Source organism: Populus trichocarpa, chromosome 1 (assembly GCF_000002775.5).
Source record: "Populus trichocarpa isolate Nisqually-1 chromosome 1, P.trichocarpa_v4.1, whole genome shotgun sequence".
In the NCBI taxonomy this organism is placed as follows: domain Eukaryota; kingdom Viridiplantae; phylum Streptophyta; class Magnoliopsida; order Malpighiales; family Salicaceae; genus Populus; species Populus trichocarpa.
In genome coordinates, this window is record NC_037285.2 from 19539742 (window position 1) to 19683920 (window position 144179).

Genomic DNA, 144179 nt, shown 5'->3' on the forward strand with positions numbered 1-144179 from the left:
TCTCCCTTCTGGTTTTTCATTAGAATCTCTTCCTTATTCAACTATTAATAATCGTTCCCTCTTCCATCATCAACCTCCATTTCCGACTTTATAAGATCAACCATGATTATTTTTGCGTAACACATTACCGATACCAATTTCACTGGTATCATCATCATCACCCCGTAGGAGTCGATGCAAGGTGATCCCCTTACCCGAGATCCTAACATACACTAAATGTATGCTAGCCAATACATGGTGATCCCCTTACCCGGGATCCTAACATACACTAAATGTATGCTAGTCAATACATGGTGATCCCCTTACCCGGAATCCTAACATACTCTAAAATGCTAGTCAATACCAGCTCGATCTCCTTACTCGGGATCCTAACATACACTAAATGTATGCTAGTCAATACCATGCTCGATCCCCTTACACGGGAACCTAACATACACTAAATGTATGTTAGTTCATGCCTCAAATCACACTTTTCATATTTCTTTTGTCAACGATGATTTCATCACTTGGCAATTCACACAACAACCTTTTACCTTGATTACACATACATTCAGTAATTCACATTTCACATCGGTAATATATATTAAATCATGGAATTTAACTTAGAAAGTATAGGTGCGATTCACCTACCTGCAATAAAAGCTCTACTCATGCTCCCCTGCTGCTGCTGTTGCACCACACCTGTGGTCCCTCCTACAAATCACAGGTTTATCTCATAAATTTTCCTCACCCAGGATATGTTTTATAGTAATCATATCAACAATCAATAAGTCTTTCTTTCACTCATTTCTTAATATTTTATGTTTTTCTCATTTCACCCATTAATATTGTCGTTATTTGTCCAACCATAGTTATCATTCCTTTCTTTATATTTGGACTGTTACTGTCTTGTTTTTGAACCGTTACTGTCTTGTTTTGAACCGTTATTGTCTTGTTTTGAACTGTTACTGTCTAAATATTTGATTTGTTACTGTCCAACTGTTACTGTCTAGACATTTGAACCGTTACTGTCTTGTTTTTGAACTGTTACTGTCTTGTTTTGAACTGTTTCTGTCTAAAAATTTGATCTGTTACTGTCCAACTGTTACTGTCTAGACATTTGAACCGTTGCTGTCTTGTTTTTGAACTGTTACTGTCTTGTTTTGAATTGTTACTGTCTAGACATTTGAACTGTTATTGTCTTGTTTTTAAACCGTTACTATCTTGTTTTGAACTGTCACTGTCTAGACATTTGAACTGTTACTGTCCAACTGTTACTGTCTAGACATTTGAACCATTACTGTCTTGTTTTTGAACTGTTACTGTCTTGTTTTGAATTGTTACTGTCTAGACATTTGAACTGTTACTGTCTTGTTTTTGAACCGTTACTGTCTTGTTTCCAACTATTACTGTCTAGACATTTGAACTGTTACTGTCCAACTGTTACTGTCTAGACATTTGAATTGTTACTGTCCAACTTCTCCTCAGATGTTTAACTGTATCTAGAGTTATAGAACTCCGTTTCAAGCGAGATTAGTCTCGTTGGAAGCTAAGACATGAGGCTATAAGTTCTCTGAAGGAAGGAGAACCCATATCTGCCTCCAAGGCAGTTAAAATTATTTATCAACGAACCAGACCTATTACCCTATAGGGTCTGTCGTGACCCAGTCTCGGTTGGTGACCTATAGCTAGAGTTCTATAACTCCAAATTGAGCAAGACCAATTTTCTTAGTTAGTTGACATCTAAAACTATAATTTCTATGAGGAACCTGATCCTAATTCCTTCATCCTCCTACCCGAAATCCCTCTGAAAGTGAAGAGACGAAACTGTCTAGATTCGTCAACCTTAATACACACAACACCTGAAGTTATTTAATTTAGCGACTCATATATTTTCCCTAAATTCAAGTCTAAGAACCCTAACTATAATTCAACATCCAGGCATCAATTTATAATCGACTTTGAAACAACTCATAAAACCATGTTTAGAACACCTTACCCGGTACGAATCAAGGTTTCGATCTTCAACTCCCTCCTTTTCATTCTAATGATAGATGGCCCTCCCCTCTTCTCTTCTTGTTCAAATTTTCTTGTTAATCCCTTGCCCACCAGTGTTTATTCTATGAATAACCTTAATCTTGGATGGATTCTTGGAATTTTTTGTGTTTCTCTCTTGATTTGTAAAAAAGAAATGGATACAAAAACTCCCTCTTTTCTTTCTTTATGATAGCTGCAGATCTTTATTTATTTATTTATTATTATTATTTTCATTTAGGCCCTATTTTCTTTAAGTGTATTCATTTTGCCCCCACTTCTTTTTAGTTTAGTTTATTTCCTTTAATTTAATCCAACCTTGATTTTTCCCGGGATTTACAGGCTTTGCCTTTATCTTTAGACTTGGAAGGCATCAGGACCTATTTTGGAGAATTTCGTGAGTTAGAAAGTTAGGAATGAAATTTGTATCTTTTTTTATATATTCAATATCAAGATAAAAAATACTTAACATAGTTTGCCATCGAGCAAAAATCTGTTTTGAAGCTATATTTTGAACATCTTTTTGTAAAACTTCTTTAGCAGATTTGCAATCAATACGTAAAAGGAATTTCTAGTTTAATAAGTTGCTTTGAAATTTTGTAATACATAGAACGATTGAAAGAGTTTCTTTCTTGATGGTAGAGTAATTCTTTTTACAGTTATTCCAATGGGCAGAAGTGAATTGAAGAATTTGTTCTTTGGAATTTTGAACTTGTTTGAGAATACCCCCATACCCCAAATTTGACGCATTTGTTTCTACAATCACAGGAGCTAAGGGATTGGCTAGATAAAGGCAAGGAATTTCTTGGACTTGCTTCTTAATTTAACGAACAAGAGTAGTATGTTCATCAGACCATGAAACTGAGTTTTTTCTTAGTCTGTCATGAAGGGGTTTTGCAAGTTTACTAATATTAGAATAAAAATCTAAAACATAATTTAGACTTCCTAGGAATCTTTGTAATTGAGGTTTATCAAGGATTTTATTAGGAAATTTATTGGCGAAGGTAAGGGATCTCTCAATGGGTATAATGGTACCTTACCAGATATAATGGGCGAGGAAGCGAACACGAGTTTGGAATAGAGAAATCTTTGGTTTGGAAACAACTATACCATTTTGTTTTGCAACATGGAAAAATGTTCATAAGTGTTTAAAGTGTTGTTCTAATGATGTTGAAAAATAAGAACATCATCAATGTAGACTATGCAAAATTTGGAATATGCATTAAATATGTCATTCATTATTCTTTAAAATTTAGATGGTGCATTTTTTAAACCGAATAGTATAATGTTCCATTCATACTGACCAAATAGGACTGTAAATGCAATTTCGTAACGGTCTTTAGGATGGATCTGGATTTGCCAAAAATCTGATTTCATATCAAACTTAGAAAATATGAAAGCAGAATGCAATTTTTGTAATAAATATTTTTCATTTGGAATTGGATATCCTATCCACTTTAGAGCCTTATTTAGTGGTTTGTAATTGATCATAAGTCTAGGTGTGCCTCGTTCTAGTTTTTGTTAACATAAAATGCAACACAAGACCAAGGTCATCTAGACTTCTGGATGAAACCTTTTGACTCTAAATCTTGGATTTCGAGTCTACAATGTTGTTCTAATTCAACATTCATTTGGATTGGTCTCGTTTTTTTAGGTATTTGTTTTTCATAAAAGTTATCTTCATAGGGAAGATCAACAACATGTTTTCTTTTCCAGAAAGCATTTGGCAGATCATAACAAATTTCATGTTCGATCTTATTTTGGAAATCTGAAATTCTTTTTTGTAAAACAGAATTTTGTAATTGATGTTCAATTCTTTGGAAATAAACATCTTTTTTCAAATCATGTAAATGAAATTGTTTTTCATTGATCAATGCATTGATCTGATATTTATGTATTGCACATGCTTTGATTAAATTTAGATTTCTAGTTTTTGATTTTTCTAAAAAAAAGAAAAACAAGCCGCACACCATTAATTTTTGAAATTATGCAATCATGTTTGGCTTTGTAAGGGATAATTATGTTAATGAATGGAGTTCCAAAAAAATGGTATGATTTATATCATTTGTAACAACAAAGAAATTTTTAAGATAAAAAACATTATTAAGAATGGATGCTTGTGTTTTTACTAAAAGATGAATTTGGAATTATTTGCTGCAGAAAGTCTTTCAGAAGTATTCTGAAGAAATCTTTTAGGCACTACCCCTTCTTTGATACAATTTAAATCAGCATCTGTATCAAACAAGGTAATAGTTTCTAGTTTGTAATCTTATGAAAAAACTACGAGTAAGTTTTATCAAATACTTTTTTGAAGTAATTTGTGTTAAAACATTATACGCTGACCAAATGGGACTGTAAATGCAGTTTTGTAATGGTGTTTAGGATGGATCTGGATTTGTCAAAAACCTAATTTCATAGCAAACTTAGAAAATATGAAAGCAGAATGCAACTTTTGTATTAAATCTTTTTTATTTGGATTGCAGAAATGAAATTATAGAAACAAATTGAAATACAAACAATATGATAAAAACAAATAGAATTTCTGATATGAATGAAGAGGCAAGTCAAAGAAAGACAAGATCCTCTAACAAACATAGAGTATACTTAAGTTTACAGAAATGAAATTGCATAAATTTAAATAGAATTTAAATTGGATATATAGATAGTAAGAATTAAAAGAACCATACTGAAAATTTTGTATTGAATTTAATACAAAAGATAATGGTTGTAGAAGTTTGAATCAAAGAAGTATGGATCTCTTTATAGGATAAATGATAATACAGAAGGTTACAGGGAAATTTGAGTATGTTATAAGAGCATAGATATTTGATGCCTTATGCTGAGAAACTCTTCTATATAGTTCTGCTTTTAAAGGCTGGGAAGAGTCTTCTTATATAAAGTAGAACAAGGTTGTCATTTTTGAAAATGTTGTAAAGCAAATGATTTGCTTTTTAAAAAGTTGAAAAGGTTGTCTACCAATTATCACCAAAAGTTATTTGTCATTTATGTAAGTGAGGGATCAACTTTTTGAAAAGTTGGAGTGGCAGCTAGTTGTTTTAACCATTTGTGCCGACAGGAGAAGGTGAGCCTGATGGTTTGGTCCTGATTGTTTGGAGGATCTAACCTAAGAAATAAAATGGGCCAAAATATCTTTAGGCCTCTTAAGATGATGAGGATAAAGAGAAATAATTGTCTTTGATGCTTTATAACAGTTGCTTTATGATTTGGAAATACTCTTCTTCAGATTGTGTTGAGGCAAGAAGAGTAGAAGCATGAGATCGACGTGCTAGGAATTTGGACTCAGGGTTTGAATTCACAATCTTAGCATTTTTGTGTTGTTGTAACCATTTCATGATAACAGATTTGGAACTTTTAGTTTCTGCTGCAAAGAAACTTTTAGTTTCTAAGAGTTTGAGTCTACAATCTTAGGTGCAGGTCATGTTGCCTCCTAAATCCAAATCCAGAGACAAAAGCAAACCCCCACAAACAAAGTCTAAATCTTCAAAATCCTAAAAATCCTAAAAGTCTACAAAACTCCTTACCTCAACCATTTCTTCTGCAAAGCCAATGAAATCCTAGTATTAAGCAATAGTTGAAGATAAAGAAGTAGAACGCTTTTCATAAGTATAAAATTGGGTAGAATCCTTATCCAATTCACCAGAATTACATCTGGCATTACAAACTATCAGCCATAAGTCCTTATAGTAAGAAAAGTCTTCTCAGGTAGGTAAACCTCTTAAACCAATTTCCAAAATAGAAGCAGGTTCTTCATCACAAAATCCATGCTTATTTTTAATCTAAATTCTCCATTTGAACTATCTCAAAAGCTTCCAAAAAAAAAAATCTAATTACATTGAAAAACCAATTTTCAAAAAAATTTAACTATTGAAAATGGATTTCTCCATTCTGACCCTTCCATTGCAGCTACAAAAATCTTCCCTCCAAATTGATACTTCAAACCTTAGGATTTATCCAAACCTTGTCTACTAGATGACAATACTTGAAATAACATGTTTAGCTAGATTCAAACATTTCAAATTGCAACAAAACCATTCTCAATACGCCTACTCTACATGTATCATTCAAAACATCCTTCATCCTTCATATTGGAAACAACCCTTTCACAAAGCAATCCAATTTCCAATTAGTTACCATGTCAAACTTGGTAAATCTATTGTCCGCACTTATGCTTATTGGTATTATCAACAAGCATGGTTCAATACCTTTTTCCTTTAAAATTTCAAAGGTAGTCACTCATGGCTATTCAACTTTAATAATTCCATCAAGAATTCAAATTTACCCAACTAGTTTCTTCAATGGTGGGATTACTTTGGTTGTACTTATGAAGTAACAAAACATCACCCTTTGTTTAAAACAATTACATTTACTTCAAACAAAATTTTAAACCCTCAGTAACTTAGAAAGAATTCCCACCAATTCTCTTTTTTTATTCCAAATTCTTTATCCCTTAGGTTTGCTCCTAGTATTTTGACTACAATATCCAGCATGAGGATCCCATCCTCACCATGAGATACAAAGTAAAATGGTGGGACTATTTTGCAGCAGAAACTAAAAGTTCCAAACCTATTATCATGAAATGGTTACAACAACATAAAAATGCTAAGATTGCAGACTCAAACCCTCAGTCCAAATTCCTAGCACGTCGATCTCATGCTTCTACTCTTCTTACCTCAACACAATCTGAAGAAGAGTATTTCTAAATCATAAAACAACTTTTATAAAGCATTAAAGATAATTATTTCTCTTTATCATCATCATCATCCACTATCTCTGTTAAAAAAAGTATTTATTTCTTAGTCTAGATCCTCCAAACAATCAGGACCAAACCATCCGGCTCACCTTCTCCTGTTGGCATAAATGGTTAAAATAGCTAGTAGCCACTCCAACTTTTCAAAAAGCTAATCACTCACTTACATAAATGACAAATGACTTTTGGTGATAACTGGCAGACAACTTTTTTAACTTTTCAAAAAGAAAATCATTTGCTTTACAAAATTTTCAAAGATGACAACCTTGTTCTGCTTTATATAAGGAGCTCCTAGCTTTTGAAGACAAAACTACATAGAAGAGTTTCTCAGTAGAGGACATCAAATACCTATCATCTTGTAGCATACTCAAATTTCCCTGTAACCTTCTATATTATCATTTATCCTATAAAAAGATCCATACTTCTTGGATCCAAACTTCTATAACCATTATCTCCTATATTAAATTCAATACAAAATTTTCAGTAAGGTTCCTTTAAATCCTACTATCAATATATATCATGTTTAAATTTTGTTTAAATTTCTGCAAACTTAAGCATGCTCTGTATTTGTTAGAGGATATTGTCTTTCTTTGACTTGCCTCTTCATTCACATCAAAAAAAATTTGCTTTTATTATATTTTTTTATTTTAATTAATTAATTTATTATTATTATTATTATTAGGAAAAACATAAGCATCCATCTTCAACAATAACTTTTATCTTAAAAATTTGTTTATTGTTACAAATGACATAAATCATACCATCATTCTTGAAACTCCATTTATAGACATAGTAACCCCATACGAAACCAGACATGACTGCATTACTTCAAAAAATAATGGTGTGAGACTTGTTTTTCCCTTTCCTAGAGAAATCAAAAACTAGGAATCTAAATTTAATTAAAGCATGTTGTATACATACATATCATATCAATGCGTTGATCCATAGAAAACAATTTAATTTACATGATTTGAAAAAACATGTTTCTTTACAAAGAATTGAGCATCAATTAAAATTCTGTTTTACAAAAAAGAATTTTAGATTTCCAAAACAAGATTGAACACGAAATTTGTTCTGATCTACCAAATGCTTTTTAAAAAAGAAAAGGATTTTCCATATGAAGATAACTTTTCTGGAAAACAAATACCTATGAAAGCAAGACCAATCCAAATAAATGTTGAATTAGAACAACATTGTAGACTCGAAAACTAAGATTTAGAGTCTAGAGGTCTTATCCAGAAATCCAGATCACCTTGGTCATGTGCTGCATTTTATGTCAATAAAAATTCTGAGATAGAACAAGGCACACCAAGACTTGTGATAAATTATAAACCATTGAACAAAGCTTTAAAGTGGATTAAATATCCAATTCCAAATAAAAAAGATTTATTATAAAAATTGCATTCTACTTTCATATTTTCTAGGTTTGACATGAAATCATGTTTTTACCAAATTCAAATTCATCCAAAAGATCATTACAAAACTGCATTTACAGTTCCATTTGGTCAGTATGAGTGGAACATTATGCCATTTGGTTTGAAAAATGCACCATCTGAATTTCAAAGAATAATGAATGACATATTCAATGCATATTCCAAATTCTGCATAATCTATATTGATGATGTTTTTATTTTCAAACCCATTAGAACAATATTTTAAACATTTACAAGCATTCTTTCATGTTACAAAACAAATGGTTTAGTTGTCTCCAAAACAAAGATTTCTTTTTTTGAAACTCATGTTCATTTTCTTAGCCATTATATCTGCCAAAGTACCATCACACCCATTGAGAGATCCCTTACCTTTGCTAACAAATTCCTTGATAAACCTCAGTTATAAAGGTTTCTAAGAAGTCTAAATTATATTTTAGACTTTTATCCAAATATCAAACGACATGTGAAAACCTCTCCTTGATAAACTAAGAAAAAACCTAGTACCATGGTCTGATAAACATATTGCTCTTATGCACCAGATTAAAAAACAAGTCCAAGAAATCCCTTGTCTTCATATAGTCAATCCCTTAGCTCCTAAAATTGTAGAAACAGATGCGTCAGAATTAGGATATGGGGGTATTCTCAAGCAAGCATAAAATTCCAAAGAACAAATTCTTCAATTTACTTCTGTTCATTGGAATGATTGTCAAAAAAATTATTCTACTATAAAAAAAGAGATTCTTTCCATTGTGTTATGCATTACAAAATTTCAAAGTGATTTATTAAACCAAAAATTTCTTTTGCGCATAAATTGTAATTCTGCTAAAGAAGTTTTACACAAAGATGTTCATAATATAGCTTCAAAACAGATATTTTCCCAATGACAAGCTATATTAAGTATTTTTATTTTGATATTGAATATATAAAAGGAGACAAATTCCATCTAGTGATCTTCATATGAAAGATCAACAACATGTTGTTTTCTTTTCCAAAAAGCATTTGGTAGATCAGAACAAATTTCATGTTCTATCTTGTTTTGTAAATCTAAAATTCTTTTTTGTAAAATTGAATTTTATAACTGATGCTCAATTCTTTGTAAAGAAACATCTTTTTTCAAATCATGTAAATGAAATTGTTTTCTATGGATCAACACATTGATCTGATATGTATGTATAGAACATACTTTGATTAAATTTAGATTCCTAGTTTTTTATTTCTTTAGGAAAGGGAAAACAAGTCTCACACCATTAATTTTTGAAGTAATGCAGTCATGTTTGGTTTTGTAAGGGGTTACCATGTCAATAAATAAAGTTCCAAGAATGATGGTATGATTTATGTCATTTGTAACAACAAAGAAATTTTTAATATAAAAGCCATTGTTGAAGATGAATGCTTGTGTTTTTCCTAAAATATGAAGCTTGTAATTGTTTGCTGCAGAAAGTCTTTCAGAAGTATTTTGAAGAAATCATTTAGGAACTACTCCTTCTTTGATACAATTTAGATCAACACTTGTATCAAACAAGATAATAGTTTCTAGTTTGTAGTCTTCTGAAAAAACTAAGGTAATTTTTATTAAATAATTTTTTGAAGTAGTTTGTGTCAAAACATTTAGAAAATCTTTAGGAACGTGTTTGATGTTTAATAATGCATGATCTAATGTATGAGACTCAAGGGTTTGTTCTTCTGATTTTGGTTCAGAATCTGACTGACTCTCTAACTTGGACAAAAGGTGTGGTAATATGGCTAAGTATTTTTGTTGGGATTGTTTAAGGGTTTGTAACTTAGGTTTAAATGTCTTAATTGTTTTACTGTAACTCTAGGATGGTAGCTACAGTTTTGGATTTCTTTTTCTTGTTGAGAATTCTTGTAAGGTCATAAGTATTGGTATTGGTTGTAGGTACGATGGAATGACTTTGGACAGGCTGTGATGTTTCAAGTTTGTTGAAATTATTCAATAGTTTGTCCTAGGATTTTTGTAATAGTTTGTCTTTTGATGGCCTCAAGAAAAATTCTTGGTCTCAGGTTAAGATGTTGTTTTGTTTTGAATGAGATGAGGTTTTTGAATCAGAACTGGAAATTGCCAATTCATTTATTTGAAAGGCTTCCTCATAAGTGTCTAAAAGGTTTGATTCAGTACTAGAAGATTCGATGAAAAGGTGTTGAATTTGGTTGATAACTTCTTCATCTATTTGGAGCTTATGTAGTTTTGTATTAACTTTGCAAAATCGAGAAGTATGACCTTTCTGGCCACATTTGTAACAAGTAATGTTTTTTAAGTCAAGTTTGGGTTTGGGTTAAGACTGTGAAGGTTTGTAGGCCTTTGTGGGTTTTTGTAGTAAGGTTGTTCTGGTTTAGAGTAGAAATGTTTTCTAATTTGTGGGTTGAACTTTTGTAAGGTGGTTTATTGGGCTTTGAATAAGGCTTTGATTTAGGACAGTGTCCTCTGCAAGTGGGTTTTTTTATAGAAAATTCGAACTCTGGGAAAAACTTTCTAGTTCTTGTCTGGTTCGTTTCATTTCCCACAGGTATTAGAGGGAAAAAATAAGCATATGATGACATAAATCATACCTAGTCATATGAATGGCATTTAGAATCTGAAGGTGTTAACCTTTGGTGAGGTGATAATCCCACCATCCTTTTAACTGGCTAGAGAAACCAATTATAAGGAGTTCAGTTATGCCTTTGTTTGGGGTTCCGGTCTGGGTTTTGTAGGCATTGGCTTCCATGATCATTTATTGTAGGGTGTTTAGGATGTGGTATTCTAACATTCCATCTATGTTCCATTTATAGAGGGAGGAGGCATTAAATGTTTGTTGGTTTATAATGGTAGGTTCATTTTGAATGGATATGTCTGAGGCATCTGGTGATTTTAGGTTTCTCCATATGAGTTTATTAATCTCAAGACTTTCTTCTTGGAAGGCTTCTTTATCTGAAGTTTGGATATGATCTGTTTGGTTATTTTAAATGGTGTCTACTTGGTTGGTAGAAGTTGAAGGATTGTTACTGACTTGAAGGGTATCGGGAACAATTAGGGTTGAGGCTTCAATTTCGTGAAGATGGTTTTTGATAGCTTTGAAAAAGTCATTTTTTATTGTTTTAGAGTTGTGTTTGGCTTGTGTTGGTGACTTGGTAAGATTTGAAAACTGGGGTTTTTAGCTTGAGGTCTATAGGTCTTGTAGTCTTAGAAAAGTTGGCAACAGTCTTTTGGATTTGTTTTTCTATTTTGGTTAGTTGTTTGCTTAAGGTGTTGAGGTTGGTATTGGTGAAATTGTTTTGCTAGATAATATGTTTCGTATTTGTAGTAATGTCTTCACTGGAATTTTGTAAGGAGCTACTTCAATTGTTTCGTCTTTGTGATTGATTTTAAGGTTCCTTAAAGGTGGATGTTCAGACTCCATTGAAGGACCACTGGCAGGTTTCCAGATAGGAGTTTTATTCCTAGATGTTATGGGACATGCATATTTTACAGATGTGAAATGATATGTAGTATAATTTTTAGATGCATAATATAATTCAAACAAATCAAAAAATAAAATTTAAACTTTATGTAATGTGATGAAATCAAATAAACATTTATGTATCTTGTGTCTTTTTTGTAAAAAGTTTTTGAAAAACAAAGACCTTTTTTCATAGTTATGGTCACCATAAAAATCATTTTTAAAATAAGTTTTGTCAATAACAAATTCTTTTTCTAAAGTCAAAACTTTCAGCTCGTTTTGGATGTTTTCTGTAACTGCAGAAAAGGTTAGAGAGGTTGGAGGGGATTGTTGTTTAGGGTTTGTATATAAAGGTTTATGTATATTTGTAGTGTAATCTGCATTTTGGAAGCTGGTATTAGGAATATCAGAGGTTGATTTCCTAGATGGATTTGTATTGTATGGTATATTTATGTTAGAAGGGGCTTTAGAGATACATCTTAGATCTATTGTACTGGATGAGGAAGATTCATCCGAAAACCTGGAACTAGTTGAGTGGCGATGGAAAGACAATTTGACTTTACCATAAGTATATTGGGTTACTTCTTTAATATGGACATTTGGTTTTGGTGGCTGTTGTGGTTTAGGTTGTGTTGCACCTTCGAGGATCCAGTCTTATGAAAGGGTTACATCTCTCCACTAGATAGCTCTAGGAACAACTATGTTTGATCTAGAAATGTTAGTTTGGAGGAGTAGGGTTTCACCCTTTTATGATTGGAATTTTTGTTTGCTGGCAAAGGTGAAAACATGGCTTTGTAGTGGATCTTGAAGATTAAGGCGACTGGAATTGATCCTTCAAGCATATTGTAATTGTGAGTTTTCATTTGTAGGGTCATGCTTTGCAAGATATATCGATCTCTGAGGGATATAGTAAGGTTTGGGTAACAGTTGAAGGAAACTGGTCCACTGCATAGGCTAGACTCGAGGGAACTCAGTAAAGAGTCTTGGAAATTTTGAAATCTAGCGTCTCTGAATACTGCTAGAATGGAGGTATTGAGACCTTCTTTGGTAAGGGGTTTGATCCCAACTTGTACTAGGCCGATATGAATACATTTATAGTTTCGGTCTTGATGTTGCAGGGATTTTTTATAAAGGAGTTGGATAGTTTCAAAGGGTTTTGTGAGCTGAATATCTCTTTCTTCAGTTTTAATTGTAAAATCAGTTTTGAAAAAATCAAATTTGGAATTTTGATAAATCTATGTTTTTGAAACTTTTGAAATTTTTCAATCATCAATATTTTTTGTAAAATCTTCAATTGTAATTTCTTCACTATTTATAACTCTTTTACTCTCAGAAGATTCAGAGGTAGAGGAAGCTTAAATAGAAGTTGTTATATAAAAAACAGAATCCATGATTTAAAACGATAATTTAAAAATACAAGCCTAAAGGTACAGGTGAACCCTACTAAATGGTTGTAAGTCCCGTTGAGTGATGACAGGGCAGTAAACCAATATAAACTGCAGCCTATATTTTTAAATTATCTTTTTAAATCATGGATTGTAAATTTGCTAAAGAAATTTTACAAAAAGATGTTCATAATATAGCTTCAAAACAGATAGCCTGATAACAAGCTATATTAAGTATTTTTTTTTATTTTGATAATGAATATATAAAAGGAGACTCAAATTTCATCCTTGATTTTCTAACCAGCGAATTTCTCCAAAGATAAATCTAAAGATAAAGACAAAACCCCTCAATCAACACCTACAAAACCATAAAAAACCCAAAGCACTCCAAAACTTATAGCTTCTGCCATATCCTTTGCAGAACCAATAAAATCTTGGTATGATGCAGTTACTACCAAAGAAAAGACATCAAATCCATAAAAAATACAAAGCGACAAAGTATAAAATTTGGTAAACACTCTATCCAATTCTCTAGAATTACTTTTGTCCCTACAAACTTTCAGCCAGAAGTCCTCTCAGGAGGATAAATCCTCTCAATCAGGTAAATCTTCTAAACTAATTTCCATAACCCAAGCAAGATCTTCTTCTTAAAAACTTCTGCTTCAATCTACAAATCCTTCATTTTCCCAAACTAATTTAATAAAAACATCTCCAAAATCATAATCTGAGTATTTCATAAAAAACTGTTTTCAAAATGTTTTAACAATTGAAGATGGATTTTACCATCTTGATCCTCTTATCACAACTATAAAACTTTTCCCTCCAGGATGGTACTTCAAACCTTGGAACATTACAAAAACCCATGCTTACTACATGGCCATCCTTGAAATTATAGTTTCAGTAAAAATCAAACATTTTAACCTCAAACAACACCATACTGAACTAGCCTATTCCACTTGTATCATAAAAAATATCCTTCATCCAACTAATTGAAAACAACATTTTCATCATGAAATCTGTTTTCCTATTAGTTTCCAAACCAAACTACATAACCATTGCCAAACCTATTCCTACTAGAACTACCAATATGCATGGTTCAATGCCTTTTTTTCCTCCAAAACTCCAAAGGAAGCCATTCCTGGATATTTTATTTGATAACTTAATCGATACTACAAAACTACCAAATTGGTTTCGCCAATGGTGGGATTACTTTGGTTGCATTGTTGAACTCCTTCACCCACACCTAATGGTTGAAAAAGGCTACAAATTTTTCAAATAAAATTTCAAAGGCATAGAAAGGGAAAAGAAATTCCCTCCAATGCTTACGTTTTGTTCCAAAATCTTTGTCCCCTGGGTATGCTCATGGTACTTTGACTACAATGATCAAAATACTCATGTAATTTTGATTAGAAAATACAAAGTCAAATGGTGGGACTATTTTAAGGTAGAAAATAAAAGCTTTAAGTACAGTGGAAAATGAGAGTTCATATTTTCATCTTCTTCAGCCTCGTCGTCTTCAGGATCCTATACTCCTCTAAGTGATGAAAATAAAGATGACTGCTATGACATCCTACCATCTTTACAAAACCCTTAAAAAAAGGTATTTAAGAGGCCTAGAAAAATATCAAGTCCCTTTTTTAGGCTCACCTGTTTTGAGCCCTTCTTTTAGGCCCATAATGTTTGGCATGTTCCTTTTAAACTTTTGTCCAGGCCCATTGTTTTAGGCCTTATATCTACACAGTCTCCTGATATTCTTTTATACAAGCAACAAGGTAACTTTCAGTGAATAAGAAGACAATAAAGGAAAGCCCTATGAAATTTTAGAGGCAATTTTCAAATTGTCATTTCTTTTATTTAATTCCTACAAATTTATAGTTATATTTTTGAAAAATTAAGTATGATTTGTGTTTGTCAGAGGATCATGTCATTCTTTGACTTGTCTCTTCATTCATATCATAAATTTGTGTTGTTTTGAATCAAGTATATCGACTGAAAACCTGTGATCAGATTTTTAGATCATTCTCAGGTGTAACAACGTCATGTATTTATTTATTATATATATACACACACACACACACACCGCGCCAAAAGGAAAAGAACAAGTAACAGAAATAGAACAGTATGTGGCGTTGTTACACACACACACATGCCACATACTGTTCTATTTATGTTACTTGTTTTCTGTTATCTCTTTTCTATTACTTGTTCTTTTCCTTTTAGCGCGCGTGTGTGTGTGTAATAAATAAATGCATGACGTTGTTACACCTGAAAATGATCTAAAGATTCATAGGTTTCTAGTCGATATACTTGATTCCAAAAACAACACAAATTTCTGATGTGAATGAATAGGCAAGTCAAAGACAAGATCCTCTACCAAATACAGAACATACTTAAATTTGCAGAAATATAAATTTCACAAGAATGTAAATAAATATAAATAGGATAGAATCTAACTTAAATTTGTATTTGAAATCAATACAGGAGATAATAGTTGGTTATAGGTTACATGAGAGTGTTTACAGAGAATTTTCTTCAGTGTATTTTTCTCTGCTTCTTCGAAGCTAAAGGGGTCTTCTTTTATAATGGAGTTGTCATGGAAGAGGCCAAAAAGCTTTTTGAAAGCTTGAAGATTCCTTTTGATATGTTGTAGTAAGTCATGTGCTCTTACTCCCTATGATCAAGAGACGATAATTTGGAAATTGCCCATGTTTTTTATAGGGTTTTCTTTTTTTGTCTTCTTATCACTGACAGCTGATTTGTCTTTTTGTATCATCAAGAAGTTTTTTGAAAAAGGCCTAAAACAATGGGCCTAAAAATGGAAGCAGGGGCTCAAAACAAATGAGCCTAAAAGACATAGAAAATGGGCTCAGAACAGGTGAGCCTAAATACTCTCTTTTTTTAAAGGATTTTGTAGAGATGGCAAGATGTCATAGCAATCATCTTCATTTTCATCACCTAGAGGAGTATATGATCCTGAGGATGATGAGGTTGAGGAAGAAATCAAAAATTCTCCTTTCCGTTGTCTAGGAGTTGCTTCATGACTTCAAAATATTCTTCTTTGGATTTGGCGATTGCCAAGAATGCTGAGGCACGGGCTTTTTAGGCGAGGAAAAGGGATTAGGACTGGTCTTGTAGAGTTAGTGGTTCTTTGATGCCATGTCCGTTGTTTGAGGAAAGCCATGACATTAAATGTTAAGCCCGAGAATAAAGTATATAAAAAGGGGGAGGTTTATAATAATTCAAAATTTTGTTATAATACAAAATAATGCAAAAAAAAATTAAAATTAAATTAATAATGATGATGATAAAAACTTATTAGTTTTGTAAGAAACAAAAAGGGGGCTAAAATAAGAAAAAGAGAGAAAGATGGGGCCAAAATGGAATTAAGAAGAAATGGGACTATAAATACCCATTCCTTCTCTCATCCATGGCCGACAGGTAATAAGAAGAAAAGGGAGGGAAATTTTCAGATTTTCCTTCATCAAGCCTAAGAGAAAACACCTAAAATTCTATACCTACGCAAACCTTAGAATTACTAAGTGGGAAGATAAATTTGGGTAAGAGATTTGCAAGAAGAAAAGTGAAGGAATTGTTAAGGGAAGAGGGAGAGGGAGGCCGGCTGCTTGTAGAGGAGAAAGGGGTTAGGAAACTTTAATCAAACACGAAATCAAACTTAAATTTCCTCCAGGTATGAAGTTCTAAACCAATTGGGAAAACCAATTTAAATTCATACAAGAATTGTGCATTAATTTGAAGTTTGAAAAATTAGGGTTCTTGAGTAAAATTGGGGAAATGTGGAATTGATTGGAATTAAATGAGTTGAGCAGCATAGGTTGCCTAAAAAGGATGAAATTATGCAAAGAAGATTTCAACAAAATCAAAGACTAAGGGGAAATAGTGGTCGGCCATGGGGTTGTAAGGAAAGAGGGGAAATTCTAATTTTTTTGTTGTTTTCCTTGTTGCTCAATTGAAACAGTTTTTAGGAGGTGAACAATAAGAAAATGTGGTGATTGAGTGTAAAAAAAAAGAAGGAAGGGAACCCTTAGTTTCCTTAGGCCAAGAGCCAAGTGAAGGAGGGAAGAAAAAAAATCTGGTGCATTGTGTGTTCTTGATACATAATTGTGGCAATAGAAAACGTATTTAGAAATCATCGACGAATTTGGCCATATTCGTCACCTCCTTTCTAGAGGAGTTTCGAGTGCAGAACAGCAAAATTTGGAGACAATCTCTCATAAGAGTTGTAGCCGGGAGTGTTAGCTTTCCAACGAATCTGACCCCGTTTAATTTAGAGTCCTAGAACTCTAGATATGAATAAAAATATGAGGAGAGCTCGAGTTGTCGCCATTGTTTGCAGATTCGGCCAAGTCAATAAAACGGCGAGTTTCAGTCGTATTAAGGATAGAATTCATTATCTTGCCCTTTATAAAACATGTAACATTGTGTCTTGATCTTCAAAAAGAAATAAGCTGCGATCAAAATTAAATTCATGATGTCCACTTGGGCTACTAATGAGCTGAAAATGTTAACGAATAATAATAAGGAATGTAGGTGAGAAAGAAAAGAATGGTAAAAGAGAAATGAATATTATTGTCATTGTTGGTGTTGTGTTGTGATATGTGGACTAATATGGAATAATGATGGGTGTTTGTGGTTTCAGGAGGAACCGCGGGAGGAGTACAACAACAGGGGAACGCAAGTCGAGTGTCTACAGCATGTAGGTACTAGGTACCTATATCTTTTATAGTTGATAATTATTTTAATTAACTATTGAACTATAAATGTTGATGCTTATTGATGAGGAAAGGAAAAAGGAAAAAGAAAGAAAGGTTACATTATATATATATATAAAAAAAAAAGGAGAAATATGGAAACAGAGAACCAAATTTAATTTATGGGTTCTCTTAGAGGAAATGAATAGTAACAAAGAATTGTAGGAAGGACTGTTCCTTGAATTTGATTAGTCGGTCCCAAGCATGAGAGGCTAAAAATGTTAGCTAAGGTTGGTTAACCCGAAAACCTCCCAAGGTAATATGGAACAATGATTAACTATTTTGGTTTAAAATAGTTAATGACACAAACGGTTACGTTCGTGTCGGCATTTTCATGAAACTGATTAGTTATTTCCAGGACGGGCAACTAAAGATACTAATGGAAGTCATTGGTGTCGACAATAGTCCTCCCAATACGAGGGGGGGGGAGGGAAAAGTAGTCAACATAAACAAATTTTTATAACCCTTAAAAAGGGTTTATGGTTGTATCTAGAATCTCATATGATTTAAGTAGATAGATATGTTGTATAATTTTCTTCTGTAAATTGCTTATATTTTAATTATATGGAAAAATCTATATTTTTGCAGGTCTCTCCCATTAACGTCAGGAATAGATTTTAGGTTCTTTGATCCCTTTTTGTATAAGTTAGGAACTTCAGGATTTGTGGTGTAATTTTATCATGCAGTAGACATGAAACCTATATAGAATAATATATTCGTAATATTTTGTTTCTGGAATATTAAATGTATCAACCTATGCTTAAGATATTAGATTGTACTAGATTATGTTAGAATATTAAACTGTGTTGTGTTTTATATATATATATATATATATGAAATTTTAGTGCTCGAATTGGTTCTCTTAATTATTAATTTATGTGTGTGATGTAAGATGGAGATTGGGAATGAATATGGTCCTGAGCATAATCTGGAATGAATTATATAGTTGATTGTACTAATCATGGATGTGATTGTGGATGAGATGTGATTATAAATGTGTGCAAGGTACATTATCAATAACTTGGATCTCCCGGTATAGGGGAGACTATGCCTAAATTTCATTAGAAATTTCGGCAAGTAAAAAAAATTATGCTCCATTTACCCTTTACCGGGGGGAGATTAACGGATAAACTAATAGTAAAATTAGGGTTGTTACATTACAGCATATTCAGAGATTTTATTTTCTGCCGCAAAAGAGTCCCACCATTTAACCTTGTATTTTCCGATCAAAATTACACCGGTATTTTGATCGTTCTAGTCAAATTACCATGAACAAACCCAAGGAACAAAGAATTTGAAATAGAACAAAAGCATTGGGGGGAATTTCTTTTCTCTCTGTGTGCCTCTGAAATTTTGTTTGAAAAGTTTGTAGCCTTTTTCAACCACAGGGTGTAGGTGAAGGAGTTCAACAATGTAACCAAAGTAATCCCACCATTAACAAAACCAATTTGGTAGTTTTGTAGTATTGATTGAGGTATCAAAATAAAATAACTAGGAATGGCTTTCTTTGGAGTTTTGGAGAAAGAAAGCATTAAACCATGCATGTTGGTAGTCCTAATAGGAATAGGTTTGGCAATGGTTATGTAATGTGGTTTGGAAGCTAATAGGAAAATGGATTCCATGATGAAGAGGTTGTTTCCAGTCAGTTGGATATAGGACATGTTTGGTGATACCAGTAAAATAAGCTGGTTCAGTATGGTGTTGTTTGAGGTTAAAATATTTAAATTTTACTGAACCCGTAATTTCAAGGATGGCCATGTAGTAAGCATGAGTTTTTGTAGTATCCTAAGATTTGAAATACCACCCTGGAGGAAAGTTTTTTGTAGTTGTGATCATATATATGATCAGGATGGTAAAAACCATCTTCAACAGTTAAAACATTTTGAAAATTGGTCTTGATAAAATATTCGGATTTACATTTTAAAGATGTTTTCATGAAATTGCATTGGGAGAATGAAAGATTTGTAGAATAAAGCAGAGGTTTTTGGGAAGAAGACTCTGCTTGGGATTTTGAAATCAGTTTAGAAGTTTACCTGATTGAGAGGATTCATCCTCTTGGGAGGACTTTTGGCTAAGAGTTTGTAAGGCGAGATGTAACTATGGAGATTTAGATATGGTGTCTATCAAATTCTGTACTTTCTCGCTTTGTATTGCTAGAGGATTTGTTGTTTTTTCTTCAGCAATGACTGCATCGTACCAAGAAGTTTTGGTTTTGTAGAAGATATGGCAGAAGCCATAAGTTTTGGAGTGCTTTAGGTTTTTTGTGGGTTTATAGATGTTGACTGAGGGGTTTTGCCCTTATCTTTAGACTTGGAAGGCATCAAGACCTATTTTGGAGAAATTTACGAGTTAGAAAATCAGGAATGGAATTTGTATCTCCTTTTATATATTCAATGTCAAAATAAAAAATACTTCATATAGCTTGTCATCGAGCAAAAATTTATTTTGAAGCAATATTTTGAACATCTTTTTGTAAAACTTCTTTAGCAAATTTGCAATCAATACGTAAAAGGAATTTATGGTTTAATAAGTCACTTTGAAATTTTGTAATACATAGAACAATTGAAAGAATTTCTTTTTTGATAGTAGAATAATTCTTTTGACAGTCATTCCAATGGGCAGACATAAATTGAAGAATTTGTTCTTTGAAATTTTGAACTTGCTTGAGAATACCCTCATACCCTAAATCGAACGCATTTGTTTCTACAATCTTGGGAGTTAAGGGATTGGCTAGATAAAGGCAAGGAATTTCTTGGACTTGCTTCTTAATCTGACGAACGAGAGTAGTATGCTCATCATACCATGAAATTGGGTTTTTTCTTAGTCTATCATAAAGGGGTTTTGCAAGTCTACTAATATTATAATAAAAATCTAAAACATAATTCAGGATTCCTAGGAATATTTGTAATTGAGGTTTATCAAGGATTTTATCAGAAAATTTATTGGCAAAGATAAGAGACCTCTCAATGGGTGTAATGATACCTTGACAGATATAATGGTCGAGGAAACGAACACGAGTTTGGAATAGAGAAATTTTTTATTTGGAAACAACCAAACCATTCTATTTTGCAACATGAAAAAATTTTTGTAAGTGTTTAAATTATTGTTCTAATGATGTTGAAAAAAATAACATCATCAATATAAATTATGCATTAAATATGTCATTCATTATTCTTTGAAATTTAGATGGTACATTTTTTAAACCAAATGTCATAACATTCCATTCATACTGACCAAATGGGACTGTAAATGCAGTTTTGTAATGGTCTTTAGGATGGATCTAGATTTGCCAAAAACCTGATTTCATATCAAACTTAGAAAATATGAAAGCAAAATGCAATTTTTGTAATAAATCTTTTTTATTTGGAATTGGATATCTTATCCATTTTAGAGCCTTATTAAGTGGTTTGTAATTGATCACAAGTCTAGGTGTGCCTCGTTCTATTTTAGAGTTTTTGTTAACATAGAATGTAGCGCACGACCAAGGCGATCTGGATTTTTGGATGAGACCTTTTGACTCTAGATCTTTGATTTCGAGTCTCTAATACTATTCTAATTTAGCATTCATTTGGATTGGTCTCACTTTTGTAGGTATTTGTTTCTCAGAAAAGTTATCTTCATATGGCGAGTTAGTCAGCTTTATCCAAAAGGAAGGTCTTAAGATCTGTCAAGACCTCAAGCTCCAAAAACACTTAAAGTGGGCAATGAAGCGAATTAGACATGAACTAGGAAGCTTTTGCCAATAGTTTGACCTGTCTATACAAAAATCCACTTGTTGTGGAAACTATTCCAAGTCCGAGCCTTATTCAAAGCCCAATAAACCACACTATAAGAGATCAACCCATATAAAATGTTTCTACTCCAAATCAAAATAACCTTACTACAAGAAAACCTACAAAGGCCTATAAACATTCACAATCCAGGTCCAAACCCAAGCTTGACTTAAAAACATCATTTGTTATAAATGTGGCCAGAAAGGTCATACTTCCCGATTCTGCGAAGTCAATACAAAATTACATGAGCTCCAAATAGATGAGGAAACAATCAACCAAATCCAAAGCCTTTTCATTGAATCTTCTGATATTGAATCAAACCCTTCAGATACTTCTGAAGAAACTTTCCAAATTGATGAATTAGCAACTTCTGATTCCAAGACCTCATCCCACTCAAAACAACTCAATGTCTTAACCAGAGACCAAGAATTCATTCTTGAAGCCATTAAAAGACTAGATGATCCCCAATTACAAAAATCCTATTTTGATAAACTATTGAATAATTTCAACAAACTTGAGACACCCCAGCCCGTCTAAAACCATTTCGTTCTACCTATAACCAGTACCAACACATATGATATGACCTTACAAAAATCCTCAACAAGAAAAAGAAATCCAAACCCATAGCTACTATCCCATAATTACAGTCAGAAATTAAGATCCTTAAATTTGAGTTACAAACCTTTAGACAAGCCCAACAAAAAGACTCAGTCATTTTACAACACCTCCTGTCTAAGATAAAAAGTCAGTCAGATTCTGAACCAGAATTTGAAGATCAAACCCCTGAGACCCATGCATTAGATCATGCATTGTCAAACATCAAACATGTTCCTAAAAATTTCTTTGTTGTTACAAATGATATAAATCATACCATTATTCTTGGAACTCCTTTCATTGACATAATTACCCCTTACAAAGCCAAACATGATTGCATAATTTCAAAAATTAATGGTGTTCGACTTGTTTCCCTTTTTTAGAAAATCAAAAACTATAAATCTGAATTTAATCAAAGCATGTTCTATACATAAATATCATATCAATGCATTGATCCATGGAAAATAATTTTATTTACATGATCTTAAAAAAGATGTTTCTTTGCAAATAATTGAACATCAATTACAAAATTCTGTTTTACAAAAAAGAATTTTAGATTTCCAAAATAAAGTCGAGCACGAAATTTGCTCTGATCTGTCAAATGCTTTTTGGAGAAGAAAACAGCATGTTGTTGATCTTTCTTATGAAGATAACTTTTCTGAGAAACAAATACCTACAAAAGCGAGACCAATCCAAAAAAATGTTGAATTAGAACAGCATTATAGACTTGAAATCCAAGATCTAGAGTCAAAATGTCTCATCCAAAAGTCCAGATCGCTTTGGTCGTGTGTATTCTATGTTAACAAAAACTCTGAAATAGAATGAGGCACACCTAGACTTGTGATCAATTACAAACCACTTAATAAGACTTTAAAATGAAGAAGATATCCAATTTCAAATAAAAAAGATTTATTACAAAAATTGCATTTTGCTTTCATATTTTCTAAGTTTGATATGAAATCAGGTTTTTGGCAAATCCAGATCCATCCTAAGGACCATTACAAAACTACATTTACAGTCTCATTTGGTCAGTATGAATGCAATGTTATGCTATTTGGTTTATATATATATATATATATATATATTGTGTGTGTGTGTTCTATCAAGATTTCGGTAGAGTTTCTTCTATAAATAGAAAATTCCAAGTTATCAACTTATCAAATCTACACTTTTATACAACTTCCAAACCACGATCAAGTATCCTAGATCGTCATCCACATCAACCATTTATCAATTAAATCCAAGCCATACAGCATCACATACAATTAATTATATAACACATTAAATTATACATTGATAAGAGTTTACATGATATGATATCCTAGCGTAGATGAACAAGTAAATATAGTGGGTCATTTAATTTCATATGTCTATAACAAAAAATTAAGCAAACATATATTACATGCTTAAACAAAATTATATTATAAGTCAAAATGTACGATAATATACCTAGGTTATAAAATCAAAAGTGATAAGAGAATCTATTCCTGATTGGTATGAGATGGTCCTAAAAGTTTTTTACATTAAACCAACATAAATAAATGATATAATTTTATTGACATAATTAGCCTTCCCATTTCTTGAAATAGCTAATCAAACCCATTTTTCAATTATACCTTTCATATTGATATCGATACCGATGAACCTCATAAATATCATTAATCTCTCAAATTGATAATGATTAATCAAGTCTAAAGAATGTCGATACCAATGTAACCCATTGGTATCATTAGTCTTCTATATCAGGAACTACTAATCAAATTTTAAAAATATTGTTACCAATATAACCTATTCGTATCATTAGTCTCCCAAACCGAGAACGACTAATCAAAGTCTTTAATATTGTTGATTGTCCACTTTGTCAATGTCGATGTCATTGTACCCATTGACATCATTAGCCTCCATAACTTGGAACAAGTAATCAAATCCAATTAAATGTTGATATCAATTTATTACATTAATATCATTAGCTTCCAAATCACCTCGAACAACTAATCAAACTCACATTCCTTTTCTTTTTTCTTTCACCTTTTTATCTTTTTATACATTGCTCATGATTGCACATTAAAGAAAATTGCAGATAAAACATTTCAAATGATTCAAATAAAAATATTATGGTGTAGGACACCTATTTTGTGTCTATATTCTCATTGCAATTGTTTGCCTCTGTGTAGATCCTGCAGTCTTTTTTGTACCAACATGATTTAAAATCATCACTCCGTTTTAAAGAGAAAATCATCACAATATTAAATATTTTTAATCTCTTATATTGAAAACTTCATAAACAAGAAGTTACACACAAACCCACATTTTTCTTCTTAACAATTTAAGTTTACTCAAAAGGAGTGATATAGTTAGCTAGTACATTTTTCTTTTCTTTTATCACCAACTCAATTTGATTCAATGTTCAATTTCAAACATATAAACTAGCATTATTGTTTACAAATGTTCTGTAAACTTTAAACAAATATTTTCCCTTTTTATTCTTGTAATTTCTACTATTAAAGTACTACATCAAGAACATTTCTAGACAAACATTAAAAATTGACTAATTCTAGCCGATTTAACTTAATCAACCTAGAACACAGTTTGATGACTTATTCATAATTAAAGTTATAAAACTTGGCTTTGAGTGTGGCTTGCCTTTTTAGAAAAAGCCAAGATACAAAGCTATAATTTTGGTGAAGGGAAGAAAACCTAGTTATGCCATTAACAAAACCAAAACTACCTATTTTAATAACATATACAATTTGTCCGATAAGATTCCGTCTGATCTTTCTTTAACTTTTAACTCATATATAAAGTTTTATAACTCCAAATTAAGTAAGATTAGTCCCATTTGAAATTTAACACTCCTAGCTACAATTTTCACAAAGAAATGCATTCCAAATTCTATCATTTATTAGTTCAAACTTCAGCTGAAAGTCAATTGGTAAAACTATCCAAATTCTAGTTCATCAGCTTGATACATAACCAAATATTTTCATGCAATTTTTCACAATTCAAGACAACAATCTTCATTCACTATATTTTTTAACACCATTAAACATAAGTCCCACAACAATCAACTTAATCATGTTCATTCTCTTCTTAAAATGAACCAATATAAAGGTAAAAAGAAGTGCAATTTCCTTTAATTTTCCACGCCCTTTATTCATTCCATCTTTGCTAACTCAATTAAAACAAGAATTTTAGCTAGATTAAAGCACCCCCAAAATTCCTCCTTTGACCAAATATGGCCCATGCCATTTACACTTCCATTTTTCACAATTTATCTATTCTTTCAATTTGTTATATTTCTTTCATCTCATTTACACACACACAACCTACTCATAACCCAAGTAATTTGTTTTTCTTCTTTTTAAACATTATACACATCAAAGTTTCATACTAACATTTCCATATGTTCATCCTTCTTCATACACAAAGAACACATAATTAATCCACTACATATTTTTCATTTCGTAGTTTGTTTAAACACTTTTTATTACAAACTTTAAGCCAAAATTCTACCCACTCTATTTCCCAAAACTGGTTGGCCCAATACCAAGGGTTTCCTCTTCGTTTGTTTCGGGTTTTTTTTTTTTCATAATTCCTTTACTTTTTACTCTTCCATTGATAACCTAACATATTTTCTCTAAAATATCCAATTCCAAAATATTTTCAAGAACCCTAACATCATAATTTTACGGTGTTACATCCCTCCATCAATTTCTACTTAAAATGCAAATTAAAGGATAAAAACTTCCTTACCAAATGAATTTATGCACAAGATTGTGATTTCCTTGACAATTTTTCCTTGTTCTCTTTCATTTTCATTAAGTTACTTGCTCTCACTACTCTCTCGCTCTTCAAACTATCCCTATCTCTCTCAAATGCTTAGTGTTTGGTTCTTTCTTCACATGCACACACAATATCTCTCAAATTTCTTCATGGAAGGACATGCAATGATGCTTTATCTTGAAGAAAATAGGAACAAAGTCCCTCTCTCTTTTCGTTGCTATTGTTATGAGTGAACAATAGCATGTACTGTAGTTGGAGGATAATATTTTCGGTTAGTTACCTTTTTACCCCTTCTTAGTTTTTCCCCCGAAAGTTTATTTATTACAATCACCCCCCTCAACTGATATTTTTATCTAGACACCTTCCTGAGGTCAAATCGCCATAAACATTTAACCCAAGATAAAACAATAAAACAATGTGTCAGAAGACCCCTCATAAAATTTCACCTTAATCTAACAGTCGGATTGAGAGATATGTCTAATATCATAAAATTGGACAATTGATAATTTACGCAAAAAATTCCAAATTTTGCGCACTATTTAATTTACTTAAATCATCGTGAAATATTCCCCTAAATTCATTATTATTAATTAAACATTACAATATTTATCACTTATTCACAAATTTATTTGTTTGTTTGTTTTTCTTCTCTTTTTTTTAACCAGAGGTTTACAAATTAGATAGGGCTTAACAAATAGTTTGGGTATTGTTTAGGGGTAAATTTAGAGGTAACTCGTGGTTCGGTAGTTATTGCATATTGGAAACACAACATTTGATAAATATTGCATTTCTCAATCGCAGCTTCTTAATTTATATATCATGTACAATTATGTTATTTCACCAATTTTTTGGAGCCATGTTATTTTGCAAAAAAATTAATTTGTGCTGATAAGCAAAAATAGCTAGAAAACTTCACAGACACATAAAATGGCCTAGTTGTACAATCATCTTTTTATTGTGATTGATTCGTGTCTTCGTTATTCATTATATCCAGCATTTTCCTGGAAAAAATAATATGTACCTTTATAAGTTTTAAACGCTATATATATTCGTAAAAAGATGGTATCACAGGAGATCTTGTAATTTAAAGGGAAAAAAAAACAAATGCGAGTGAAAATCCTAAGGGAAAATTAAAAACCAGGATATGAAGAGGAGAAAAATAGATTATTAAACAGCCAAGAAAAAAACTATAAAGTTTGTCCAAGACAAGAACATATATACTTTCAGGACATAGTTGAATCCTTACAGGCAATGGAAATGAGGAAATTCTGAGAAAGGAAAACACTTGACTTGGCGAGCTTTGATGATGAGGGATTCCGTCCAGTATCCAAAAAAACTTGTGTGGGATCAAAACTTCTGTTTGAGAAACAATTAAGGATGCATGCAAAAGATTAAGTACTCTATACAGACGTTCGTAAAGAATTAATTGTATTCAAGTAATAAACAAACTGAATCACGCACACAGAATTCAGGATAGATTGTAACGATTCAGTGCCATAGAAATTTATAAAAAAAGATTATTCCCTTGACATGTACTGAATATATATTATCAGATGATTGCAAAGATTGTCTTCCAGCAGAAAAGTAAGAGTATCTACCCAGTGTCCGGTCCATTATCGGACATGCAGAATGGAAATCAATTATTTGCAAGAATTCGAACTTTGCTCATGAAAATGACTTCAATCTTTGGATCGGAGCATTAGGATTGGAAGCACAGCTTGCAAAGGACGACCAGCTGCAACCATGGAATTTTTTCATGTCTGCTTTTTTCCACGCTCGGTTTCCTCTTTGCGGCGGAAAAATCCTAGATTTCCTGTTGCTGGAAGAATCTTTAGACTTGAAGCTCCAGAACGTGGACGTGTATCGCTGATGCCATCCTCGTTTTACATAAATCTACGTTGAATTTTGCATTTCGACGTTAGGATTGTTTCTCAGTCCTTCGTATCTTGCATAGTAAAGAGATTTATAACTATTTTAGGAAATTTTGGAGCAATTATTGTTTCCCTTTTTCTCTTTGTGAAATTGAGAATACGATGCACCCTTCAACATGTTTATTAACTATGCCTGTCCCGTTTGCAACAACATTTCATGGTTCATTTTCCTGATCTGCAGTTGTCATACTGAAAATGTTTCTCTAATGTTGCTCTTTGCCCAAGCATTGTCCAGTAAGGAAAGAGAGGAGGCCATGTATCTGCTATTCTAGGGTTGAATCAGTTATCGCCTGAAATCTTAATTCCTGGTTCATATTATGAAACGGCCTACTGGAGATTTATAGTATGTGTACTGTTCTGGATGAGGTATGAGGTAAGAGATAAGATGATTACAGCTACAGGATTATATCTACTATCTGCTTATGAAATTTAAGTCAAGTGATTTGAGACAGTAACTGACCTGACTAGCATGACATTTCCCTTCTGAGACTGAAACGTAAGGGTGGGGTAGTGGTAAGACCGTCTGATTTTCACCAGCTTCATTAGCCAATGCAAGATCTCTTAGCCTGTTCAGCTCCGGCAAAACCACTGATGCAAGGTCTGGCCTATCCTTTTTCCTCAGCTCGCTGCACTTCAACGCCAGTTTTGCAAGCGATAACGCCTCTTCGACAGGCCAATCTGTCTGTGTTTGGTCAAGAATATCTGAAAAGGTTCCTTCCTCAATGGCCTGCGCAACCTGGTGAGATAGACCCATAGGATTCTTTGCTGTAATAAGCTGTAACAGTACTATACCCAATGAATATATATCTGACTTGACGCCTAGCAGTCCTGTCTGCTGATATTCCGGATCAATATAGCAAAATGTGCCAGCTGCTTCTGTCTGGCAATATTGAGAAATATTGTCAGCTATAGCTAGCGGAACAAGCCTGGCCAAACCCACATCCGAAATCTTGCTCACATAATTCCTGTCTAAGAGAATGTTTCCAGGCTTAAGATCGCGATGCACCAAGGGTTCTGGTTTTGTTTCATGAAGGAAAAGTAGGCCTGTGGAGATTTCAGAAGCTATGCTAAAACGTTTTCTCCATGGAATTGGGGGAGTGTTGCCTTTCCTGAAGAGGCAGTCTTCCAAGCTGCCCTTTTCCATATACTCATACACGAGGCATCCATACTCTGGGCAGGCACCAAGCAGGATAACCATATGTGGATGTCTCACGTTGCTCAAAACCTGAACCTGTGTTGATAACATGGGTGGATAACTTATTAAAAACAGAAGGAATTAAAGGCTACAAGCTAATGCTTTCTTATTTCTTCCTCATCACATGCTCGCATCTTTGATCTGTGTTTTTGCAGAGAAGAAGGGAACAAAAAGCAAGTTTTCGACCTATATCATTGTCATTTTAAATTGTTTAGCTTTTCAAGTTGTAGGAGAGGAGGTTCAATTAATCTGGCACATGCTGATTCCACTAAGGGAGTGTAGTATTCTCAAGCATTTAAAAATGAAATCAACATGCGTGTTAGTTGGTGAAGTCCTTCAGGCTCACAGGAATGCACAAACTGAGCATCTGCAACTCAGCATGCTTGCCACAATCTTCAACCATTCTCCACTTAGATTGTCATTCTTCCTCTTTTGTTTTTCTTCTTCAAGTTTTCATTTCTACCAAGATTTCCTCTCAGCATCATGATCACTCATAGCTAGTAAGATGGATATCGGGCGTTTCTAAAATACAAGTTAGCATGTTACTGTCAAATCTATATTGCCATCTAAGTTGCATTATCATCTTTGTGTATACTTGAAAGTTGTAACCTTGCTGAAAACTTGAGCCTAACCTAGGTTTTAAATTCTAAAAAATCTAACAGTTGCAAACAGCAAATAAAAGAATGTTAAGCTTACATTTATGCAGCGTGCTACACTAACAAAATAATATACGATACCTCTTTATGAAATTGTCTCTGGCCCTGCGACAAGTCTGGTCTCAAAACTTTGATGGCAACCGGAGTATGATCGAGTGTGGCTTTGAAAACAGGTCCGTATCCTCCTTCACCGATCTTGTTGGAGCTCTCAAAGTAATTTGTCGCAACTTCTATCTCTTCAATAGTATATTTGCGATATAGCACACTTTTTTGTGCCAAACATTTTATTGCTTTTTTCCTCTCTTCTGCCTCTTGTATGGCTCTCTTTTCTGCGGTCTGTCTCTTCTGAGCTTCCATTTGTGCTAGCATCTGTGCCATTTTTGCTGCTTCTATAGCTGACTTGGCCTTTTGCCTCTCCATCTCTGCCAATGACAGTGCAGCCTCCTCAGCAAGCTTTGCTTCATCTAATTTACGTGTTTTCAATGTATGCAAATGCTGAAGCTGACTTGCCTAAAAACAAAACAAACATAGAATAAGCTTACTCGTGCACACTCAAAAGCTCATAAATCTTATCTAATCTATGATTGCGATATTACCATATGTCTGGCCAAAACAGCTTCTTTGCAAACTGAACTATACATTTCCATAGATTGCTTCAATTCGAGTTTTAGTCTCCTTATTTCTGCTTCCACCACATTCTGCGACAAGGAACAATATTTATTTCAATAATGTTGTGATATCTACCGCTTTAATGGAATTCTAAAATTTCTATAAGCCCTAGGCAGGACCTGCACATGATTGTTTCTGAACTGCACGTTTAATCGGTTCTGTTAAAATAAAATAACTTTCATGCTTGAATTTTATACATGCAGCTTGATCCTGAATATCAGGAATCTCAAAATACAAATGATCTCTAAAAAGTCTAGCTAAAGTCTTTGTCGACATTATTACATTTTCACAATGCTGAAAACAGAATTAACTATAGTTCAAAAAGCCAAGAGCATCATCCAACTTGTCCCACACAAATGAGCACCTTTCCCCTATAACCTATTTTAACTTTGAATATGCATCTTATAATGATTTTGGAAATGAAGTCAAATGTCTTGGAGCAGTTGGAGACAGTCACCATCCTGGTTGAAGATTTGATACAATGGCCGTATGTATCAACTTTTAATGAGAGATACTCACTGGGGTTGGTGAGAAGTCCCTAGGACTTTCTGATGTTATTGAGAATTCAAAATCTTCAGAGGAAATTTCAGTTGATACTAAACTTGGTGGCCCTGAAAGTTCACCGAGACATGATACAAAATCTCCTTTCAACGCATTCGGCGCTCGACCATCCATTGATGTTGTAAGAGTCTGGTAGCTGAATGTACGCTCCTCACGTGGTGCCATCGACAGAGGATTGCTGTTTTTGCCAAAAGAAATTGTATCAAAACATTTACTTTTCCAACTTGCATGACTTGAATTGTATTTTTCCGCTAGCAAGTAAGATTTCGGTAAGCAAGAAGTATATACCGCTTCTAAGTGCACTCTTATCTACTGAGAACATTCCTGATTGGATTAATTAAGCTAAGCTTACAACTATTGACCAATTTACTATGATCATAACCTCATTATGGCAGTCGGATGTTCTTCTTTTCAGCAAGTCTCAAGAATGAATGAACATTTTGAAAGCTTTGACTGTCAAAACAGAAGCAATGACACTCTCCAAGTAAAACATATGATTAATCATATTCCAAAACTTACCTAGGAATATCTTCATGTTTTGGGCTATCGGATAGAAGATAAGGTAAAAAACCCTGGTGATTTTGTTGCCTCGTAGTTGCAATATGAGTAAGCATTTGAAGGTGCCTGGGAGTAGCAGGTGGTGTTTTAGGTGCTTGAGGCTGCCCTGGAGGAGTAGCAGCACCTCTTGGTGTTCGAACTTGCCTTCGGTGAGAAGCATCACTAGTAGGTGTTTCAGGTTTCCTTGGACCAATAGAAGTACTAGTCGGTGTTTGAGGTTGCCTTGGACTATTAGCAGCACTAGTGGGTGTCTGAGGTCGACTTTGGGACTGAATTTTTCCTCTTGAGATAACATATACTCCACATGATTCTGGAGCAAGTTTTAGTAAGCTGGATGGAATATCTAGATTCCTAAATTTCCTGCATGAAGAAGACTGCCGTAGGTTACAATTTTTAACTTTCCAATTGCACAAGCAGTACGGTTTTATCAGTTGATATGTATATTAATGCATAACTTGTCTCAGCTCATTAAAGCATAAATTAGCAGTGTGCTGGAACTGCGCATAGCTGCAAGAGCTCTTGCTTTCTATTATAACAGTTGATGATTTTCAAGAAAACCTAAACATTTGAAGCCAAAAAAACTACGACAGATCTCAGTTGATTCAATACAGTTTCGAATCCACCAAAACTACGTAAGTATGTGATGTGTGTGTGCGCGTGCGCAGAAAGAGAGGGGTAGACCTTGTTAGAGGATTCCTGGTGGAAGCACCGAGAACAATATTGTCAATGCAGTTGTTACCAATATAATTAACTAGTGCTCTTGCAATATCGATATCATGGATGACTACTTCCTTCAATTCAACCTGAAATCCCAAAAAAAGAAATCAAGGAATCAGCACATTGGCAGGGTTCAATGAGATCTTCTATACATGTTTGGCCTTTTCCAAGTACGGTATTATGCAAATGCAGCCATTGAAATGGGTGCAGCACCAAAAACAAATATATCAAGATCATGGAGCTTGCAATGCCCTTTTCTGGAGACATGTTTATGAAAATTACTCACTCCTTTTCGAGCACAAAATCCACGGTATGGAAGGAATAGCTGCACCTCCTGCTGAGTTGGTGGACGACCCTCTTTTGGTACAGCATCAAAACCCTCTGGGAAGCCAAGGAAACACAAAATCAAACACAATATTGATTAAGGCAACAATCTGTAATGCCATACTCAATAATTTCGGTCTCAAATGGAATTAACGCAGCATATATGATACAAACAGATAGCTTGAACTTTAATTAAAGGTTCAGCATTATCACGTATGCCTTTCAGCTGGGGCTAGCTCAGATTATAAATTAAGGGAGTGGCAGCTTGGCTAGCTAGACATCCTGCCTTTGTTCGAGCTGCAATGCTCTCCAAATTGGAACAAGAAAAAAGACCATGTGTAGCTCAACGGGCATTCAATTCTGAGTTTGAACTCGTGTTTTGTCTTCTATACTTGTAATTTCCAATAACATTAGTAATGTCAGTTATACATGATCCTTTCTCATAAAATTTCACAGAATATATCATCATGCCTCAAATTCCTTGGAAAAACAAATTATCATCTTGTACATAAATGTTTTCACATTTGAGAAAATAGTGGTGTTGATGATGGAATTAATTAGGAGCTACTTACGAGGATTAAAGGTTTTGATTCGAACATGAACAAGGATGAAATGACGGCTTTTGTGGTTAAAAAAGTTTTCTACAGCCCATTTCACTGCAAGCTGGCTGTTCTTGTCTTCATCAATTGCAATAGCTGTGATTCCGTGCTTTTCTTCCACTTCGGATAAATTTGGTAGAAACAAAGCCATGGAGGACGCATGGAAACACTGAGAAAACTAGACCACAAAAACCAGATGAGGTAACGCTAAAGTTTCATGTCCAAAATTGAGCTGAACAGAAAGAAGATCACAATGCTGCATTGTTATATATAAGAAAGAAGATGGTTTTAGTTTCCTGCCAAGATAACCGTCTGGTTACAGTGTTTTAACTAAATTTAGTAAGAGAAATGACATTGATGACAAGGAAAACAAAAACATTAGCCAGCCACAGCCAGCAGCCAGCAGCCAGCTCCGTAACTATATATTTCCTTCTCTGGATTGATGCTGTTAAGTTAGTTCTGTTTCTTGACAACACACTTGTTTTAGTGTGAGTTGTTTGTTGTGATTGAGGATTAAATTTCCAATTTTCTGAAACAAAGATGCTTTGCCGGGGAAACTAAATTTAGAATATGTATGGTTATGGTAATTAATTAATTATATATATATATATATATATATATATATATCTTTTATTCCAGGTATATATTTCTAGCTGTTGCTTTTAGTATATTTGTGGTTGCCAATTATCTCGAACGGTAGTTCAACTGGTATAAGTACGTATTCCAAAGCTCATAGTAATTATTCATATGTTGAAGCTCAAAGTATCCATTGTGTAGCTTTTAACTTTTGCCTTCTAGATGACTTTCCAGGATTTTACCGATTTTCTTTCCTTCCGTAACAAAGCCTGCCATCCTTCTCATATATGATGTTTTACGCAAAGGGGAATTGTGTTCTTTAGTCGTTGGGAAAGTGGATGGGTGCGTCTACATGTGTTCTTGAGAGGTAGAATTGATCAGCTTCTCATCTTGAAACATCTTTTGCAGGCTACAACGAAGCATTCAAATCTGAGATATGGTCTCTGATAAAGAGAATCTTGAGATATGATCTATTCAATTTTCCTACACTTTCTATTCGAGTTGTCTGACAGATGTAGTTGATAGTGTGAGGCTGTGAGCTTTAGCATGCTGACAAAATGTTTTTGCCATGTCTCACAAACAAGTTAAAAGGGCATTGCATTTCAAGGGTTATAACTTGAATTAACCCTTTTTTATCTCTCTCTTCTTTGTTTTATTTTAACAAACACGATCCAAGATGGAAATGAACTTTACATGATAAAAACAAGTTTCACAGAGGGTTTAGCATGACCTACCACTACCACTACCACTTGGGAGGACTTGGGTATGAAGATCCTTTCTTTATGGTGTAGTTTCTTACTTGCTCGCATGGTGCAATCATATCAAGCAGAAACGCTTCCAAAAAAGGAACAGATGGGGTAAGTTCAATAAACACATGGCTTGAAATGATGCCACGTTTTAACAACAAACTTTTGGATCTTGACAATTGGCACCAAGCGTTGAAGATTGAGAGTTCTTTAAATCATGAGTGCCGTTCACTTCTGATGGCATTTGCATAGAGAAAGAGGACACCTGTGCTGTGCATACCAACCTCAAGGAAAAGAAAACATTAAAATGAAGAAATATCAGAACCCTACAAGGCTTCAAGCAACCTCAAACATCTAACCAAACGCCATCTACTAACGAGGTGCCATGCTATACCATCAATTCAACCTCTAACCACACATAACTACTGCCACAAAATGGAGCTACTTCCAGTTGAAATCTTCTTCTTTGGCCATATGCTGAGATTCTATGAACTTGTACCAGACAGTCTAACGAGGAAAAAAACTCAGACTGACTTAACTGAAACCTGAGAGCACAACAGAATAAATCTAAAACTGAACTCTGTAATCACCTTACCACAACAGATAAAATTTACATAACCATAAAATTATGGCACGGTGCTTGTCAAAAACACAGTCAATACGGAATCCAGATACACTAGCTATACGGCACACACTAGTTTCTATTCTTGTACACATTAAGCCCAAAAGAAAAAAGGGATGGACCAAGCTATGTATTAATAAATAAAAAAATGTACGTTCTAATATATGTACGTATATGGACTTGAATTAGATGATGGATGAACCTTGATTAAGATTTGCTCTTGAACTTCCTTTGAGCTTTCGAGTCCACCACCACAATCACAGAGATATTATCCTTGCTTCCCTTCTGGAGGGCAAGCATTGAAAGGTAATCAGCCGCTGGTAATCAGCCGCTGCTTGAGCTGCAGGATCTGTACCTTTTCCCCTTTCAAGAAGAGATGCAACCCCATTCTTTTTGTGCCATAACAGAATCCGCGGTCGAGCCACTTCACAGGCTTCCTCATTTGTAATAACATCCCATAATCCATCACTAGCTAAAATAAGGCATTCATCATCTCTAGCACGAGGAATAAACATGACTTCTGGATCTGGAATTGTGATGTTTTGAAAATAAATGAGAATAGAAAAAGGCAACAAAGTCCTTGGAAATTTAGAAGTTAGTATAAATGAATAAAGGGTATTGTGATAATTGAATAAAACTTGATAAGTATAAATAGAAGGAAAAAAAAAAAAAAGGGATCTGAAATTTGAGAGTGAGAGCCGGCACAAGAAAAGAAAAGGGAAAGAAAAAGATGAGAAAAGAGGAAAAGATGAAGGAAGGAGAAGAGAATTAAAAAAAATAAGTTTAAAATGTAAGATTTATGCTTTGATGTATATAAATGTATTTTCTTTAGTTTTAATTTTCTGTTTTGTTAAACATTAGGGTTTTGAAGATTTTATTTTGGATTTAATTGATGAATTGATTTGAATATTATGGGTTGATTGTTATGGGTAATGAGTTATTTAGTTGATTTTAAAAGATTTTAGGTAAAAATGATGATTTTGAGTTATGGTTTGTTTAAATGATGAATTTGATTTAAAAATCTTGATATATCAGTAGATAATCTGTGAAAAAATCTGGGTATGAGGTTGAAGATGATAAAATTTCAATTTGGTCCCTCAATTTGTGAAAATCACAGTTTAGTCCTCGAACTTTGAAAAAATTCCAAATGGTCCTTGGAGCATAATTGGAGATTCTAGACAGAATTGAGGATGAATTATGGGGAAAATTCTAGTATAGTAATGAATTTATGATATTTTCAGTTTGGTCCTCCAATTTGAAAAATTTACAATTTGACCCCTAAAAATTTGATAAAATTCAAGAATGGTCCCTAGAGTATAATTAGATATCCTGGATAGAATTGAGGATGAATTATGAGCAAAATTCCAGTATAGTATTGAATTTATGACATTTTTAGTTTGGTCCTCTAATTTGACAATTTGACCCGTAAAAATATGATAAAATTCTAGATTGGTCCCTAGCTGTAAGTTTAGCTTTTTCAGATTGGTTTGATGAATAATTGAGGGTTATTTAACGAATTATTATCAAGTCTTATTATTTTTTTATATATAAATTAGATTTCGGAAAAACCGTTTAATTTTTTGGTTTTTGAAAAAAATGAGTAGCTTAGTTCAAAAACACATAGGGTTATGGAATAAACCATTAGTTAAGTGTATTAAATTGGTTTTACGTTCTTTTCAAGTCGTTTTTTAATATGTTTTCTTTGTATTCAGATAATCCTGATATTCTACCTGTGAGACATTAGTAGGATTTTCTTTGATATCTACTTTCGAATTCTGTTTGCTTTTAATTCAGGTGAGTGGATAATTTTCCATATGCATGAGAAATAGTATAAATATTTGATTTTTTAATACGAATTGGATCATGCGTCTTGATAGTATATATGCTGATTATTTTTCTTGTTACGATAAAATATGATCAATTGTTGAAACTGAATTCTTGATATGAGTCAATATATACTTTTGAATTGACTTCTGAATTGATAGCTTCTCATTTGATTGATGTCATGAGTTGAGCCTTGGGATATGAATCTGTCTGTTTGATTATGATATAAACCTATGATATGTCAGTCAAAATACCTATGTTAACAAGGTAGTGTTAGTCTTTGTGCACATCGTATCTTAACCCTTGTTGGTCGGGGGAGTCACCAACCTGTGTGGACTGATCATCCCACAATACGGAGTCTCATGCTCGTTGCATTTTGATTTTTTAACAAGCTTTACCTTATGATATTTTTGTTATAGTCTATTTGAGAAACCTTCTTATAAGAACCTAGAGCTATAATTGTATATATATTCCTCATTGTTGTATTACCTCGTGTATGTATATTGAACATTATCTACTCACTGAGTTGTTGAACTCACCCTCTCATTATTTATCATTTTCAGGCTTATAGCTTGTTAGCAGGTTACTTTTGTTGGACCTTCAGAACCTGCTTTTTTTGTTGTAATTTGTACTTTTTCTTTATGTCTATTTAGTGCTCTACAACTACGAATTTATATTAACTCTTGTATTAAGATAATCAAATTATATTATGAAGTTAGTTTTGTTATTACTGTTGTGTTGAACTCTGATTGAGTTATTTAAAGGATAAGTGTGTATGTGAGTTTGGGTCCGCATAGGTATGGAACCCTGGAGTTGGGACCTTGTCTATGTGCCAGTCATGGATCCGGGAATCGAGTCGTGACAAACTTGGTATTAGAGCTATAGGTTAAAGAAACAGTAGTATAATTAATTTCGTAGTAAGTGGAGCATTAGGATTCGTATTGTCTTGTTTCTTTTCTTTAAAATTCTAAATTCTCATCGAGCATGTCTTCTTCGAATCTTTATATTTTATGATAGATATTTTTTTTCTATAATTTTATGATAATTATCATGCTATTGTTCTAGCATGACTGGAGTGTTTTCACTTTTTATAGGAAATACCGAGGAATAGATAAATAGTTGGTACTATTAGAGTAGATGATGGTCAAGATGACGTTCATATTGTGCAGTTGAGGACTGCAAGCCAGAGAAGGAGGTGTGGTGCACCCGTACCTCAACATGTTGAGGAGAGGTGCACCACACCTCCTTCTCTGCCTTGCAGTCCTCAACATGTTGAGGAGGAGCCTTAGGAGTTAGAAGAGGAAAATGTGGTTGATGAAACAGATGTAGGGGTTTACAAAGTTTCAGCAGCTTAGCCAGGTTATGCGAACCTAGATAGAGTTTACTATGGAGAGAGATAGGAGAAGGGATAGAGATGTAACATCATCATCCAACACTATTCAAGGAGTGACATGTGCCGTTGAATGACTTCATGAAGTTGGCACCTCTTACCTTTACTAGGATAGACAGTTTAGAGGATCCTCAAAGGTTCCTAGACGATATTTGGCAACGCTGCGAAGCTTAGGGATGTACAGACCACCAGGCTGTGAGTTTGGCATTGTTCAAGTTCGAGAGAGATATAGCAATCTCTTGGTTTGAGTATAGAAAAAGAGTAAGGCTAATAAAGGCTCAGTGGACATGGAAGGAGTTTAGCATCATGTTCTCAGACAGGTTTCTCCCTTAGAGTGTTAGGGATACTCACCTTTATAAGTTTGAGAGGTTATCTCAAGGGTGCATAACAGTGGATGAGTATGATTTGAAGTTCACTCAGCTGTCCAGGTATGCGGAACATCTTCTACCCACTGAGGAGTGGAAAGTGAAGAGGTTTATTAGAGGACTCAAATCCTCGATGTATATTATGATAGTGTCACAGGTGTTCCATCCTACTCCTCAGTTGTTGATAGCGCTAAGTTAATAGAGGTGCGGGAATTAGAGGACATGGTTGCAGGCCAGTCTAAGAGGTCTAAAGAAGAGGGTCAGTCTTTTAGACAACAGGGATCAAGTGCAAGTTCGTTTAGGGGACAAAGTGGTTGTCAGGGCTAATGGGTTCAGAGGAGATTTAGATAGAGACCTTCAACTAGTGGTACTTATAGTTTAGTTCAATTTGCACCTCATAGCTCATTTATTTCATTTGGGGATAGTTCTTCATGTCAGCATTATGAAGGAGGTCATACTAGTACAGAGTGCTACAGAAGCATTGGGGCTTGTTAGTCTGTAGCTTATAGTGGTAGAGGTTTCGGTGGCCGTGGTTAGAGAGGTCGAGGTGCAGGTGACATATGCTAGATATAGCAGGGTCAAGGGCATGCCAGAGCCTTTACCTTGACTCAGTAGGATGCATAGGCATCCAACACGTTGTTTCAGGTATTCTTCATGTTTGCTCTTTTCAAGCAAAAGTTTTGTTTGATACAAGTACAACTCATTCGTTTGTGTCCCTATTGCCATGAAGGTTAGACAAGCAACCAACTTTGTTAAGATCCTCCATTTTAGTCTTTACTCCCATAGATGAATTAGTATTTGTGAAGTATGTGTATCCAGATTGTGGAATAGAGATTGGAGACAAGATCTTTATCCCGACTTAAATGTCCTAGATATGGTTGATTTTGAAGTGATTTTGGAAATGGATTGGTTAGCAAAGCATAGGGCTTCAGTAAATTGTTGGGGTAAGAAAATAATATTTAATTTAGATAAAGAAATTGGGTTGGTATTTCAGGGAGATAAGATTATGTCTCCATCAATTATGTTGTCCGCTATCTCGAGGTAAATGGCACGAAAAGGAGTACAGTGCTATCTAGCACATATAGTGGATGTAGAGAAGGAAGTTTCCCAGTTAGACCAAGTCTCTATAGTTAGGGAGTTTATTGATGTCTTTCCCGACCACTTACCTAGATTGTCTCCGTATAGGGAGATTGAGTGTTGTATTGATTTAGTTCCGAGTATCGAAGCAATATCAATGGCACCATATAGAATGGCGTTTCCGGAATTGAGGGAGCTAAAGGAGCAACTGCAGGATTTGTTGGACAAAAAGTTCATCCGACCGAGTGTGCCCTCTTAGGGGAGCCCCTGTTTAATTTGTAAAGAAAAAAGATGGGTCATGAAGATTGTGTATAGATTATAGGCAATTGAATCGGGTGACAATTCAAAATAGATACTCACTCCATCGTATAGAGATTTGTATGACCAGTTGCAGGGAGCTCAATTCTTTTCTAAGATCGATCTTTAATTTGGGTATCATCAGTTGAGAATAAGGGAGAAGGACATTTCAAAGACAGCCTTTAGAACTTGGTGTGGTTATTATGAGTTCTTAATGATGTCTTTTGGACTGACGAATGCGTCAGCAACTTTTATGAACTTGATGAATAAGGTGCTCAGACAATTTATTGATCGATTTGTGATAGTTTTTATTGATGATATTTTGGTGTATTCGAGGTTTAGAGAGGAACATGAGCAGCACTTAAGGATGATGCTTCAAACTCTACAAGAGCATTAGTTCTATGACAAGTTCTCAAAGAGCGAGTTTTGGTTGGAGAGTGTAGCATTTCTTGGGCACGTAGAGAATGTGATTGAGGTTGATCCTTAAAAGATTGAAGCAATTAAGCAGTGGCTTAGGCCTACTTCAGCAACAGAGATTAGAAGTTTCTTAGGTTTGGTCACCTACTATCGAAGGTTTATGGAGAACTTTTCTTCGATTTCTGCTCCATTGACTAAGTTAACACATAAGAATGTTAAGTATCAGTGGTTTGAAGCTTGTGAGAAAAAAAAATTAAAGTTGAAGCAGAGATTGACTACAACGCCTATTCTAGCAGTAGCATCAGGTTCGGGTAGTTATATAGTGTATAGTGATGCTTCAAGAGTGGGGTTAGGATGTGTTCTAATGCAGCATGGCAAGGTTATTGCCTATACTTCACAACAGCTGAAGAAGCATGAATAGAATTATTTATATGGCAAAACTTGTGAGATCTTCACAGATCACAAGAGTTTTAAGTACAACTTTCAACAGAGGGATCTAAATCTGAGGCTGAGGCTGAGGAGATGGATGGAACCGCTGAAGGATTATGATTGTACCATACAATACCATTTAGGTAGGGCAAATATTGTTGCTAATGCTTTGAGTAGAAAATCATCATGGAGCTTAGCTTTTATTCAAGAGGTACAAAGACCTCTAATTAGGGAGCTGCATGGGTTAGTGGATGAAGGAGTCAGATTTGACCTTAGTGAAGCTGGAGCAATGATTGCTCACTTTCAGGTTAAGCTAGATTTGTTTGACAAGATAAAAATAACTCAGAAGAAATATGATTCCCTACTCAGGATCAGAAATGAGGTAAAGCAGGGTAAGGCTGCAGGTTTTGTGATTGGTGATGATGATGTGCTGAGTTATGAGAATAGACTTTGTGTACCTGATATAGATGATCGAGAAAAAAATTGATGACAAAGACACAGATAGTATACACAGTGCATCCGGGTTCCACCAAGGTGTATAAAGTTTTTAAGTTGTGTTATTGGTGGAATATGATGAAGGCTGATGTACTTGACTTTGTTTTTAGGTGTTTGACCTGTCAGAGGGTAAAAGGTGAACACTAGAAACTTCCTGGATTGTTGCAACCATTGTTGATTCCAAAATAGAAGCGGTAAAGGATCACAATGGATTTTGTGACATGATTGTCTAGGAGTCAAGAGGGTTATGATTCGATATGGGTGATTGTCGAGAGGTTGACAAAATCAACCCATTTTTTGCCAGTTAAGATTACTTATGGATATGCGAAGTTGGTGGAATTATTTATTAGCGAGATTGTGCAATTGTATGATGGAGTGTCAATTTCGATAGTTTCATATAGAGGTCCACAATTTACATCGTGGTGTTGGGTGAAGTTCATTGAAGCTATGGGTACTAAAGTGCAGTTGAGTACAACTTTTCACCCTCAAACAGATGGTTAGTCTGAGAGGACTATTCAGATCTTAGAGGATATGTTAGGGGCTTGTGTTGTGAATTTTGGAGTTGGTTGAGATAAGTTCCTACCATTAATAGAATTTGCTTACAACCACAGTTATGAGGCTAGTATAGAGATGACGCCTTATGAGGCTTTGTATGGTCGCAAATGTAGATCACTGGTCTATTGGTTTGAGGTTATTGAGAAAAGGCTAATGAGACTACAGTTGATTTGGATTACCTAAGAGAAGATAGAGGTTATTAGAAAGAAGTTTCAAACAGTTCAAAGTAGACAGAAGAGTTACGCAGAATGAAAAAGGCGTGACTTAGAGTTTTTAGTGGGTGATTATGTGTTCTTAAAGGTATCACCGACCAAAGGAGTATTCAGGTTTGGGAAGAAAGACAAGTTAAGTAATTGATTTATTGGACCGTATAAGATTCTATAGAGAGTTTGAGCATTTGCTTATAGGTTAGCATTACCACCGAACTTGTCTGTTATACATCCAATATTCCATGTTTCTATGCTACGGAAGTACATGTTGGATCCATCTCTTGTGTTAGAAATTCATCCAGTTGAATTGAGAGATGATATGAATTATGAGGTGCAACCAGAAGCTATAGTGGACCGACAAGTGAGGAAGCTTAGGTAGAAGGACATAACTTTAGTGAAGGTGAGGTGGAAAGGTCATTTGCATGAGGAAGCGGCATGGGAGCTCGAGGGTAAGATGCGCGAGGAGTATCCTCATCTTTGTGATAATCTCGGTAAGTATTCAATTGTTTCTATTAAGTTTCAAGGATGCAACTTTTATAAGGTGGAGAGATTGTAATGTTTTGAAATTAAAAGAGAATAGGAAAAGGCAACAAAGCCCTTGAAGGCTTAGAAGTAGGTATAAATGAATAAAGGGTATTATGGTAATTGAATAAAACTTTGATAAGTATATAAAAAAAAAAGACAGGGATCTGAAATTTGAAAGTGAGAACTAGCGGAGAGAAGAAAAAGGAAATAAGAAGAAGAGAAAAGAGGTAAAGATAAAGGAAGAAAAAAAGAGTTACATAAAATAAGTTTAAAAGGTAAGATTTATGTTTCGATATGTATAATTGTATTATTTAGATTTGATTTTCTGTTTTGTTGAAAATTAGAGATTTGAAGATTTTGTTTTGAGATTGATTGATGCATTGATTTGAATATTATGAATTAATTATTATGGATAATGAGTTATTTAATTAATTTTGGAAGATTTTAGATAAATATGATTTTTAGTTATATTTTGTTTAAATGATGAATTTGAGTTATAGATTTTGGTAAATCAGTAGGTGATCTGTGGAAAGATCTGGATTTGAGGTTGAAGATGATAAAATTTTAGTTTGGTACCTCAATTTGTGAAAATTACAGTTTAGACCCCAAACTTTGAAAAAATTACAGATTGGTCCCTGTAGCATAATTTGAGATTTTGGGCAAAATTGAGGATGAATTATGGGCAAAATTATAGTATGGTTATGAATTTATAACATTTTCAGTTTGGTCCTTCAATTTGACCCTAAAGAAATTTGATAAAATTCTAGAATGGTCCCTAGAGCATAATTTGCTCATAATTCAACCTCAGTTCTGTTCAGAATCTCAAATTATGCTTCAAAGTTATTTTTCTTCTAAGTAGGGAATCATATTTCTTCTGAGTTATTTTTATCTTGTCAAACAAATCTAGCTTAACCTAAAAGTGAGCAATCATTGCTCCAGCTTCACTAAGGTCAAATCTGACTCCTTCATCCACTAACCCATGCAGCTCCCTAATTAGAGGTCTTCGTACCTCTTGAATAAAAGCTAAGCTCCCTGATGATTTTCTACTCAAAGCATCAGCAACAATATTTGCCCTACCTAAGTGGTATTGTATGGTACAATCATAATCCTTCAGCAGTTCCATCCATCTCCTTTGCCTCAACCTCAGATTTAGATCCCTCTGTTGAAAGATGTACTTAAAACTCTTGTGATCTGTGAAAATCTCATAAATTTCGACATACAAGTAGTGCCTCCAAATCTTCAAAGCAAAAATTACAGTCGTCATCTCTAAATCATGCGTAAGATAATTCTATTCATGTTTCTTCAACTGCCATGAAACATAGGCTATTATCATGCTGCATTAGAACACATCCTAACCCCACTTTTGAAGCATCACAATAGACTATATAACCACCAAAACCTGATGTTACTACTAGAATAGGCGTTGTAGTCAATCTTTGCTTCAACTTTAAGAAATTTTTCTCACAAGCTTCAAACCACTTAAACTTAACATTCTTTTGTGTCAACTTAGTCAAAGGAGCAGAAAACGAAGAAAAGTTCTTCATAAACCTCCGATAGTAGCTGACCAAACCTAAGAAACTTCTAATCTTTGTTGCTAAAGTAGGCCTAAGTCACTGCTTAATTGCTTCAATCTTTTAAGGATCAACCTCAATCTCATTCCTTGACACTACGTGCCCAAGAAATGCTACACTCTCCAACCAAAACTCGATATTTGAGAATTTATCATACAACTGATGGTCTCACCGAGTTTGAAGCATCATCCTCAAGTGTTGCTCATGCTCCTCTCTAGACCTCAAATGCACAAAAATATCATCAATAAAAACTATTACAAATCGATCAATAAACTGTTTGAACACCATATTCATCAAGTCTATAAAAGTTGTTGACGCATTTGTTAATCCAAAAGACACCACTAAGAACTCATAATGAACATATCGAGTTCTAAAGGTTGTCTTTGAAATGTCCTCCCTTATCCTCAACTGATGATACCCAGATCGAATATCGATCTTAAAAAGAATTAAGCTCCCTGCAACTGGTCAAACAAATCATCTATACGAGGACATAGGTATCTATTTTGATTTATCATTTATACACAATCTTAATAACCCATTTTTCTTCTTTACAAACAACATTAGGGCTCCCCAAGGGGACACACTCGACCGGATGAACTTCTTGTCCAACAAATCCTGCAATTGCTTATTTAGCTCCCTCAATTCTGCAAACGTCATTCTATATGGTGCCATTAATATTGGTTCGGTACCCGGAACCAAATCAACACAAAACTCAATCTCCCTATATAGAGGCAATCCAGATAAGTCGTCGGGAAAAACATCGATAAACTCCCTGAATATAGAGACTTGTTCTCACTAAGGAACTTACTTCTCTACATCCATTATATGTGTTACGTAGCATTGTACCCCTTTTCGCGTCATTTGCATCGAGATAGCCGATAACATAATTGATGAAGACGCAATTTTATCTCCCTGAAATACCAACCCAACTTCTTCATCTAGATCAAACACTACTTTCTTACCCCCAATAATTTACCGAAGCCCTATGCTTTATCAACCAATCAATTCCCAAAATCACATCAAAACCAATGATATCTAAGACATTTAAGTCTCTAATAAAGATCATATCTTCAATCTTTATTTCACTATCTGAATACATACTTCACTTATATTAATTCATCTAAAAGAGTAAAGACTGAAATGGAGGATCTTAACAAAGTTGGTTACATATCTAACCTCATGAAAAAATATGAGGACATAAATGAATGGGTTGTACCCATATCAAACAAAACTTTTGCTTCAAAAGAGCAAATAGAAAGAATACCTGAAGCAACTATGTTGGATGTTTGGGCATCCTGCTGAGTCAAGCCAAAGACTCTAGCATGCCATTGACCCTGCTGTATTTGGCCTCTGTCACTTGCACTCCGACCTCTCTAACCACGGCCACTAAAACCTCTATCATCATAAGCCACAGACTGGCTCATCGATGGTGCCTAAATAGGAGGCTAGACTGAAGCAGATAACCCCAAAGTTAATGACTATCTTATAAGGCACTCTCTGATCTTATGACCTATCTGGCCACAACTGAAACAAGCTCCAATCCTTTTGTAGCACTCTACGCTAGTATGACATCATCCGCAATGCTGACATAAAGAACTATCCCAGATGAAACAAATGAGCTACGAGCCACTAGCTGAAGGTCTCTATCTAAACCTCCTCTGAACCCAGACCTGCACTTGATCCCTATCGTTTAAAAGATTGACCTTTTTTTTCAGCCTCTTAGACTGGCCTACAGTCATGTCCTCTAATTCTTACGCCTCTATCAATCTGGTGCTATCGATAGCTGAGGAGTAGAATAGAAACACATGTGACACCATCATTATATACATTGAGGATTTGAGTCCTCTAATAAACCTCTTCACTCTCCATTTCTTGGTGGGTAGAAGATGTTTCGCATATCTGGACAGTTGAGTGAACTTCAAATCATACTTATCTACTGTCATGCTCCCCTGAGATAGTCTCTCAAACTCATAAAGTTGAGCATCCCTAACACTCTAAGGGAGAAAAACATATCTAAGAACATGGTGTTAAACTCCTTCCATGTCCACTGAGCATCTACTAGCCTTGCTCTCTTCCTAGACTCAAACCAAGAGATTGTCACATCTCATTCCAACCTAAATGATGTCAAACTCACAGCCCAGTGGTCTGTACATCTCAAAGCATCGCATCGTCGCCAAATATCATCTAGAAACCTCTGAGGATCCTCTTAATTGTCCATCCCAGTAAAGGTAGAAGATGTCAACTTCATGAAGTCATTCAACGACACATCGACTCCCTGAACAGTATGGGATGATGATGGTACATCTTTATCCCTTCTCTTTTCTCTCTCTATAGTAAACTCTATCCAAGTCCACATAACCTGGCTAAGCTGTTGAAACTCTGTAACAGGCTCAATGTCAGCTACCCCAACACCTGTTTCATCAACCATATTTTCCTCTTCTATTTCCTGAGGTTCCTCCTCAACATGTTAAGGTACGGGTGCATCGCGCCTCTTTTGTCTTGCAGTCCTCAACCGCACAATAGAGACGTCATCTTGATCATCATCTACTCTAATAGTACCAACAATTTATCTATTCCTCGGTATTTCCTAAAACAAAAAAAACACTCAAGTCATGCTAGAACAATAACATGATAATTATCACAAAATTATAGGAAAGCATGTCTATCACAATGGAAGAAGACATGTTTGGTGAGAATTCAGAATTTTAAAGACAACAAACAAGACGATACGAATCCTAATGCTCCACTTATTACGAATTTTAATTATATTAATGTTTCTTTAACCTAAAGCTCTGATACCAAGTTTATCACGACCTGATTCCCGGATCTATGACCGGCATATAGATAAGGTCCCCCTTCAAGGTTCCATACATATACGAACCCAAAATCACATACGAACTTTTCCTTTAAATAACTCAATCAGAATTCAACGCAACAGTAACAACCAAACTAACTTCATAATATAATTTGATTATCTCAATACAAGAGTTAATACAAATTCATAGTTGTGGAGCACTAACTAGACATAGAGGAAATGTATTAATTACAACCAAAAGAACAGGTTTTGAAGGTCCAACAAAAGTGACCTGCTAACAAACTACAAGCTTGAAAATGATAAATAATGAGAGGGTGAGTTCAACAACTCAGTGAGTACATAACGTTCAATATACATACACGAGTTAATACCACAATGAGGAATATATATACAATTATGGCTTTAGATTCTTATAGGAGTTTCTTAAATAAGTCATAATAAGAATATTATAAGGTAAAGCTCGTTAGAAAATCAAAATACAATGAGCATGAGGCTTCGTACTGTGAAATGATCATTCAACACAGGTTGGTGACTCCCCCGACCAACTAAGATTCAAATACGATGTGCACAAAGACTAATACTACCTTGTCAAGATGGGTATTTTGATTGACATATCATAGGTTCATATCATAATCAAACAGACAGATTCATATCTCAAGATTTAACTCATGACATCAATCAAATGAGAAGCTATCAATTTAGAAGTCAATTCAAAGTATATATTGGCTCATATCAAGAATTCAGATTCAACAATTGATCATACTTTACCATAACAAAAGGATAATAATCAACATATATATTATCAAGAAGCATGATCCAATTCATATTAACAACTCAAATATTTATATTATTTCTCATGTATATGAAAAATTATCAACTCAGCTGACTCAAAAGTAAACAGAACTCGAAAGCAAATACCAAAGGAAATCCTATTGATGTCTCGCAGGTAGAACATCAGGATTATCAGAATACAAAGGAGACATTCAAAAACGACTCGAAAAGAACATACAACCTATTTAATACACTTAACTAAGGGTCTATTCCATAACCCTATATGTTTTTTAACTAAACTAGTTATTTTTTCCAAAAATCCAAAAATTAAACGGTTTTTCTGAAATCTAATTCATAAGAAAACAAATAATAAGACTTTATAATAATTCACTAAATAACCCTTAATTATTCATCAAACCAATCTGAAAAAGCTAATCTTACAGCTAGGGACCAATCTGAAATTTTATCATATTTTTAGGGATCATTGTATTTTTTTAAAATTAGAAAACCAAACTAAAAATGTCGTAAATTCATGACTATACTGAAATATTTCCCATAATTCATCCACAATTCTGTCTAGAATCTCTAATCATGCTCCAAGGACCATTCTGGAATTTTATCAAATTTTTAGGGGTCCAATTGGAGGACCAAACTGAAAATGTCATAAATTCATAATTATACTGAAATTTTACCCATGACTCATCCTTGGTTTTGTCCAAAATCTCAAATTATGCTCCAGGGACCATTCTGAAATTTTATCAAAATTTTAGGTGTCAAATTAAAGGACCAAACTGAAAATGTCCTAAATCCATAACTATACTAGAATTTTGCCCATAATTCATCATCAATTCTGTCCAGAATTTTGAATTATGTTCCAGGGACCAATCTGTAATTTTTCCAAAGTTTAGGGACTAAACTGTAATTTTCACAAATTGAGGGACCAAACTACAATTTCATCATCTTCAACCTCAAACCCAGATTTCTCCATAGATCACCTACTGATATATCAAGATTTCTAACTCAAATTCATCATTTAAACAAACCATAACTCAAAATCATCATATTTACCTAAAATCTTCCAAAATCAACTAAATAACTCATTACGCATAACAATCAACCCATAAATTCAAATCAATTCATCAATTAAATCTAAAATAAAATCTTCAAAACCATAATGTTCAACAAAACAGAAAATTCAAGCTAAAGAAAGCACATTTATACACATAAAAGCATTAATGTTACCTTTTAAACTTATTTTTTCTAACTCTCTTCTCCTTCCTTTATCTTTCCCTCTTTTCTCTTCTTCTCACCTACCAGCTCTCACTCTCAAATTTCATATCCCTCTTTCTTTCTTTTTTTTTTTCTATTTATACTTATCAAGTTTTATTCAATTACCACAATACCCCTTATTAATTTATACATACTTCTAAGCCCTATTTCTAAGCCTTCAAGGGCTTTGTTGGCTTTTCCTATTCTCTTTTATATTCAAAACATTACAATACCTACCAATGCACCTCGACATAGCAAGAACACCAAAAACACGGTGTCCATTCCACTGTATCTCCTTGCCTCCAGATGCCTCAATCCTAGCATATTCATCACCTCTGTTTGGTAGGAAATAATAGAAATGAAAAAAATGAGTTTGTTATCTAAGAAAGTTTTTTGTTCTTATTCATGTAAAGGACATCTTACTTGATGACCGACCGATAATGCCATCGATTCTTTTCCACGACAAAGGACTGCCCTTGAATCACCACAGTTTGCTACTATGATGTGGGACGAACAGACCAACGATACCCAGCTGTAGATCCAACTGTTTCTGGTGCTACAGGTTCAAATCTGGCAATAGAAGCATTTTCATCACCTTTGATGATGCCTCTAACGCTCTTTCCTCCAATCTCGTCATCAACCTTATGATAGCAACTAGTGAAGGCTTTCTCCCATTGCACCTGCTGATTTCCCCAAATAATCCCAACATTCGAATTGTTTTTAATGTTTTCAACCTCTTCAGCCAAGGCCAAATGGATTTGATCACAATAATTAGCAACCTGCACGAGACGCCTACAAATCATGCTCACAAATCCAAAACCAAGCAATTATTCATCTTTACAGAAATTAAACCAACGGGGATGAGTTTAAACATGCACAAGTTAAAGTCATGGGTTCTCCAATTATTCGCAACACAAATCCATGTTGCAGACTGAAGTAAAACAATGTTTCCTGTAAGAAGTCATTTTGAATAGATAAAGAAATGAAAAGATCAGGTAGGAACAAGTGGTAATAACAATGAAATGCTAGGATTCTATATATGCATGATGCATCACCAAGCAATATACATCAATCTGGTTTTACATGCACAACTAGTAATTCTTTCAAAATCCTCCAAAATTATGCAGTCGGGTCGTATGCCTCAATAAATTCCACATAGATTTGGAATTACAGTATATCCTATATGAGGGCAGTCAAATAAATATCTAGCTTTATAGATGTACCTGTGCACCCCCATGGCCATCGTAAACACCAAAAAAATGACTGGTCAGGTGGGTCAAACTCTCACTGATGCCATCAACAACACGATCACCAATAAGCATCTTGATAGGAACTTTTGCAAATCGAGGAAAAGCTGCAACAGCATCTTCCATTTCCAATCTTCTTACACATAGATACAGAACCCCATAGAGGAACACGATCAAGCTCAAAAACACTCCGTGTAGGTCCTCCAATGAGATTCTTCTTACTAGAAAATTTAAGAAACACAGCCGATGCCTTAATGTCAGATCCATCATAGATTTCTGCATTTGGGCTTACTGCCGCAAGAAGCAGTTTAGCTGAAGGCACCTGCTCCTCATTTGTTGACTCCACAATAATAGTCCTAGCAATAATTTTGGTATTTTCCATTTCAACAGACTTTGGAAAGCTTATTTCAGATCCTGCATCCAATACTAAAAAACTCCTTAGTGATAATTCCATTACGGTCCTCCACATCTGAGAACACTTCATCTTCCTAACTTTCCTAGATCACAGCATCACTAGCTATGAAACCATTTCCTTTCTCAAGCAGCATATTCAACACAAATGTTTTTCCAATGCCACCATCATCCATTGTTGACAAGGTGGTCAAGTTCAGCTCAGTCATAGCATGACTGCAGCTTCCACCAACCCCAGAAAGAGAATCCTCAGACACTACCTTTACAGGATCAGACAGCATGCTTGCAGTCTCTGTTACAATCTTTAGCCGTGTAATTTCTACATGGGATGCAATCCCTGAGTTATCACACATCGAATTGCCTAAACTAAGTGCCATTGCAAGTGCTGGAGACATCTCTTCCATCAATTCCCCTGTCTATATGTTCAATCAAAAGTTACAACTCCAATTCTAAGTCTCTCACAAAATCTATTGGTTTTCGTCCTCTTCATCTCCTTCCACATTTGAACATGCGATAAAGCTTGGAACTTCTAACAACACTTCTTCCATCCAATGAAGTCTCAATGACCCATCAATCTTTTTTTTCCCACAAAAATGATATTCAGAAATCAAATCAAGCAGAATGAAATTGGTTCAACCAGATCAGGTGAGAAATAATGGATCTAACTTTGTAATTGTTAGTTATCTTAGAACTCCAGAGCATATCAAATTCTTCACCTTTTTACCAAGATAACAAAATCCTATCTCCACCAACAACCCTTAACATCAAAATTAATGCTTCAGAAAAAGAAAAAGAAAAAAAAAACCCAAGAAATAGAAAGCAATAATATTGGTGATGGAAAAGTAAAACCAGCCCTGCTAATAATCACAAGAAAAAACTAAAAAAGGTGAGACCTTTTCCACATAAAACTTGGGTTTTCCTGGATCCAAGGTAAACCCACCTCAGCTTATTTATTTTTTTTAACCTATTTTTTATGTTATTTTTTTTAGTATTTTTATGTAGTATATGTTTTTGTATTTCTTAGCTTTTTTTTTCAACTAAAATAAGCAAAAACAATCGATCTCCTTTAAACACAACAACAGAAAACACGTATGATATTCAGCCCCTCTCTCTAAACAGTGAAAACACAAAATCACATGTTGTCAAAGAAAGAATTGAAGGGGTGCTGTGCTTACCAGTTGAAACTGATGAGGAGCCTGGGAGAAGCCTGAAACTACTCGAGAGAAAATTTGTGCCATAGTGCCTCTTCTTCTTTTTTTGCTTAAGTAAATCATTCTTTAGTCTCTACATTTTCAATTTGATAACATCTTAGTTCTTCATCTTTGAAAACCTTCTATTTCATTGATTTTTTTAACTATTATTGACCGTTATCTTCTTAAATCATCAGATGTTGGTTCTTTTCTAAAAATCCCAAATTTAGCCCTTCTCGAGAAGAACTATGAGAGTACTCAGCATACTTATTAAATCCAGCCGCTTAATGGGGGATTCCATTGATCTATTAGTTAGACCAGTTTAAGGTGGCAAAATCTAGTTTACCTGTGATTCGGCGTCAACAAAACCTGATTGATTTTTTTTTTTAAATGTTTTTTTTTTGTAATTAGCATTAATTTGATCTTGAAATCTCATAATTTTGTGGACATAATTTTTGGGAGGCAACAAGCATTATTTTCAATAGAGTAACGTGAAAGATTGATGTATAAATTTAATTATAACTCATTATCCTCATGAACTGCTATCTAGAGTCTAGACCTCTGTTTGGAGCAATAATACACGCAAATATTCCTTCCCTTTGGCCAAAAATAAGAGTAATATGACGAAAGGCACAAAAGCATAGTTATAGGAAACTCTTATTGACAAGAACTTGTAAATTATCAATTATCATTAATTTTATTCAGAGTATTAAATATAATAGAATAGAATGGGTCAACGCATACATGTAATGCAACAAAATAATGCAGCATTAAAACCTAAGAAAAAGCAATTCTTAAGGCTTTATATATATATATATATATATATATATATATATATATATATATGTCGATCCGTATATAACAGAATAAATTAAAATTTTTGTGAAGACAAAAAATAACTTGTATTAAGTTGTATTTCCACCATGCCCTTCATTTAAAAAAAAATGAGTGGTATACATGTAATAAAAATTAATAATTTAGAACAAGTATAACTTATATTCACATGGATTATTTTTTAATTTTTTTCATATGAAATATTAAAATTTTAATTTAAAAAAAAAATTCCGGGTTGATTCAGGTTAACCCAAGTTGATCGGGGTTGACCCGTGTAACCTAGGACCCGGCTCCTTAGCCGGGTCAACCCCAGATCGGGTCTGATAACTATGCAAAAAATAACTTGTATTCAGTTGTATTTTCACAATGTCCTTCACTTAAAAAAAAAATGAGTGCGTGTAATAAAAATTAATAATTTATAACCTGTATAGCATATATTCACATGGATTGTTTCTTAATTTTTTTTATATAAAATATTAAAACTTCAATTTAAAAAAAAATGGGTTGATCTCATACTCTTATCCATTTTCATGTTTATATTCATTCTTATAATTTTGTTGTCAAAACCATCACTCAACAGCAATTCCAAACGAAGATTAAAAATTGTTTAATTCCGATCAATTTGGCTTAATCAACCCAAAACACCATCTAGTGTTTTAATCATAACTAAAGCTGTAAAACTCAGTTTTGGGCGTGATTTATTTCTGTGAAAGGCACATATAGAAATACAACTTTTATGAAGAAACCAACTCCAAATTATTTTGTTTTAAGGCTCAAATTCAATAATTACAATAGCCCCTTCTTTATAGCTAAAATCTTGAAAACGAGATTTTCATTCCTTAGAAATCCTTTTCAACTTCCAGCATATTTTCATGCAAAAACAACATCATCCAAGGCCATTTGGCATCATTAAATCACAAATTCAAACCAATTCTAAAGCAAAACATTTAAACAATTTCTCTACCTCTACAATATAGCAAGATTAGACCAAAATAAGGAAACTCATTCTTTTTGGGATTTCTCCTATTATTATTATTAATACAACAAAATGATAAACCATTCATTTTCTTTCTCTTTCTCCTCGTACGATTAAACATATACAACAAACCTTAACAATTAATATTCTTAGATCATTATCACAACAACAATTTCACCCTACTAGTTGGAATCCATGACAATCTTCATGCCAAAAATACTTATGGCTAGCTTTAAATATGTTTTATTTTCCAAATTTCTTTCATTTCAATTTCTTCATGGTTCCACCCCATTTATATCCACACAACCAACAAGTTAGCTTTCTATTCAATCAACATGTTCATATAGCAATGTTTCTTACTGTTCTTACACAATAATCATTCTTCCCCTCATATAAACAATACATAATTTATCTATATTAATACTAATAACAAAAACATATTTTACCATTACATCTTCCACAAAACCTACACTCACACAATTCTAATTTCATCAAAACATTTATTTAATCAAGTTTACTAAATTTTGTCAAAACTAGCAATAAATTCAAAAGGTAATAAGTCATCAACCTCTGATTATTGTTTTAAACCCAACGGTCAAACTACATATCATAGAGTTTTTCAAAATATATCTCAAAATCATAATGCTCCAACGGTTGGATCTCTCTAGATCGGAATGAAACCGAGCTAACCTGAAAATGGACGAGCTACTGTTCAACATGACCGAAACCTTGCCGGAGAATGATTTTCCGATCTCCACCATCCAAATTGAAGAAAACATCTAGGCACACCTCATATCCAAGAATGAGCATGATCCAACGGTGGATGGGAGATAAATCAGCCGGTGACCAAAACTGCTTTGCAGAATTATTTCCTTTTGTTTTCCAGAAAAGTTCAGATGATGATTTCTGGCAAACGGATTGTGTTCCTTCAAATCCCTCCTATCAGTTAGTAGAGGAGTGTGAGAAGAACAATATTAAAACCTCAGCATGATCCAACGATGGATTCCAGAGATATGGTCACCGGAGTATTATTGATTCCTCCAAATTCTGCACCTCTCTCTCTAGCCGAATTCTCTATTGTCTCTCCCTTTTCTTTTTTTGAATTGGTGGCCTTTTGCTTTTTTAAAGGCACATTTTCTCCTAATTACAATTATGTCTCTCATTTATGTCTTTATGTATTTTATTTTATTTTATTTTTCATGTAAACTATCTGGTTTATTTCTGCTTAAATCGCTAACCTTTACTGAACTCCGATTGGGATGTGATCTTTAACCAAGGTAAGAAAACATATTAATAGACTTCATGCAAAATTGCATCCCGATCCAACGATTGGATTGAGAGCTTTGTTTTCTAATGTAAAATCGATCAGTTCATGACTTTTCATAAACAATCTAGATTTTTCTTGTTCAATCTGCACATAAAATCATATCAATTATTCTTCTAAACCCTTAAGGTCATTTTATTATTTTGGAATATATTCATTTTAGAATTTCCACCTTTATTTATTTATCGGGCTTATTACCGTTTTAAAATAACGTCACTGATTTTAATCGGTGTTTGCACCTTCAGTCCTACCATTTTCATTGCACTATCCTTTATTATAATATATTCTTTATTACCTCATTTATTTCCTAGAAATATTTTGTCATTTTTCTCATTATTTTATCCATCAAAACACGTTATCAGTTTCTATGTCCTTATGAATTTTAAATCAAAATTCATTTTATGGAGGTCATCTCTTTCATTTTATATTATTATTTATCTATTATTTTTAATCTTGGTTTCCATCACTCATTGAAATATTATCACTTTTAATTTTACATTTACATGAGGTATATTTCTGTATATTTAAATTATAAATTTTGAGAGTTATATAATGCTTTGTCAGTTAAAGCTTGAGATATGGATAACCTATGTGTATTGAATTTTTTTACGGTCCATTCTCGTCGTGTAGTTGTTCGTTGGAAGAGATTTTCACTTCTTACTCCATTAGTTTTATAGAATCGGTATGTAATATTTCGTTCTTCTATTTTTCTGTAATAAAAATCGTTACCTAGATATAAAGTTGACAATTTAAACTCTCAATTTAGCTTCCAAATAGCATTTTTTCATTTCAATTTTTCTTTGTTGGACGGGTTCAGTGTAACTTTTTTTTCAAGTGTAATTGTATTAAAAAAAAGCGTATATGAGGGGTATATTTCAAGAAGTACATTGTCTTGTTATCTAGATCTAGCTTACCTAAAAAAACAGGACATAAAAAAAACAAAAACTTAAGAAAACTTAAATAGATCCAAAACCCCTAGTTATAAAACTCGGTCCGGCCCGGCGGGTCGACCCGATGGCTGGACCAATCTGGGTTTAATAAAAGACAGGTCAGGGCAACAGCCCGACAAAACCCGGTCGACCCGGCGGGTCAACCCATGACCCGGGCGAACTCGGACGAGACCCGATGTTTTTTTTTTTTTTAATGTGGGATTTGAAATCCATTAGTATATATAATATATGTTTTTAAGAAAAAAGCTATGTTTTTTCAAGGTGGGATAAAAAACCTTTTGGTTTAAATACTTTAACTTAAATGTGGTATTTGAAATTCATTAGTATATATAATCTATGTTTTTAAAAAAAAAGCTATGTTTTTTCAATGTGAGATAAAAAAAACCTTTTGGTTTAAATACTTTAACTTAAAGAGATAACATGGTATCTTTTCAATGTGAGATTTGAAACCCTTTCGTATATATATTCTATGTTCCCATGAAAAAAGTTATATTTTTTTCAATGTGGGATAAAAAACTTTTTGATTTAAATACTTTAATTTAAAGGGAGAACATAGTATCTTTTCAATGTGAGATTTGAAGCCCTTTCGTATATATTCTATGTTCCCATGAAAAAAGTTATGTTTTTTCAATGTGGGATTTGAAAACCCATTAGTATATATATTTTATGTTCCCAAGGAAAAGTTATTTTTTTAATATGGGATAAAAAAAATTAGTTTAAATATTTCAACTTAAAAGCTTAACATAGATCTTTTTAACGTGGGATAAAAAACTTTTTAAAATATTCTTTTAAACTTCATTATTTTACAATATATATAGCTTATATTTACATGAATTTTTTCTTAATTTTTTTATATGAAATATTAAAGTTTTAAATATATTTTTTTAATTTTTCCGGATTGACCCATGAAACCGGGACCCGGCCCCTTGACCGGGTCAATCCCCGAGCCGGATTTAATAACTATACCAAAACCAAGACTGCATGCAGCTGGTTGACTGGTTTCTAGAAATCTTAGAATCGGTCTGCCAGTTATACAAACAAAAACTTCGAAGGAAAAACCTAAAAACTAATTCACTTGTTTGTAAAAAACTCAGAACCGATGGATTGATTGTACAAAAACAATAAACATATTAAGAGGAGCTCGAAAAACAACAAAGCAAAGGTAACTCGAAAACACCATATGGACATAAGAGGAACCAGAATCGATGTATTATGGTTGGGTTCAACGTAACCATGTTTCTTAATTAGCATTTTCCATAATGTGAAAGAATACATCGATAGTTTTACAAGTTTAAACCATCTCCACCCGACCCGATGATTTATTATGGTCATCAAACTTACCCACCCTACCTGACACGGTGGGTGAATTAAAAATTTGAAAGACTAATAGAACAATCAAAGCAATTGGTTTTAATAAATTCAATTAATTTTAAAAGTTAAAATTGTATTTTTAAAAAAGAAAGTAGTCATAAGATTTTTAAAGAATAAAAAAACCTACCAAACTAGTCGTTGTAAGATTTTTAATGGTAATGCAATAGAGGTGATTGTATTCTAGAAAAACAGTTTTTTTATTTTATTTTAATTGCAATAGCTATGAATTTCTCCATTATTTAGAGTGTGTTTGGCAGTGTGGTAGCAGTTGTTTTTCAAATAACTTTTCGTGCTGAAATACATGTCAATGATATTTTTTTATTTTTTAAAAACCATTTTTAACATCAGCACATCAAAACGATCCAAAAAGTACAAACCGCACTCAATTTTAACAAAAAAAAAATTCAAAATTTAGCAAAACACAGGTTGAAACGCACAGCTAAAGAGTCTCTTAAATTGACAAACATTAGACTTCACTTATTATTATAATCTGCAAATCCTTTATACAGATACGATAAATACATCATATGTTATAATTAATTGAGAGCCCTTTTGATTACGTGGGGGAGGGGTTTTTTTTTTTTAAAAAAATAATTAATTTAAAAGACAAGTAAAATATCAAGAAACTATAGTACTATACACTTGCCTGCTCTTTGACAGACAATGCTCGGTCCCATGTTCTGTAAATTTATAGATCTTCAAACACTCCCAAAATGGCTTCGGCAATTTTAATGAAATTACAGTAACTAACTACACAACTCTCAAATTATCAGAGGTTTTAGAACAAGTGAATCTATAGAGTTTCATCACACAAGTCAATAGGGAATTCATACAAGATTAGTTCAGAAAAACAACTGGTAAAACTGTATTCTGTTGTCCTCATCTCAACCATAACTAGAATTGAATGGCTATAATCTGAAACTGTTCCTAGAACTAAAGAAACCACACTCAGCCCGGATGCCAGGATCGTAAAACCCTGGCACTTTCTGCCAGCTTAGAACCCCAAAACTAAAACAATTCCCATGATAGAAAATGACAGTAATTTATCGATTCCGAAACTTCCTCTTTGGTTGCGGAAACTCGAGAGGGACAGAAAGCGTTACCAAATACTTGTTCTTCTCACGTTCCATCTTGCAACCCAGATTGCGATAATGAGATTTCACAGTAGCAGGATTCATTCTTAGATCATTGCTTACATCTGCCGGAAAAGTCCGGAAATCATCAGCATATAAAGTGAGAACCAAAACATAACTAATGAGAAGATCAATCTTGTCAACTGACAGCCTTCTTGTTTCAGGTTTAAACATCTCAAAAAATTTCTGCCGTATGATGCTCGGAAATTGATGGTTCCTAGCAGAGGCTGCACCATCCATAGAATGCTGATCTTTAAACTTTAAAAGATGAGTGATGTATGAGAAAATACATGAAAGTCTCTTCTTCTCCACCTCATCCTAAAACAGGCACAATATAAGTATCAGTGCCATTGCTGTTCCCAGCCAAGAAATATGAACACAAAAGAACACCTCATGACTGATAACATGAATACTATTTATCTATGAAAATTTAGAAATTTTCAACTACATTTCACCAACCTTGTGTGTAAGCAAGACATCTTGAACAATAAAATGCTGGAAAGGTATGGTTCTTAAGACCAAAGCCAATTGAGGATGTAAAATCAAGAATGTGAAATTATCCAGCTATTTAACTACAATGACAAATCATCAGCTCTCTAGCACACTACTTCCAAAAGGAATATTCCACTACAATCCTATCAAGAGTGTAAAATTTTCCAGCTAATTAGCTATAATGCAATCATCGCTATCTACCATGCTTCTCCCAAAAGGAATATTCCACTACAACCCTAAACACATACAAAATAAAATTTGTGAAATTTGCTAAAATTTCATCTTTTCTTGTTTAACATACATCTAGGAAATGGTATGTTTAAAATGCATCACGAAGAATGTAACCCCCACAATTTGTTCTTGGTGAAATTATGATTGCCTCATACACCATTTCATTAAAGGGAAATTTCAAAAACCAAAAGTTACAATAAATTAGTCAAAAGTGAATTCCCATTAACATGTTAGCAAAAATATTCCATGCACCCTTCAATTACTTTACCTGAATCTCCCGCAATTTCTGGATCCTGTTGCAAACAAAAGTTGGGTAAGCATTGCTTGCTACTTCTCCTCCTACTTGCAAAATCTTATAAATATCTTCAAGGAAATCCCACTCTCCAGTGAGAATAATCCCGTCCAAAGGATAAGCCTCCTGGGGGGTAATGGCAGAAGAATTATAAGGTGGAATATTTCGAGCACTGTGGCCACTGGTACTTTCAAGAGCATCCTTGTTTATTGGGGCATTTTCAATTTTCCTGCCCAGATCCTTCTGAGAAAGAGGATCATCTCCCTTCCTCAGAGCCTGCATTTTTTTATCCTGCAGGGCAACAAAGAATTCAGTGCTGTCCGCAAATGCTTCCAACAGAACCACACACTTTCCAACTAACAAGATGTTCATTCAATTTGAACCAAAGCACGGGTGAAGAAAATCATTTGTTCTACCAAGGAATCTCATTTTGCAGAAACACTCAAGAAATGAATTTAAGGATCTAATTTGGATGTTGTAGCTCCAACTATTCCTTCTCATGAAAAGAATTTGAATCCAAGAAAACTAAGGATCTAACATGAACCTTTTCAGGATAACATAACACTCAAATTGCTAAAAGATGACAAACATTTAGCATGCATTTAGATAAATAATCACAAATCCCATCTATCTTTTTCAAAAGAAAGAAAATGCTTCAAATATTCCAGATGTACAAGTTATATACATATTATAATCAATTGTTTTATGCCGATATGTAACTTAAATGTGCAGAAGTTGTAAATCTTTTAAGCCCTTTTAGGAAAAATCTAAATGAGCAATTTGTTCAAGGATTTTTTTTCACAACCACCGTTTCCTTGCTAGAGCAAAAAAATTGCCGATACAGCATGAGATGCAAGACTCCCACCTTGCCAATCAAATAGCAAAAAAAGCAAGATTTATTGTCTCCTTAGTTACAGATGGTCCAAGACAAATTCTATTTTGTTACACAATCATGATCAATAATGCATGCATTATAATAACAATGAAGAACTAAACACATTCATCACTCACAAGTTGATAAAACAACTGCGAAGACCTTTGAGATACCCAAGGGAAACTCCAATTGAATAGAAATAAGAGGCATTCTTCAACAACTTAAAAAAAGAGTATACCTGGATTATAGATTTCTTTGGTCCATATTGAACATTAAGCTGCCTTATCCTGGCCGCTCTCTGTTCTGCAGTAATCTCACCATTTTCAAAATTTGCATGTTCCTTGTCAGCAGCAAGCGACCCTCGAAGTTTTGGTTCCAATCTAAGTATCTACCATCATTTTTAAAGTCATGTTAGGAGTTTACTATGATGGAAAATTATAGGTGAGCAAGAAAAAATATTAGAGGTTGTTGACTGCTACAGGAAGGTACATATCTAATCTGAAAATGAACTTGATTCCTCAATAATTCACATTTTACAAAAAATATATACCAGTGGCTTGAATTTTACAATAGGCTTCACAATTTTACATGCTTCATTTTCTTAAATTTAACAAGCTGAACTTTGCAGTTCCTGAACTACGAGTTTGAAGAGTGTAGTTGTTATACACAGTCAAGTAAAAAACTTGGAAACAATGTTGCATCCATTCTAATTTACTCGGTGTCTCTTTCAAGCCATGACCATGGACTAAAGTCAATTTGAAAGCTCAAAGTCCGTTGTCAGCAAGAAGCCTGTAGCAACATCAAATTAGTCTACATGAAGAAACTACTGGTCTCGACTTATTGGTATAGTGCCATGGTTCCCTTATGGTACTTAATCTATACAGAAAAAGAACTAATAGACTCCCCCAGAATGATTCTAATAAAGCAATTATACTTGGGTATTTTATGTTTCAGACTTGGACCAGAAATTCAAAAACCTTCATTGTTTCATTTCTTTTGTTTGCGTAGTTCTATAGCTATCAGCAATGAGAAATATGATGAATCATCGGCAACAAATATTCTCCCACAGGGATCTTAAACTTCAGAAAGTAGCTGTACATCCTCCTAAATCGCTTAATTTCCAGATTAAACCATGTTTGTAAGCTCTTCAATATAAATACAACACAACTCAAGATACAATCTTCAAATTTAATATTTCTCTTTAACCTTTGCTTTATAACAATCATAGAATTTCCAACAATACTAACAAAAGAAAACAAAGAATTTACAAAAAATTCCAAGAGATAAGCATAAATAAAACAAACAAGTGTCATAATATCCAAGATTTTACTCGGTTAAATAGATTTCAAACACCTCATAACTTCCAGTCAAACAAGAAAGGGAGGGAAAGTAATATAGTTACAAAAAAAACTCTTAACTATAATAGTCAAACACTCAAAATATCCATTACTTTCCTCTCTTTATCTCCTGATTCTGTAAACAACCATACAGACAACAAAACAATCAAATTATTATCTGAAATAATACCTTATTTCCAGCAATAGGCATAATCTTCAAAGTCTGAGTCGCCTTATCAAGAACCCCAAGCGCATAAGTGCACAACTGGGCTGCCATAGCCTCACCTTTATAGCTATTGCCCACGAACTCAACATTCGATCCATTCGGGCTCACTACCAGCTCTAGCCTCTCAGAAGTTCTCCCTTTCTCATTCTTTTCACCGGAGCTTTTCTCAACCTTGGCCCTCTGCGCATTCCGATAAAGCTTGACACTTGGTGGTGCAGCTAGTGGGAGGATTGGTTCTTGTGCATCGTTGATGTCATTTGTTTTGTGGGGATTATATCCAGACGGGAAATAGCCCACTACAGGTGGGGTTTTGTCAACCTGGTTGTTGACAAGTTCGAGTTTGACATCAAGACGAGGCTGCTCATTGATGGTTGGTTCATTTTGGAGTTGGGCTGCGGCGGCACCGTCATCCCTTTCCTTCTCTCTCTTCCTCTTCTTTTTTGATTTCTTGGTAGCTGTTTGTGGTGTCTCCGAGACTAGTAAATGCGATGAATCCAACTCCAACCCCATGAGAAACCCCAACTAACAAAACAAGAAAAAGATTTTCACTGTTTCTGCATTCAAAACAATAGAACTAATAAAAACCCTAGGTCCTAAGCATTTTCTTTACCTGATTTTTTTTGGTTTTCTCAAGTAATAAAAGGAGCTATAGCTTCACTCGTCTTCTAGCTCTCTTGGCCTCTTGTTTGTCTTCCTTCACTGGAACAAGAACACTGTAGAGACAGAGATATAGTTTGCGGTGGAATGCATAAACCCTAAATATTTGAAGGTGATGATGATTTGTAGATTAAATAAAGTTCTTTCTTTTTTGTCAAACCTGTCCCCAACCTATAGAAACAATCTCGATTAGGTCCCCATTCTAATTTTCATCATGATTTGATCCTCTAAGTATCAGTAGATTTTCAATTTATTGATCCTTTCAATAATTTAAGTTTAAAAAACATTAAATGTAGTGTGAAACTCATTCGATTTCTTCTTACATAAAAAATTTTCGGAATTGAATATAAGTTATTGTTTATTTTTGTGTCATAAAATATTATTAAAAAAATTTAATTTTTTTTAGTTTTTTTTTTTAAATTAATATTTTTTTTATTTTTAGATCATTTTAATTTACTAATATTAAAAATAATTTTTAAAAAATAAAAAAATATTATTTTAATATATTTTTAAATAAAAAATAATCACAACCACACTTTTAAATATATATATATATACACGATGTAATAAAAGGTTTCACATCACGCGAAGAGAGGGGGAACTTAAGGAATTTGATGGGTTTTCTTTTATTATGATAAAAGGAAAATCACATGAGTTTCACTCAATAGTTTTATTAATTTCAATCCATGTGAGGGTTTAATTGAGAATTTATTTATACATTAAGAGCCTAATCGAGAAAAAGAATAGATCAGGGATACAATCTAGATTGCCCTTTATTGAATTTATTTTATTATTTTGATTTTTTTAGTTTTTCATTAATAAAAAAGTCATTATGTTGTCTCTCTCTCTCTCTCTCTCTCTCTCTCTCTATTGGAGCTGCAAAATTAAAAATTAAAAAAAAAATATTAGTTTTTTTTATCTTAGCTCTCCCATTATTGGAGATGCCCTAAACCGAGTCTTTTAGGCTTAGCACTCGCTCACTAATCACCCACAGAGAATCGCAGCAGCACCATATTCTCTTGACCTTCATTAAAATGGAGGAATTGCTAACAAATTAAAGCACCCTTCTCTTGTATCTCCTCTGCAAATTTCACTTCTTTGTAGTAAGATTTCTCTCTGTCGATCTCTGTTTTTTTTTCTTTGAAAAAGAAAAGGAAAATAATCTTGCATGTTGGAGTATTTGTATTTGAAATTGATGATAAAGTAATCTTCTTTAACATATGTTTCTCGATGGATGGGTTTTCATTGTTTGTTGATATTAATATTTTCAAGTCTAAGAAAAAGGAAGAGTTTTTTTTTCTTGCCCATTTGTTAGCTTGTTTGTTCGCTTGCATGTCTTGATGCTAAAGTAAACTTTTTCCAACTTACATTTCTTGATGCTAGCAGCTTCTCGACACTTTCTTCGCTGAAATATGGGTTTTCCCCCCATAATTTTCAAGTTCTTGCTGGTTTTGGGGGTCACTGCATGATTGCTTGAACTCAATTTTTTTGGGAGTAATTAATGCTTTTCGTTATATGTTTGGAGGGTTTGGGATTATTTTCGTAGATATTTACTTTGTTGGATGATTTACAGTGTATAGAGAACGGGGTTTATTTGCGTTGCCTCTGTAGTTTATGCTATAATCTTCAAAAACAGTTTGTATCTTCAATTCGTTTTCTAAACGATTAATTTGCTGGGATTTAGTGAAATTCTTTTGTGATGGGACACAATCGGAGTTCATAAAAATTACTACTTGATGTTGGATTTTGATTGGATATTATTTTGAATACTTGGATCGGTTCTTAGATTGAACTTGTTATTAAACTTGTTTATATTCTAGTTTAAGAAATCAGGTGCTTCTATTCTCTTAAATTTTCATGGACGGCACTCTCCCATGCGGTAGTTTCTTGATGGGACCTGGTATTTGTCATTCCTGCCAAATTGCCTTTGTCTCTTACTCATTCACAGAATCCATGATTGCATGAAACTTTTTATGTTTTATGGCTACGTGATGGATCTAGTTGTATTCATGAGATTTGCAAATTTATCACCATTGCATGGATTCTAGAATTTCAAATAATCCTTTCTTTCATCTTTCTTTCCAGAGATAGCTTTGGTAGTTCTATCTATTCATTGTCATAAGGGAGTGCACTTTTCATGCAAACCATTATGTGGCCTCATATGTGTCCAATGATTATCTAGTTTGATGGGAGCCCAATTAAGGAGGGATTTTTGTAACGCTTTGTGCAAATGGATGTCAATGTCAGTTAATGTACAAGGTTTTTGTTACTTGGAAAATTATGTTCATTTTTTACAATTATTTGTGTCTCTTTCATCGATGTTGGTGGCTTCTTAATTCCTAGTTGCTGAATCTTTTTTACCTGAAAAATGCTATTTGTTTTCCTCTAAGTGATGACTTTTGTGTTAGGATGTAACTCGCTTTCATTGGAGGTGGGATCTACTTTTGTCTTCATATGTTACAATTCTTTTAGAATGCTTACATTGAAATAAATATAGGTGCAAGATTACCTGGTTGATTTAATTACTCTCCCTAATTTTCATGTTAGAGACTTTTTGTATTAAATGCATGAGATTCTTTGCTAATATTCAATATCCAGCATGTTACATTGCTTTTAACATCCAGCATATTTCATTTTGTTATGTAGGTCCATCAGAGGACGCGTAGACGGGAGCTGAAACTCCAGTTTTATATTTTATTTCTGGGATAAATGAATGAGGGTACTCTATAGCTCTGCATAGATAATCTGCTCTAAAACACCATATACTCTTTTGGGGCATAACCCAATTTTTCCTTTTGAGAAAAAAAGTAGCCCTTCTGTTAGGCTTACAGCGAGTAATATAGCTAGCCTGTTTTGTTTGGTGATGGCCTGATGCTGTATGAGATAGTTTTTGAATCTACATTTTTTGGTCAATATGCCTGTTCTTAGTTGTTAGTAAGTGTTAGTTAAAAGTTGTTGATATTTGAGAGGTGCAAATCTGTGGCCATAACAGGAGTTTGCTGCTTCTCTATATTATCAGGCAACTAGTTTTTCTTTGCTAAGGGGGATCCTGGACATGGGAGTCGTCATTTTCCATATCATGTTGCGGGCCATTAAGTTGAGCTGGAAAAAAAAATTAGAAACCGTTATTTATTTTTTTATATATAATCATCTATCATGCTTGTCACAAAATTATATGTTCTGAACCACATCTGAATGCATTGTGAACTGCTAAATTTCAGCTTCCTTTTTAGATCATTTAGGCTCATATTGTCTTGCAAAATAGCTCTTTTGGATGGCTTGGAATCAGTAATTCTTTAGCTTGGTGAATGAGTTTGGTTTTTGCAGTTAACTTTTTGAATCAGTGAATGAGAGATTCAAGATGCTTAATGCTTGTTATTATTCTTAAAGCCTTTGGAAAAATTATCTCCTGTAGCAAATTTATCTAGGCAAGTTGCTTGAGGTGTTTAGTTGAACACAGGGTATTCAACTGATGCCATGAACCAGAGAGAAGGTGATTATGTTCCAATTAGAGATGCAGAGAACGTCCAACTGGGAATGTTTGACAAACCCCTTCCTTGCTTTGGTTGTGGAATTGGATGGTTTTCGTGAGTATTGCTTACCTTCCTCTCCCTTTAGTGCTCTCACACATAGACACACCTTTTTACTGCTGCCTCTACTTGGATTTGTGTTCTCACTCTTCTCTCATGGATGCGCCTTTACTCTACAGCCTTTTGCTTGGATTTGTGTTCCCACTGATGTGGTACTTCTCAGCAATTCTCTACTTTGGGAAGTACTATAACAAGGATCCAAGGGAGCGATCTGGCCTTGCTGCCTGTGCAATTGCTGTGAGTGATGAACTTAATTATTAATCTTTTGTTAGCATGGTTTACCGCCCTCTTCTTTGTCATGTCTGCTGATTGAACATCAAATATGATACTTGCTATTATTAAAAAATGCATAGCTTGGAAAAATTCTGAAATCCAGCCTTCTAGCATTGGAATAAAGTTTTGACAGAGCATCCTGGTGCCACTAAGGAGGTGCCTATGGAGGCGCACCATAGCTGGTGCTAGTGGCAGGTCACTTCCTTAATGCTGAAGAAGTTCAGTGGTCAACTTCCCGAAATTGCAAAATACAAAATTACCCCTAACTAAAACAAAAATCACAGAACTGGCCCTGACAGTTAGACCCCAAAAATATGCCCTATTAACTAGTAAAAGAGTCTAGGTGATCTCTAATTAGGTTCGATCCAAATCCACAAGCTTGTAGCGATAGATTTCCCCTTCTATTTGCATCACAAAATGGCATGTAGACTAAATGCAGTGGTATCCACTTAATGATGTGTGTATTCCATATGATTTTTGTTTATGTGTCTTGTGTTTATTTGTTTAGTCTTGGGTGATGTGATAGATTTAGTCTATCTAATAATTTCTCCTAAAAGAGCTACAAACTGAGCTTTCCAGGAATGAAATAGTTATATACAGCACAATGAAAAGCAACTGGGCAGTCTCATTGTAAATTCCTATCATTTGCAAGAGCAGTGTTTTTGATGGGTGACAGTTCAAATCCTTTTTGCCGAGCACATATTTTTCAATCACGTGTATACTGTCCTCTCACCACTGAACTAGACTGTTACTGCAAAACATTTCATGATAGGTATCAATATAGCTGTGTCTGGAGACTGGAGAGTACTTTATCTTGGGAGAGACCAGAAGTTTCAATGTACTTGTGCCAATCCTAATTGGTGCCACCAGAATTATGTAGGGTTATCTATTGCACATGTTTGTGATGAATTGGTGTGTTTATCTATTTTTTTCAGCAAGTAACATGCATGCACTTGTCTGCAGGCTGTAGTGTTCACAATAGCTGCGGTGATCGCTTTACTTGTTTATTTGTTGTGATTCTCGCCTCGACAGATTCATCTTTGCAGCTGCAGTGTATGTTTCAAAAAGATGAGATGAACCTGATTCCAAGTGCTCAAGTTGTAATGGGCCCAGGACCAAGCTATCTGAAATCTCTGCACTCTTGTACATAATACGAAAATGCTGTACAATGATGGGGGGGAACCCAGCTCAATTGTTAGATCCCCCTTTAGTGCAAATCTGTCTATGTATTCTACCTTGTAGGTTTTAGAAAAGGTGACGACATTTCCTCGATGTGTTCCTTAGATTTTGCTGGAAGCCTGAAGCATGACGAGCGCAGAACCACATGCTTGGTCATTCAATTTAAGCAAAATGACTTGAAATATGAAAATTCCCCATGTTTATTCCTTGCATTTCGTAGAAAGCTGCTCGTGATGTTATTCCGGATCTTAAAAAAATGCACGTTTCTTGTTGTTCATGTCAAGTTCATCTGTCTCCTTGATATGTTTGAAGCCCTAAACTCTGCAGTGCATGAATTGGGTCCAAGCTGATGCATCATTCAGCCAGAAGTGCAGGTCTTGTCCACGATTTGGTTAAATGTAGACGTAGAACATCTGCTTCTGGGCTCTTACAACTAGACTCATGGCCCCGTCCTTCTACCTTGTGCATATTTGATGATTTTTATCAAATTTTCCGTCAGAAAATATCTAAAATAAGAAACTGTTTTCTGCAAGTGAGTTATTTTATCGGTTAGATTCTGTATGACTTCTTCATACCTTTTTAATTAATTCATAAAACTAAATAAGTACCCTAATAATAATAATATTAATTATTCAAGACCTTTTTCTATTTCTTCATAGAACTTGTTCTTCTTCTTCTTCTTGCTTAATCAGCTGCTCCTTTTTCTTCATCAATCCCTTTTTTCTATTTCTTCTTATCTTTTTTAAATATATCCATATTTAGTTTTAAAAAAAAGACATATACCCAAATATCCGTATGTGGTAAGTTATTTATTTTCTAAATCCATGGTTATGATAATTACGAGCAATTATCATAATTATAAAATGATTAACTAAATTATAAAAATATAAGATGCTTTTTATGATTATAATATTTTTTAGGATAACAATATGCTTTTTAAGTAGTATTGTTTTATTGGTAATTACCACAATTACAGAATAATTACACTTGAGTTGTTTGAGTTGTTGAATGATAAAAAAAAAAAATACCAATTATTATTTAAAAATTGATAATTAGATTACAATATAATAGCTTCTCATATTTCTAGAAAGTATCACTTTCTCATCCACCCTTGTCTTAACGTGCATTGTTGTTGGATGGTGGGTATGGCTCCTAGATCGAGAGGGGGTTTGAATTTATTTGAAAAAAATCATAAAAAAACATTATTTAAAGAATTTAAGAGTCTTCATCTAATATTATGATTACGAAAAAACTTAATGATCTGTGAGAGTAGGGACTAGTTATGCATAGGGAAGATTTATCATCCTCAATGCACCTTATCTATGGTAAACAGCATTATCTATTTCTCTGATATAAACTAATATATTGTTTTGTTTTTTAATCGTTGGTCTGTCTAAGGTTTTAAAAAAATCCTTCTCGGTAAAGAGGTTTTTATTTGATCAAGTTAAATCATAGTCATTCTAGAGTCAAAAAATTAAAAAAACAAAAATTATCTTCTTATTCAATATTAGAAATACGTCTTAGATATAAGTTCATAATCTCATACAAAAACAAAAAAACAAAATAATTTTGTTTTTGTTTTTAAAATGTTTTCATAGTTTTAATAAACTAGTTATTAAATTCAAAATGCATGAAAAAAGAAAAAAGAAACTATCTTTTCGTGATTTTTAGTATGGTAAATTATGCAAATATGATTTATTTTTTAGAAACTTGGTTGTATGTGCACACAAATAAAAACATATTTCAAATAGGGGATTTTTTTTTTGTATTTTTTCTGAAAGTTTGAAGAAAAGAAGATATATTTAATATCAGATTTGTATCTTATAGTATAAATCTATAGCCCCGATATTAAGTAAAAATATTGCAAAAAACAATACGAAAGACTCACAAATAATTTTAAAATAGTCCTTGAATTTTTTCAGAATTTTTAAAAATTATTTGAGGTTTATTTGGAAAAACAAGAAAAATCCAGCAAGGAAATCTGTTAAAAGTTTGTTAGAATGTATTTGTCAAATAAGCCTAGTAACTAAAAAATACATTTTTTCCTTTGTAAAAGTTTAGTTCAAACAAACACAGCCTTGAGCCTTTGAAAGGCTCAGCCCAATAAAATGAAGTCGGGCTTCATAAAACCATTTTCGGCCTCCTCCGAAGAAAGAAAATATGGGTTGTCTCTCCTAAAATAAACAAAAAACACAGCCTTGAGCCTTTGAAAGGCTCAGCCCAATAACATGAAGTCAGGTCCGAACTTTCATAATAACCTTGGCTTGAATTGAACCGAAGAGAGCGATGTGAACAGTTCTGAAGGTCACAGATAAAAGAGCTTCATAAAATCATTGTCGGCCTCCTCTGAAGAAAGAAAATAAGGGTTGTCTCTCCTAAAATAAACAAAAGCCTTTTTTCCATGGAAAAGAAAAATAACCCAAATTTTTGAAACAAAGCCTGACCCCTAACAAAAACAAATGCTCTTTTTTTGCTCTTGAAAACATAGTTTTAAAACCCGACCCGGTCATCAACCCGGTCCAGTGATCGGGTCACGGGTCAGATGGATTGACCCGGGTCAACCCAAAAAAAAAACACCTATATAAAACACCTAACTAGTTACAAATTTACAATGCAACACTTACATAAATCAAATTTAAATTTTAAACCAACAACATAAATTTAATTCAATATCCAAAACACAAACCAAATATAAATTCTAAAATATTTTAAACAAAACATCCAACAACATAAATTCTAAATCAACAACATATTCACTTTTGTTGAATGAACACATTAAGTTCTTATGTGTCCATGGGAGCAAAATTCGGATCAAATATCGATGGAAATGAGCATTTGATGTCGAACATCAGGAGGACATTTGCGACATTGTTCAACTTCTCCTTTAGCTCCAGTTAAATGTTGCTTAAATCGATTAATGCCACCACCCGCAAATACTTTAACACAATATAAACATACTAATTTAGTTTTTTTACATCCAACACTAAGTTCAGGAGCTTCCCTACAATGACCCCACGCCAAATCTGTTCTTCCTCTACTACCACTTGACATGGAAATTGAAGGTTGAGATGATTGGGCCGTTGAAGGATCACTACTTGGAGTACTACCATCATGTGAAGACATTTTAAGGACCTGTCATAATTTATAAGATTTTGATGCAACCATATTATTCGATAGTTTCACCCATATTTAACTAGTGTTTTGCCTATGTTTTATATATAAAATACCTTGATATTCTTTATTTTATGTTTTGAAGGCACTTTTGGATGAAAGATGCAAAAAAAGAGTAAATTGGAGATAATTGACAGATTTGACCTTCAGTCGATGTTTTGTGCAGAACGTGAGCTCTAGAGGTTGAAATGAAGTGATTCCAATTAAAAAGATAACATCCATACCTTTCTGGAAATCTAAGTCAAGAAAATAAAATAAGGAAGAGCATGGAAATCGCAGCCTTCAAAGTCAAATCTCGCAATCTGCCAATGTTGACCTTCGGCCATTCCAACTTGAATATCTGGAGCTACAGAAGTCCCATTGATGCAAAATCAATTTTTTTGGATTCATGACTCAAATTTCTATAAACGCTCCAACTTTCAGCCAAAAAAGATGTCATATGAGGGAGATATGATTTTTCAAAGATGACATCTAAATTCTGCCAGCAAACAGGCTTCGTGAAGAAATGAGTCCAAATTACGTTCCGAAGCATCTAAACCGATATCCAAGTTTTTATTTCAGCAATTTAGCTCATTTAAGTCAAAGCTTGAAGATTTCATGCAAGGATATTTCTCCTTTTTTAGGAAAATAGTTATTGAAGTACTTAAATGTAAACAGTCTACTTAATGGAGGACTATTTTGTAAAATAGAGACCTAGGGTTTCCTAGGATATAAAAAGAATGAGAGAAGAGAAGGGGGGCAGCCAGCCAAGAAGAGAAAAATTCCCTCTTCCTCTAAGAAACCCTAAATTATGCATTCTTCCTTTTTTTTGATTAATTGTTCAACAAACATGCAAGGCTAAACACTTTTTCTTGGTTGCAAGGACACGGAAAACTTTGGATTTCAAAAACTGTGAGATTTATTTTACCTTTTATTTTCAGTTTATATGATGAATATGTTTGTTCTTCTATGTTTATTTTTCCTATGATTGTTTATTTCAATTACTAGAGCGGACTCTAAGTTATTATTGTAGACAATCTATTGCTAAGTTTGATATCAAAACCGGAGTTGTGGTATATGAACTTGTGAAGCAACTGAGTTTAATAATTATAGCGGATCTACGTTATTAATCTTAGGGAGAACATTCAATCAAATCAAACATAGACTGCGGACAGTTATGTTTTCTTGATTAATCAAGTTATCTAGTTCTTAAGGCTTCCGTTGAATTAAATTACTAGTGCGGACACTGTGGTTGTTTGATGGTTAGGGTTAGTTATACGACGGATCCGTTAATTAACCAATGTTAAGAAGAGATAAATATTCAGAATATAAATTAATGTTTCGTTTCCATGATCAGTTCTGATTTCTATAGGTGGATGTGTGCTTGCAACTAAGGTTTGTTCTCTTGATAATTTTCTGATTTTATTAAATTTTGTTTGATAGTTTTCTGTTTTCTTTTGCTTTAGCCTAGATAACGTCCAAACCCCCCCTAAATTGCATATCATCTAGCATAAAAATCTGACTTGAATCTTCCTCGTGGGATCGACCCCTTGCTTGCTCTATACTATCTTGTGTGTTGTGCTTGAAGCTAGGGTAATTAATTTGAGCGACCGCGACATCGCAACAAATTTTGGCGCCGTTGCCGGGGAAGTAATTTTAGTTGATTCTTGTGCTATTATTTTTATTTGCTATGATTGTTATTTCTTTTTCTGAAAAAAAAACAGAATTTTTGCTTGCAGCGGTACTGTTCATTACGGCAGCGGTACTGTTCAAAACAGATTTTTTGGTGGAATTAGGTATCAGCTTTTTGTTTCCTGAAGGGAAACGACGTTCTAAACAAGACTAGTGGTAACCACTAGCCCCACCGTATCGAGGCCAAATTTCGTTGTTTTCTAGGGTTTTAGGTATTAGTTTTCTAACGTAGGATTTTCGTACAATTTGCATTGTTTTCGATCTCTTGTGTGGTTGGTTTCTTTTGAGTTTTCTTGATGATTTATGCCAGTAACCCATTCTACTAATCAAAGTCAAGTGCAGTTGGATCTCGAAATAGAAAAAACTTTACGCAGGTTACGAAAGGAAGCTCGCCTCAACATCATGGCTGTTGCACGACAACAAACACTCAAGGAGCTTGCTGCTCCTAACGTCGAAAATTAGCCATTGTGCATAAACATCGACAATAATGTAAACTTTGAGCTCAAATCTGGTTTTATACATTTGCTACCAACATTTAATGGTCTTGCAGAAGAAGATCCTCATACTAATCTCAAGGAGTTCCATATGGTTTGTGTTGGCATGAAACCGAACGGGGTTGATGAAGAACAGGTTAAGTTGAAAGCTTTCCCTTTCTCTTTAAAAGGGGCAGCAAAGGCATGGCTTTTCTCCATTCTTCCAGGTTCAATTGGAACTTGGAATGGCATGAAGAAGATCTTCCTTGAGAAGTATTTCCCAGCATCTCGAGTTGCCAACATAAGGAAAGAAATATGTGGGATTCGGCAATCTCATGGAGAGACACTTTCCGAGTATTGGGAAAGATTTGAGCAACTGTGTATTCAATGCCCTCATCATCAAATACCCGATTAGCTGCTCATTCAATATTTCTATGAAGGATTAATGCCTACTGACCGTAGTATCATTGATGCTGCAAGTGGAGGGGCATTGGTAGATAAGACACCCGAGGCTGCACGCCAATTGATCTCAAATATGGCAGCCAACTCGAAACAGTTTGGCACTCGTGGAGACTTCGCAAACAAACGAGTAAATGAGGTAAGTATTTCTAACCTTGAGAATAAAGTTAATGATCTTACTTCTCTTGTGCGTTCTTTGGCTTGTGGCAATGTACAGCAGGTGAAAGTTTGTAGCATATGCTCTTTACAAGGACATGCTTAAGATATGTGTCCAACAATGCAAGAAGATTACATTGAACAAGCTAATGCAGTTGATAGAGCATTCAATGGACAACCTCAGCGTAAGTATGATCCTTTTTTCCACACGTACAATCCTGGATGGAGAGATCATCCCAACCTACGGTATGGGAACCAGCCTCAACAAGGCAATCAAGGCCGACAATTCCATCCCCATGGATTTCAGCCCCAACAGAATTATCAAGCAAGACAACCCCCTCCATTCACAAACTCCAATGTTATGGGGTCGTCATCTAGTGATGATCTTCGTGAGATGATGAAAACTTTGGCTTCTAACACTGTAACCTTGCAACAAAATGTCATGTCTTTTCAACAGGAAACAAGGTCAAGTATTCACAACTTGGAGAAGTAAATGGGGCAAGTAGCTTCAAGTGTGGGGAAATTGGAAGCACAAATGAATGGAAAATTGCCCTCCCAAGCATTGAATCCAAAAGAGAATGTTAGTGCGATCATGCTGTGAAGTAGGAAAGAACTTGAAGAGAAAAGGTCGAAACAAATTGAGATGGAGGAAGAAGAAGAGATAAAAACTGAATTGAGTACAAAGAAGGAACATCCTTCTCCTTCACAAATTGAATCCACGACCAACACTCTAAAGGTAAGTCCTCACTCAATGAATTCCAGTTTTAAAACAATTGCACCCTTTCCTGTGAGTTCTTCTAGGTCAAAGAAAGAGGACAAAGAAAAAGAGATTTTAGAGGTTTTCAAGAAAGTAGAACTCAACATTCCTTTGTTTGATGCTATCAAGCAAATTCCCAAGTATGCCAAATTCTTGAAGGAGTTGTGTACTACCAAGAGAGCTTTCAAACTGAAAGGTCATGAAATGGTAAGTATGGGTGAAGTTGTATCTGCTGTTGTTCAAAAGAATATACCTTTGAAGCAAAAAGACCCAGGTGCGTTTACTATCCCATGTGTTATTGGTAATGCTAGTTTTAAAAGGGCCTTGTGTGATTTAGGTGCATCCATTAGTGTTATGCCCAAACATGTTTATGATTCTCTTAGTCTTGAGCCTTTGAATAAAACTAGCATTGTAATACAACTTGCGAATCGTAGTTTTGTTTACCCACTTGGTGTGATAGAAGATGTCCTAGTCAAGATTGATAGTTTGGTCATTCCATGCGACTTTTATATTCTTGATATGGAACATGATTCTTGTGAATCATCAAACAACACTCCTATATTATTTGGGAGACCATTCTTGAAAACTGCCAATACAAAGATTGATTGTGGTAATGATACTTTATCTATGGAAGTAGGAGATGAAAAGATTGAATTTAATTTTCATGATGCAATGAAATATCCTTATAGCAATGTTTATTTTATCACATGCTATGACCAAGTTGATAAGTGTGTGCAAAAAGTTTTTGATTGTGATTGTGAGGATGGATTAAGCGTAGCTTTGAGCTATGGCTATGATTTTATCGAGATAGAAGAGATGGAGAGGCACATACGTGTTCCCCAAAACATGCACGAATTAGCATTGGCTTTGCAATCTTTGCAAACTGTTCCCCATGGTAATGTCTTTGTTGATTTAGTACTTTCACATAAAAAGCTTTTGCCATCTATTTTACAGGCCCCCGAGTTAGAATTGAAACCTTTGCCCGATAATTTGAAGTATGTATTCATTGGCGACAACAATACACTTCCCGTTATTATAGCAACAAGTTTGACAAATACGCAAGAGGAAAAACTTGTGAAGTTACTGTGTAATCATAAAACGGCCATTGGATGGACTTTAGCTCACATCAAGGGCATTAGTCCCTCAATGTGTATGCATCATATACTATTGGAGGACAATGCGAAACCAACAAGGGAAATGCAAAGGAGGTTGAACCCACCTATGATGGAGGTAGTGAAAGCTGAAATTTTGAAACTGTTAGATGCAGGAGTCATTTATCCCATCACGGACAGTAAATGGGTGGTGCCAATCCATGTGGTGCCTAAAAAGACTGGAATCACGTTGGTGAAAAACAAAAATGATGAGCTCATTCTTACTCGCATCTCGAGTGGATGGAGAATGTGTGTTGATTACAGAAAGCTAAATCTTGCTACACGCAAAGATCATTTCCCATTACCATTCATGGATCAAATGTTTGAACGCCTAGCAGGTTTCTATCGACGCTTTATCAAAGATTTCTCAAAGATTACAGCATCCTTGTGCAAACTATTAGCCAAAGAAGTGGATTTTGTGTTTGATCAAGCATGTAAAGATGCCCATGATGAGCTTAAGAGGTGTGTCACATCTGCCCCTATCATCCAACCACCAAATTGGGATGAGCCTTTTGAGATAATGTGTGATGCGAGTGACTATGCAATAGGAGCTGTCCTTGGGCAAAGAATAGGGAAGAATTTCCATGTTATCACCTATGCTTCCCGCATGTTGGACGGAGCACAATGCAATTACCATACAACTGAAAAGGAACTTTTTGCAGTGGTGTTTGCTCTTGAAAAATTCAGGTCATATCTACTTGGTACAAAAGTCATTCTTTTTACTGACCATGCAGCTTTAAGGTATCTTTTGAAGAAAAAGGAGTCCAAACCAAGTTTGATTAGGTGGATCTTGCTTTTACAAGAATTTGATCTTGAGATCAAAGAAAAAAAAGGTGCCGAAAACCATGTGGTTGATCACTTGAGCCGACTGAGGACTGAGGATATACAAACCGAAACAATACGAGAGACATTCCCCGATGAGCAGTTGTATGTGTTACATTCCTCTACAAGACCATGGTATGCTGATTTGGTGAACTATTTAGTCACCAAAGAATTCCCTCCAGGTTTGTCTACATCCCAAAAAGACAAGTTACGAGCTGATGCTAAATATTATTTTTGGGATACTCCTTATCTGTGGAAATTTTGTGTTGATCAAGTAGTTAGGAGATGTGTACCACAAGATGAATTTCATTCTATTCTTACTTTTTTTCATTCTCATTCTTGTGGTGGGCATTTTGGAGCAAAAAGAACGGCCCACAAGGTACTTGAAAGTGGTTTTTATTGGCCTTTTATTTTTAAGGATGCATATTATTTTTGCAAATCATGTGAAAAATACCAAAAAACAGGTAATATCACTCATAAGAATCAAATGCCTTTAACGAATATTCTTGTAAATGAAATTTTTGATGTTTGGGGTATTGATTTTATGGGTCCATTTCCTTCTTCTTTTGGCAATCTTTATATCCTTCTTGCTGTTGATTATGTGTCCAAATAGATTGAGGCGAAAGCCACACGAACTAACGATGCTAAGGTTGTTTTAGATTTTGTCAGGACTCACCGCTTCTGTGGAGTTAGCTGAACCAATCTATGAAGAATGAGCATGCAACATGTCAAGCCAATGACATAAAACAAAAGCGCTTACTGGGAGGCAACCCAGCACAAAAAAAAACAGATTTGCTTTCTTTTTCCCTTATCTTTTATTTTTCGCATTTTACTTTATTTTTATCATTCTCCAATATTCCTTTTCTTTTATTTCAACATTGAGGACAATGTTGTGTTTTAAGTGTGGGGGTATTGGGAGAATGTTGGTTTTCTAATTTTGGTTTTCTTTGTTATTTTTCAAAAAAAAATTATGTTTGATCTTTTGAACTCCCATTGGTTTTTGAGAATATGAGTATTATGTATGAGAATTAGTTGAGATAGATGAAGATATAAATCAAATGAATGAGTGTGCATGCAAGTTTTAATGTTTAATTGGTTTAGGGATTGACTTTGAGAATATGCCATGTTGACTTTATAGTGTTATACCAATGCAAGCTTTTGAGCCTTCAACATTATATTCTTTGATTGTGCCTTCTTTCAATGATATGTATCTCTAGAAATTGCTTCATATCTTGTTGAGATTACATTCACATTACATATATACATGAAGATGATAAAGGCATTAGAAATTTTAACCACTTGAGCCAAAAAGCCAACCTAAAGCAAATTATCCTTAGTAAACCCCTTTTGAGCTTGTTTATCTTTTCTTTGCTTTATCCATGTATAAGCCTTAACTTTATATATGTTTTCCTTTTCCCTTGGCCAAGGATTAGTGGAGCATATACTAGTGATATTTCATGGAATTATGGTTGGAAATTATGTGAAAAGAAAGAAGAAGAAGTGATGCTTGATGAAAAGATGGGCAAAGTTGCCAAAGGTAAAAAAAAAACAAAAACAAAAAGAAAAGAAAACAAAAACAAAAACAAAAAAAAAACAAAAACAAAAACAAAAACAAAAACAAGAAAAACAAAAAAAAAGTGTTCCTTTATGTTCTTAAGATTTTACGTTGAAAAAGCTTGAAATCAAAAGAAGTTAAGCATTGGTGATTAAAGATGGAAAATTTATGTGCTTTGATGGAATATCTTGTTTGAAATATTATTTTTCAGAATGCTCTACTTTCTTTGGTTTGAACTTTTTCTTTTACTCTCTTTTACCTCACCTTAACCTTAGCTCCATTACAACAAGAAAATAAGACCTTTTGATTCATGCATTGTTTGTAATATGTTAGTAATGGAGATGAGATTGAAGAGCAAGTTTATGGTAGAACATATTCATTGATTGAATTTGAGAGATTTAAACACATAAGTCTTAAACACGTGGGTGTTGGAGTGTATATCAATGAGAGGACCTACACTTTGGCATGACATAGATTTCATTTAAATCCCGACGATTAATTGAATTTTGAAGTTTCATGTAAATAAATTCATGAAAATTTATACTCTTTATCCTTCTTAATTGTGTTCTTGTTTATAATGCATATATTCTTGGGTATTGATGGGAGATTAGAAGATTAGTCATAGTGATTTAATTTAATTTAACTTCAATTTGATTTTATCTATCCTTTCTCGAGGACGAGCAAGAGCTAAGTGTGGGGGTATTTGATGCAACCATATTATTCAATAGTTTCACCCATATTTAACTAGTGTTTTGCCTATGTTTTATATATAAAATGCCTTGATATTCTTTGTTTTATGTTTTGAAGGCACTTTTGGATGAAAGATGCAAAAAAGGAGTAAATTGGAGATAATTGGCAGATTTGACCTTCAGTCGATGTTTTGTGCAGAGCGTGAGCTCTAGAGGTTGAAATGAAGTGATTCCAATGGCATTAAAAAGCTAACATTCATACCTTTCTTTACATCAAAGGCAAGAAAATAAAATAAGAAAGAGCATGGAAATCACAGCCTTCAAAGTCAAATCTTGCAATCTGCCAGTGTTGACCTTCGGCCATTCCAACTTGAATATCTGGAGCTACAGAAGTCCAATTGATGCAAAATCAATTTTTTTGGATTCATGACTCAAAGGTCTATAAACGCTCCAAATTTCAGCAAAAAAGATGTCATATGAGGGAGATATGATTTTTCAAAGATGACATCTAAATTCTGCCAGCAAACAGGTTTCATGAAGAAACGAGTCCAAATTACGTTTCGAAGCATCTAAACCGATATCCAAGTTTTTATTTCAGCAATTTAGCTCCTCTAAGTCAAAGCTTGAAGATTTCATGCAAGGCTATTTCTCCTTTTTTAGGAAAATAGTTATTGAAGTACTTAAATGTAAACAGTCTACTTAATGAAGGACTATTTTGTAAAATAGAGACCTCGGGTTTCCTAGGATATAAAAAGAATGAGAGAAGAGAAGGGGGGCAGCCAGCCAAGAAGAGAAAAACGCCATCTTCCTCTAAGAAACCCTAAATTATGCATTCTTCCTTTTTTTTTTATTAGTTGTTCAACAAACATGTAAGGCTAAACACTTTTTCTTGGTTGCAATGACACGAAAACCTTCGGATTTCAAGAACTGTGAGATTTATTTTACCTTTTCTTTTCAGTTTATATGATGAATATGTTTGTTCTCCTATGCTTATTTTTCCTATGATTGTTTATTTTAATTGCTAGAGCAGACTCTAAGTTATTATTGTAGACAATCTATTGCTAAGTTTGATATCAAAACCGGAGTTGTGGTATATGAACTTGTGAAGCAACTGAGTTTAATAATTGTGACGGATCTACGTTATTAATCTTAGGGAGAACATTCAATCAAATCAAACATAGACTACGGACAGTTATGTTTTCTTGATTAATCAACTTATCTAGTTCTTAAGGCTTTTATTGAATTAAATTTCTAGTGCGGACACTGTGGTTGTTTGATGGTTAGGGTTAGTTATACGGCGGATCCGTTAATTAACCAATGTTAAAAAGAGATAAATATTCAGAATATAAATTGATGTTTCGTTTCCATGATCAGTTCTGATTTCTATAGGTGGATATGTACTTGCAACCAAGGTTTGTTCTCTTGATAATTTTCTGATTTTATTAAATTTTGTTTGATAGTTTTCTGTTTTCTTTTGCTTTAGCATAGATAACGTCCAAACCCCCCCTAAATTGCATATCATCTAGCATAAAAATCTGACTTGAATCTTCCTCGTGGGATCGACCCCTTGCTTGCTCTATACTATCTTGTGTGTTGTGCTTGAAGCTAGGGTAATTAATTTGTGCGACCGCGACATCGCAACAGATATCACTGGAAAATTCTTTCAACCAGATTACTAATTACTACCATAATTAAAGTTTCAATTCATTTCTATAACAAAATTCTGATTTCATGCTACTGCACACAATACTTCATCCTGTCTTATCTTAGAACTCAACAAGTTCAATAACTTCAGTTCACAGACACTTTCAGTTCAACAATAACTAATAACTAATTCTCACAAATTCAGTTAAACGGTCAACCCACCCAAATTCTCACAACTGCAGTTCAACAATAACTAATCCATTATATCAACATCACAGAAAACTGAAATGGCCAACACCATCCATAAAATAAAAAATAAAAGTGCCAGTTCTTTTTCAGTGAGCAGATTAACATGGGGATAGTCTCAAATTCTGATTCAACTTAAGCATTAACAGAAGCAGAAGCAAACGAACAGGGACAGCCAATATCAACTTAAGCAGAAGTAAACGAACAAGGAAAGCAACAAATTAACAACAATATTAACAGCTACTTGCAGAATATTCACAGCTACAAAAATTAACGAACGGAATATTCACATTTCACAGCAATATTCACAACAATATTCAAAGCAAACGAACATGTATTTGACCATTTGAAGTCGCGGAAAAATAAAAGAACAGAGAAAATGAGATACATACCTGTGGGAAGAATCGATGGGTCAATCGATGGGAAGAACCGATGGGTCAACAGAGGGAAGAACCGATGGGTCAACAGAGGGAAGAACCGATGGGTCAACAGAGGGAAGAATCGATGTCACTGTTATACTCTCCTGCAAGTTCAACAGAGGGAAGAAGATGAAACAGAGGATAGCGAAAGGCGAAAGAAGAAAGAAACAAGTAAAAACTCATCTAACCTTATGCTCAGAATTGAAATGGCGATCAAGGATTCAAGAGTCTTCTGCTCATCTGCTCTTCTTTGCGACTGAGAGTGAAATGGGTTTGGCAATTTCTTAAAATTAATTAGGTCTTCTTCTCACTTCTGCTGCTCTGCAATGCATTCGTCCCTCTGCTCTTGTCGTTTCGGGCATGAGGATATAAAAAAAAATAAACCCGGGTCTCAGCCGGGTTTGGCCGGGCCGACCGGGTCCCGGGTCCCGGGTCGACCCTCCGGGTCGACCGAGTTTGACCGGGCCAATTCTCAGCCTATTTTTTGCTTAGACCCGGCCCGGCCACAGACCCGGGTCGACCCGCCGGGCCAGGCCGGGTCTTAAAACACTGCTCAAAAGATCAAAGCTCGTGCCCATAAACCATGAACACGTAGCAAACAAATCACAACAAATTTAGAATTTTTAAGGAACATAAGAGAGTTATACCAATATTAGTAGGGATGGTGTGTCTTGCTTTGAACCAAGGTTGTCAATTCCATTCCGTTTCGTCCGGAATGGCCGAAACATTCCATACCAATTCAAAAAACGGAACAAAACGGAACAAATTTCATCTCATTTTAAATCTCGGTCCGTTCCGGATTTTTCGGCTAAATTCTGCCCGGAACGTTCTAGTTTCATTCCACATGTTCCGTTCCGCTCTTGAAAAGCCTTTGAATCAAATTGAACCTTGTTCAATTTAATTAATTAAACCACCCAATTATAAAAAACTCTTTTTCATTACTATTTTCAATAACAATGATATTGATAATAATATTGAAAATTATTATTATTATTTTCATTAACAATGATATTAATTTTTTAAAATTAAATTTATCACTAATATATATGGTTTATATTCATGTTGTTTTTTTCATTTTATACTTTGAAGGAATTTGAGCAAAACAAGAGATGCTTTAGATTCCATTAGCCTTGATAACATTGACCTAACTTTATATTTAAAATATTTATGTTAAAACATTTTACTTTCATAATATTTTGATATTTTATTTAAGTTGAATTACTTTAAGTAAAAGATCTATTTAATCTTGACTATTTAGAAATATTTTAAATTTTAAAATTATATTTGTTTGGTATTGTGTTTGTATTGCATAATTTATAATTAATTTATTTTGAATTTGAATTATGTTTGTTTTATATATATATATATATATATATATATATATATATATATATATATATATATATCGAAACGATACGTCGAAATACTCCGAAACTGAAACATTCCATTCCAATTAAAAAAACAAAACACCTACCAAAACAAAATTGACAAACTTGCTTTTATCAAACACTTAACCAGTCTCCTTTTCCTTTTCTTCTCTTTCTGTTTCTCCTGTGTTTCCTTAACTTCTGCTGCTGTGATTGAGAAGAGAAGCCTCTGCTGTTTTTATTTTATTAAATCTTCTGTTGCTAGCTGTTCACAATGCTGCTTTTGCAAAGCTGAGGAAAGAGTTGCTGCTGATGAAAAAGATTCTCCATTGCTGCTCCCGGTGCAGAGGGGATGAAAGGCGCTGAAGGCTGACAAGGCAAACCTCCTCCTGCTGCTTGCTCACGGTACAGAGAAGATGACGCTGCTGGAAGGAGGAGCTTCCACCACTGGTGTCAGGAGAAGTTGAGTGACGCTGCTGCTGTTGCACGATCTGCTTATACTGTTACTTGAAGGGAGCTGCTGGACTACAACAAGTCACGGTGGAACCAGTGGTTGCTGATGAAGAATGTCTTCCACTGTTGCTCCGGAGCTGCTCACGTTGCTGGTGCAGAGAGGTTCGCTGCTGCTGGTGGTTCTTCCTATTGCTAAGGGGATGTGTTGATCATGAGCTGCAGCGTGGAGATGTAGCTGGTGCAGAGCTGGAAACTGAACTGAGATCACGGTGCTATCGAGGTTGTGGAGAAGTAGCTGATGCTGATGTAGCTAGGAATTTATGGCTACAGTAGTAGTACTGCTGCTATGGAGGGACTGGCCGTTGCTAGCAGAGAGGTTACTGCTGACTCACGGTGCTGAAGGAGAAGTAGGCTCCTGCTGCTCAAGAGTAAACTACCGCTACCGCTGTTGCTCACGTACGGGTATGGAAGAGTGGCAGATGTGAGGGAGGGAAGGCTTCTTGTTTGTCTTGGAAAACAAGGGGCAGGCCACGTTTTTTCTTGTTTTTGTAGAGAAGGGGAAGAAACTTACTACTTACTTGCATTGATTAACTTTAATTCCTTGTCGTCAAAGAAAAAGAGTGCGTGTGCGTGCGTGTGTGTAGATAATAAAGCTGGGATCGATCTGGGAAGGTGATGTATAGGTGGATTTGTATTCATAATAATAAAATAAAAAAAATTGTTTTTAAAGTGTTTTTTATTTTAAAATATATTAAAATAATATTTTTTTTATTTTTAAAAAATTATTTTTTATATCAATATATTAAAATAATATTAAAATATTAATAAAATATTAATTTAAAATAAAAAATTTAAAATTTTTTAAAAAAACATTTAAAAGAGAATACCAATCACGACCTTTAACTTGAACTAACGACCTTAGACGCGTTCAAAGCAACGGCTAATTAAGGAATGCGGCTACGACATCCATTTTCAACTTATTTGGTTAAACCTCCACTCCTCACTAACCTCCCAAAAAAAAAAAACAAAGAAAAAATCAATCAACAACACCCAATCATGAGGAATATTTGATTATTTATATTGAATTACAAATTTTTTTATTTATTTTTAAGTTGTGATTATTATGAGTTGATAATTCATCTTGAATTCATATCATAGTTAAAAATAAATTTAATAAAAATTTATTTTTATGTTTTGCCAAACATGATCTTAGTCTAATTTTAATAAATTTTTAAACTTTTAAAAGATCGTCTTGCAATTAGTTTTGATTTCTCTACAATTTTTTTATCTTCGCATATTTAATATTTAAAATTGTGATTTGCATGTGAAGTGTTTTTTAACATTAAATAAAACCAGTTTCACTCCACAAAAACAACAAAATCTTTATTTTTTTTAAAAAAAATATAATTTTATTTTAAATATAAAAATTCAAGAAAATTAATTTATTGATATTTTTAGATTTAATAATTAGTTTATAAAATTCATAAGAATTTATTCTGCGTTTCAAGAACACAAAAAATCTATTTTTCTCTATGCAAAAAATCTATTCTTAATTTCTTTTTTTTTTCCAACTACAATTTTCATTCAAACGGAGGTAGAAATTCTTGATGCAAGCAATTTTAAGAAATACACTCTGAAATGAGCTGTGTCAAATCTTGACCCCAACCCGAATGCCAGGACACGCGGTTTACATGAGCTGGAATGCTTGCAGCAAAAGAAAGGAACAGAAAGTTGATAGAGACAGAAATCAAAACGCGGTTTTCACGCCTTGTGATGATTCTAATTTTCTAATTATATAATAATAATAATAATAAAGTCATTCCAAGCTATTCTCATTACCAGCCTAGACTTGACGCGTGTGACCTTCGCCCATATTATTACTACTTCGGTGGTAATTCATTTTTCAAATTAATTAATTAAAACGTGCCGTTTATTATATATAAAAAAAATCAATTCAATTTAAAAATTTATATTATTTTTTAACACAACCCCTCAAGTGAAAGCTCTTTAAGCTTGGAACTTGTATAAATCCACTTTACCTTATACTTAATTTTTATCAAATAAATAAGTATGGTGAGATTCGAACTCGTGACCGCTTGGTCATCAATACTCTGATACTATATCAAAGAACCTATTCAACCCAAAAGTTTAAATTATTAGGTAAAGTTCAGGATATGATTTATATTATTCTCTAACACTTATTAATAATCATATTATATTCTCTTTTGTGTAAATTTTGTGAAAAAAGAAATTCATTTTATTGTTGGAAGAAATTAAAATTTGAGAAAGTTAGATTGATAGTGAGGGTACAAATATGGATTTCTTGTACAAATTTATTTTATCTTGTACTTAATTTTTATCAAATAAATAAAGATGATGAGATTAGAACTCGTGACCGCTTGGTCATCAATACTTTGATACCATGTCAAAGAACCAATTCAACCCAAAAGCTTAAGCTGTTGGGTGAAGTTTTAAGATATTGATTTATATTATTATTTGACACTTATTAATAATCATATTATATTCTCTTTGTGTAAATTTTATGAAAAAATGAAATTCATTTTATTGTTTGCAAGAAATTAAAATTTGAGAAGTTAGATTGATATTGAGGGTACAAATATGGATTTCTTTTTTTTTATTATGTATTTCTTAATATAATCTTTTTATATTGAAGTGTTTTGCTATTGGGATTGCCATTATATATATATATATATATATATATATATATATATATAGAGAGAGAGAGAGAGAGAGAGAGAGAGAGAGAGAGAGAGAGAGAGAGAGAGAGAGAGAGAGAGAGAGAGAGAGAGGACTTCCTGCGGTGTTAAGAAAAAGAACCCCTAAATCCTAATACCATGTGTATGCTACTGTATATTTAGAGGTGGTGTGCTGACGTCTATGCTGTGGCTTTACGATGACAGCAAGCATGTGGTGTGGGTATATTTTTACTTTCGCTTCTTGCATGGAATTATATTTTTATTAGTTTATTTTTTTTATGTTGATCTAACTCTAACTAGGTTTAAATTTAATTTAATCAATTCCCTAAATATTTAATATTTAATATTTAATATTTAATCGTGTTAACCTAATTTCTGTCGGGTCAAAATTGCTTATAGCATATGAAGGGTTTGATTCCCTCTTTTTTATAAATGTCATGATCACTCCTTATTTTTAAGACTATACTCAAACTACCTCTTCCTTTTTCTTCTTTTCCCCTCTCTGAAGCCATTGAAGCAAGCAAAGCTTATAATATCAAGAAAAACTCCGATCAAGCAAACAACATAAAAGCTATCGCATTCCCAAAAGCAAAGCTAAAAGCTGTCCAAGAAAAGTTCTTCCCCTCTCTCTTTCTGCGAACTCTCAAAAGGAGAACCAAAACACAAAACCAATCCTCAAATAATGGACGAAGAGGAAGACATGCCGCTATTCTGGCTTCAAGCCACCAACACTCGCCACCGTTCCCGCGGCCTCCGCCGTCAAACCTCCTCTATCTTCCTAAATTCTGGTGTATTTCTCGTAATATTACTAGTTGTAGCTCTCGCTTTTGTCCTTGTTGTTGTTTCTTCAATTGGCTCTTTGACATCTCAAATTTTGAGACCACAGTCGATCAAGAAAAGTTGGGACTCACTCAACTTGGTTCTGGTCCTCTTTGCTATTGTCTGTGGATTTCTTAGCAGCAACAACAGCAGCGGCAGCAGCGGCAGCAGCGGCAGCGGCAGCGGCAGCGGCGGCGATAATGAAAACACGAGTTATTACGAAGATCAAAGCCTATCAAATGTACAAAAACCATCACATCCGTCAAGTACTCCTTCACATAGATGGTTTGAGCATCAGGATCGAACTGTGAGCTATAACACATTGAACAGACTGAGGAGTTTCAGTTCGTATCCAGATCTTCGTCAAGAATCTTTGGAACGGTGGAGATTTTATGATGATACCCACCTGAATAACTACAGGTTTTCAACCTCAAGTGATCAGATTCATCATCATTATCCGCAGCAAGTCGAGGAAACTAAAAAACAAGAAGAGGGTGTTGGTGTTAAAGATATAGACGTTGATACCTTTGTGATAAATCAAAAGGAAGTTTCATATCCATCATCGCCACCTCCATTTCCTCCACCACATCCATCATCATCACCTCCATTGCCACCATCTCCGCCTCCTAAGCTTGTGAGGAGAAAGGTGAAGAGAACATATCAAGATCTTGGATATGAAAAAAGAACCGATCATGAGGAGAAAGTCCTTGAAAACTTCTACAATATCCCGCCACCATCTCCGCCGCCTCCTCCTCCTCCACCACCACCACCACCACCACCTATATTCAGCAAGAACGAGAAAAGGAGAGGCAAAGATTTCTTGATTTCACTAAGAAGAAAGAAAAAGAAGCAGAGACAAAAGAGCGTTGAAAATCTTGATAGCTTCTTCAATCCTCAACCTACCCCAACTAGTACTCTACCTTTGATACCGCCACCCCCGCCTCCACCCCCACCACCTCATTTTCTTCAAAATTTGTTCTCAAAGAAAGGCAAAACCAAAAAACTCCATCCAGTTCCCCCGCCGCCACCTCCACCACCAGTCACACGTGTATCAAAGGTGGTCTCCCAAAAGGTTACGTCAAGAACCAAGGTCCAAGTAGCACCATTGACATCTGATAAACCTCCAGAACCAGCCAAGACACGTCGTTTCCATAGCGTGGAAGAGAATGTGGAGAGAGGGAATGCTTCACGTTTGATTCCACTACCGCCGCCGCCTCCGCCGCCGCCATTCAAAATGCCAGCATGGAAATTTGTTCATGATGGTGACTATGTTAGAGTAGGGAGTTTCAACAGTTCGAGGAGTGGATCACCGGATTTGGATAGCATTGAGGATGCATCATCAGAGAAGGATCAGTCAAGTCCAGTGGCAGCAGCAAGTGGATCAGATTCAGCAGCAACGGCATTGTTTTGTCCAAGTCCTGACGTGAACACCAAGGCTGATAATTTCATAGCGAGGTTTAGAGCTGGTTTGACGTTAGAGAAGGTGAATTCTGCCAACAGAAGGTCAAATCTTGGTCCGGAAGCCAGCACAAGCACAGGCACAAGCACAAGCTAGAAGAAGGCTTCTGATTTGTTTTTCTTTTTATTTTTGGAGATTTGATTGATTTTTTTATATAATTTTGTTTAATATTTGGCGAGGATGTATGTATGTATGTTGGTTTGGGCTGTCCTGTCATTTTAGGTGAAATTTTATTATACATACAGGAATGAATACATGAGAACATGGAATGAATTAATTATTATTTTTTTCTTTAATTACGTGAATTCTTGTGCTGCTCAAGAAGAAGAAGAAGAAGAAGAAGACATGACTTAAATCCAAGAACTGTCCCGTCTTCTTGCATTGCAGGAGGCATGTATAGTAGTGGTGGACAAAACAATTGTAGTCAATGCATTATTGTTCATGGTTGTTGTTGATGATTTTTATTTCTGTGTGGAACTCTCCACGCTGTATTTTTAAACTCGGCTCCGTGACCAATCCAGTTTAAGACTCGGGTTTTATTTATTTTTAAATCAAAATGATATTATTTTAGTAAATGTAAAAAAATAATCAACGAGTTGTAACTGGATCTTGCTGGGTCACCGGGTCAACTCACTTGATCAGTCGGGTTTTTAACTATCTTTATTTTTTTATAAACTCAGCCCGGTTCCAGTTTCGAATCGACCCGTCGGGCCGGGTTTTAAAAATATGCTCTACGCTACGACTTCTGATCATTTCCTACTGTCCATTTGAAAAGGAGATTGTACACTGAAAATAATTGTTTTGATGCTTTTCACCAAGGTTGCACCTTATTATCTTAAAAGAAGATGGTGCGAGGATTTGGGATGGAAGTGAGTTTAGCTGCGATTCTTGGTCTTGGCACGCAATGAATGAATGGTGCCAGGATTTGCTCTTGACAGGGTGGAGGTATTGGAATGGATATACATACGGTGGTGTACTGTGCAGTGCGAAATATATATATATATATATATATATATATATATATATATATATATATATATAGTCAGGCAAAGGAGAGAGGTTCATGTACTTGGAATCATGGCTGGCTGAGTGGCTGGTATCTCTCTATCAGCCATGACAATATAAAGTGGCGAAGAACATAGATGCATGATGGGAAACTATGATCTCATTAATTTATATGCTCTTCAGACCCATTTAATTTGCTTTTAACATAATGTTATGACACAGGGAAAGGGAAGTGTAGGGGTTTTTATATATATATAGTTTATTGATTAATGGAGCTGTCATGACAGATATCCAAAAGTATGTCACACACAAGTAACTTTATTAGGGCACCTTTTTACATTGAATTAGGTATCATACCTTGGAAGCTAGTTCTGTGATTACTTCTTAAAGGGAACTTCTTTCTTGTTTTCTTCATACAATCCAGGAAACAAAGTTGGATTTAAGTATAATGTTATCTGCAACCTGACTGTTCAATCGGACTGAAATTTTATCAAAAATTTTTAAATATATTTTTCTATATTGGGTTCAAATTCCAAGTCAATCGAATTCTAGAAATATCTTGCATGCATGTTAGCAGATGCAATATAAATTTTGTTATTTGTTGCTTTTTTTATAATGTAAGGATATTCAATTCATTGTTCCTGTGAGTTTCATAATTTTATAAGGATCTTAAATAAATAATGATGTAGTTTCTAACTATGATAATGACTCTTTAATATTTTAAATTCTTTTTTTTATAATGATTCTTTATCTATCCTAACCACACAAGGAAATGAGAGCTAAAGTATTTAATTACAGATTATTTTTGGACTGAAATATTTCTTTGTATTAATCTGAATTATTTTATAGTATTGTTTTATCTTATTATTTGAATATTTATCTTTAGTTTAATAATTATGTTTCTTAAAATTAATATTGTAATATTCCTTGCCAATTAGGAAATGATTTCATCATCGTGATCTTTTTTTTTTTTCTCCTCAAAATCATTGAATCATATTACACAGATGTTTTTCTTAAATTAACACTGTTCAATTTTTATTTCCTGAAATCATACATACATACCCTATATATTTTCTTTCACCTTACAAACGTGGGAGCTTTATGACGAGGAAATATAAAAAGGAGAATAAAACTTCCATTTCCTTGGAAGCAATGGAAGCAAGGTTCCAGTGAAAATGGTATCGTGGGTGAATCACAAACTCTCCAGAAAGAAGAAGAAGAAGAAGAAGAAACGATGCTAAGAGCAAGCGATAAACTTGCTCTCTGCTTTCTAGCAGCTGTAGGCTGCAAAACATCATGAAGTAACTCGTTTTCACGATAGATTACTAGACAAAAAACGATGCTAAGAGCAAGTGATAAACTTGCTCTCTGCTTTCTAGCAGCTGCAGGCTGCAAAACACATCATGAAGCAACTCGTTTTCACGATAGATTACTAGACCATAACTCTCCATAGCTCCACCAGAAAATTCAGAGACAGCAACCATTCACCGCTCAGGAAGTGGGCAAGGCATTGAGAAGTACCTGGATAAACTCCATCACCAGATTACCTGAAAAGGCATCTATCTTTGATCCTCTATCGGGTGTTCAAGTGTTTGAAGCATTGTCTACAATGGGATCATTTTTATAGCTTTCAGAAGCTGAGTTCCTATCAGGGGGTTGATGTTAGAAAATAGCATAAAGCTCACCTTCCCCGGAACAGAAACAAATTCCTAACTCACTGAAATGTTTTTTTCTTCTTAATTCGAGTTCCTTTCTGTTGAACAGGTTATTGATGCACTACGTGTGTTGTTTGTACAATCAAACGAATAACACAGAATTTCCCCACAACCACTAACAGAAAGCAAATCACTAACTCAGTAAATAAATCAAGTGCCTTGACAGCAATACTTCAAGAACATTCCTCTTTATTACTCTGAACCAGAGGACACAGTACACACGAACCTCGACCCCTGCATGACCCATTCAAAGACATATAAGGCTGTGACATTCAAAGTGTTTTTGAAAACAAAACAATAATAATGAGAGGAGAGGAGATTCCTCGAAATAAACAGTCTTGACATTCCCATTAAGCTTTTCATCGATGATTGGCATATTAGACAAAGCTGTCAACTCTAAAGGCACGTCTATGGTTTCTTAGAAGTTTGCCTGCTCGGCAAGTTTAACAATGCCAGATCAATATCAGATATGCAACATAGACAGAAGCAGGGGAAAATGCATCACATTACCAGTATACAATAATAATCTTTTTGCACAAATGCACGCGAAGTCAACAGCCTTGTTTGAAAAAGTACAAGAAAAGGTTACAGTTTTCACTTATAAGAAGGAACAGGTTCATCCCAGCACAGAAAGCACCTCCTTGCGTTCAACTGAGTATCGCCATATTCTTCTTCTCTTCTCCATCCATGTAAGTACTGCTATTAAGATCAAATATCAAACCGTGAAACGTTCCTCTTTATTTATAAGTTTATCCAAAACAGAATAGACACAAAAAGAGTACCATCTGTAGAGAACCCTCAAATGCTCATTAAGAATTCCAGAAAAGCCAATCCTTAGCATTCCATCGCCAACATCAAGTGTTTCTTCGAAGACCACTACAAATCTCTCATCATCTTCATCCAAAACAACATCACATGGACGATACTGCTGCTGCATACGGATCAAGAACCGAATATGGTATCAAGAAAGCCTTGTGCCAAATCTAAATGACATCTTAGATACTATAATCAAGCAAGAATTACTTACTTGGTTCTGAGAGGCAATGAACGAGACTCCATGGATATTGAATTCAAGAGCATTTAAGACGATAAACATATTGGGTTTAATGATTCTACACATGTTGTGCCTGAAAAAGGGCAGACTGAAAGATCAGGTTTGAGGTGAAGATCATAATGATTACGGATGGCAAACTTTGGTAATCTTGTTTAGCTTTTGAACTGCTCTATGTTCTGTTTCTGCTCCTTTGTTTTAGCCAAAACTCTCCTGGGTAACTGGGAGAGGGAGTAAGATAAGGACAGATTGGAAACTCATCTCATTGTCTAAGGACAGACTGGATAATTTCTCCCTAGTTAAAAAGTAGGTGAAGATGACCCAAGAGACCTGAAATCATATTCTGTGTGCGATCCGAAGGTTTATCATGTAATCTTGTTCAATAATTGAACATCAGGAAAGGAGTTTTGCAGGTAATTTTCTTTCAACATCTTTTGCTCTTTGCTGTGACAATACTCAGATGGAAATGTACTGTTTCCCCCCTTTTTGCCATGATGGCCCTGCTAGATGCGTTGGACTTGAGAGTTTGGTTAAAGCTACAGCAGGAGGAGAACATATTGACAGAAGAACATGCACTCTCTAAACCTGCTGTGCATTATAGATGTATAGATGCGTTCAGCTTCATAAAATCCTGAGTAAGGGCAAAGGAAAAAGGTCTGCATCGTAGTAAATTAATAGCCAAATCCTTCAAAACTAATCTTGATTAGCTTCGCTTGTTATGTTAACTACTTCGCTTCTTGCCTTGCAGGTTTCATGATTAATTATCAATAAATAAAAAGGTGAGCACATAATCAACAAAACTACACTGATAATGAAATAGAATATACTTGGAAGTTTTGGTGTAGTCTACCCCAATTTGGCCAAGTGAGTGCAACCTGACTAGCTTTCCCTTGCAAGTCTAAAATGCCGAAAATCATGACATAACAAACCAGATTACCAAAATAATCAACACTGCTCATGCAGTTCATCCCTGTGCCTGAAGCAACAAGCCTCTCCAGCTGGAACGGAAAACCCATTTTTGCTTGTTTGTTGTAAATAATAAACTTGCTTATTAGTCTAGAATCAATGCATCTTGATGCATTGACCCTTCTGTTTACTACCAAAAAAATGAAAGGAACTTGCCGCCCAGAAATAACAATTTGTTCTAAAACTTGAATGCAAAATGTGGTCCCTTCATTTCGAAGATTGATATCACTTACCAGCAATATTCAGACCACAGATTCCATACCTTCCGGTTAACAATAACGTTCACAACAGAGCATCAGTCTATCAGAAGTTGCTTTTCTGTAACTGAAGCAACCTGCAAGCAACTGCACATTTCTGGTATGCATCTCTGCCATACAGTTTATGACTGAGAATGTCGAAGGTTAATACACTGAAAGTCTATCCCTTAACCTCCAAGTAAAATAACCGATGGCTAAAAAAAAATTAACAGTTTTATTAAGCTACTTAGATAATCAGTTTGCAATCTCCATCAGAGTTTTTTATGAAGCCACTTAGATAACTAGTTAGTAATCTCACTCAGAAGACAATGCACGGGAGAGCAATTTCCTGGCACAGCTCTCATGAGATAGGCGGTGAATACAGCTGCTACTTGGAATAATTTCGAGATCAAAGACCTAGAAAATAAGGACACTAACTTGATTCCAAAGCAAACAGAAGATATTAGCAGAATATTAAAGTCATGGCTTCAAGGCTGTTTTGATATGTGGCAATTTAACAAAACAGACTAAAACTCAACTATATACGTTTAAATTTTTAAACAGACAAAGTTTTCTACTAACAATACAGTAAAAAATAAGGAAGCCAGACACATATAGACAGAAAGTAACGCCTGAAGCCAAAATGACCATCAAAACTTGCATTAATTCAAACGATAATGTCTTTATTAAAAAATGGTAATGCGGTCTTCCATATGATTTAGCTCTATGAAAGGCTACACATTAGACAATCAAAATCCTAACATGAAGCATCCAATGGCAGAAATCATAAAAGCGGCAATACCAATGCCTATGCCGAGACAACAATACGCTAGAGTTACATAAGCAAAACTTGCAGTGCTCATAATCTGCCTACTACTTTGGTGTTTTACTCAAATACTTCTTCAAAACATCCATAACAGAACCAAAATCAGCCTTAACACTCACAGGCGGGTTAGCAAACCTACAAGCCATTTCCTTAATATTATTCGAGTGATAATCAATCTTACTTTGAGTGAACTTAAGCCCATGGGCAGTACTAACCACCACTGTCCGATCAGTTGGACCTATAACCCCACTCTTCCTAAGCTTCATCAAAGCCGTCAATGCCACTCCTGTATGCGGGCATATAAACATCCCCGTCGAATCCGCTTGCGCCATTGCATCCATTAACTCCTCCTCGGTAGCCTCCTCGACAATCCCATTCGATTGTTTCAGCGCATAAACAGCTCTATCAATTGAAACAGGATCGCCAATCTGAATAGCAGATGCAAATGTACCACTGGCTTTCACAGCTTTAAATTCCTTCCACCCTGACTTATAATACAAGTAGAGAGGATTGGCATTCGCGGCCTGTGCACAAACAAGCCTTGGAATCTTATCCACAAGCCCCAACTCTTTGCACATATGAAACCCTTTATAAAAAGCATAGATATTCCCCAAATTCCCACCAGGAATAATAACCCAGTCGGGCACTTCCCAATCAAACTGCTGCAAAATCTCTATGGCAGCAGTTTTCTGCCCTTCTATCCTCAGACTATTTAGCGAATTGGCTAAATAAATAGGCAACTCAGACGTAACCTCTCTTATCAACTGCATACAGCCATCAAAATCAGTATCAACACTCAGAACAAAAGCGCCATTGGCAATGGGCTGCACGAGCTGGGCAATAGAGATCTTATTAGCAGGCAAAAATACAATAGAAGGAATACCAGCAGAAGCACAATAAGCAGACAAAGCAGCAGAGGTGTCGCCTGTTGAAGCACAGCCAACACCAAAAACAGGTTTGTTCATTTTTCTCAATCTATTAACCTGACTAACAAGAACAGTCATGCCCAGATCTTTAAAACTCCCTGTATGGCTAATCCCACAATGTTTAACCCACAACTCATTCATCTCAAGGAAGTGTTTACCAAGCCTTTCAGCCCAGAAGAGATTAGAGTTGCCCTCAAAGGCACTGACAATATCATCACTAGAAATCTCAGGCAAGACCCATTCTTTCTTGGACCACACACCGGAACCATAAGGCCAAGTGGTCTTGCCAACGCGAGAGTCGAAGAGGGCACGCCAGTAGGAGCCAGGAAAGGCTTTGAGGGCGGAGATGTCGTGTTGGACATCGAGGAGGCCGCCAGACTGGGATCGGTAGACGATCTCGTCGAGGGAGTAGGACTCTGTGTTGGTGGCAGGGTCAGCGTTGAAAGGGACGTATTTGGCGGAGAAGTTCTGGTTTTGTGGTGGGTTTGTGAGGTATTGGCGGCGGGCTTCGTCGCGAATGTTGTTCCCTTTGCTTGAGGTGCTGGCGGGGGTATTGTTCGAGGAGGAGGAGGAGGAGGAGGCTTTGACGGAGAGAGAACAAGGGGTTGGTGTGGGAGTTCTGGGTTTTGAGGGAAGCTTGAGATTGGTGGAGAAGCTGGGAGATTGGAGAAGATATGAAGAAGGCATTTTGAGAGAGAGAGAGAGAGAGAGAGAGAGAGAGAGTAGTCGGAAGGGGACTTTGCCTCCCCTTAGATAGATAGATCCTTGTATAGGGTCGCGACGGAATTAAAATTTAGAGAACCCTCTCCCCATATCAGATCTTCAATTTATTCAAACAGATCCTTCATCTTTTTTAGAGTTGTGCAATCAAGTGAAAAGACGGAGTCTCCTCATGAAAAATACTTTTTTAAAATATAAATTAAATGATTTGGGAAAAAAATAAATAGAACTATAAAAGGAAGGACCTAAGGTAGCAATCAAACTGATACTTCAAACAACATCAAAGATAACGACAAACAATATTTTCTTTTTCTTGTATGCAGCCGCAATGTCTACAGTTTTTGGTGCGGCCGCCGCTTCCTTCTTTTAATTTCGTCTAATTTTATCATTTAATAAGAGTATGATTGCGGATATATTTTAAAGTATTTTTTATTTTGAGATATATTAAATTAATATTTTTTTATTTTTTAAAAATTATTTTTGATATCAGCGTATTAAAATGATCTCAAAATACCAAAAAATATTAATTTAAAACAAATAAAAAATAAAAAAAATTTAAATTTTAAATTTTTTCAAAAGCGTTTTTAAAACGCAAAAACAAACAGAGAACCTTTCCATGTGGTCACACCCCGCTTTTTTAATTTTTTTAATTTTAAATTAATTTTTTTATAGTTTTTAATATATCAAAAATATCTTCATAAAAAAATATTTTTTTATGAAGGACATTTCAAAAAGCAATAAGTATCATAGTATTGCACACTAACTTAAAGCTCATAAAGCTTTATTCTTTAACAAGAATGAGAAAAACTGAGAACACTAAATTAACTAATTAAAAAACCTAAAAAAAATCCATTTTAATTTGGTTTTGTTTTTATTGATCTGAAATTGATTAAATCGAACCAAACAACCTTAAACCGTACTATAAAACGCTCACATGTATAAAAAGAAGAACACAAAGCAACTAACCCTAAGGAGTAACTCAACTGATCAAGTCTTGGGTTTGCTCCTCAATGGTCATAAGTTCGAGTCCTCTCAGGGCCATTGGAGACTTACATGATCGTTAATTTCAGGATCCATGAAATTAATTGAGATGCGTACAAATTAAAAAAAAAAACACAAACCAACTTGCTCACAATAAGGAGCCTTTTTTAGTAGTTTGCCTCTCCTATTCAAATTATTATTTAACAGCTTATAGCATCCATGAGATGCCAATTGTCTTGGGAGTTGGTTTAGATTTAAAAAAAATCTCTTGGGATGTCGGGAGGATGGTGGGTGTGTGTTGCTTTTGGACGTATTGATGGGTGTGTGGCTTTTGGAGGTATTCCTGACTTGCACGGTCATGTGTGCTGCCGTGGTCTGGGGAGGGTATTCTTCCAGCCATTTGTGGAGCTGTCGTGGTCTTGGGAGGGTATTCTTTCAACCATTTGTTGAGCTGCTGTTGTTTTTTAAAATTGTGTGATTCTTTTTACTGGAGAATTAGGGAGGTTGAAATCTAGCTTGAGAGAAGCTGGTGATGAATTTGTTAAGAGTTCTGGCAAGTCTCTTTCTCTCTCTCTTACCATATATATATATATATATATATATATAAACTTGTTCCACTATCCTAGATCATATATTAACATCTCAACAATATTTTATCATTCTGATCACTTAAATATACATTTCAATATTTGAAACAATATATATAACTTAGTAAGAAAATTAACATTGAACATAAAAAATATAAAATACTTATTAAATGAATCGTAGACAATACATTCCAAAAGTTATTGGTCTAGTTAATTACCACTCATTAAATTTAATTACATTGCAGATAAAAGTTACAACATGAATATAACTTGACTATATCAAAATGGCAAATAAAAGAAATCCCACTATTATTGACAGGAATGAAAGAGACTTGTAATACAATAGCCTATTACTCTAGTATCATTAGTCTTCATACTTTTAGACGACTAATCAATACCGATATCGATCCAATCGATATCAATAGCCTTCACCACATAAAAGACTAATCAAGAATTCCTATATACCAATCAAACCTAGTATCATTAGTCTCTATTGCCTGGATGATTAATCAAATACTTTACATTTACACTTTTTTCTCATTTAATATCATATCAGACCAACTAATATCATTAGTCCCCATAACATGGATGACTAATCAAGATCATAATTATTCCTTCCTTAATTCCAATCTTTACATAATAGGCCATGAACAAAAAAAAACATTAAATATAACTTGAATATAATATTTCTAAAATCTATTTAATACAAGTGTTGCGCACCCACCTGTCGTGTGTGACGATCCTATACCTCCTCCAAATTTTAGGCCTAGCTATCGCGATATCCTCTAACATCATAAGGCTAATTTCATTAATATCATTTCCATTAACTTAGGAATCATATCTAGATTCCAAGATAGCAATCCTAATTATCTCAACATCATATATTTAACATACGTGAAATAAATACCTTTTTTTTTCAATTCATTCTACAACTTCTAACCAATTAACATATCACATAATGCATTTATAATAAATGGAAACTTTTGGTCATCATAAAGAAATTCACCATAAAAGTTCCATCCCATTTAAGCTCATCATGCTACCTATAATTGGTCATTTTTCATTTACATTATGGATTATTATAACCTTATAACCTGTTACTTTTATATATTTTTTTTGTTCATCAAGCCAAACACCCCCTCATCAAAGTAAACATGTGTTCCTATATGATTTTTTAAAACATTTCCATTTCAATTTATCTTTGTACATATAAATAAACATTTATTCCAAATCTTTTAAAAGAAATATCTTGGTCTCTCTTTCCCATCACATTCTTTAACTGAAACTTACTCTAAATAAGAGCATGAGTTTTTCTTCCATTTCTATGAAAATTTAGTTCATAACTATTTTTCAATTACCTCATATAACACCATTAAACACAATTTTTATAACAATCAAATCAACCAAGTTCATTCTCCCTAACATTACCTGGGTCGAAATTCCCATACTAAGGGAATATATATTATGTTTTCTTGTCATTTTTCCATAATTCACATATGACCCAGTAGTTTTTTTTCATGTCTAAGAACATGATTCCAAACCGAACTTATTATTACAACAACCTAACTCATTTTTCTCAACATTCCATAATATACATTCACATTACTAATCTCAAAATCATGCCAAAATCAAAACCAATTATAAATAAAGTAATTCTTACCTCCTAGACACAAGAAAGTAGGAAACTTTTGATAGAGAAACCAAACTTTCTTCACCTTCTCCTCATCCTTTCTCTAACTTCTAACTCTCTTTTTTCAAGTACCAAAACCCCTAAATCACCTAAATTTCCTTCTTTGATCCACCAAAAACCTTTTTAACCCACCTAAACTAACATCTTTTTAATGTTTTATAAAGAGAAATTAAAAAATAAAAAACCCTAGCCTTCCATTCTCTTGATTGTCGTTAGCCAAAAGGAGAAAAATATGGGCAAATATTTAAGTCCAAGGTTCCATTTATTTATGACAATGCCTTTGTATTATTTACATATTTTCATTTAACCATAAACCTCGTCTTAGCTCATTTTTTAAAGTACCGCATATAAATATTTCCCTCAAAAAAATTCCCTCTTTGATTATTTAATACTAGGGGTGTTCACGGTTCGGTTCGGTTTAGACTCAAAAAACCAACCGAACCGAATTACATTAATTTTGTGAAATATTAACTGAACCGGACCGAAAACCGGTTCAAACCGAACCGGTCCGGTTCGGTTAAATCCGGTTTTTTTGGCAAAAAACCGGGAAACCTAATCCCATCATCCAGATTTTTCATACGGCAAGGAAAATACAGACACAGAAAGAAGATGGATTTACAGCACCCTTTGCATGAAAGGCACATAAATTCAAAACAGAAACTTTCTTGATGGAGCTAGGTGAAGGATAATTATCTTTAATATCCAAAACAACTCCTCCATGGTTTCCATTGCCATTAGTCCCACCGATCTCAACCATTACCACCAATACTTACCACAAGAAAGACAGCTAAAAATGAAAAGGGAGGAAAGATAAAAACAAGAAAAAGAGGAAGATTATGGTTTCCATTGCCCTTTGCCATCAATTTTCGTATGTGAAGTTGAAAAATGTGACCTTTGCATTGAAAGCTCTTTCAACAAACCCACTGGAAAGGAAGATTGAGAAATGGGAAAGGAAGATTAGAAAAAACTCACTGGAAAGGAAGATTGGGAAATGGGAAAGGAAGATTAGAAAAAACCCACTGGAAAGGAAGCTTGGGAAATGGGAAAGGAAGCTTGGGAATTAATTGAGAGGAAGATTGGGAAACCGGGAAAGGAAAATTAGAAATTAATTGACAGGGGGGCGGCGGCTTTTTGTGAGAGACAGGAGGGTTAGGTTACAATTAACTATTTATACCTCAGACTCAGAGATTTGTGTAATTTTTGGTTTTTAATGGGTCCGGTTCGGTTTGTTCCGGTTTTTGGTTCAAAACCGAAACCGAACCAGACCTGTTAAAATTTATGGTTTTGACAATCGGTTTAATCGGTTTTTCATTTCGTTTCGGTTTTTTCGGTTAATTTTTCTTCGGTTTTCTCGGTTGATCGGTTATTTTGAACACCCCTATTTAATACTACACCATTTTGTTGTTGTTGTTGTTGTTATTTATTTATCTATCAACCCATTTCATCACTTGGTTCAATTTTTAATATTTTAATAATACTGGAAAAAAAATTAACTAGAGGTTTATATTTTCTTTCTCCCCTTTCTCATTTTTGCTCATAAATAAAAGGTTTTAGATTTGAAAGATGTAATTTTAGATGTATAAAAGCCAGGTAGAACAAGAAGAAATGTGGTAGAGCCTACGTTCACAAAGAAAAAAAGAGGGAAATAAATCTCTTGTCCATTTACAAGGCATGAGAAGAAATTGATGAAAACTTCTCGCAAAATTGGAGAGAACTGCCATGAAAATACCAAAATACCGTTGGAATCTAAGTAAAAGCATTATGAATCCATAGTACTTTCCTGATCTCTTTTAGGTTTTTTTTGTTAATAATAGCATTTAAATTTAAATTTCATTTCTAAAATTGAAGAATACTTATTAAAAGTGAATAATACACCAGTTATTACATATTAAAAACAAGTGGCACAAGTAACAAGGTGAGCACATAATTGGAAGGAAATATTTCTTTTTTTTCTTTTTACTTTTTGGACAAAATATAAAAACCAATTAAAAAAAAACTAATCAACTTATAAATCCTATAAATTAGAAGGGTTCCCACTTTTTTCAATTTTTTTAAAAATGTAAAAATTAGCTAACTTTACCAAGAAGCTATAAAGTGAAAAAAGAAAAGGAGAAAATTTTTTCTTCAAAAGTATTTTTCTTATCATTAATACTATATCATTCCTTAAATTCATATAACACCATCAACTTCGTACTAAAGTGACACATAAACAAAATTTTAGTATCAAACTAGTCACATCTTCAATTTTTATTTAATTATTAAGATTTTAATAGTTCACACATTTATTTAAAACAAATTAGGTATTAAGTATAAAGCTAAAACATGTGGGGCTTTTACTGTAGCCATTTTTACTATGCATTCTCTCACAAATCATTGTAGAATGAAATACTTGATTTTTATAATAAGATCAATTTAGTTCTCAAACATTTTTTTGAACAATTAAGCTCATTTAAGCCTAAATTTCCCAATTGCATTTTTTTTGGAAGGGTTGGATTGAAAGTTAGAGGACCAAAATGAAAATGAAGGGTATTATGGGTGGTGATTTTAAATTTCATACAAAAACTTTACTTTAGTCCCCCATACTTTTTGGTTTATAGGTGATCAATCCCTTTAATTAGTTTTTAAAAATTCAATTTTAGTATCAAAGTTTATTTCTCTCATTTTTAAATCATTTTTTATTAGAGAAGAGAGAGAAGCTCATCAAATCTCGGTTTAGAGAGAAAAAGTCATCATTTATACCTATTTCGACAACCAAAATAGTTGAGATTGGTTTCAGTAGGTTATATTTGATGAGGGGAGTTTTATAGTGGTTGTTTTAAGCCTCAAATTTGTCTAAAAACATATCTAAGTTGAGGAAGAGAAAATTTATTCCATTTTATTTTGTGATTTGAGTCTTTTTTGGGGTTTATTGAGTTGCTAAATCGGTTTTTACATGTTCTAGGATTTATTTTTGGGTATTTTTGGCTTTAAATGGGTTGAAAAATAGGTTTAGTGGGTTAAAAACCTATAGCTCTAATTTTTCGGCCACCACAGTGGTGGTCAGAATCTAGGTTGGGAGACAACACATTATTTGCCTTAGTGGGTAACACGTCGTCTTCGTATTTTAAAGGAAACAAAATAAATAGAGGCGAATGACAGGTGTCTGCCCCTTTAAATGAGAAAGAAAAACAAGTCTAGACGCGCGGGTCTGGGCTTAAAGGAACATGTGCCTGGGTTGTTCCTTTTAAAAGCCAGTGTGCTAGGCTATAAGTCATCTTTGCTGAACTTCTTTGGCCTTTTTTTTTAGATATAGGAAAAAATTAACTTTGTTAGTTCCATGACCAGATCATAAGTTTGACAAGTAAAGTGACAACATCCAGTTTATTTTTTTTAATGCATTTTTAGTACCTCAATTTAAAAACAAAATGCAATTTCACCCTTTATTATCAATGATCTGTTTTTTTAATTAACTTAAAATTAAAATAAATGTTATTTCACCATTTGTTATCAATGATTTGCATTTGTTATCTCAGCCCCACGCACCCATCATGTTTTTTTTTCTTTTTAAAAAACATTTCATTAGAAAATATCATATTCGCTTTATTGTCATATAAATTTGTTAAATGAAAAATAATCTATGTAGTAAAAAATTTATTGAATCTGATGGCATGCATTACTTGCATTAAGAGTTTGATTGGTTGACTCAAGTTTACTTCATTTTGTTTTGCTAATTTTATCCTTTAACATTAAATTAATTCGATATTTAGGTTCCCAATTTGTTTTTTTTTAAGATTATACCTGCAATTTTTACATGTCAACCTGAAATGACCTAGATTGATTCAATGTGTTTCCTTCTCAATGTTAGATAAAAATATCCTTTAATATATAACTGATTTGAAATTCATGGATAAGATATTTTTATTTTTTAAAAATACATGTTACCAATACTTTTTTTTTTATTTGGTCATTTGTTTTAAGTACTACGGGCCAATGGGCTAGCCTAGGTGTTATTTTTGTGTAAATGGGTTCCATTTTCTAAAGGTAGTTTGACCTAAGTGTTTTTTTTTTTTCTTGCCCGAGGAAGTAGATCTAACTGCGAGAATCATTTTGGGTTCAAATTGATTTTGGTTTTTTGGGATGTTTTCTAGGTTTTTGATGGCCATGAATAAGTTTATTAAGGTGTTTACATTGTTTTCCAGGTTTTTTTGGTCAAGAATGAGTTTTAAATGGAAAAAAACCGAATCCCTAGTTTTCCAGCAATTTATAGAAAGCGGGGGCAACACATTGTCTATTGTCTTGTTTAAGAAAAATGGTTCACCCCTTTAAGAAATTAGAAAAAAATAAGATAGGCCTAGGGGAGCTTGCTGGGCTTTTTTTTTAATGCCTAGACCGCTTGACTAAGCTCCTGTCTTCTTCTATTTTATATTTAGTTTTAAAAAATTGGTAAAACAAATTATTGAACCTAGTTGAGTTCATTATTTGGTTAGCAGTTTGACGGGTTGATCTACGACATCCAGGGTATTATTTGTTTTTTGTTTTGTTTTTGTTTAATGCTTTTTTATCCTCAATTTTTAAAAAAAAAAATTTCACATTTTATTATCAATGATTTTTTTTTCTATTTAACTCGAACTTAAAAGAATGCAATTTCACTTTTTTATTGTCAATGATCTATTTTTGCTATGTTGGCCCATATGCTTGTCATGTTTTTTTTTTTTTACTTTTAAAAAAAATATTATTTACAACAAAAAATATCATGCACTTTATTGTCATGTAATTAAATGAAAAAAAATCTCTAAGTTAAAAAATTTATTGAATCTAATGATGCGCATCTAGATTTGCTTGGTTGACTCAAAGTTCACTATATTTTTTAATCAAATGTTGTTTTTCACTAATTTTATCCTTCGACATTCTAATTTTTTTTAAGATTATACTCAAGAGTTTCACTGGTAAACCTAAATTAACTAAGGTAGATAAAATATATTTTTCATCATAGTGTTAAATTAAAATATTATTTAATTCATAGTTAAAATAAATTTTAAAGAAATACATGTTACCAATACCTCAACCTTTTTTTTTACCCAAAACAATTTTAGTAGGACCCACGGTCTAGTTATAACAAAAGCTAAATGATGTAAGGAAATCACTGTAGATATTGTAATAATGATTTCACTTTCAATTTTTCATCTTTTCACAAGCGGATAAATGTTTTTTTGGCTTTCTTCCACAAGGGTATTCAGGTGTTTTCAATTTCCAAGTATAGTCAAATAACACTTTTAGCTTTAGAAAAGACAAAAACGAAGCTTTGACTTTGGGGGTATTTTGATATTTTACATGAGTATTTTGTGTAATGAAGAGGACCATAGGGGCGCTTTAATATTTTCACGATGTATTTGTTATTTTTTAATTGAAAAGCTGCGGACACATGTTCCTTACACCCCAGCGAGTAGGCAGCACCCGCGCCATTAAGAAGGTGACACGATCAAAGATTTGATGTCTTATCCCAAGTGCAGGAGTGTCAAAGTAATAAATAACTCAGCAAGACTGGGGTCGATCCATATATAACAAAGGATTAAATAGAACTTTGAGATGTGAGATTAATGTGAGGATTAAACAATGATAAAAAAAATTGTCAAGGTTAGAGGATCCACTAATGGTATTAGAAATAAGTATAGTATAAACTCTTTTTATTACTCAACTGGAAACCACACACAAAGGAGATTCCAATCGTATGGTTTATCTTTAATAGTTCATTATAAATTTTTAACATGATCATATTAATTATCTTATTTTAGTAACACCATACTTTTAAATATTGTCAGGAATTCATGATGCTAACTTATGTTAACAACAAATCAAGTTCCTCTCATAACAACGATGTCGGCCGAAGACTATAAAGGATCAAACATTTGTTGTACCAAGTGTTATACAACACAAATCTAGATTAATCATTTAACAAGCAAGGTATTAAGAATTAGTAAGATAAAATGATAACACATATTAATAACAAACTTTCTTGGATATAAACATTAAAGTCCATGTTGAGTTTATATTATACATATTCTAACACCATTAGTGAAAACTTTTCATCTTGACAATATTAACTTAGCTAGACATAATGAAGAATAAGAACATAAATAAATAAGATAAGAATATAAATAAATAAGATAAGAACATAATTATGATATAAGTTAACTAAGAATAGTAAAGGAAATGAAAAGCATAAACAAGAGATTAATAAAAATATAACATGAAATAGAACTTGAACATTACAAAGAGAGAAAACAAGAAAACGATTTTGATCTGAAAACCAAGATGCCTAAATGAATGACAAATGCCTCATTTTATAGGCTAAAATTCAGAACTATTCATTTGATAATTGATTATTGATGTAGTGGCCAACTATTGATTTAGTGGACTTGGTGGACAGCAGCACTCAAATATTTTGGCTGGATGAAATGACATTGCTGAAATCAGAATTTGACAAAGTGTTTTTCATGAAAGTTGTTGGCAATAATCTCCTCTTTCCACCCGCAACATTTCAAAGCATTTGGATCACTATAGCTCGAGATATGGTTAAAATACTAAGTAGTGCTTTTGGTGGACGTGATGGATAGCCCTCAAGCTCTTGTCTGGATGAAATGTCATTGCTAACATCATAATTGAAGCAGGGGTCCCATGAAAGTTATTGTAAATTGTCTTATATTTTCACCCACCAAATTTGACGTCATTGGGCTTTCTAGAACTCCATCTATGGGTAAACTTCTGAGCAGTGTTTAGGCTGGATTGCAGGACAGATTCTGACTTCTCTTTTGTGGCCAAGCTTTGAATTTGAAAATGGCTGATTTGGGTATTCCACTCTTTATGAAAGTTGTAGGCCCATGTCTTAACTTTCCAGAACAATAAACCAAACATCAATCCAAGGTCCACAACTCTAGATATGATCAAATGACTGAATGATGTTCCAATTTAATCCAGCATCTCTTTTCTAAGCTTAGCCCTTCTTTTGTCCTTTCACTTTCAATAGTTACTCACATCAATCAATCATTTGAATTGTGAGATATGTCTACATTTAAAATGAGCATTTACCATAAATTAAAGCTATCTTATATTATCAGACTTGTTATTATAAAACATGCTTAAGTTAGGGAATTTAATGATATTTTAAGTGCAATATGATGATATAAAGCCTTAATGAGCATGCACTTTTAAGTACTAATCGAAGGCGCATATGACGCTTTCCGGTGGTCAAATCTAGCCATCTGTCGTCTAATTGGATGTACAACCGTGCCCTTTTTCACATGGTGTGGCGTGTGTAGACAGATAATGGTTGGATTGCCACTAGTGATCGATTGTTTGCGTTTTTTTCTTTCTTTTCTTTCTCCTGACAACTAAAGTGCACAATTATCCTTTTTGTTTATTGTTTGTCAAATCAGGCATGTTTGCCAGACCTAAAGCGCTTAGGTCTAGCATGGTTGCAAAAAATTTAAACTTTTTCAAAAGCATGATTGGACTGCAAAAACAAACACTACCTCATTCAAGTAAGATTTTTCATTCATATGCAATAAAACTTAACTGCAAACACTTTTTTATTTATGCAACTTATTTTAAAAATTTGTTATATTCGAAGAGGAAAGAATGAAAAAAAAAATATTGAGTTTTAAGTGATTTATTTCAAGTCTTAAAAAATAAACTTTCTTTTTATGTATGCTTTGTGGATGAAAATATTAATTTTATGTTTCCATCCAAATGTTGGATAATTTTTTAAATGGTTCATACTTTCTTAAATTTGAGATGATGTTGCATGATCTAATTGTCAAAACTTGTTACAATGAGAGTTTATTCTTCATTATAACTATTAGTATATATGAAAATTTGAAATATATGATATAAGAAAAAACTTTTGAACTTTTGAATTGATACATTATATTGTAGGAAAAGAAAATACTATATATGTAAAAGACTTACTATCCTTTTAACTATCTTAATTTGTGCAATTTTATAGATAATTTCTTCACTAAAATTAAATATTAATAAAAACAATTGAGTGAATTTTAAGGATACGTGTGGTTAATGTCTTAAAATAGAAGATAGAAATACAAAAGAATAAAAATATATTTAGTTAAAAGGGCAAAGATGAAAATACATAATAAATATATTTTTAGAACAATTATAAGTGAATTCATGGGTCTAACATGGTTGCGAGATCCAGGTGCTTGAGTCATACCAGACCAAGGCGCTTGGGTCTGGCGTTCAAACGCATAATTGGACTACAAAAATAAACACTACCTCATGCAAGTATGATTTTCCATTCATATGTAGTAGAACTTAACTACAAATTCTTTTTTATTTGTGCAACTTATATTTATAAATTTGTTATATTCAAAGAGAAAAGAATGACAAAAAAAATGTTGAGTTGAGTTCTAAGTGATTTATTTTAAGTCTTAAAAAAATAAACTTTCTTTTTTTGGATGTATTGTGGATGAAAATATTAATTTTATGTTTGTATCCAAGTGTTGGATAGTTTTTTTAAAGAGTTCATGCTTTTTTAAATTTGAGATGTTATATGATCTAATTGCCAAAGTTTATAACAAGAAGAGTTTATTCTACATTAGAACTATTAGTATATACGAGAATTTGAAATATATGATTATAGGAGAAAACTTTTGAACTTTTGAATTGATACATTATGTTGTAGGAAAAGAAAATACTATTTATGTAAAAGAGTTATTATCCCTTTGACCATCTTAATTTGTGCAATTTTTTAGATGATTTCTTCATTAAAATTAGAGATTAATAAAAAAAATTAATAGAATTTTAGGAACGCGTGTGATTAATGTCTCAAAATAGAAGAAAGAAATATAAAAATATAAAAATATATTTGGTTAAAAAGACAGATGAAAATACAAAATAAATATGTTTTTAGAACAATTATAAGTGAATTCTCTTACTTTTTTAAAAAAATACATGAGTCCGGCATGATTTTCAAGCCCAGGCTCTTAGGTCATGCGCTGCTCTAGATCCAAGGCTTCTAGGTTAACATTTGGTTGTTACTAACTCACTTGATTAAGTTTAATAACATTATTAAAATATTTTTAATTCTCTTAATATTATATTTTTACTTTTTTAAAAAATTAATATTACCTCGCTGTGTAACGCCTACAAATAAACTAGCAAATATTAACACACGTGATCGTAAACATTTCGAAAGCGCACCCTCTCGTTATGTTATTATCTGGTGCAAAAACGGTGGGGGTTCCTGCCCTACTGGGGATAAGATGGTCATTTACAGGATATCTTCATGCGTCTAGGAAGTGGATTTTGGGCCGTTTGATAGCTAGCCCACGAGTTGGGGACTAGCATCACGATTTTTATTCTTTTGGGGCATTAATAAAATATTCAATAACACGAATATAAAATAAATAAAAAGAAAGAAAAATTCAGAATACATTTTGTTGGAGCAGGCTACGGAAAAGACGGGCGGAATCCTTTTGTCTTGTCGTGTAAGGATGTCAAAACTTTCACTCTTACATATAACCTCTACACTAATTCATAATTACAAAAATACCTGGTGCCTTTAACTTGTGATTTTATCTTTAATAATAATAATAATAATAAGGTCAAAAAAACAGAATCTTTAGGGAATCTGGCTTGTACTTTTACAAACAGATCCTTGGTTTCCTAGAAGTTCTTAAGAAATCACATGCAAAGCGTGCAAACTTAGTTAACAAATCCATAATCCATGTTAAGGTAATAAATCAAAAAGGAAATAAAAGAGATTCGCAATCAATTTAGAAGATATTATTTTAATTACGATATTATGTGACGACCGTTGACACGTCATCGACTGAAGAATATAAGATGTGATATTTATTCTCAAAACGAGCGTTTTAAGAGGAGCTTATTTACCGTTATACCATGAGATTACCAAGTCATACTGACTTGTAATAACAACATTATAAATATTTATAAAATAATCTTTCTTGTATCCGTAAGTTACTGGTATTTTTAGTAGGTTTCTCAATTTATAATATTTTTATTAATCCTTGGAAAATAAAAAAACAAATTCATGACAAATCCCCTGGAAAACAGTCATGGCAAAAACTGAAATGGAAAGAATAACTCACGTGTTTTCCAATCTTTATAATAAAAAAAAAGAAGGGTGTAAACGTAGATAACCTAAGAAAAGTGTTCAAACTCGCAAGGGGGTAATTAAAAAGGTGTTTGAAAATATTGTAATAGTTCTTTTTTAATTTGTGTTTTGCTCGGAAATATATTAAAATAATAATTTTTTATTTTTTTAAAATATTTTTAATATTAACACATCAAAATAATTCAAAAAATATAAAAATATTAATCATAAAAAAATAAATCTTTTTTTTCCAAAAAATATCATTTCAGTCTGTTTGGAAATTTGGTTGTGGTTACTTTTCAAAATATTTTTTTTTAAAATATATTAAAATAATATTTTTATACATCACAATCATTTAAAAATACTAAAAATAATATTAATTTAAAAATTTTAAAACTTTTTTAATAACATTTTTAACACATAAAAACATACCTATCATAAACTCTCCATTGATGCCAGTTTTTTAATCTCTTCCTTGAATTTATGAAAACAGATGGGATATAGAGAGGGAGAGAGGTGTGTCTTTTCCCCCCTCACAGCTGACCAAACAATCAAACGAAAAACTGCAACTCTAGAGAGAGAAACAAGCACAAATAGTTTGAAAGCTCAGGAGAGAGAATAAAGAAGAAAAAGCTCAAAACTGTTTAGAGAGAGAGATATAGTAAAGTGGGCTTGCGTTGGTTTTGTTAGAGATAGAAAGAGAGAGGGAGAAAGTGGGGTTTGAATTTTTTTATTTATTTTTGAATTTGAAAGAGTTAAACTTGTCAATTGTGATCTTAGAGTTTGTGGGCTTCTTTCTTTTTCTCCTTTCTTCTTAGTTGGATGAGCTAAGCCTAAGAGTTTCGTACCACTTCGGTATTATCAAATGGTAATTCAAAGCAAACATAAATAAAATTCTAGGCATTTCTTCTTCTTCTTCTTGTTTTAGTTAAATTTCATGGCTATGACTTCGTGTCTGGTTTTTGTTTAGTTCAAATGTCTTTGTTTGGTTTGTTATGTTTGCTTTGAGTTTTGAATTTAGGTTTACGACTATGTGCTATTTGAATCTTTTGAAGAAGTGGGTATTCCTTTTTTATTTTTTGAAACTGCACTGAAGTTATTTGTTATAGCAATCTTGCATATGTTCCAGAATAGTTTGGGTTTTATTATTAAAATAATACAAAAAATTGAGATAGGGAGAAAATGAAAACTAAGAAATGATAGTGGTTGGTAACTGGATGGTGATGTGGATTGTTCTGTTTTTGAATTTTAATACTTCAGGTAGCAGGAAGTTTTTGATAGTCTTGAATTTCATGCCAGTTTCTATTCAGTGGCAGTTATTTTGAATGTCAGGCTACAGATTTTGCATTAGGAAGCTAAAATAGTGTTGCAAATGATAATCCTGGCTAAGTGATTCTTTTCAATCCGAGACATTAAATTTCTTACTAGAACTTGAGAAATTGAGTGTAACTATCTTTTATAGTTCTTGTTTCCTTCAAAAATGGAAATGCTTTTATTACCATCTGGTTGCCTCGTTATCGAGTGGGATTTCTAGTTGAATGATATCCATATCGAGAGGCTTTCATGAAAGCTTGTCTCTTACAGCTGTCATTTCCCAACACATAAGAATTGGATTTAACTAGTTCTTACTTTGCTTTTGATCATACAATTATATTTAGGTACTTATCTTTTATGTTGTGTTGGAGGCTTTTTGTTCCCCTGTTCTTTTTCTCGGTGTTGCTTGAACAGTAAAATATTTGCAGGCAGCACCGGACAATATAATTGTTGGTTCTCATGTATGGGTTGAAGATCCTGTTCTGGCTTGGATTGATGGTGAAGTTACTCGCATAAATGGCAATGTGGTCCATGTTAATACCGCAAATGGAAAAAAGGTAAGCCCTTGCATCTTTTTAAAATTTTTGGTTATTAACTTGTTCTGATGTGCATAGACTAATTCCACCAGTCCTTCCCTTCTATATGCATTAGGTTATTACTAGGAAACTAGTGCTGTGATGGAAGTGATCCTTTCCTTTTTTAATAGTGACAGTGCTTATGAAAAATATATATATATATATATATATATATATATATATATATATATATATATTACTATAGAACTAAAATAAAAAATTCTCTTGGAGACAGTCATTTGGAAGTCTAAAACTTAGTTATTAGTGTGTGTAGTACATGTGTTTGAAGGTCAGAGTTTTGTATTGTTAGGACAGGAGGTACCCCCTCATGAGAATGTTTGTGCTGAAGAAGCAATAATTAACATTTCACCCGAGGAAGTAGAAGAAAAATATGGAACCTTAGGCTAACCGAGTAAATATAATAATCTGAAGCAGATTGAGCAACTCTACTCCTGATTCTCCAGATCAGGGTCGCTTAAGTTTCATTGCCACCAACATTCTTCTGGGGATTAATAAGCTGCTTTGGTGATTGGAATCACTTGAATTGAGGAATTCTGAAACATCTATAGTCCAACCTGCTAGTCACATTTATATTTGCAATTGTGTTTCAGTACATCTCAATAGACCCTCCATCCCACCCCCATGTAGAAGAAATCAGAGATTAATATCTGTGATCATCGATGTTGGTGTTGAAAAATGATTGAGCCTGTTTGGGAACATAATGTGGACCTGTCTACCAAAATTTTCTTTACCCACTGGGCCTTTTATAGGCCGTGTTGCATCTTCAGACTAGATCCCAAACAAGGCTTGAGGATGTCATTTGCAATCATTTTCAGCTTCCAAGTTTGTTGATATATAAATGGATCTAACCTGCAAGAGTTGGAAAATCTGTCTTTTCTTTTCCTTGTTCTGTTCTTCCTTGCTGTGTACATCATTATACCTCTTCACTATGGTGGCTAATAAATCATGCATTTCCAAGCATGTGTTGCTTCCAACTAAAATGAGAAACAGGGTTCGGATTTTCCAAGCTTTGGGAATGCTTTAATTTGGGGGGCTGTGTTTCCTCTTAAGATTGGGAAAGCTTTACTTGATTTGTAATGAACTGATGGATGGGCCATGTTTGAATCAATGTCTGCATCTATGAGCATCAAACTTAAGAGGAAGATTTTATTGTCAAGGGGCCTATTGCACTCCAGTAATTTACTCATATCATCGTAGAGTGATACATTATCATCATTAGTCTTTAGCTTGCCATTAAATAATCATCATCTAAGATTCATTTGTCACTATGAGCTTTGTTATTCATTTTCTCAATCTGATAGGTTATTGCTTCATGCAAAGATAACTTGTCTTTGGTAATTGTTTCATGCCTTACAATTGTCTTATTGAGATTGTGAATCTTAAATCCATAGATGTTCTTCAGCTGTTCCTTGAATTCCTCCTTTCTCATTACTGCATGTCACATATCCATCAAAATTGAGTGTATAAACATGTTGAACCATCCAGTAAGAATCTTCTTCATTACCAGGTGCTTCTCCTATGATGCCAAGAGGTGGTAAGATAGATGTTTTAGATCATAGCTAGGTAGAAAGCATAGATTGGAATTTTAGATGTCCCATATAGCGTTTTTTTGGATAAAATTGATGAAATGATGTCCTAAGTTCAAGCTGCTAATGTCTAAGTGAATACTTTGTCAGGATGCTAAAGTTTCAAGTTGTAACACACAGCCCTTCCTTGTATCTAAAAGAAAAGGAGAAACTTGTGATCTGCATGTTGCTTTACTCTTGCTATTCTTGTGCATGAAGAAACCACCTCATGGTTCTGATTGGACGGCTAATTTCTGTAGGTTGTCTCAAACATATCAAAAGTGTTTCCAAAGGACACAGAAGCCCCTCCTGGAGGGGTGGATGACATGACGAAGCTTTCATATCTGCATGAACCTGGAGTTCTGCAAAATCTAGCTGCTAGATATGAACTTAATGAAATCTATGTGAGCCATATTACTCTTTTTCCCCACTTTAATACTGTTCTGATGCTGAAACAAGTAACAAATATTGGAGGAAAAGGAAATATTCCCATGATGATACTGCTTTTACTTTCCCTTTCCAGACATACACTGGCAATATCCTGATAGCAGTTAATCCATTTCAAAGATTGCCTCATCTGTATGACACTCACATGATGGAACAGTATAAAGGAGCAACATTTGGGGAGCTAAGTCCTCATGTTTTTGCTGTTGGTGATGCTGCATACAGGTGAATGGAGATTCATCTCTTACATTTGACCATTTTTTAAACATTCTTTTGTTATTTCTTACTGATATGTTATAGAACAATAAAATAGGGCAATGATTAATGAAGGAAAAAGCAATTCAATTCTGGTTAGTGGGGAGAGTGGTGCTGGTAAAACAGAGACGACAAAGATGCTTATGAGATATCTTGCCTACCTGGGAGGACGATCTGGAGTAGAAGGAAGAACAGTTGAACAACAAGTTCTGGAGGTAAGATGAATGTATCTTTGCATGTTGGAACTTTTTATTCCTTGCCTTGGTTCCTCCACATGCATGAAAGGTATTCTGATGGCCATGTATCAGGTTTCCCATTGCATTTATATAAGTAATGATTAGTTATAGCATTTTTTACTGTATGCTATCAAGAGTGTAATTCTTGTGTGTTGATGTCTTCTACTACTGCTGAAAATTACAGTCCAACCCAGTTCTTGAAGCATTTGGCAATGCGAAAACAGTTAGGAACAACAACTCAAGGTGTGCACTGCTTAATGGTTTTATGCATGTATTTACAGCAATATTGCTTGATTCTGGATATCTTTAAAGGTATCTTAGTAATTGAGGTTCTTAGCGATGTTTTCTTGATGTTCATTGTGGTGTGTCAATGCAGTCGTTTTGGTAAATTTGTGGAAATCCAATTTGACAAGAGTGGGAGAATATCTGGGGCTGCTATCAGAACTTATCTACTTGAAAGATCTCGTGTTTGTCAAATTTCAGATCCTGAAAGAAACTACCATTGCTTTTACCTTCTTTGTGCTGCACCACTTGAAGTAATTTGCACTCATTTTCCCTTCTCTTTATGTTACTTCATGGGCAGTATATTACTATCATAAGTTGCTTATGTATACAAATGTTAATTCAATAAATTTATTATTATTATTTTTTTATTTTTGCAGGATATTGAGAGATACAAATTGGGAAGCCCAAAATCTTTCCATTATTTAAATCAATCGAATTGTTATGAGTTGGACGGTGTAAATGATTCTCATGAGTATCTTGCAACCCGAAGGGCTATGGATATAGTTGGAATTAGTGACCAAGAACAGGTTCTCTTTCTGTAGTTTCAAGAGTTTGGTTTTATTATTACGTGATGGTCTAAATAATTTCTATGTATGCAATTATTTTCAGGAGGGAATTTTTAGGGTTGTGGCTGCAATTCTTCATCTTGGAAATGTTAATTTTGCCAAGGGACAGGAGATAGATTCCTCAGTTATTAAGGATGAAAAGTCTAGATTCCATCTCAGTTTTACTTCAGAACTTCTCAGGTATATATTCTGCACTTTTCCATGTTTGAATAATTGCCCGTATCTTGATCTGCTGGTTATTTATTGTATCTCTAACTAATCTTGATAATGCATAGGTGTGATGCAAAGAGCTTGGAAGATGCCTTAATTAAACGTGTAATGGTTACACCAGAAGAAATTATCACAAGGACTCTTGACCCTGAAAATGCAGTTTCTAGCAGGGATGCTTTGGCGAAGACGATATATTCTCGCTTGTTTGACTGGTAAAAGCTCAGTAAACCATGTTTCTTTCCCATGGCTCCCAAATAGTTGGATGTTCAATGTTTTATTCATCAAGTTAGATAAGAATTTACTAATGACTTTTACATTTATTGTGCACAGGCTTGTGGATAAAATTAATGTTTCAATTGGACAGGATTTAAACTCAAAATCAATAATTGGAGTACTTGACATCTATGGTTTTGAAAGCTTTAAGTGCAATAGGTAAGTCATTAACTTGACATGCTAATTGTATCATTTGAGCAAGATGCTTTTCTTTCTTTCTACCCAACAAACTGTTCCAGATTATTATCCAATTGTTTGCTTGGAATTGGCTTTAAACGAAGCCTTTTTAGTGATGCATGAAACATGTTTCCACTTTTCAATGGAAACTGCAGAAACTTTTCTTTTTGTAAATCTTTGGTAGTTCATTGCCTTTGAATGTGTGTTCAGACTCTTGAATCGAAACCATCACCAATGTTTCCACGGTGTTTGGGATAGTGTTTCACAAAAAACAAATAAACCCAACATTCCATGTTTAGGATTTTCTTAATGAGGAATTGCTTTGAACAATACTTTCCATCAGGCCTTAGATATCACAAATGCTCATTCCATAACAACTATGCCATGCCACTCCTTTTTCCAAACCAAAAGGAGAAGGAAATAAAGTAATTGTGCTTGAAATATGACTTACTGCTTCTCTGCTTGTGTATGCTCTCCTAAAACAGTTTTGAGCAGTTCTGCATCAATTTCACAAATGAAAAACTACAGCAACATTTCAATCAGGTTATCTTTCTTAATCAACTAGTTTAGCTTGCTCTTTTGACAACAGATTAATATTGATTTGTTATTTTCCAATTGTATGTTTGTAGCATGTGTTTAAAATGGAGCAGGAAGAGTACACCAAAGAGGAGATAAACTGGAGCTACATTGAGTTTGTTGATAACCAGGATGTATTGGACCTAATTGAGAAGGTTTTTAGCTTCTCAATTGTACACCTTTTCAATTCTAGGATTTGATGTTTCATCATCTTTCACCGTTTTCAGAGTATTTATCTAGTGATGGTGAAGAAATGAGCCTATTTAATTTATTGCTATTGTGTCTTGTAATTCACATGATAAATAAGTCATTTTGTTCTCTTACAGAAACCTGGAGGAATAATTGCGCTTTTAGATGAAGCCTGGTATTCTGCTCTCTTTAATTATTGATTCCATTTTTATTACTGTTATGTGTTTATTAATCAGAAATGGGTTTTTTCCTATATATTGCTCTTCTTTAGAGGTCATCTTGAAGTCACTACTCACGTTTGTCTAATTGTTGATGCAGCATGTTTCCCAAGTCTACACATGAAACATTTGCGCAAAAATTGTATCAGACATTCAAAAATCATAAACGTTTTATCAAACCAAAACTTTCCCGCACTGATTTCACCATATCACACTATGCAGGGGAGGTAAACTAATTATAGTTTTTGTTTTATATGTACTTTCAATCTTCTTTTATTGACAGGGGGAGAAGTTCTAGGAATTTTCGTAACTTGTTAAATTTTTCCTGATGTGAAGGTAAATTATCAAGCCAATCAATTTCTGGACAAAAACAAAGATTATGTGGTGGCTGAGCATCAAGCCCTGTTGACTGCTTCAAATTGCTCCTTTGTGGCGGGCCTATTCCCACCACTTCCAGAAGAATCATCGAAGTCATCCAAGTTCTCTTCCATTGGTTCACGCTTTAAGGTAATTTTTTCTTTTTGACTTCAATTCTTTAATTGGTATTTGGTAGGCTTTAAATTATCAGCGTCCTTGTTACTGGTCCTGTTGTCCAAAGTTGACGTGTCATTATGTTGTCGAGTACTTTTGGATTCTTGTGAAAAGATGCTTCTATAAGAAACAATACGTTGCATCTATATATGATGCTCATGCCATGCCATGCCTTTTCATATTCTTATTTTTATTATCATGACAATGTTTAATTACCTTCTCCACTTGTGACATTTGTTGCATGGTTTTTTAAATGTTCAATTTTTTGACATCACTTAATAGTGTGGCCTCCCATTCCATTTTAATAAGTTGGAAGTTAGAATTCAGACATGCAGGTCAAGGGCAGTTTTCCCAATATGTGTTTGATTTGGATTGGTGCTAGTGGCACCACATCTTCACTTTCCCACACACATTACTCTGTGAGAGCTTGAAAATTACAACATACTCTTATGGTTGAAAGCAAAAAAATATTGGGTTGACTTCTAATAAAGACCACCCTTGTTACATTTCAGAGAATTTTGGTGTTGACATTTTAAATTTGCTTCACTTTAGAATAGCATCATGAACTGCGAAGTGTTACCAGTCACATTTTAGGTAGCATCTCTATGGTTCTTTTAATAGCCAGTTTCATGTTGCACTCTTATGATTATCTTATGGTTGCTATGTATGTATGATGTTATGTCTGCTTTTTCCCAATAGAAAACCCTAATCTCTAGCTTTTGAGCTTACAACCTTTTCCGTTATAGTAGTAAAAGACAACATAGCAGGTTTATTGATAGCAAATTCTTGCATTATTTATGAGTTATGTGACTCATTCCAAGGATAATGTCACAAATATTGTTTTTTGAATTCTCAGCTACAACTTCAATCTTTGATGGAGACCTTGAGTGCAACTGAACCCCACTACATTCGATGTGTGAAGCCAAATAACATCCTGAAGCCTGCTATTTTTGAGAATTTCAACATCATCCAACAGTTACGATGTGGTGTGAGTATAATATGCTTCAAAGCATTCCTTTCATCTGATCAATCATTAGAAGTTTACATCTTTAAGCTAAATTTCAGAGTTTACCTTTCCAATAAACTGATTATGTTAGCTTCTTATGATTAGGGTGTTCTTGAGGCAATTAGGATTAGCTGCGCTGGATATCCAACCAGGCGAACCTTTTATGAGTTTCTTAATCGTTTTGGATTACTTGCTCCTGAAGTTTTGGAAGGAAAGTAAGTATCATTTCATAATTTCTCTAGGTCATGTGTTACGATAAAGATTAAGGATTGTGCACCACCAATTTCTTTAGGTCATGTGTTACAATAGATATGTTTTATTTTTTCATGTGGCAGCTCTGATGATAAGGTTGCATGTCAAATGATTCTTGATAAAAAGGGACTGATAGGATACCAGGTGACAATGCCTTTATTTATTTTTTATTTTCTGTTTTACTTTATTTTTCAGATCACTTTATTTTTTTATTTGATTTTGATCTCCAGTGTTTTTGTTGCTTGGACTATTATCGCTGTGATGGTGGGGAGTGTTAACTGGAAAAACGTTTCCTCGACACCTAACTTTTTTTTCTTTATTATGAACTAACACATTTGAAATTGTGTAGTTAATGTGCTAGATTTTCTTCAAATTAGAGGAACAAAACTAAAATAAATTAATTTAAAGTTTATTGAATTTGTTTGTTCATAACCTATACCGTCAGAATTTTCTTTCCTGTGGTTGTTGAACTAATAAAGAGTTTCAATTGTTCATAATCATGCTTTTGATTATTTAGCATTAATAACTGAATCTACAATATTTATGTGATTGTTGGATATTGATCTACATAACTATCCCAAACTCAACTGTACTTTCTCTAGTTGTGTGCTTAGAAAAAGAGATTTTAAAATATTACTATTTAATCCATTTTTCATCTTCTTTTCCTTCATTAATTCATAGCAAGATGGCTACAAATTCAAAACTACTTAGGGAGACAATATTCTTCTGCACCACTGTTGACGAACATCTTGTCAAATTCCTAAAGGCCCTTCATATAGTGCATATGAAAATTACTTTAGGTCTTTGTCCATGTTTATCACAGTGATTATCTTGATTCACCCTTGGCAGATAGGCAAGTCAAAGGTCTTCTTGAGAGCAGGTCAGATGGCTGAGTTGGATGCTAGGAGAGCAGAAGTGCTTGGCAATGCAGCCAGAACCATTCAACGGCAAATTCACACTTACATTGCCCGCAAGGAGTTCATTTCATTGCGTGAAACTGCTATCAATTTGCAATCTTATTTAAGAGGTAATTTCCTGGACTCTCTTAAATTGCCTTGGTGAGTTTGTTTTTTTCTGTATTTGGAATATCACCAATAAATGCATTATACAGTTTTATGACACTCTTTAAGTTTATGTACTTTATTTTAATTAAAAAGGAGATGTCTAAAAGAATGCTAGAAATCAGGTTCCCTTTGTCTCGCTTCCTAACAATATTAAAAGCACAGTACTCTCTTTTTGAATTGCCTCCTACTTGTTCTCATCAGAATCTTAATTGGTGGATTTCCCTATAATTGTTACGCTTCCTCTTTTCCAGGTAATGTAGCCCGAAAACTGTATGAGCAATTGAGGCGAGAAGCTGCAGCTTTGAAGATCGAGAAGAATTTCCGTCTCTACATTGCCAGGAAATCCTATTTGAGAGTGAAGTCATCTGCAATCACATTACAGACAGGCTTAAGGGCAATGACGGCACGAAAAGAATTTAGATTCCGGAAGCAAACTAAAGCGACCACCATCATTCAGGTATCGTTGTTCTTTTGTAACATAACAATCTCTTTCCATTTTTTGTAGTTATAATTCTTGAGCTGTATAATTTTTTCTCTTTTTACTGCTCTAGTGAATAACTCTTCAATTTTGAAAAATTGTTTTGGAAACTCTCATGCACTGGTTCCTTACAGGCTCATTGGCGTTGCCACCAAGCTCATTCTTATTATAGACATCTTCAGAAGGCAATAATAGTTTCTCAGTGTGGTTGGAGATGCAGAGTTGCAAGAAGAGAGCTCAGAATGCTCAAAATGGTCAGCTTTTAACACCATATAACTTCAGCAATATGCAGATCTGTATAAAGAGCTCGTGCTAAATTTTTGCTTTTGAAATTTATTTAGGCTGCTAGAGAGACCGGGGCACTTAAAGAAGCAAAGGATAAGCTGGAAAAGCGTGTAGAAGAACTTACATGGCGTTTGCAATTGGAAAAGCGATTAAGGGTAATGAAGTTGATTTCTAACCTCACAACTTATTTTGTGCTCACTTTAATGTGATGACTTCAATGCTGATTTTTTATTCTGAATACAGATTGATCTTGAGGAGGCAAAAGCCCAAGAATTTGCCAAGTTGCAGGATGCATTGCATGCCATGCAAGTACAGGTAGAAGAAGCAAAGTCTATGGTTGTTAAAGAACGAGAGGCAGCTCGAAAAGCCATTGAAGAAGCACCTCCAGTCATTAAGGGAACGCCTGTCATGGTTCAAGACACAGAAAAAATCAATTCATTGTCAGCTGAAGTTGAAAAGTTGAGGGTATGTATGCTATGTTTTAGCATCACTTTCAGATTCTTTTGGTTTCTGTGTTATGCATTATTGTTTCCTTGCTCCAATGAGCACCATTGTCTGCAGAAATATTGCATTTCTTTTTTTTGATTGATGTTGAATTTAATCTTCATATGGTGAAATTGTGGAAGTATGCTAGGTAAATGTTTCTGTATATGACATGGAAGGAATATAATATACTTGCAAAGCTATGTGATGATCTCCAACTACAAAATCGAACTTTCAAAGTCCCTGCTGTTCTTGATAAAAAATGATAACTGCATAGGTGTGCATGTTTGATTTTGAGTGTAAATGGATTCGGTTTATGATCAGGCTCGAAAGGATCCATGTAGTCGACCCCAACTAGTTTGGGATTGAGGTTTTGTTATTGTTGTTTGACTTCAAGTGTTGAAATAAGTATGATCAATTTACCCAAAAGTGAAAGAAAAATATTTGATTTGGGTGTTAACTCTTGCATTGAGGCATTGGGTACTAATCTTTTGAGTAAACTTAATAATTCTTTAGTTTTTATATGTACTTAGTTGTGGTTTATACCTGACAATATGAAACAAGAACAATTGTTGAAGATGCAGGCTGCATCTGATGAAAATTTTTGCTTGTACAGGCACAGTTGCTCTCAGAAACACAAATTGCTGACAATGAAAAACAAGCTTATGTTGTTGCTCAGGCCACAAATGAGCAACTAACCAAGAAGCTTGAAGATGCTGAGAAGAAAGTGGATCAACTCCAAGATTCAGTTCAGAGGTTTGTAACAAGTCTGCTTGTTGAAGCCTTTGGGGTGCTCTCTCTCTCTTTTTTTTTGGGTGGGGGGGGGGGGGGGTTGTTATCAAACATACAAATTGGGTTTTGATGTTACAAAATTGTTGCACGTATTTGCAATTCTGTCCTCTTCTTGCAGATTAGAAGACAAGGTGTCTAATTTAGAATCAGAGAATCAAGTACTTCGTCAACAAGCACTTGCTATATCACCAACTGCCAAAGCTTTAACTGCAAGACCTAAGACAACAATCATCCAGGTAAAGAATGCATGCCCTACCTTTCATTTGGATGAACACTTGCATATTGATGGAAATGTTTTACTTATTGTTGAATCCTGAATGCAGAGGACCCCAGAGAATGGTAATGTTCAAGATGGAGATGCGAAGAAAGCAGCGGTATGAATATATGTTGTTGCATCTGGTTCATGCTAATGTAGAAAAAATTCACATGACTCTATACACCATTTTCTGAATGTCTCAGGATTCAATACTTGCCCGATCTAATTCTCGGGAAGCTGAAAATGAGGATAGGCCCCAGAAATCTCTTAATGAGAAACAGCAGGTAAGTAGTCTGTGATGGAGAAGAGTCCTTTTAGCGGGGGAGTTTCTGTAATTTTGCACTTAAGCCTTGTCAGGAATTAGGTTATTAGTCAACCGTAATGTTTTTCGGGACATTTACCTTTTCGAAGTTTTTTGCCTTTTGGATTTATAAGCTCTCTTGCTTTTCATTATAGGTTTCAGATTATCCTTTCTAATTAAGATTTCTATGAGTCTTGAGTGTTGCAAAATCTACTTAGATAGATGACCTTGGATTTTTTTTTTGTTTTATTGCAAGTTTGCGTTTTATTGGTGGTGAAACTCCATTAAAATTGCTCTTCTTCACAAGAAAGGCCTTACTGAGTTTCAATTCAGCTCTGCTCTGGCTCCAAATCAGCCCTATTCCAGCCCTAGTATTAGCCACTCACATTGATAGGAGTACACTCAATTTTCAAATTCAATTGCCTTCCTACAGTTTTCCTTTTTGGAAATTTTGGAGGCATAATTGTGATGGCATAAAGTTATGAATGCTATTTTTTTTTTGGTTCCCAGACATTTTTTTTCTTGCTATGCTTTGTCATGACATGTCGTCTTCTGTGGTGCAGGAGAACCAAGACCTGCTAATTAAATGCGTGTCACAAGATTTAGGATTCAGTGGGGGCAAACCTGTTGCTGCTTGTATGATATACAGATGCCTTATTCAGTGGAGGTCATTTGAAGTTGAAAGAACAAGTATTTTTGACAGTATCATTCGAACAATAGGTTCAGCAATTGAGGTGATCTAGCCTATATTCTCATTTATGGCATAACATAATATTGTTACATATTAGAATATACACATTCTCATTGACCGTATCTTTAATGGTACGAAATAAATCAATCTCACTTCTTTGCTGAGTCTATGTCCCAGTTTGTTTTTAATCAGTCCCTGGAATCTAGAAATATTAGTTTTGCTTTTATATTCATAGAATATACCCTTTATCATTTGCTTAGGTCCAAGAAAACAATGATGTATTGTCATATTGGTTATCAAATTCATCCACACTATTATTGCTACTACAACGCACCCTAAAAGCAAGTGGAGCAGCAAGCTTAACTCCACAAAGGCGAAGATCAACATCAGCTTCATTGTTTGGAAGGATGTCCCAAGTGAGAACAACTCTCTCTTCTCTATCAATTTTTTTTGGGAAAATACTTTTCATTTGTCTTGCCTTGCAGTTCATAATGAATTTTGTTTTTGAATCTCAATAAAATATTAGGGGCTTCGTGGTTCACCACAAAATGCTGGGTTCTCATTCCTTAATGGTCGGGTGCTTAGTGGACTGGATGAATTGCGACAAGTTGAGGCTAAATATCCTGCTTTGCTTTTCAAACAGCAATTAACAGCTTTCCTTGAAAAGATATATGGGATGATTAGAGATAACTTAAAGAAAGAGATTTCCCCTTTGCTTGGATTGTGTATCCAGGTAATCACTGCATGTTATTTTTCTTAAAATTGTTTGTACTTCAAAGTACGTTATAAAATTGGATTGAACTCTTTTAAGTTGTTGTGATTGCATAGCATTCATTATCGCTTTCCCTGGTTGTGTGATCCTGATTTGTTATGGCATCCAGCATGTTTCTTCTCCCTAATCATGTTTGAAATATTAATCGCAGGCTCCCCGGACGTCACGAGCAAGTTTAGTCAAGGGGCGCTCTCAAGCCAATGCTGTAGCTCAACAAGCTCTGATTGCACACTGGCAAAGCATAGTAAAAAGTCTAAATAATTGCCTAAAGACTATGAGAGCCAACTATGTGAGTGGGAAGTTTGTATAACGAAGATGATCAACAATTTTATTTCCTGTTTAAATTGCATTATCATAGTTGTGTTGTCTGTACAGGTTCCCCCATTTGTAGTCAAGAAAGTGTTTACTCAGATATTTTCATTTATCAATGTTCAATTATTTAACAGGTAATTGCAATCAACTCAAATTTGTTATGTAGCTAATTTTCTTTGACGACATGATATTACTAACTAATATTTCAATTACGCAGCCTTCTTTTGCGGCGCGAATGCTGCTCATTCAGCAACGGGGAATATGTAAAAGCAGGGTTAGCTGAGTTGGAACAGTGGTGCCACGATGCAACAGAGGAGGTAACATGTCTTAACAATTGGTAATCCTTCATTCTTCACATCTTTTGGAAGACTAAATTTAGCGTCTCCCCGCCATCCAGTTTGCAGGCTCAGCATGGGATGAATTGAAGCACATTAGACAAGCTGTTGGCTTTCTGGTTTGTTTATACATCCTCTCTCTCTCTCTCTGTATCAGAGTTAACAACTTTTACTTATTATTTCTTCTCCTTCCATTTGTTTTATTTTGGTTATTCAGGTTATACATCAGAAGCCCAAAAAGACTCTCAAAGAAATAACTAATGATCTTTGCCCGGTGAGTAACACCCCACCCCCACCCACCCACCCACCCCACCCCCCCTGGTGGCTCTCTCTCAATTTTTTTGTGCTTCTCCTTTCAGGTGCTTAGCATACAGCAGTTATACAGGATCAGCACTATGTACTGGGATGACAAATATGGCACGCATAGTGTATCTTCAGATGCAAGTCAAATTCTTCTCACTTTTAAGTCACTTTCATTTCTATTTTGAGACTTTCTGCAGACACCAACTGATGGAAAACCAAACATTAAAGGTTTTATGTGCAAGGTTTAGGCACACTCGTGTAATTTGAATCCCCTTCCCCCCTTTTCTTTCTCCCTCCCAATTCCCAAGCGTTAATATGGAATCTGCTGTGGCCCCTTTGTTTTGCATAACTCATGCGAATGGTTTGGTTTCCCTCTGAGCCCCATCCTTTTTGGATGTTGTTTTTTTCATTAAAATGTCAGTAACTTCAACCACCCAACTTGATACCGAATTTATTCACTTCTTTTGCTATGACCAGTCTTTGTATCCATGCCCCTCATTTTCTTTCACTTACAAAACTAAATATCCGAAGTATCACTGATTAAGATTTCTCCCATATTTAGGTAATTTCAAGCATGAGAGTTATGATGACGGAGGACTCAAACAATGCTTTGAGCAGTTCTTTCTTATTGGACGATGACTCAAGGTAATAAATTTTGGTAACCATACGCCTTTGGCTTTAATTTTGATACGTGTTTTTCTGCAGCTAAACAAAAAACGTCATTCTCTTGTGCAGCATTCCATTCACAGTGGATGACATTTCGAAGTCAATGCAAAAAGTTGAAGCTTCTGATATTGACCCTCCACCTCTAATCCGTGAAAACTCAGGTTTTTCATTCTTGTTACAACGTGCAGAATGAGATTCCATGATTATATTTTCTTGCTAGCTCAGCTTCGACATCCTGGCACTTCTCCCAAGGGCCGCGCCCCAGAATCTGTGAATAGTAATCTTTTCCCCAGCCGCACTGTAAATTATAGTTCCTTTTCTGGCACTGTCTTGCCATTTCTTATGTTTATCGGTGATTGTGTGGTAAGATGCATCAGGGGTCAAGTTACTCGTTATCCCTATTGGGATTGATAACGTGTTCTTGTCCCTTGTTCTATGCCCTATTTCAAGCACTGTATTTATTTCTTTTTTATTAGAAAAGGGGTACCTTATTATTCTTTAGGCCAGTGTGGTAAATTTGTTGATCATAGTGGTGGGCATGCTTTTTTTCTTTGGGCCCAAACTAGTTGTAGTTTGACTGTAATATAATGGATTATATTCTATTCAATTAATGTAAAGATTATCGGCATACGGTTAGGTTCCATTTATTTATTTTTAATTAACTTGTGTGTTCGGGTTAGCTTGTGTATTCCTTGATTAATTTCACGAGACCTGAAGTTAATGACCATGAAAATCTTTAGTAGCTCTAAGAAGACTTGAACTTGTAATCATTTAAGATTAAGCTACTTTTCAGGATTAGTTTCATTCATTTTCCTTTCAAGTCTTTTAACCTGTCGGCATGCAAAACATGTTCATAAACTTGACGAGTCTGAGAATATTTAGAGAAGTGGAATTCAAAGATCCTTCTATTATGGAAGATGCTCTTCAGGCCCAACAAGAATAAATGTAATTATTTAATTAAATGCTTGTCAATTTGTGGGGATGGATGTTAAGATTTTCCATTTTTTCCAATATGCTAGATTGTGAGACTGCTAAATAATTTTTGAACTACACCTTTTAAATAAATCCCTTGTGTGCGTATTTATGAATACATTTAATCATGATTGTAAATTCATCTATATTTATTTCGAGGGCTAAATTTATTTGTATTGTTAAATCTCATGCATATGCATGCTATCTTAAAAAAAGTAAAAACTGATTGCAATGAACAAGCCAAAAAGAATGTTTTATTTATAAGCATGACGTAGCCAAGAAGACTTTATATAAGGTTTACTTTTGTTGTACTTGTAATAATATATACATGTTATATATATTAGTTATTTATTAGAATCTCTTAGATTTTATGAGTCTTGAATTTAGAAAATGCAATTGGATACGATATTTCTAAAAAAATTGAATTTTTTTGCTTAAATTTGATTTTTTAATGTTTTTTGGATCATTTTGATGTGCTGTTGTTAAAAATAATTTTTTTAAATAAAAAAAAATAATATTTTGATATATTTTCGAGCGAAAAACCCTTTGAAAAACAACTACTACCACACTTCCAAACACCCCCTAGTCTTTTGTTTTTTCATGACACTTAGGTTTTCTAGTGTCCTTTAATGTTCTTATTTTCTTCTACTATAAATAGATTACTTGTCTTGTATTTTGAGTATTGAAAAATATATAATAAAATGTATGAATTTCTCTTTTACGTTTTATTCTGAACATGTATGTTCTTGCTTGTTCTTTATTTTTAATATTATCAGCAAAATCACTTTAATTTATATTGAACTCTTGTCATGCATGAACTCTTATGTTACGTGGCTTGTATCAATTTTTCTTTTTCTTTTTTCTTTTCATTATTGTTCATACTTTATGAAATTTATTTGGTTTTGTAACATATTTTAGCAAATTTTCTTTCCTTTTTCTTCATCAAGATTTAAAGTTCCTGAATAATTAGTATTGTAAGTTCTTGAAGAATTACATAAATTAAATACAACTCTTGAAGAACTAGTATTTCTAAAAAACTAAATAAATAACAGTCTTAAAAGACAAATTTTTATTCCTTTTATGTTCATGGTTTTATTTAATAAGTTATTTTTTTTATATAATAAAAGATAATGTCGAATCTGACGAAGCTTAAGTTTACTGCTCTTGATATCTCTGAGAATAATTATTTGTCATGGTTTCTTGACGTCGAGATTCATTTGGAAGCTATGAATCTTGGAGAGACCATCAAAGAAGAAAATTGCGCATCCTTGCAAGATTGCGCAAAAGTAATGATTTTCACTTGCCATCATCTCTATGAAGGATTAAAAGTTTAATATCTCACAATAAAAGATCCTCTTATTATGTGGCAAAATGTAAAGTAAAGATACGACTACTAAAAGTTTACCATACTCCCTCAAACTTGTTATGATTGGTTGCACATGAGGTTGCAAGATTTTAAATCGGTTAATGAATATAATTATGTTCTTTTTAAAATTACCTCACAGCTAAAGTTGTGTGGTGAAAATATCACAAAAGATCAAATGTTAGAGAAAACATTCTCTACTTTTCATGCCTTAAATATTGTCATGCAACTACAATATAGAGAATGTAATTTCAAGAGGTACTCAAAACTAATTTCATGTTTGCTTGTGGCTAAACAAAATAATGAGCTTTTTATAAAAAATCATCAATCTTATCCCACAGGTTCTAAACCATTCCCTGAAGTGAATGGAACCTTTGTCTAAAAAACAAGAAAGAACCAAGGGTATAGATATGGAAAAAATAAATGGAAAAGGAGAAGAGATAATCCTTCAAAAGACAACCCACCATACCATCAAAAGTGGAGACACAATGAACCCAAACAAATTACGAAGGAGAATATTTATAGTAAGCACCTGGTCTAATTCTAACTAATGATGTAGCATGTAATATAACATGTCCCTAAACATATATAGTTGTGGAATGTATGGTCATTGATCTTGCACTTGTCGCACTCCAAAAAAATCTTACAGATTTATATCAAAACTCTTCGAAACAAAATACAGCTGAAACTAATTTTATTCATAAATATAATTTTGAAGATCACAATGCTTATCTTAATGGTAATATATTCTTTAAAAACCCAGATAAAAAAGATAGCATGCTTAATGGTGGAATCCTTGGGGATGACTAATATATTTTTTATTTGTTTTAGGATATTTATATTATTATATTTTCAATAAATAATGTCAATTTTATTTCAGTTAAATAATAAACTTTAATTATATTTTGAATAGAGGCATGACTTTTCATGATGAAGATTTATGTCTGGCAAACAGTGTAACAATGCACATAATTCTCAAGGAAAAGAAATACTTTGAATATTTGACATTAATCAAAGCTAATGTCACTATAATATCAGGTTCGATAGACAAGATTAAGGGCTCCAGAAGAGTTAATATTTTGTTACCAAATAACACAAAACAGGGCATCAAAGATGCATTATATTCGCATGAGTTCAGAAGAAATTTACTTGGTTTTAAAGATATACATGCTAATGGTTATCATATTAAAATAATAGATGAAGATGGAAAAGAATATCTTTATATTATTTCACATATTTCGAGCCTGAAGCTTGTACTTGAAAAATCACTTGCTTCTCTTCTGGAATTTATTATACGATCATGAAACCTACTGAAACAAATGTTATGATACACCGGAAGTGTTCTGACCCAAAAATATTTATGTTTTTGGCATAATTGACTTGGACATCCAGGATTAATAATGATGCGATGGATTATTGAAAATTCACATGAGAATCCTTTAAATAACTTGAAAATTCTTTTACCAAGTGAAAATCCATGAGCTGTATATTCTCAAGGTAAATTAATTACCAAACCATCTCCATCAAAGGTTGTTATAGAATCACCATCTTTTCTCAAAAGAATTCAAGGAAATATATATGGACCTATTCATCCACCATGTGGACCTTTTAGATATTTTATGGTATTAATTGATATATCAAGTAAATGGTCACATGTTTGTTTACTTTCTAATCGAAATGTTGCATTTGTTAGATTAATATCACAAATTATCAGACTATGAGCATAATCTCATTATTATCCAATCAAGAAAATTTGTCTGGACAATGCTAGTGAGTTTACTTTTCAAGCATTTGATAATTTTTGCACTTCTATTGGAATTGATGTTGAACATCCTATTGCTCATCTACATATTCAAAATGGTTTAGCAAAATTATTTATAAAGAGACTTTAATTAATTGCTTGACCATTACTTATGAAATTAAAATTTCTTACATCTGTTTGTGTGGTATATGTGCCTGTAGCACCCTCACAAAAGACTAAAATGGATCCAAAACATAGAATATAAATTTATGTTGGTTTTGATTTTTCACTATTGTTAGATTTCTTGAACCTTTGACTGATTATGTTTTTAAAGCACATTTTGAAGACTGTTATTTTGATGAGAATGTTTTCCCATCATTAGGGAAATAAAAGTTAGTGCCTGAAGCATGACAAGAATTTACTTGGAATAACCCGAAGTTATCTCATTTTGATCCAATGACAAATCAATATGAACTTGAAATTAAAAAGACAATTCATTTATAAAATATTACAAATCAATTATCGAATGTTTTCACCACCAACAGAGAAAAAAGGTGGTCAAGTCCCATATTCTAGCTGCAAATGCTCCATCTATAATTGAAATCCCTGAAGAAAAAAAAAGCCAAAATAGTAGCAAATAAATCTATACCACGCTTGAAGCGTGAAAGATCTGTTGGCGCTAAAGCCAAAAATCCTAGAAAACAAAAATTACAATAAATAGATAATGGTACTCCTGAAGAGTCCTCGTCCATAAAATAGGCGATAAATATTTTGTCCAAACCATCTCCTAATATTGATCCTCCTAAAGAGATTAAAATACCTAGAAATAATAAGACCTCCATAAACTATGTTCATACATGAGAGATTTTAGATTGAAATAAAATTGTCATAAATAACATATTTACATTTAAGGTTGTTTTTGGCATCACCAGAAGTGATGATGAAACTGAAACATAAACTGTCAAAGAAAGTCGACATAGAAATGATTGGCCAATGTGGAAAGAAGTAATCGAGACAAAGTTAAACTCACTTGCGAAACATGAAGTATTTGGACCCGTAGTTTATACACCTAAAAGTGTTATACATGTTGGATATAAGTGGGTTTTTGTTAAAAAAAAAAATTAATAACAATGAAATTGTGCAATACAAGGCATGATTTGTTGCAAAAGGTTTCTCATAGAGACCTGACATTGATTATGAGGAAACTTATTCTCCAGTTGTGGATGCAATTACTTTTAGATTTTTGATTGGTTTAGTAGTCTCAGAAACTCTAGATATGCATTTAATGGATGTAGTTACAATATATCTATATGGATAATTAGATAAATATATCCATATGAAAAATGATTAAAGGACTCTAAATGCTTGGAGCCTTTTATGATAAACTCAAAAGTATTTATTCTATTAAACTACAAAAATCTTTATATGAATTGAATCAATCTAGTTGAATGTGGTATAATCCTCTTAATGAATACCTCCTAAAAAAAGGGTTTGAGAATAATATGATTTGCCCATGCATTTTTATTAAGAAAACCTCAAAACCACATTCGAATTTGCTATTGTTGTAGTATATGTTGATGATTTAAATCTTGTTGGTACTTATGAAGAGCTGATAAAAATTGCAACCTATTTGAAAGATGGATTTGAGATGAAAGATCTCGAAAAGACAAAAATTTTGTCTTGGTTTACAGATTGAACACCTTTCAAATGAAATATTTGTCCATCAATCGATGTATATAGAAAAGGTCTTGAAGCACTTTTACATGGACAATGCTTATCCTTTGAGTACACCTGTGGTTGTTCGATCACTTGATGCGAAAAAAGATCCTTTCCAATCGCTAGAAGAGAATGAAGAAATTCTTGGTCTAGAAGTACCATATCTTAGTGCTATTGGAGCACTTATATATCTTGCAAATTATATAAGACTAGATATAGCTTTTGCAATCAATTTATTGGTAAGATACAGTTCCACTCCCACAAAAAGACATTGAAATAGGGTCGAATATATACTTCGCTATCTCTTTAGAACAACAAAAATGAGATTATTTTTATAGTGGATCAAATTCACAATTGATTGGATATGCAGATGCTAGTTATCTCTCTGATCCCCTCTAAAGGAGATTACAAACAAATTATCTATTTACCTATGAAGGTATTGTAATTTATTGGAGATCTGTCAAACAAATATTAGGGGTTACTTCATCAAATTATTTAGAAATTATTGTAATCAATTAAACAAGTCGAGAATGTATATGTATAGGGTCAATTATCCAGCACATAAAAGAAAAATATGGATCGTTAACCATTGAAGATAGTCCCACAATATTGTTTGAAGATAATATTGCCTACATCACTCAACCTAGAGGAGGCTACATTAAAGGGGACAAAACAAAGCATATCTCACTAATTTTTTTTTATACTCATGAGCTTCAACATAAAGGTAAAAAATTGATATTCAATAAATCAAGTCAAGTAGCAAACTTATTTACAAAGTCTTTACCAGCCTCAACTTTCAAAAAGCTTGTTCATAATATTGGAATGCATCATCTTAAAGATTTTTCATAAGACATGTACTTTTGAGGTGAAGTCAATGCAAATTGTATTCTCTTTTCTTCGCTTAGGTTTTTCCCATTGGGTTTTACTTTGCAAGGTTTTAATGAGGTATTTTGATATTTTTTTGTGAATCCTGAAGTATTCAAATATGGATTTTAAAGTATCTATATAAAACCCTCAATTGAGTTATAAAGTATTCAGAAATCACAGGAATGTTGTACTTTTTTTTTCGTTTAGGTTTTTTTTCCATTGAGTTTTCTTTTGCAAGGTTTTAATGAGACATATTTTTAGTACATAATCATTCAAGGGGAAGTGTTATAAAACCTATAATTATATATATTGAATGCCCATTAAAATCTTTTAGACTTCATAACTCTTGGGTTTGGTCTCTTGGTTTTCCATGATATTTAGGTTTTCTAGTGTCTTTTAATGTTCTCATTTTCTTCTCCTATAAATATAATCATTTGTCTTGTATTATGAGTATTGAAAAATATATATCATAAAAAGCATGAGTTTCTCTTTTAAGTTTTATTTTGAATATGTATGTTCTTACTTGTTTTTTATTTATAACAAACCATAATTTGTTATTACTTTAGTCTAAAGAATTATTACACGAGTATTCATAATTCCATATTACAAAAATAACTCAATAAGAATTCCATATCCATTTAGCGCAAGAGCAACTCCTATTAATACAGGACTGCTAATGATTTTTCTCAATAGTTATAGGGGGGTTTGAGTGAGGATTTAACACCAAAAATAAAAAAAAAATTTAAGGGAGAGTGAGGGTTAAAGCTGGCAGTAACAGAAGGAAAATGAGGGGAGATCAAAAGAGTTGCGGGAGAATAAGCTTTGGGAAGCAAAAACATAGCTAGAAACAAACTTAACACCTTTTTAGATTAGTTTCTAACACCTCTCTAAATCAGTTTCTAACACTTTTGGGTAAGTTTTATACAAAAATTTAAGTTCTTAAATTAGAGTTCTTTAGGAGATTTTGGGGTAAATGGAAATTGAGGATAGATTGTGTAATGAGAGTGAATGAGACATGATGTTGTTAAAAAAAAAACAAATTGAAGAAAAAGATGGGTACCAAGGCCTTGAAACCTTTGGCCAAAGAAGAAAATGAAGGGGAAAAACCTTTGCAATTTTGATTTTATATGTGCATGTTAAATGAAAAAGTGTTTATGATCATGTAAGAAATTGTTGTATGTTGGAATCTAAACATCTAAATAAATTCATATGGTTCATGCTCTTGTGAAATTAAATTATGAGTATTTAAAATCTTATGAATGATTATTGCTGTGAAAATGACATGTTTTGTATGAAATTGTGATAAAAAGAGTGAAAGAAATGAATGAAAATAATTAGTTGTGTATTAGACCTAAAAGTTTGAAATCTGGATAGTGTTACTGACTAATTTGTGGCTAGAAATTAGGCTAGTTGAGGATAGAATTTGAAATGTTATCCCTCATGAAAGTTGTAGATAAGGGTGTTTAATTTTAAATAGGACTAAATTTTCCTAAATCAGAGTTGTAAAACTCTAGCTATAGATAAAAACCTGAAGATAGGTCAGGCTGAAAGCTAGTGAACAAAATTTATATCAAGCTTTAAACTGGAATTTGAGATTAGTAAATGAGAAATTTTATAGTGGATGTCTTATGGAAACTATGGTTAGTGATTTTAGCTTCCGCAAGAAACAAACCTTACCCCATTTGGAGTTATAGAACTCCAAATATAGGTAAAACACTAGAGAAAGGTTTGATTGGATGTTAAGGGAACATTCATATGCCAATGTATTTTGTTGAATTAAAGTGTGTAAATGACATAACTGGGTTTTTTTTCTTCAACAAAGTTGTGTATTTGTGTCTTAGCTTACGAAAGAAATAAACCCCATTTAAAACTAAGTTCTACAACTCCGGTGAGGAGTAAAACATTAAACAGTGTTCTAGTGCCTTGTTATGAATTCTTAAACATAGTGTGTCTACATATGAAATTAAAAGAAGTATTTCTTGTGTAAATAATGAGTATGTGGATTGTAAATAATGTATTAATGTAAAGTATTTGTATTGTTCAGGGGAAACACCGATGACAAGATCTTCTATTGGCGGTGCTCACTTGACTGGATGAGTAGGTAAGTAAGGTCTTACCTATAATTTTGTGATGTCAATTAAGTTTTTGGTTGTAATTATAAATGCTATGTATGAAATGAATTCAAATGAATTGTAAATAGTTGTGTGAAATAATAATGTGGTTTGATTGCTTTTGTAAATATGAAAGCTAATGTTGTGATTGTTTCTAAAGTTGTTCAGAAACCAATGTGATTGGGTTTCTTTCTCCAAGGTGAAAGGAAATGTTGTGATTGTTTAAGAAGTTGTTTGAAAACAAATGTGATTGGGTTGTTTTCGCTAAGGCGAAAACCAATGTTATGATTATTTCTGAAGTTGTTTGGAAATCAATGTGATTGAATTTCCTTCACAAATGCAAAAGCCAATGTTGAGATTTTTTTCCAAAGTTGTACGAAAATGAATGTGATTGGGTTGCTTTCGCTAAGATGAAAGCCAATGTTGTGATTATTTCCGAAGTTGTTCGAAGATCAATGTGATTAGATTTCCTTCGCGAATACAAAAGCCAATGTTGAGATTGTTTTTCAAAGTTGTATGGAAATCAATGTGATTGGGTTGCTTTTGCTGAGACAAAAACTAATGTTATGAAGTCTCCAAAATCGTTCGAAGACTAAATGTGTTTTGGTTGTTTTTACAAATATGAAGGCCAATGTTGTCTTATTGCCCAAGCTATTTTGAGAATTATGGTAAATTAAGTTGTTTTCGATAAATCAAAAGTCAATAATAAGTCATTATGAAATATTTGATAACTATGAAAATCAAAGTACACTAATTGACTTGAAATTGAGAGTAAGGCCTTACTCTTGTCAAGTACGAATATCTTGATGTGTTATTATTGTGAAATTATGACTATTGTTCATGAAATCTTTTATAGGATTGGATAAAAAGGATGGGTGCTCTCACTATCATACATGTTAAAAAGACAAATTATATTGTAATACGAACTTGTGCTTGGTAAATTTTTGTTGCAGGACCTTCTCGTATTGGCGGACCTAATAGTTACGTTATAGTTGGACTTCAAATTCAGAACTTTTATTGTATATGTAAATAATTTTGTAAACCTAACTTAAAGCTCTCTCTTACTTTCTCTCCTTCTTCAATGACATTTTCTATTTATGTTTGAAATTGTGTATGAAATCCATATATAGAATATAATTATGCAAGTTGATGTACATCCTTACATAATTTTTCCATGGCATGCATCAATAATATAATCATGTTTTATGTTGGACATTAATTTAAATTCAAATAAAAATAAAAAGTACGCATAAGTGTACACATAAGTAGCAACTTGATTTGTTAGAGATTGAGTAAGGTAAGCATAATATATACATTTATGGAAGAAAAGTTTAAAAACATGTGGTTATTCTTTTTTTTTTTTTATAATTCAAAATATAAGTGTATGAGATTGGATTATTTCTCCCTTAGCTTTTAATTATAATTAAATTTTTGTGGGATGAACATAATGTAATTACCAAATGGTGTAAGATATAATGATGGTTTAAAGAATAGGTCGGGTTGATTCTTGGTTGAAATGATGTGGAATAAGATCTAGGACAATTGGATCATGTTTGTGATAATGACTTGTAATATGGAAGGAATATTCGATAACTTGGTTCATCTATATATAGAGGAAACTCTGCCAAAATGTTAGTAGAATTATTAATAAATAAAGGAGCATGATTAATTGTATAAATAGGTGTTAAAAATAAATTAGCCATAATAAAAGCTCATATTCGATGAGAATGTGTATAATTGTTGTAAAATTTCATGTTTTAACATCCTTTGGTTGATGGAGGTGTTACATCACGATCCCGCTCTTGCTTTCTTTCTTTGTTTTTTTTTTTGTAATATTCAAGTTTTATTTCATGTTATATTATCCATAATCTTTTGTTTATGCTTATCATTTTCTTTAATATACTTATTTAATTTATATCATAGCTATATTTTTATTTTGTTTATTTATGTTTTTTTTAATGTTTAGTTAAGTTTATTTTTGCCAAGATTAAAAGGTTACACTAATGGTGTAAGAATAAACATAGTACCAATTCATCATGGTCTTTAATGTTTAAATTCAAGAAAATTTGTTATTAACATGTGTTGTAATTTTTATCTTAATAAATCGTAATATCCTCATTGTTAAGTGGTGAATCTTGATTCGTAGTGTACAATCCTTGGCCTAATAAATACTTGATTATTTCATAGCCTATCACATGGTATATTGGCATCTATGCTATGAAAAGATTTTGATTTGTTGTTGACATAAGATAACATCATAAATAATTGACAACATTTACAAGTGTTGACATTACTCAAATAAGGTAATTAAAGATAATTAATATGATCATGTTAATAAATTCAAATGAGCCATTAATGATAAATCATTCATTTAGAACCTTCATTATGTGTGGTTTCCAATTGAGTAAGAAAAAGAGTTTTGACTATACTTATTTAAAATACTATTAGTGGATCCTTTGACATTGGCTATTGTGTTGTGTCTGTTAAATCTTTACATTAATATCACATTTTTTAGATCTCTTTAACTTTGTTTCTTTTATTATTTATGATTTTGTATCCTTAATCTCCATATGGATCGATCCTGATTTTGTCGTGTTATTTATTACTTTGACACTCCTGCACTTGAGAAAAAACATCAATTATTTGATCATGTCAATGTCATATTGGTCATCCACTAAATATGGACATACTCTAATATAATTTTGTGGGTATAGTTATGACAAGAAGACATTTGAACATGTAATATTTGATACCGACATTATAGAGGGTAAGTGAAGTAGCTTGAGGTTAGGGCATGTTTGTTTAGACATATGTCTTCAGGTGAATCAATCCTTCTACCTAGGGTGTTACCTTATTGAACTATATAGACACTTTTGGTTTAATTTAGAGACTAGTGGTTTTTAGGCTAGTTAGGTCAACGAGACTTCTTGGATGTTGAGTCACCTCTTTTCGAATTTGTGAAGCAACAAGTCAAATGATACACCTGGACCTAAAGAGGTGTGATTCACACTTGACTTTTAGATCCTTGGTATGCTTTATGTCCCATCAGGGTTTTGGATTGGTACTTTATTTAGGTCTTGTCTCGTGCGATGTGTCATAGACCTGGTAGGTGATTAGAGGTGTAAATCCTAAACTTGTGAATGTTTATATTTGATATGATGTAATGCAATGAAATAAACAATAAGTGTCATAACTCAATTTTTGACCCTTAATTCTAAAAATATTTTCCAAAAATAAAAAAGAACAAAAATTTTAAAAAAAGTGTTTTCAATGCATTTTAGCCATACAGACATCTATTTTGTGATTTTTTACTATTTTTCTCTTGTTGATATCTTCTTGATAAAATAAAAAAGTCAAAAATATGTTTTCAACGCATTTTCTCCCATTTTTTTTAATTTTCAATGTCTTTTAAAAAAAATACCAAAATTTAAAAATATACTTTGTATGCATTTTGGCCTTTAACACATCCATTTTGTAATTCTTGATTATTTTTCTTATCGAATTAATTTTAGAGTTGTGTTTTGAAACAAAAAGAAAAATATAAGAATCAAAATAGGGAGCCTCAACCTCTTCGGAGAGGAGCTTTTACGCGTAAGAATCCAACTAGAAAGTGGACAAAATGGACAAGTTGGCATAAGAGCAAAACAAGAGGAATGAAGTACCAAAAAAATATACAATAGAGATATTCTCATAATATGTTTGGGATAAGGGATAAAAAATAAAAATATTCCTATGTAAAGGGTTATAAATCAAAGTGAATAGTGAATATAAAAATAGGAATTTAAAGAAGAAAGAGAGGAAGAGTATAGGAAACCATAGCCACCATAGGGCTAAAGAAAGAAAAAGAAAGAGAAAAAGATAAAGAAATGAAATGGAACCCTTATTATAAACCCCAGTCTCAGTATTAAAAAAAATTAAGTCTTAACCGAGGAATGAAATGGGTTAATTAGGAGATAAATAAAGAAATATTATATAGAATAAAATAAGTTCTTAAAGATTTAAAACTCTTGTGTACATTATTTCAAAAATGAGGTAAGATGGAATGTCCGATGTGTAAATCCCTGGTTAAAAGAATTCACGTTATTAGTGAAATATTGAAAATTTAATCTGGTAATGCAAGAGTTAATTTTAAAATAAATAATAAAATATATAAAGAGGGTTAAATTCAATAAGAGGAAGGATAAATAACACTAAGTTAGTAGAAAGAGAGAATCTTGTGGGGACAAAATAAAAATATAAAGGCAAATGAGGTCAAATTGTAAATAGCAAACAAAATTGACTATAAATGCCCTTCCTCTTATTATTGGTTGGCAACTTTAAATAAGAAATGGAGGGGGGGGGGGTTTAAGGTTTTCTTGGTTAAACCTTATTAAATCTTGGAAAATTACATCAAAGAGGGTTAGTTTTAGGAATCAAAAGGATTTAAAAGAAGATTGGAGTTAGAGAAATTGAAGATTTTCTAGGATTTGTTGGGTATAGAGGGATGGTTTTGGGAGGAGAAGAGAAGAAGTGAGGAAAAAGCATGGTTCTTGGTTTGTTTCTTCTCATTTCTCGGTGATTAGGAGGTAAGAAACACACTATACATGATTTGATTTAGTTTTGTTGTGGATCTATACACTTTAATGAAATGTTTATATAAAGTTAGGGTTTATGAAGGAATGTTTGAAATTGTTTGTTTAACACTTGATACATGTTAAATAGGGGAAAAAAGAGAAGGAATAAAGATTTTGGCTAGAGTGATAATTGCACAAAACTGAAAGAAAAGTCCATCCCCTCATCATGGTTGGAAATTTTAGCTAGAGTAGAAAAATGTGGGGGGAGGAAGTTTGTTAAATTCTTTGGTTGTATTTGAGTTATTGGTGCTTGAAATAAGATATAGAAGAAAAATTAATAAAAAGAAAAAAACTCTAGGGCACCTAAGTGATGGTTTTTGGCCAAGACTTGCTATACGAGGGATGAATTTAATTTGGTTTAATTGTTAGAATATTGAGTTGAATTATGCTTGAATAAGGGTATAATAAATGAATTATGATGATTTGGTTGTGTGGGAGCAAAAGAAAAAGCTTGATTTTTATGGGCATAATTTGGCTAAATTGGCCAATAAAAAAGAGTAATATATTGATATGAATCACCCATGTAAATATCATGAAAATATGTTTTGAAACTAAATCGTGTTGTGATGATGGATTATTCTCAGAGCGACGTCGAATGACGCACTAACCTTCTAAGAGGTATTGGAAAAGGAAAGAGTTTTTGGTTTAATCATAAAATTATGATTAAAGTTCAGGAGTCACCACCTAATATTATGGTTACTAGAAAACTTATGGTCTGCGAGAGTCTTGGTAAGAGACTGGTTGTACTAGGGGAAGCTGCATCACCCCTAGTGCACCCTACCTGATGTAAGCTGCATTGTTGCTTGATTGTTTTTCTAAGTCAAGTTTCTATTCGTAGGTTTTTTTTCTAAGGTCTAAGGCAGATCTCTCTTCTTGAGAGAGTCTACTTTATTGAATTAAATCCTAACCACTTTAAAGTCTAAATTTTAGCATTGCATTATTTTTTTTATTTTTACATCTTTAATATCTAGTAATATACTTTATTGTATATTTTACACCTTCAAGTATTAAAGTTTACAGCTAAACCCTAAAACTTTATATATAAAGTGAACAAAATGATAGGTGAAAGTTTTTTTGATATTGTATATAAACTGGTTACGATATCCAATTTTTTTAGAAAGCATGCTGAAAATGTTGCGATTTTTATCTTTTAAAAAATATGCTTGGAAAACTTTTAGGATTTTGCCGTATGCACGAAAACAAAATTTTTTTTTTGAAATGAATTTTTTTTTTGATTTTTTGCTTTTTTTTTAAAATTTAAGAGGAAAGCAAATATTTTTAATACTGGATTTGTATCTTACAATATAAGTCTACAACCCAATATTATGCAAAATTGTTGGAAAAACATGCGAGAAAATCACAAATATTTTGAAATGACCCTTGGAATTTTTTTGGATATATATATATATATATATAATTTTTATTTTTATTATATTATTAAATATAAATTGGGCTGGACCCGGCCTAGCCATCCGGGCTGGGCTAAAACAGGTCTAACCTGACTTAGTCGGGTTGGGCTGATTGGTGACCCAACAAACCCATCTTTTTTTTTGGGTGGGCTGGACCCAGCCCAGACATATGAGCTAGGCCAAAACGGGTCCATACCACAGGGTTGCTAGCCCAGCCCAACGACCTTGTTAACTATTTTTACTGTATGCAAAATTGCATGTAGTTATTAGGCGAATCAGGGAAGAAGAAGAAGAAGAAGAAGAAGAAGAAGTGGAGTAGGCTATCTTATGCAGCGGTGATGGCTGATCGTGTTGGAACATCGATGCAAGGCTGGAGGCGCTGTTAGTGTAAGGTGTGGCGGTGCAAAAACAGGAGGGAAGAGAGATTTGTGTTGGAGAGATGAAGTTTACAGAAGCAATTCTTGACGTAAGGGTGGCCCGCTGGTGGCTCGTGGTGGAGCTGGTGGTAGATAAGCTGGTGGTGAGATTATTGGTGGCCAAAGATCACGGTGGAGAGAGAGGGAAGAGAGAGAACTGGCGGCAGAAAGAAAAAAAAATTAGGGAGGGAGATTGATTTTTTGTCAACTTTGCACCCGATTTTCTTCATACTCAGGACATGAAATCCACCCTTATTTATAGGGGGCGGGAGAGGAATATTTTAGGTTTAATGGTGCCAAATCATGACTCTTGATTTAGCCCTAAAGGATCTCAATTGTTAGTTTAAAGTGGACATTATAAATTGTCAAATTTGGTAGTTGAAGACCGCCTGAGTTGGCCTCTTTAGGCCAGCGCCACAACTATTATGGTGTCAATTGGTCAGAAAGAACTATACCGGGGTGTAGTGAGATGTAAGGTGATCATTTTCATGTAAGTTATGTCAAATTTGGTGGAGAGATGAAGCATTAAATGCCTCTGAAAAGTAGAGCCAGTCTTTTCAGGTGAAAATTGAAGAAGAAAATGAATAGTAACAAAAAAGATGTCATTTTGGTAAAGTTCAATTTAGTTATTTGATTTGTGATTTCTCTCAATTACACCCTTAATTGGCTTCAAACTTTCAATTTAATGCAATTTTCCCCCTGAAGAACTTCAATTTCAGTCTCGGATTTCAATGATTTTTTTCTTTTGGTCCTTGGTCTTGGATTTATGCACAATGACCCTTAATTAACCATTAAATTTTTAATTCTCTTCAATTTCACCCATGATTTCAACCAATTAGGTTCCTATAGTTTGACGCCTTTTGTAAAATGATTTTTGGCTGTGAATTGTTTCAATTTAATCCTTAATTGATCCCAAAATTTTAATTTTCTTACAATTTTACCCCTGATTTGAACCAATTAACTTTGTAAAGATTAAATTAGGTTCTCTAAAATTCCAATCTTCTTAATTAAGCCTAAATTAGGCTCCTAATCTTTATTTTTCACCACTTAAACGCCTAATAAAATTAATTTGACAAATTTAAAGTATAATTATGTCCTTGTACCTAATTAAATCCTTTAATTGGAACCAAATCAATTCTTAAACACAATTAAATTCTCAATTTGGCCCATGATTAAATCAAATTGACATATTAGAATCTAATTATGTCCCTATGCTTAATTTTTATGCAAATTCATTCTAAAATCATTTAATTTGATTTAGAATCCGCATTGTTTTTCCATTTTTGGTATAAAAGGGTATGATTAGGCTCCTAATTTATCATGAAATTTCAACTTGATTTTTTCTGTATATTTGGGATCCTCCTTAACTTGTTTTCTTCAAAATACCAGTTTTTTTGTTGTTATTATTTATTATTTATTTTAAAAGAAAAAAGGATAAATTTTGGGGAATAACCTAAAAATGAATTATGACAGATTATATGAAGAAAAAGAAAAAGGAAATGCATAGCCATAATAAGGCCATTTGACCAAGTTACAGTGGTTGGGGAGAAAGAAACTCTTGGTAATTTCAAAATTTATGTTTTTAGTCCTAGAATTTTTGGACATTACAATCATCCTCTCCACTTGAAAACATATCCATCATTTAAGAGCAAAAATGAACTCATCTTCATTTCCACCAAAACCCAAAACATAACCAAGAACCGTAACCATATCCTTACCTACCTCATTGGATTTTTGCCACCCATATCCCTCACCAACCACCATAAGCTCCTTCACAACATCCCTAGCAGCATCGCTACTCATGGCGACCATAAATCATATAGAAACCAAGAGAGAAAAATAAAAAAACAAAACATTTTTGCCACCTATATCCTTTACCAAATCATATAGAAACCAAGAGAGAAAAATAAAAAAAAACAAAACAATAGTAAATAAAAGAAGGGAACAACATACAACTGAAACCTCAAGCCACCAAAACTCGCTCCACCACTGGTGGTGGCTTACATCACCACCACTAGAAGGAAAACCAAGGAATGGTGCAGCCTATAGAGTGGTCCACGTGCCACATCCTGCCACCAATAAGCTGAATGATGAGTTGGAAGCCAAGTTATTCAAAATAAACACTATCAAAGGAAAAAAAGACTGAAACTTTTTGACCACTAATATACTCCTCTAAATGGTGATGACCAATATCTACACTACCACTAGAAAAAGAAAAAAAGTGGTGCTTTCTATGGATTAGGCCACTGCCTTTTCTCCGCATGGTGTAGCCAAATGGCATGATGAAATTCGAGCCACCACTACCAACTTTTCCAACATTCTTTTTGCCATTTCCACCTACTGTTTCCGCCTAATCTATTCTAGCTCATCAACTTTAAAAGGTCCATTTCAAATGCTAAACATTTGATGAATGATTATTTTGATTTTTGTGATGAAATCATTGGGTTTGTATAAACTTTGAGATTGATTGCGTATGTATGTGAATACTTGAATTTGTTTTGTGGATGACCGTTCATTATGAATGTGTTCAATGTATTTTCAAATCCTTTTGATTTTTATGTTTCTAGGTCAAATCCTTTAACGTTTGCATCTTGTTCATGTTTGATGTTCCTGACCATTCCTTTATGTTATTTATGTGAAAGTTTGCTTTTTCAAAAAAGGATAATGGTCACACTTATATATATATATATATTTGCATTTTATTTAATAACTTATTTATAAAATTCACTGAGGGTTCGACCCACATTAAAAAACCCTTACGAGCTGACATTCCATAAACCCTTTCATAAACTTTTCTTTTTTAAAAGCACATAAAAAATGTTTTGTTATTCACTTTTAGTGTTTGAGATTAATCGACTCATAATAAGCTACTATCTTAGATGTTGAAAAGGAGTACGCCCATGTCTTTTTTGTTTTCAAAACATGTTTTTCTTTCAAAATTTTAAGCCTTTAAGTCTAATATACATCAATGAAATTTAAGTGTCTATTAGGGGTACTAATTTTTCATAGTAAGTCCAAAGTATTTGTGTCACTAGATTCAACCTCCAAATAAATCAACCCATGATAGTTACTGCTTGGATATTTGAACTAGGGCACAAAAACCTCATTTAACAAAAATATTATGAGTGAACCTTAGTACTATAGGATAAATGAATTTGAACAAGCATTATCTATAGGCCACTATTGCATAAACAAAATGTTTAAAGACAACGCCTCTTAGGATTTAGGTTGGGTTCAATTAGCCCAATAAAAGCCTATCCAATTATTCACTTGCATAGCTTGATGGATTATTAATAGTCACAGGTTGTGATCAAGAGTAAATGATTGTAGATATGTCAATTCACCAAACAATTAAGAGTGTCAAAGATGACTTGAACTTTAGAATGAATAGACTCAAGCTCGCACATCCACCTAGTGGTATTAGGCACAATAGACCATTAAAAATGAAGGACAATTAGCAATGCAACTTATCTTAACTATGATGCTTTTGAGTAATAACATCTTCTCTCTAGCATAACCAGTCCTTTACCTTAGAACTCTGTAAACCAGTTATGGTTTTTTAGCGATCATAATACTAGGAGGTGACTTCTTTTCATAACATAAGACCTTCTCCCTCACAACAACAAAAAAACCTTTTTTTTTTTTTTTTTTTAAGAAAGAGAACAGGTTGCTGCAATGTTGGGTGAGACAATAAGAAATATGTATGACTACTTTAAATAATGCAATAGTTCATTGCACAGTATTAATTTTTTATAATACTTGCACCAATCGAATATCAATATTGCAATAAAAGATAACTTAATCGGGCTTCATGCACGTTGATATTTCATGGAATTAAGACAGGACTTAGGGTACACAATCCCTTTAGTGATACCATGAGCATTGATACAGAAAGAAGAGAGTTGTTGTCCTCGAATAGATGATTTCAACTGAATATTGTCTAACGTGATGTTGGTGCAAGCAACGCTACTGCTACAATTGAAGTTGATAGCCACTGCTGTCTTCGCCGTGCCTTGTGCCCTAGAATAGCTCACATCGCTTATGTGCACCCCGGTTTGCTTTCACAATCATAAATCAGAGAAAACACCATTTATTTCAGAAACCAGATTGTAATGTTTATTCTAATCCAACATCATATCATTAAACTTGGCTTACATTTTTTTCTTGCGGATCACCATAGTGCTCATCGATGATAATTGGATTTTCCACTGCTGTGAAGATTAAATCAGAGAAATGGACGTCTCTGACATTACCTCTAGCCCCCTGCCATGTTTTGATCCGAGCTCCATTGGTTGTACCACTGAAGTTAGCGCGACTTACAAATATGCCCTCCACCTCCACCTCATTTCCACCCCCACCAAAACTCCCAATGCTGTTTCGAAGTTGAGCAACAAAAATACTGAGGTTACTGCTGATAATCGCGTTCGGAGTTTTTTTCTAAAAAATATTATCCTATGAACAGATCCCATTTGAAAAGTGATCTCATGCAATTTAGTTATTCTACAATTCATGGGATGATGTCTTGGAGAAAACTATCCACTTGATCCCATTCGTTTTTTTTTCCTTTTGTTTTAAAGAATATTTTTTGAATTTGTTTGAAAACGGGCAATGACATTCTCCATATTTTATGTATAAAAAGATCATAAATTAGCAGAAATAAAAAACTGAAAATATATAGATGTAGTAATTTAATGAAGAACTAAAGACAAGTACTTACCTAATACCATGACCAGGGCCACAAGAAACATCAAGAATAGTAATGTTGGAAGTGTAATCTCCAATGGAGATGCAATCATCACCTGTTATGTTGACATGCATGATCAGCACTTTTGATTACATACATACAAAATCTAAATTAACTATTAATTACCAGAACCAATAATTGAGTCGTGGATCGTAACATCGTTAGAGGATGAAATGTGAATTCCGTCGGTGTTAGGGCTGCTTTCAGGAGACTGTATGTCTAAGAATCTCAACTCTGCATTTCGGCTTCCCA

At 33.7% G+C, this 144179-nt stretch overlaps 9 protein-coding genes and 1 long non-coding RNA gene across 13 annotated transcripts in view; 4 read left to right on the top strand and 6 right to left on the bottom strand.

Annotated features, from left to right (window-relative positions):
* Positions 1–27709: 27709 nt before the first annotated feature.
* LOC18094838 (U-box domain-containing protein 51) lies at positions 27710–33316 on the bottom strand. The gene is made up of 10 exons (XM_052454397.1): positions 33139–33316; positions 32529–32623; positions 32207–32328; positions 31487–31885; positions 30926–31145; positions 30604–30700; positions 30334–30452; positions 29819–30247; positions 28347–29117; positions 27710–27832 (listed from the first exon to the last, which is right to left on the bottom strand). The coding sequence occupies exons 1-10, from the start codon at positions 33314–33316 to the stop codon at positions 27710–27712; spliced, it is 2553 nt and encodes an 850-aa protein (XP_052310357.1).
* Positions 33317–39733: 6417 nt separating this feature from the next.
* Positions 39734–42546, top strand: LOC127905580 (uncharacterized). Its single transcript, XM_052454653.1, has 7 exons — positions 39734–40010; positions 40938–41362; positions 41514–41539; positions 41637–41899; positions 41996–42093; positions 42259–42284; positions 42366–42546. Exons 1-7 carry the CDS (start codon positions 39734–39736, stop codon positions 42544–42546), a joined length of 1296 nt encoding a protein of 431 aa, XP_052310613.1.
* Positions 42547–47201: 4655 nt separating this feature from the next.
* Positions 47202–52316, bottom strand: LOC18094840 (protein phosphatase 2C 7-like). Its single transcript, XM_052450136.1, is given in 6 exon segments — positions 47202–49453; positions 49542–49648; positions 49651–49897; positions 50342–50504; positions 50506–51533; positions 51952–52316. Coding segments are annotated over 5 exon segments (867 nt in total). The 5' UTR covers positions 50850–51533; positions 51952–52316; the 3' UTR covers positions 47202–49447.
* A 5881-nt stretch (positions 52317–58197) lies between these two features.
* Positions 58198–62782, bottom strand: LOC18094841 (DNA-directed RNA polymerase I subunit rpa49). The gene is made up of 5 exons (XM_006369212.3): positions 62617–62782; positions 61971–62528; positions 60682–60831; positions 59546–59860; positions 58198–58872 (listed from the first exon to the last, which is right to left on the bottom strand). The coding sequence occupies exons 2-5, from the start codon at positions 62514–62516 to the stop codon at positions 58465–58467; spliced, it is 1419 nt and encodes a 472-aa protein (XP_006369274.1). The 5' UTR covers positions 62517–62528; positions 62617–62782; the 3' UTR covers positions 58198–58464.
* A 728-nt stretch (positions 62783–63510) lies between these two features.
* Positions 63511–67988, top strand: LOC18094842 (60S ribosomal protein L18a-like protein). 4 transcript variants are annotated; one of them, XR_002979927.2, is made up of 6 exons: positions 63511–63766; positions 65310–65382; positions 66124–66250; positions 66373–66490; positions 67299–67402; positions 67490–67583. XR_002979927.2 is itself a non-coding variant. In XM_024593903.2 (5 exons), the coding sequence occupies exons 3-5, from the start codon at positions 66141–66143 to the stop codon at positions 67541–67543; spliced, it is 282 nt and encodes a 93-aa protein (XP_024449671.1). In that variant the 5' UTR covers positions 63513–63766; positions 65310–65931; positions 66076–66140; the 3' UTR covers positions 67544–67988. The 4 variants fall into 4 exon arrangements, 3 of the variants coding, with proteins under 3 accessions (XP_024449671.1, XP_024449672.1, XP_006369277.1); XM_024593903.2 differs by lacking the exon at positions 67299–67402 and having other exon boundaries at positions 63513–63766; positions 65310–65931; positions 66076–66250; positions 67490–67988; XM_006369215.3 differs by lacking the exon at positions 67299–67402 and having other exon boundaries at positions 63514–63766; positions 67490–67988.
* On the bottom strand, positions 67648–81604 carry LOC127904466 (uncharacterized). Its single transcript, XR_008057709.1, has 2 exons — positions 81566–81604; positions 67648–68231 (listed from the first exon to the last, which is right to left on the bottom strand). It is a non-coding gene; the product is annotated as an uncharacterized LOC127904466 (long non-coding RNA).
* Positions 81605–85908: 4304 nt separating this feature from the next.
* On the top strand, positions 85909–88029 carry LOC18094844 (uncharacterized). Its single transcript, XM_052450091.1, has one exon. It carries the CDS (start codon positions 86138–86140, stop codon positions 87827–87829), a length of 1692 nt encoding a protein of 563 aa, XP_052306051.1. The 5' UTR covers positions 85909–86137; the 3' UTR covers positions 87830–88029.
* A 5339-nt stretch (positions 88030–93368) lies between these two features.
* On the bottom strand, positions 93369–95370 carry LOC18094846 (threonine synthase, chloroplastic). Its single transcript, XM_006369220.3, has one exon. The coding sequence runs from the start codon at positions 95143–95145 to the stop codon at positions 93580–93582; it is 1566 nt and encodes a 521-aa protein (XP_006369282.1). The 5' UTR covers positions 95146–95370; the 3' UTR covers positions 93369–93579.
* A 13642-nt stretch (positions 95371–109012) lies between these two features.
* LOC18094847 (myosin-17) lies at positions 109013–124603 on the top strand. Its single transcript, XM_006369221.3, has 39 exons — positions 109013–109412; positions 110287–110415; positions 112280–112423; positions 112543–112688; positions 112777–112933; positions 113139–113197; positions 113331–113490; positions 113617–113766; positions 113849–113985; positions 114081–114227; positions 114346–114447; positions 114951–115008; positions 115095–115196; positions 115368–115405; positions 115549–115675; positions 115785–115955; positions 116836–116967; positions 117091–117200; positions 117321–117381; positions 118087–118264; positions 118553–118758; positions 118914–119033; positions 119121–119219; positions 119308–119529; positions 120164–120303; positions 120458–120575; positions 120663–120713; positions 120799–120879; positions 121460–121630; positions 121848–122003; positions 122114–122320; positions 122511–122648; positions 122735–122805; positions 122889–122988; positions 123069–123125; positions 123224–123280; positions 123366–123446; positions 123872–123954; positions 124045–124603. The coding sequence occupies exons 1-39, from the start codon at positions 109410–109412 to the stop codon at positions 124166–124168; spliced, it is 4593 nt and encodes a 1530-aa protein (XP_006369283.3). The 5' UTR covers positions 109013–109409; the 3' UTR covers positions 124169–124603.
* A 16218-nt stretch (positions 124604–140821) lies between these two features.
* Positions 140822–144179, bottom strand: part of LOC18094848 (polygalacturonase) — a 5193-nt gene continuing 1835 nt past the window's right edge. Inside the window, exons 5-9 of the mRNA XM_052454716.1 lie at positions 144054–144179; positions 143901–143982; positions 143339–143555; positions 143039–143241; positions 140822–140978 (exon numbers count right to left, since the gene is read on the bottom strand). The exon at positions 144054–144179 is cut by the window's right edge and continues 82 nt beyond it. Of these exons, the coding sequence (XP_052310676.1) occupies positions 140822–140978; positions 143039–143241; positions 143339–143555; positions 143901–143982; positions 144054–144179 (785 nt within the window). The remainder of the gene's footprint in view (positions 140979–143038; positions 143242–143338; positions 143556–143900; positions 143983–144053) is intronic.

Bases quoted from the DNA above. Each gene is read 5' to 3' on its own strand.
- LOC127905580 (XM_052454653.1), top strand. From the start codon at position 39,734: ATGGCACGAAAAGGAGTACAGTGCTATCTAGCACATATAGTGGATGTA. The intron at 41,363-41,513 runs GTACCTGATATA...CTTTGTTTTTAG, and splicing joins GTTATGAGAATAGACTTTGT to GTGTTTGACCTGTCAGAGGG. The intron at 42,094-42,258 runs GTTATTGAGAAA...GTGTTCTTAAAG, and splicing joins CACTGGTCTATTGGTTTGAG to GTATCACCGACCAAAGGAGT.
- LOC18094842 (XM_006369215.3), top strand. The intron at 66,251-66,372 runs GTGAGTATTGCT...TTTACTCTACAG, and splicing joins TGTGGAATTGGATGGTTTTC to CCTTTTGCTTGGATTTGTGT. The intron at 66,491-67,489 runs GTGAGTGATGAA...ACTTGTCTGCAG, and splicing joins TTGCTGCCTGTGCAATTGCT to GCTGTAGTGTTCACAATAGC.
- LOC18094841 (XM_006369212.3), bottom strand. From the start codon at position 62,516: ATGGGGTTGGAGTTGGATTCATCGCATTTACTAGTCTCGGAGACACCA. The intron at 59,861-60,681 runs GTATACTCTTTT...GTTGCCCTGCAG, and splicing joins CAAAGAAATCTATAATCCAG to GATAAAAAAATGCAGGCTCT. The intron at 58,873-59,545 runs GTAAAGTAATTG...TGCCTGTTTTAG, and splicing joins AGAAATTGCGGGAGATTCAG to GATGAGGTGGAGAAGAAGAG.
- LOC18094847 (XM_006369221.3), top strand. The intron at 117,201-117,320 runs GTAAGTATCATT...TTCATGTGGCAG, and splicing joins CCTGAAGTTTTGGAAGGAAA to CTCTGATGATAAGGTTGCAT. The intron at 121,631-121,847 runs GTGATCTAGCCT...TCATTTGCTTAG, and splicing joins CAATAGGTTCAGCAATTGAG to GTCCAAGAAAACAATGATGT.
- LOC18094844 (XM_052450091.1), top strand. From the start codon at position 86,138: ATGGACGAAGAGGAAGACATGCCGCTATTCTGGCTTCAAGCCACCAAC.
- LOC18094838 (XM_052454397.1), bottom strand. From the start codon at position 33,316: ATGGCTTTGTTTCTACCAAATTTATCCGAAGTGGAAGAAAAGCACGGA. The intron at 30,453-30,603 runs GTATAAAATTCA...ATTGAAATAAAT, and splicing joins TATTCAGGATCAAGCTGCAT to ATTGTTCCTTGTCGCAGAAT. The intron at 27,833-28,346 runs GTCAGTTACTGT...ATGTAAAACGAG, and splicing joins GGAAATGTCATGCTAGTCAG to GATGGCATCAGCGATACACG.
- LOC18094846 (XM_006369220.3), bottom strand. From the start codon at position 95,145: ATGCCTTCTTCATATCTTCTCCAATCTCCCAGCTTCTCCACCAATCTC.